Source organism: Gymnogyps californianus, chromosome 1 (assembly GCF_018139145.2).
Source record: "Gymnogyps californianus isolate 813 chromosome 1, ASM1813914v2, whole genome shotgun sequence".
NCBI lineage: Eukaryota > Metazoa > Chordata > Aves > Accipitriformes > Cathartidae > Gymnogyps > Gymnogyps californianus.
Window position 1 is genome coordinate 191,739,078 of NC_059471.1, and position 144,179 is coordinate 191,883,256.

The following is a 144,179-nucleotide window of genomic DNA, read 5'->3' on the forward strand; positions in this document are numbered from 1 at the left end:
TGGTTCTGTAGGACTACCTCAATTCCAGTATGACCCTGGCAAACTTGCTGTGGTCAGGTGGAGCTCAAAGCTCCATGGTGAATTCTGTGGCTCTAAAGGTGAAAGCCTACACAAAAAGGAAGTAATGGTCTTGCTTGGTCTGAGCTGTAGGACAGAAAGGGCAGCAGACTTTCTTGCTTACCACCTAGCCTTTGGCTTTGCTTAAAGCTGAGAAGACAACACCAGTCGGTCTCTCATGTGCTGGCCTGAGAGGAGGAGACAGATTTAACCTTTGGCAAACTGAAGCCTTTAGGGACCTTTGTTTCAATTTTGTGGGCTGTGTTTCTATGAGCAGAGGAAGCCACTATATAGCACAGAAATATGGGACAAGTGATTACCGTGTGCCAGATCTGTGGAGTGCGGGTGGGAAGTGTTCATCTGCATATGCTATAACAGTTCATTAAACGCAGTAAACTGCCTGCAAAATTTGCATAGTGGAAAGAGGGCATTTCATTTTTCCCTCTCTGTTTGAGAGAGACAAAGACCACTGAATATATCTCAGCAGGCATCATCTTAAGAGGATTCTGTTCACTACAGGGGAAGTAGCTGGTAACACTTCAGTGGGGCTAGGCTTTTGCCTTGTGCTCATCAGCTGCCCTCGGGCTCTTAATTCCAGAGATCAAAAAAATATATTCCTAGACTAGAATAAAATTTCCTTCAACATTTTATGCAGTAAATCTTCACTGCTACATTGGCTTTACATAAGTTAAACATTTGTAGAGTCATGTAAGTGCAAGAGAATATATCAGAACAGAGACCTTCAACATGGCTGTGAAAGAAATGTTTTAATTCAGTTGTCAAGATGCAGGATTTCACTGTCAGACAGTATCATACAATAAAGCCTGCCATCGAGTTTGGGTGATCCTAGGTTATCTGTCATTTAACATTTAAACTATGTCAGGAAACTGACAGACATTCATATTTCCACTAAGTTACTTCTTCCAAGAGAGTCCTTAAGTGATTTGCCTTCTCTTGCATGTATTTGCAGTATATAATTATTTTAAAGCAGAAAGAATGCTATGCCTTTGTACATCTCCTTTTGACAGTAGTCATCTTGGATTTCAATAGAAATTACTCAGATTGAATGGGATGTGTTATTGTAATTGACTCGTATTTATATGCCCCAAAATATCGTTCGCTGTGGGTGGCGGAGGAACCTCCACCAACATGCTGATTTGTTCTGTTACTACATGTTCTTTGAGATTATCAACAGCCTGAAAAAATGAATCTGCCATATGTCTATACTCAGCCTTTCTCCATTTGGTTGAAGGTACAATTTCTATTTCATAGAGCTCTGGATTTTACTCTCTTGAATCATGCTGAATGGGGAGACTTAGTACCCAGGTAAATCCAATGATCTAAAGCCAAGCAGGACAGTTACGACCATCCATCTGACCTTCTGCACCACATATAATTCTATCTAGTCAAAGCCCAACCAATTTGTGGTTGAAGCAGACTATCTATTTTAGGAAGATATCCACCATTTTAGTCAGCTGCAGAGAGCCTGAAAGTACGGAGCAGAGCATCAAACATTTTTCTAAAGAAAATGGAACCAAGCAGCAGACATAGCTATGCAATCTCACCCATAGAAAATTACACTTTTGGGAATGCTGAGATAAATCAGAGTTTTTGCAGCGGTGCACCAGGTTTGGGGTATATCCCTAGATACTGTGCAACGTTGCTGGAGAATTTCAGGTCCTCTGTGTATCCTCTTCTTTTCTCTCTCCTGCGGTCACATGAAGACATAACATTTTCTATAAAGTAAAGGAAATGATGAGTACAAGGAAAGTGTGGCATGTCAACTTGTGTGGCATGTCAACCAAGGGCAGTCAGATCAGCTGCCTGCAGGAATATTTCTGTCCATTCACTAACTTGTTGGGGAGCAGAATCCCTATAGTCAGGGCAAATACCTTTTCTGGTTTCACACATTACATCAAAGCATAAATACAAATGTGACTTTGTTATCAGCAACTACAGGATACATCACATTTACTCTATTTCCTACCAGATAAGAAAAGCTATAGCCAAGTAAGATTTGACCAGATCTTAAACATCGCCATGGTGGGAAGTCCAGGTTCTGGTACTATTTCTTAGGTTCTGGTCCCGTTCTTTGGTGACATGAGGTGGGAATCTCCTTTTCCATTGTTTTTTTCTCTCTTTTCTTGTACCCCATCCATCACTACATGCTATGCAGAATTAATTTCTTCTGTCAACTCAGGACTTTATCACAGTCTGCCACAGACAACTGTCGTCGCTTTGCAATCCCTGCTGCTCGCTATGGTGTTCAGAACTGCCTCACTCCAGTCTATATTAGCACTAGACCATTTTCAAGGCAAGTAATATTCTTTGTTACAACATCAGCTTCTCTTTAGTTCCACACTCACAAACTTCCTTAGCCTTCAATATTACCTGAACAACAATGCCTGCCCTTGATCCTATAAAGTGCTTTTGTAACTCACAACGTGCTGCAAAATCTTTCATGAATCTCCACCTACAATAACAGACATGTGGACCGTAGGCTGCACCTTGGTATGGGTCATGGTCTATGAGAACAGTGTCTGCTATTTAATGGTGCAAAGCTTACCTTCAGTTTTCTCCTTGCTCACCGTACAAGAGTGAGCCAACTAGAAGATACAAAGCAGCTTACACCAGCCCCACCAGCAGAGCTTCCTCCTGGCTGCTGGGGGGAGCCAGGAGCAGGGGAAGAGAGAGGCGATTCCCCTGAGGGATGCCAATGGGCACACCAAGCACAGAAGCAGGGCTCCGCAGGGCGGGCAATGGCACCTGGAGGACAGGGAACTTGTGGGAGGGACTGCGGGTGCAAAGAGTTGGTCAGGCAGTGACAGGCATAAGCAAGTGAAAGCCAGGTACAGGATTTTGGAGGGGAAAAGTTAGACCTTCCACACCCAGATTGACTGCAGTGGAAGTAATTTTTGAGGGAAGAGGGAGAGGCAGCATTTTGGCAGAGAGGTGGAAGATAGAGAATGAAGGCTTGGTGCAGGCCAAGGCATATGTCCATTTAAACTATCACAGCAAAGTAGGAGCAAGCCCAATCTAAGGAAACTTGGGAACTGCTAGTTTAATGAAATGACCACAGAGTAAGACTGAGCTCTAATCTTGGCTTAAATACTGATTCAATGTATTGCCTTGGGCAAGGAATCGGTTAGATGGGATTAATTATGTCTATCTACCTATTTCAAAGGGCTGCTGCAAGGATTAATTAGTCATTGTTTGTAGATTTATTTGAAGACGAAAATGTAGAACTGTATAATTAAATGAAATCATTAGACAAGGTTATGTGACTTTGATGTTTTCTGAAAATGCATAAATTAATACCATAACGTCTACTTCCATTTTATTCTTAGGCCTATTTCTAATCCTGGATAAGGAATTAACAGTGCCTGTAAAACATTCCTACACAGTGGCTACATGAATGAAATCCATTTTATAAATAAGGCTATATTAAAATTAAAAGATTAAAGCAATGAAACTTAGTTTTATATATCAAGCTTCCTGTTGATATTCAAAGACTTAGTGAATCTGAGATAGACCACTGATGTTTTAAAGTATTGATTTATCTATAGAAACCAAATTTCTGGTTGCTTTCCAACACTCAGGAATTGTAGCCGATGTTCCTCACAGCAGCAGTGAAACTCCACTGGAGAGAAAGGAATTACCGATGTACACGTGATAAGGATTACAGTCTAGCGCTGGAGCTGTGCCTGCTGGGGTGATGTGCTAGCCAATGTGCACACATTTCACTATCTTCTCCAGGACAGGCTTGGGCCAGAATACATGGGAAGGGTGATGGATCTTACCCATCTCCCACTTAAATGAACTGAAAGATGGTGATATTCTCGTTGGCACAAAGCTTCAGAAAGCATAAACTGTCAAAGACATATTAAATCAAAAGACACTACACAACTTTATGTCATCATCTCAGACCAGATGGGCTAATAACCTATGACAGAATCATGTCTTTGAAGTTCAGTGGTTTTTTGGTTCTGCACACCTACTCACACGAGTGTAACAGAGATTCCTGTGTGGTTTTTCACCATGATATAACATTGAGTAACTTTATATCTATGGCAGGAACAGTTTCTGGTGATAATGAAGAATTTGTCATCATAAAAGACTCTGAAACCATCATGGAGAGCTGTTGTGGAAAGTTTCTAGACTAGATTTGTTATCAAAACCTTTTTTTTCCTCTTCTTTAAATGGAACTCTATTAAATGTTTCTGAAAGGACACAACAGCTCCACCACCAAACAGTTTGCTTCTTTCTAGGTGTTGCTTAGCATTCATATAATTACAACAACACAAATGAAGTTTTGTTTTTAATTGATTGTTTTCCAAACAGCTTTTGTGCACCAATTTATTGAACTTGGTGGGGAGGGGGGAGTGAGAGGGAGTGTTAGATTCCTTCAGGGTCCAGTCATCCCACCTAATTTTTCACAGCTCCTAAGATCCATACCACCCCCTGGTAGGACCCATCTGCTGGTAGGAAATGGTGCCTAGGGCACTATATTTCTCACTTAAAAGTTCCTGAATAGAAACAGAAGTTAGCAAAATGGCTGAACAGAAATAAAGGATGACTATGTTTGTATTTGCCTATCTTTAGATCACATGCAGAAAGCTTCCTATACTCTATTATGTCAAACCAGTGCCTTGACCATGGAGCTCAGAACACGGTCCTTACGCAAGTCCATCATATCCTGTGGAAGCAAACCTAAAGAAGATCTCAGCCAGGGAACACGTGCTTCCTCCCTCCGTTAGCATCTGTCTGGCTTAATTCTCACCTCTACAGCCTCTTTTGCTTTGTCCTTCTCACCTCCACCCGACTGCTGCTCCCCATCAAGACACTTATTGATTCTTAATTTAATCAGGAGACAATGTCAATACTCAGTCCCCCAAAATCTTCACTGCTTTCACCTCCTCAAACAGCCAGTACGCCTATTGAGGCCAGGTGCAGGCATCCCTCTCCTTCCTGCAAGCAGCGCCTGTTGATGAGGGCCACTCCCCAGACTTCACTAAATGTTAAAAAAATCACTAGCCCACACTAAAGCAAAATGTTCTCTCTCACTCGGTAAGGGACTGTCCAAATCTCATCATGAAGCCTTACCATATATTGAAACTTGTATTACATACAAGCATATACATCTGCCTATATGCTTTGCCACACTGTACACAAATACATACATGCATTACTGGCTCTTGCTTGAGACTGGACTTGGCAGTAATTAATGATGTGGAAATGGTGAGGTTTGGTGTGACAGAACCCTGAAGCAATCTTCGAGGGACACTGTGACACACTTATTATTTGCAAGACATGTCAATAGGTAGCGCGTATTTCATACAACTCTTTAAGAAGGGGGTTTTCCTCAGGAGCATGGGAAAGAAACCAGTCAGTACTTTCTCTCCTCATCCGGACTGCTTAGTTACAATTCACACGCCTGTCTGCCTAACCCAGTGCATTACAGACACTCTCAGTCCAGAGATTTCCTGGGTAAAAAACTACAGCAAGTGAACTGGATGCAGAACCGAGGTCTATTTTATAGAAAAGATATAGAAAACGGGTGCTAAGCATTTGTGGCAGGTGCACCTGCCCCGACAAAGGCCGAAACTTCTCGACTGCTGGAAGGAAAGAGTTAAACTACAAGCTGTGGTTTGGGGGTCCAGCCGGCCAGCTGCACAGTTACTGGAGTCACGTACACAGAGTGCCCCAAGTCACGCACCCCAGCTACCTGAGCCCGCCAAAACCACCTCAACCAGTGAAACCCCTTGGTTAAGAGAAGTTTCCAGACCGCTGACCATATATGACCACGAGCCCCAATCCAATCTAGGGTATAAACGGAGCCCCGCCGGAGGGCACATTGAGCCAGTCCTCCTCGGAGCAGTGGATCTGCAGTCAGGGATTCTCCCTGTGGGTCGGGACACCACCCACGGAGACTCCCACAGGTTGAGTGCCTCGCCTTATCGGTGAGTGATTGCGCATTTTGAGTCATCATTCTAAGCTTAGATTTGGTTACAGTTCGTGTAGTGATAGTTCCCAACTGACATCCTGAACCTGTAAATAAGTTGCATTTGTCGCAGTGTTTACGACCTAATATTCCTGTTTAATCTGGCTATTATATTCAATACAACATAAAATTCCTGTTCAATTTGACCGTTATATTTTGATATCATTAAAGAAAATTGACTTTTAAAATATATCACTGTCTAGTGTTTCTGCGACAGCATTCCAGACTCAAAGGGTCTGGTTTTCTACTACTCTGTACCTGCGTAGAGTGAGAACAAATGTCTGTAAAAAGCAGGAAGATCAAAATTGTCTATCTACTTGCACATCATGTGCAATCTCTGCATCTCGCTCTCTACACCACTGCTACAAATATAGAGCACACAAACATGTCTCTCTGGAGGCTGAGAAGAAAGGAGGGGTAAACTGAAACACTCTGATTTTACAGGATCAGAATGAGGCCTACCCTGCATAGATGTAAATTGCCAAGAAAAATGTGAAGAATTGGCTTTAGCTGCCTCCAGTACCTGGGCTTAGACACTCAGTCCTTCCAGTAGCTAGCCCTGGGTCCTCAGTTCTCTCATGCCTAGAGAGACACACACAGAGACACACGTCTGATCTCTCAGTCAACCCCAGACCCTACAGTCTCTGTGCCACATGGCTGGGACCCCACTCCCTCCCACAGCCAGCTCCTCCAGTTGTCTCACTCTGAGACACATGTGCACACCTGGCTCCCAGGTCACTTCAACTACTTTGCAAGCCCAGGCTGATACTCAGGAGCGATCACACACTGACTTACATACCCTCACCCACTCCAGTTGCGCACACCACAGACAGGGGCCCCTGTGGTCCCGTGGTTCCACTCTAGTTGCTGGCCTCTCAGACCTCCATACACACAGAAGAGAGCCTGCACCCAGGGAAGTAAAAATGGAGTTTAATGAGAAGACAGGACAGACTGTGCTGCTCAAGTGCAGGGCATGGACAGCCAGGGTGGCTACTGACAAGCCACCTGTTTACATGCAACTGCCCCCTTTTAGCCCGTTATCCCTCTGTTTTCCCAAGATTTTTCCTCCCCAAACCACCTCTATTCCTCCCTTTCCCTGCTTGTGGTTCCTGCCCTACACATCTTGTAAGTTTTGCGCAATCCCAAAATGCTCTTCCCCTGCAACCCATAATGTGTCCTGTACTCCTAGGCAGTGACCCCCCTCAGTCTGTGAGGTGCTACAGAGACACACTCCCATCTTGCAGACACAACTTTCTCTCTGTGTAACACAGCAGACCTGGATCCTGACAAAACTCAGCAGGAAATTGAAACCTGCCCCTTACAGATTCCTCTGCCAATATAGCATGATCCTGACACCCAAGACGCTGTATCCATGTTCTCAGCTGCTCTTAAATCTTGCTTGCATCTGACACACAGTGATAGCTTGCTTTGCATTCCTTGGTAACCATGTGGAGGGAAAAAAGGTAAAGACCTGCATGAGAAAAAAATACCCAATACAAAGCAGTACACTGGGGTTGTAACCCACCCATCCCCTAAATCCAATGCACTATCATTTTTCAAAATCTGTTGATAAGAGCATTAGCTGGCATAATCTTGTTGCCAGCTTCCTCCACGCTCTTTTTACTTGTATGTTCAAACATTTGCCTTTGGAATCCTTGCACTGCACAGAGGCCCCTTGCTGGACAATGTCTAAACCCGGAGCAGCAATTGTACCCTTCTGAACTGAGGCTTTGTTCATCTAGAACATTACTGATTAATCACCAGTTCAGCACAACAATGCTTTAAATGAAAAAATAGACCTGCTTCAGAAAATCTGGCATTATACTTGGCATTGTGTGTTCCCATACATACACACATGGTGCTGTGACGTACAGTTTCTAAAGCTGAGCATTTTCCTGGAAAGATTGTATCCCTGAGATGTGAGGGATGCATGTTTCAAGAGTTTGCCCTACCTTGAGACAACTTTCAGCTAGATACGTATATCCTGGACCCAGCGCCTCCTGTAAAAATAACTTCTCTCTGTACAAGAGTGGTGCAGCAGAAAAAAAAAAAAGCGTGCATTCAATAAGTGTCTAAACAAATTTGCTAGCAGTGACTGGAGATAAGTTACCAGCTCTGCTTCATCTGGAAACTGAAGATAATTATGTGTTCCTCACCAAACACATTTTCATAATACAATCATGTCACGCTTGTATTTCAAGATTTTCAGAAAGTCTTGAAATACGTTTTAAAAATCACTGCAGGCAAACTCTTTGAAAGGAATTTTCTTAACCAAGGGCAATGTGCTGCTTTATCATACCAAATGTATTTTGGATATTAACAATATGATGAAGTTTTATAAAAAATCTCCATTATTTACAATAGTTGCTATTCAAGTGACATTGCTCATTTCATCTAAGTAATCACAGCTCTTAGGCTGAAATTGGGAAGCAATATTATACAGCAGCTAAAAAAGAAATAGATGAGACTATATATATGTAAGAGCTTTCCAATTTAATATCATACTTGCATTTCTAACACAACGATAATGCTCCCTAGGTACAGACTAGAAATCAGATTCAAATCACCATGGGTTTGTACATGAACATAATGAACACTGGGTATATTCTTTGAAAAATAATCCTAACACCCTCTTGCCAAAAAATAGCAACACTTTTAAAAATTATTTCCTCTATAACACAGCCCCTTTTCCATGTGCAGAACAGATCACCTCCTGTTTAAATACCACAATCGTGACTACAAAATACCAGAGTCAGCCAATACTAAAAACACTTATGTGCTGTATATGTTCATAATAAAGAACAAAAATATGAAAGCACTTGCGAAAACAGATTGTGCACATTAGCTTCGGGGCAGCAGAGGCTTGCACAATGACAGTCTTATCTTGATAATGTGCTTCAATTTGCAGCGGCCTGTTTTGCCTAGGAGACGCACCTGCCTCATCACTTATCTGACATAAAAGAAGACAGACCATTTTTTGAAAGACATATAAACACCCGAATATGTCATGTCAGTGTCCTCAGAAATGGCAGCGAATATTATTTCCATTCTAATGATGATCTTTCAGATGCACTTAATTCTCCATTTTTTCTTTTTTTCTGTTTTTTTTTTTAAATTAAAAGACAGACAAGCAGATGAGCAGATCATAATAGTGCTTTACCTCACGTGTGGTGTACTGTGGTCCATATCCCACTCTGGAACTTCTCCTCCTGAGGCTGAAAGAGAATGAAGGTGATTAGCTAAGTACTGAAGTCTCTGGAAAGGGGAAGAGAAGGGGCAAGATGGGGAATGCTCATACATGCTCTGTATCAAATTACATGCTGAGGGGGAAGCAGGGGAACCTTCCTCAAGGACCAAAAGGGTGCTGTGAAATAAACTATGAGAAATTGCCTAGAATATAGTTCAGAAATCTGAATTTGGTTTCTACTGGTGGTACAAAGCAGCCTTAGGCAAATCACTTTTCTTTGCATTCTGTCTGTAAAATAGAACAGAATAAAATAGAATAGAATATTTTCAGTTGGAAGGGACCTACAATCATCATCTAGTCCAACTGCCTGACCACTTCAGGGCTGACCAAAAGTTAAAGTATATTATAAAGGGCATTAAAATGGAGACATTAATACCTTCTTCCTTCTGCGCTTTCTCTGGGTTATTCACTGTGCAAATTCCTTGTAGCCAAGACTTTTTGTCTCTCTTCACATGCTTATGTAGAGAGTTTAGCATAATGAGGCCCTAATATTGACTGATGCCTTCTGGTGTCATTGTAATACCAATATTTAAAAATTAGCTAACTTCTATTTGCAGTCCCACCACTGACTTCAAAAGAAATTCTGCTATTTCAGTGAATGTCTATGTGATTCAACTTACAGATTTAGTAAAGAATTAGAATAATATTTACCAATCATTCTAAGACATGGTAATGCTTAACTAAGATGTACAGAATACTTTTAGTCCCTACAATAAATGAAGCATGCGAGTCTCCAGAACATTAGTAGCAGCAGCATATCTAGCACAAGCTGAGTAAAATATAAAAAAAAAAAAGCATTATATTTGGAAATTTGATGCCTTCAGGATGGTTTCAATATTCATTGACATACATACTTTTGCCAACGACTATAAAGGGAGGGAGTGCTTATGAATGACATTTCACTCATTCCTCTTGCTATTCAATTAGATGTGGCTGATATGTTAAGTAGTTTTCAGTAAGAACATAAGGGACCAGCAGGAATGGCTTTCAACAGCATTAATCAATAATGCAATAGCACAGTGGTTGATAATGAAAAGGCAGCAGTTACTAATGGTTAGCACTGTGCTCTCCGAGACACTGCTCTTCTCTCATGTGAGATATTGTGGAGTGATGGTAACCCTTCTACACCATAGTCAGGTAAGCATGCACTCCAATAGAAGGACATTTCTCAAGGCCTTTTATCATTTCCGTGCCAACTACTAGAGCACTGTAGAGTTACAAAAGTAACTTGCACTTTCAGGCATTAAATGTACCCATCCAAATAGCCCAGAAATTTCAGGGCATGAGTTTATCTGTGCCATCCATCACTCCAGCGTGGCAACTAGGCCTTGGACACATGATCATGTTAATCTGAGGAGAACAAATTTTGTCTGAGATTAAAAGGGAAAAAAACCTGAACACAGTGCAACTTCTTGCTGTGAAGTAGATCTGCCTCAAACAAAAAGCTTTACCCATGGGGATACCTCTTCAAACAAGGACTACATCTTGTCATGACCCAAAGCCCTGGGTTTTTTTATTTACAAAGGTGTTCTCCAATTTAGACCAACAGTGCAAACAGTAAGTCAACAGAAAGACTTTCTTCTGCTGCCAGTTGTTCTTACCCCTACTAATCTCCGTAATCACGATCCCTCCTTTCCCTCCAGATACACTTGTGCTGGCTGCAGCCCAGATTCCAGGGTTCAGCATATACAGTTATCTTCTTCACACCAAAGGCCTCAATGCTGAGCCCAGCATTGGTGCCAGCTGCCTGCCTGAGTGAATCATGAGCTGCCATAGCTGGGACAAGCAAGCTCACTAAAGCTATTTCTTCTCACCATAAGTTAACGGACCTCAGTATCTGAACATTAACAGCTAAAAAGACTCATCACTAGAAGGAATCTCAAGTGCCAGCAGAAACACTAACCAGAAGATGTGAAGCGAGTACCTGAAAGTACCAAGTGAAAGAGCTAGCATGTACTCTGGCAGTGAACAAGGATGCCAGTTGCGATTACCAAGGAGATTCTGGGGTTGTAAGAGAAAATATCCAGTTGGAGCAGTAGCTTGCAAAATCCTAGGCTAGAAATAATGACAAAACAGACAGCCCTCTTCAAGGCTGTGAAGAAAGCATAGCATCTCCCATCCTCATGTGCCACCTCTCTTCATTGCTGTTGGTGCAATTCTGTTTGCTTGTGCTTCAAGTTTTGCCTTTCACAGCATAGCCTACTGATAAAAAAAAAAGGCCTCCTCCCTGCCCTTGGGTCTTACGCCTTTTATTAGACAAAACAGTTCAGTGCCTGTTAAAGGAAAGGCAGGTTCTCCTATTTATCTTTCTCTCCTGTTAATCATTTTTCATTGACATTTTTCTAACAAGAAGGATTTCGGCATCTCTTCTGGGCAGGACCAAATCCACAGTATATTCTTTCTCCACTTCCATAATTGGTTTAAAGGTCCTGGTGCCAAAAGACTGCTCTGTGGTACAATGAATAATCTATTTCACAAAATAATGATGCCATATAAGTTACAAAGCAGAATTATATTGATTTTTTAGTGCAATCTACATTATATCTGGCAGCAGGCAGTGTGTAAGTCACCTCTGAACAGAGCCCTTTGACCATGTGCTATTCCTTTTACACAGTGATCGTGTGCCGCAGAGCAAATGAAACAAGAAGTGGAATGGGGTCAAATGGGCATCCCTGCAGAGTATTAAGATAAAGGACCTTATATTTAAAACTGGAAGATCTAGTCATCTTAACACAGGGTAAAGATTAGCATCAGTGCTTTTACAGGAAGATGAATTATACTTTGAGAAGTAGGGAATCTATCAGAATGAAAAGCCTGCTTCATGAGCGCAATTTAGCAAATGCAATTTCAGCTATGATTGTAAAAAATGATGAACCTGACATGCTAGTAAATGTCAGTTACTTGAAGCATATTATTCATTTTATGTACAACAGAATTGTCTTAATAGTCTGCTTAGAGCAGCTGAAAACAAGAATCCATTTGCTTTGTAATTCTGTAGTTGTAGGTACATGACCCATTAGCAATGGCATTTTTCCTACTAATAGTTCATAACATCCCCTAAAATTATTATCTAAAAGGATAATGGTACTGAACTTCTACAGCTGTTTTCAGTTTCTTCTGTTAAAAAAAAAGAGGAAAATGGAAAACAGTTTGTTTTCCTGCAAACAGAAACATGCAAAGTTATTTTTTATTATGCTAACACATTAAGTAGGGATGCAGTCATTAAGATTGCTATCGTATTTTGCATATTTTAGCAAAAATTGCTGGAAAAGATATACACTTTCTCATATAAAGGAGCTCTTTGAGTAAAATTAGGTTTTTTGTAATGTTTCCCATGATAGCAGCAGTTGCTATCATAACAAACAAAATTTAGATCAGGTGTTTGTTAACACTGAGTTTCTAAAGATAAATAAAAAGCACTTTGGGACTACTTATGCTACAGATTTGTTTCTAATGCATTGTAACTTATATTCAGAGTCTACCAGCAATGTTTAGACTGTTAACTTTTTATAATATTTTCCAGTTGTTTCATTGCAAATCCCTGTCATTTGATACAATAATATACATGAAACACATCTCAACTTAGATTGCAGCCAGTCATGCATGAAGTGAGCAAGATCTTTATACTTTTCTCCAGTTACCAAATAAAACCTGTGTCCTTGCATTGCTGATAATGGACCCTGGAGTCTCTACAGGCTCAGAGAACAAAGCAGAGGTGAAGGGATGTTTCTGTTTTTCCTGAACACGTAAGGAGAAACCAATCATGTTTAGCCAGCTTGGGTGTGTATAAACTAAAGACGAGCTAAAGGGCTAGGCTCTTTTTATGGAGTGACATTCTGGGAATATAAGTGAAAATCAGAGAGATTTAAATCTTTGAGTCCCAGAAAGTATGAGAAAGGCTGTTAGAAGGATTAAGTAAATGAAATGTGTGGGATTTGGGGGTCCTTGGTTCTCTTATGGAGTATGTACTCTCTGATTCTTCTTCTTTAGTATGTACCACTCCAGTATTCCCTACCTCAGGTGCTATTTTTTCTTGAGCTGCAACCAGGGGATGCAATTCTTGTTGAGTGGGCTGACAGACGTTACCAATTTGGGGGGTTTTGTTACAAGAAATTTCTTAAAGCTCCTGTTCCAACAGTCAGGTGATTATATTAGAGCTTCAGCTTTCAAGGATGCCTGAGGAGTAGGTCTTGCATGTTTCTCCATGTGATCTGACAGGGACATGGCTTGACATGACATGGCACAGCGGTACTGGTCAGGCCTCTCCTCTCGCGAGAACTCCACAAAGCCATTTCACCCTTCAGCACGGCTGGGTCTATAAAACCTGGCTACTTCTTAATAACCAAGGAAAGCAAAGCTGCCAGAAGCTAGCGTGTTTTGGGAGACGTAAAACTTATAAGCAATATACAGTGACAGCAGCAACAAAACATTCACTCATCCATTCCACCAGCCCTAGGCTAGATAACAAGTTTACACACAATAACTGTGTGCACATACACCCTACAACTACCATTGCAGGGTTTCCTTCCTGCCCTGGCAGACTATAAGGAAGCAGAAAAGTGTGCAGAGGCACTCCAGGGCATGACTAGTTGGTTATATATTCTGCGGAAAGCATAACATACAGCAACCACAGCAACCTTAATGTATGAAGAATCAATTGCAGAAATAAACTGATTTTAATTACAGGAGTAAATGTAATTAGCACGTAAGCTATATCTAGACAATGTAAGAGAAAGGGAAAGCCTTTTCACAAAGGTGTTCTGTTTCTTCAGTTAATTGAGAGCTTAATGGGCATTATGCTCATATTCTTTAGTGTGTCCTCAAGGGCAGCTCTGCAGCAACTGAAGAGAAGAAACAGGCAAAGGGTCGCTAGCTGCAGGTTTCTGATCCTAAAACCAATGTTATATTGGCAACTATGGTCACCAGGAATAAAATTCGTCTGGCCTAATATAAGTGTGAACATGTGAAATGTCTGTGTCTGAGTTAGTCAGCCTAGGCTCACTTTATAAGTATTGGAGAAACACAGACACCTTTAGTGGGAAATGCATCTCATCCTATGGTAGAAAACTAATTAATTTGCTCTGTAAAGAAGACCAGGGTGACATGCTCAGACTTAAGATACTGAATTTCTACATCTAAAGTTAGGACCCAAGTGATCTTGACCAGCTACAGAAAACCAATGCTCAAGGCTGCTTATTCATTTCATCTAAAATGGCACTGGATTTCTGTACTGAAAGAGACCTTGTCATAGCAACCAGAAGCCAAGATTTCCCTCTACTGGACAAGTAGTTTAACCACAGCTTTAGACTTTGCAGCCTAATGAATCCATGTTTTCTCTGCATGTGGCACAGCTTCAAAAAAAGGGCAAATTATGGCCCCAGGTTGTAACTTAGTCTACCAAACCTTGCTACTAAGGGGGAGAGGCAGGCAATATCTTTTTTTTTTTTTTTTCTCCCCAAAAAAGATGCGGGGATTAAATTAGAGTTTTCCACTTCCTATGTGGAGATTTATTTTGTAAGAGGAGAATAGTAGTGGTGGCTTCAAACAGAAGGCTGAACCTCATTTAGGACTGTGAGAAGAAGGGCACAGCTGATTGCCTTCACAAAAAGGCAGAGAGAGCCTAAGTAGATGAAGCCAGGAATTCTCTTTTCAGAATTCCTTTATACTGAGAGTGCCAATTGCTCTTAAGCACCTAGTTTGGCAAAGCCTGGGCACCTGACTTCAGGAGCCCAGACCTAAGCCTTACTCTTTGGGTTTTAGTCCTCCTTTATAAAATAAGAAAAAAGTCCTTCTCTGCTTTTCAGGAACACTGTTAAAATAAACAGATAGATCAGAGATTCTCAGGGGATCAGATATTGAGGCAATGTCACGGTGCAAGTATTTTAAGATTTTATCCTACATCCTTGTATCTTAATGATCTCATATTCTTGACCTTTGAAAATGTCTATCTTTATACAGAGAAGGAAGAGTATGAAAAGGAAAATGTCAAACCACACACACAAAAAAATCTTCAGCCTCTTACATGGAATACACAATAATTACTTCCAATCCTGGTATAAGGGTTAGTGGCAGTTGTTAAGCTTTTTATAATAAGAGCTTAAGAGGATGGGCATTATGTAATGCCCAGTTCCAAAAGTATTTTATGTTCTCTGACATCTCTTGCCATGTTTTTGATAAAGACTGAGCCATTAGACAAATTCCTGAGAGACTACTTTGGTGTAGTTACCTTCAGAGGTGGCAGGAAATGTCTATCCATTTTTTCTGGCTAATTTGCCTTAAAAAACTTCATTTTGCTTTCTCTGTAGTTGTGATGGCTACAGTGCGAAAGGAAACAATTGGCACGCTAGAAGTGGATGAAACAATAGCATTCTGCTGTCCAGAAATGGTATTCCCCGCGGGAATTAAACCATGGGCTGGACACCAAGTTCCAGTTTGCACCTCTTGCCAATTTGTCCCTGGAGTCTTTATTGAAATAAAAGGAAGTTGGACTAGTACTGACAGGGACGATCTATACTCTAAGTAGCATCTATATAGTAAAATAAAAAGACCACAAAATACTTTTACAATTGAAAGGCAGACACACGGAAGTCAGGGAGTGCAGAACTGAGATGTTTTAAGGAACATCAGTTTGGCCTCATTTGTGTCTGCATCTTTTGCTACATGATCTGAGACTTCTTTTTATAGGATTCCATCAGTTAAAGAGAACAAAGGCTGGTACCTCATCCGTGACGAGTTATTCAGTGTTTCTTCTACAAAACTGGGAGTAGACAACTTTGAATTTTCAGTTTGTCTTAAACACCTGATTGTACCTTCCAGTTATGAAAAAACGCATTCTCAGTATTTCAATATATGAAGATTTACGAAATTTACAGGTGAAAGCCCTGGAAATCAAGATAAAAAACAATTCTGAAAGTTGATTTCCTCCCATTTTTTTCGAAGTAGTATTTGTGAGAGCTTTCTCCTATGAATGTCTACTCAGTACTTCAGCAAATCTAATCTCTTGATTATACACAGATCTAATGTTATTTTAGACCATTTTATGAAGCTCATCACAATCACTGTCTTCACTGACAGACTGGAAAACTTTACAGAGATTAGATTTTCTGAGTGTCATCCCGAAACTGACAAAAAGAGGAATTCCATATTCTAAGTACCAAGCTAATTTTCTGTCTACTGAAGGTCATGAACTTACAATAAATATTTTTCTAATCCAGAATTTATGTAACATTTCATTTCCCAACATGCTGGACTGGAAAGGGCCCACTGTTTGTTTTTATACTTTGAAAGAGTATTTCCCACACAGTGTTACATCTGAAAAGGTTGGCATTCAGTGCAATAAATAGCCAGTACTGTCAAAAAAGCAGATGGAAGAAAATTTATTTTCACGTGACTCCACAAAGACTATTTGAGCAGTGGTGCTGAAACCACAGCATTGACCTCATGCTTTGAGAAGCTTGGTAGATAGACTGTTAGGAGGTCACAGACTGCTGTGTTATTAAATATCATTAGAGGGATGCATTCATGACTTTGAATATATTGCAATGCAGAAGATGTCTGCATGTACAACATATTGCAGTATGCTGCTGAAAGCCTGTTGCATACTACCAATGATTACATTGTCTCCCACAGGCAAAGATGGCTAAAGCACCAGGATTAGTTTTGTAGCTTAACTTGGTTCTATTACTGAATGTCTGAACTTAATTTCCCTGAGATATTTCTTCTTGTGTGAACTACCAGTCCGGCTTCCTACATTCCTGAAACTGTCTGCCAGTGCCACCACTGAATCCAGCAGATTTCATACACCGCTCTCTCTCACAGGACTCTAAGGAGACTGAAGAAACACTGTGTACATCATGTAGACTGACCAGAAAGTATGGAAGGCAGTAATAATCATGGACACACCAGAAGAAATAATGGGCCACCAGAAGGGAAAGGGAAGAAAGCTTAGTGACAGGTAAAGTTATACAAAAATGAAAAAGCCTGAGACCTTCCAGACATCCTTATTTGCCATTCCCACATTTACAGACTATGGCGAAAGGAGATTCCTGTAAGCATAAAATCCAAACTTCTCGTGGTGTTAAGAATTACCACTTACTTGGCATGCCACATCTTTTTAAAAAGATGCATAGTTTTGCTTGGATTGCAGAGCTTGACCACTGCATTTCTCTTTAAAGTAGCGGCACAACTCTCCACTTGCAGACTGCAGCCTGGGCCCAAGCAGGGGGCTTGGTGCCATGCCCATTACAGCACGGGATCCCGGCGCAACAAAACCACCTTCCCCAAGCCTCGTCTTCCCCACACTCAGCCACCCATCATTTCCTACAGAAAGCACCTCTGCATGGGACTTCAATAAACAGCACTGCAACGCTGGCCCCAGGCACCCATCCCACAGCCCTGCTGCGAGGCTCTCCGAGTCAGTGCGGAGGGGCACCAGGCAGGCCCCTTTCCTGCCCACCTCACACCGGCAGCCCGCAGGAAACCAAGGAAAGGATATGTGGCTCCCGCGTTAGCAAAAGAAACGCTACACCCAGGCAGCGAGGCCCTGAAGGTCAACCCTTAGGCTGAACACGGAAACAGCCCTCCCACTCCCCGTCACACGCTCCCTCCCTAACCGAGCCCCTCCACAGCCATTGCGACCGAAGCTATTGTGGGAGAGAAGACGGCGGCTCATACTGCGCCTGCGCCTCCCGCCCCCGCCCACCCAACAGGCGTCCCTGCAGAGGGGGCAGTGTAATCCCCCCCCGCGCGGCCCCCGGCGATCGCTACTTGGTACAGCCCACTCGCATCTCCTTGCCGCCTCCTGCCTCCCCTGCGCATGCGCACCCACAAGGTTCCTTCTTCGCGCTGCCGCACTCGCTCCGTTTGAAACCTGGCTCCGCCGCGTGCGCAGCGCTTGGAGCGGCGCTTCCCCGCCTCTCCGCGGGGTTGTGCGCCTGCGCGCCGGGCCGCGCGTCAGCGGCGCGCGCCGAGGGTCGCGCCGGCGTTCTCGTCGGCGCCGCTGTCTCGCGGGAGGTGGTTGCCGGCGCCGGTGTGAGGCGAAGCGCGGGAGCTGTCGCCATGACCTCTGCTTTGGAGAATTACATCAACCGTATCCTTCCGGCGGGCGGAAATTGTCCCGGGGCGGCGGGAGCGGGCCTTCCCTCTTCTTCGCGCCCGCGGGCGTGAGGGGAGGCCGGGTACGGGGGGCTCAGCGGCTCGGTGCCGCTGAGGGCGGGCGGCGTCCGGGCCCGGGGGGCTGGTGGCCGCAGCACGGCGCGGGTTTGGGTCCCAGAGCTGCTGCGGGCATCGAGTACCTCCGGGCCCAGCAAGGTGTGAGCTGCGAGGAGACCCCCCGCACTAGGCAGGCTGCTGGAGGGCCTGCGAAAAGCATATCGGCCGGGGCCTCTGGCCTCCTGCGTCCCGCTCCCGCGGGCGGGTGCGTTGCTTGGGTCCTTCCTGGTTGGCTCTATCGGTTTCCCTATACATAAGGCTGGCTTGGCAGGTAGAACAAAGGTTACAGGAGACCCAGAGAATAGGGTGCCCTATAGCCTCTAGTGCTGCAAACCTGATCGTTGCTTGGTCTGTGATGAGGGAAGAGATTCACAATGGGCCTGGCCCCTTAAAGAGCTCTTAACGTGTGTTTAGTTATCCGCTTTACATCATTTGCTCAAAAGCTGTGAGTTAGTGTTCTTGGAACCCTTTTCTTGCTGTTTTTTTGTACTAATAACCTATGGGCATTTTCAGTTTTGTTCACAAACAGTAAGATACTAACCCAAAATCATTCAGGATGACGGATATGTGATAATCAAATTGGGATAGTCAGACCTTCAGAGTGAGGGGATGTAGAATGCCAGACTTGGGATCCCCACTGTTAAGCTGTTTTTAAGGACTTAGCTTGAAGTGTTTATAAAACTGTTTATGTTGTTTCAATTTTGAGGTAGTGCCATTAGTAATGGGAAGTGAAGTGAACTCAGATCTTTAGTCTGCTTTTAATGGTGTTCATGTTTGTGTATGACTCTCCATGGTTGGGTAAAGTGAAACTTTAAAACAGATTGTCATAAAAACTATGTTGTCAAATGTTACTATCAACTGTGCTGCCTTTTTTTTAAAAAGAAATGCTGATAGGATTTTCTGGCTCTTAACGGCTCTTAAAACTTCTGTTACGTATGAATGTTTCAGAAAATGTTAATAGTTCTATTTCAGGTATCTGTAAACATTTCCTTAATGAACTATCAGGTACTGTTGCAGTAATTACTTCTGATGGAAGAATGATTGTGGTGAGACTTGTATTTTTTAACATTTTATTTTCCCCCCTAAAGAATTCCCATCATGGTAATAAAGAAACAGTGCTAGCATATTATCACTTGTATGTTCACACCTTTACAAACTTTTTTTTTAAAGCTTTGTTTTGTACTGTATGATTTAAGCACTTACTGGTTCTTGCCTGTCAGCTTTGTCCATTGATAAACTTGTGCATGCAAATGCTTTGACTTTTATCAAATGGCCTTTTCTATAGGAATGCACATGAAAATGCAGTTCTTTTTCTGTTCAGTAATTTGGTTTCCATCTAAAATGTCCTCTTTGTTCAGTAAGCTCTTCAACTTTCATGCTAAAACCATTTCTTCCATATGGTTATAGAAAAATACCAGCTGATAATTGCTGAATAATTGTTGTGGTATTCTGTTTAAGCCTGAAAAGCTGAGGATTGGCAAGCTATTATATATTAGACTGTATAATGTTTTGGTTTTACTGCTTCTGTGGTTGTTTTTTTTTTCCTTGTATTCCTTCCCCACCCCACCCCCCACCCCCCCATCTTTTATTCTTTTGTGTTTTGAGTTTAACTTAATAGTATGATCATTGCATGAGGATTATATCTTTCTGTCTGTACTTAGCTTTGTGTGGCCTCTGGAAAGAGAAAACAGTACTTTTAGCAGAAAAATATTAGCTTCACCAAATCTTCTGTCTGGTTGGAGTCAGTCTGGTAAACTTTGTGTTGTGATACAAGATAGTTTCTACCAAAAAGATTTGAATGGAATTGGTATATATGACTCATTGTTACATGGTTAGATGATATAAATGGATATTACCACTGTTTGAATGATGGTGTTTTACGTGAGTTTAAATTTCTTAATCAATTACTGATGGTAGATTACACAAATCAATTATATTATCATTTTTCCAAATGCATATTGAAGTAGCACGGAAATTCTTCTTTTTGTGTGTTTTGGGGTTTGGGTTTTTTTGAGGAATTTTGTGGAACCAAGCTAATCTCCTTCAAAGAGATACCATTTAAAATTGTATCTTAACAATGACTTCAATATTGTTGACCACAAGAATCTGATTTTTCTATTCTTTGATTTAATTAATTATTTATTTGATTTCTGGAAACTTCCATACAAGGAGGACTAAAATAGTGTAGAAATAGTAAAATAAGTTGTCTAGAGGGCCGTCATTGGTAAAAGGAAAACTTTACTACTTTTGATGCTAAAGATTACTGTAGCTTTTAGCATGAACACTCGGTAGTAAATATAGATACTTTGCTTAAATTGATTATTGCTTTTAAAGTTCTATTCTCCAGCTGTTTGTGTTTAAGCCTAACAATAAAACCTAAATAGAGCATCTGTTCTCTAGTACCTTAGTATTGCCACTTTGTTCAAGATATCCTTGAGAGCAAAGCTGATAAATTTAAAAGGTAATTGGAGTGCTTTATTTCTATGTGTTTTTTCAGGGAACCCTCAAAGGTTTTGATCAGACCATTAACTTGATTTTGGATGAAAGCCATGAACGAGTGTTCAGTTCTTCACAAGGAGTTGAGCAAGTAGTGCTGGGATTATACATTGTAAGAGGTGATAATGTGTAAGTATAGCATATTCTTGTTTAAACCAATTAAGAAAAATTTAGTGTGCGTATATGTATGCATGTGTGGGTATATGTATATAATATATCTGTATACATCTTGATAGCCCCAGACATCTTGCATCTTTGTATCTGTGGGCAGCACTGATAGTACTGTCAAAGCTGAGGCATATTAAATAGAAAATATGTATGCTTCTTTTACAGAAGTGATTGCATTGTAATGTTAAGATATTGTAAGTCTGGATTTACTGAGCTATAAATTAACCAGCTCATGTACTGATAGCAATCTAGGAGAGGTCAGTATAAAGCTCAGCATTTTGCTCTGTTGAGTCTAGGCATTGTGTAGATATTTTTTATTCCAGTCTGTGAGAGGCAGGATCTGTTGACTGAGGAAAAGATAGAAGAATGAACAAAAGATGAGAGAGAACTTGTGTGCAAAAAGTCAGCAATCTGGTTTACAAAGTTGGCTTTTAACAGAATTTTTTTAGGTGAGGTGTTCACAGAGAACACTTCATAATCTGGAAAATGCATGAAGGTTCTGCCTTGACAGTGTAACAGCTGTTGAAGCTGATGTAGTGACAGGTCAAACGTATGAGTTGATACTTGATGTGAAATGCCCTGCCAAAATGAGAGTAAAAGCTCATTAAATGTAGAGAAAAGTAGCTGATGTGCCAAACGGATGAGAGGGTTACAAAAGAAGTAGAGAGAAGGCCTGGTAAGTGGACCTTCTAGGAAGATGACTTTTGCAGCAGCATTCTGAAACTGATGGCAAAAAATGAGACTATTTTTTATCACAACCAGAAAAAGTGCATGTCGCAGTGACCAACATGTGAGGAATTTTTATCTTCTAATTCTAATGGATATTTCTGTACAAAGAAATGTCAAGACTTAGATTTATATCTAGATGTGTTTATATACCATCATTGAGAAAGCAGATCATTTTGGAAGGCTTTCATCACTTAAGCTTTAAGCAAAAATAAATAAATTGACAAATGTACAAAGGTAAGGGCTAAGCATGCTACTCTACCAGTAACTTTTCATTCAAATAGTACAAATGTGTATAAAAAGTCAAATAATTGTTTACTCCTTCAATTCTTCACCATACCAGGCTGCCACATTACTCAAGTGTACTCAAAACATTCTTTTACAGAAATTATTCTATTTTTTTGTAACCTTAACAAACTCAGAAATATATTTGTTAGAAGGAATAATTCTGTATTCATGCAATTCTTAACATACTGAAATTCAGCATCCTTATAGGCAGAAGAAAAAAGAAACAACAGCTAAGTAAGAGTAACTTCAAAATAGGGGACTCTCAGAAAATAGAGAAGCTATTGAAAAAGAAAAGAAACAGTTATGGGATAAAGTCCTTCCAGGCATTCCAGTGTGCATCACTAGAAGCTTGCAGTGAATATGCAGCATCAATCGGAAAAAACTCAGTATGGTTCAACAGCAAGTAAAGGTTGTTAGAAGGAAAAAGACAACTTCTGTTTTAGAAGTGTGTGATGAATTAGGAAAACCGAAGAAGATATTAATACTAGAAAGTTATGTGTAAAACTGTAATAAAAATTGTGAAGAAAAGCTGGTTAAAAACCCAAAACCTCTTAAATACATGTACGTTTGTCTTGCTGCGTGAGAAGCACAAGGCCTATGAGAGAGGCATCAGGAGTGGCAGATATTGTTTGTTCCTTTTACATCTAGGAGAATGAGATCTCTGATGAAAAAGCTGAATTTCTCGATGTGAACTAGAGAGAAACTTATGCTTTGATATCATAGACAGTTTTTAATCTAAGGAAATGTTTTAAATTGAAGTGTCACTTTGGAAAAAGCTAATAAATGGAATAGTAACGAGCATCCAGGATCAAGTTCTTTTCACGCAAGAACTTGAAATGAGCTTTCATGCTGGCCAGTACTTGAATAGTCAGCTGGTATAAGCAGTTTACATTTGTGTTGTCTAAGCTCCCAACATAGTGAAGATCTTAGGCAGTGATGGAACTAAGAAAGCTACTCAGCTGACCAGATTTCTGTTTCAAGGCAAGTTAAATTCCTCTTTAGTTTCCACTGACCATCATGGGAACCTAGATACCTGTATTGGGACGTCTTGCTCTTAAGCTCGATCTCATCCTGGTCTCTGGCTATTTTTTTTGTAAATACCAATTCACTGGGAAGAAAGAATATTAGGGATTATTAGGAAGAAAACTAAAACAGCAGACATTGTCATGTCATTGCATAAACACCTGGTATGCCGCTATCTTTAGAGGGGTGCAGTATGAAAATGCATGAAGAACGCAAGTGAGAATAACTAGAGGTATGAAATGTTTTCTGTCAAGGAAAGGCTGAATAGGTAAAGGTTCTTCATTTTGGAAAAAGCACAGCTATAGTGGCTATTGGTTGCTGTGAAATCAGGAGTAGTAGAAGGAGATGGGAAGATAATTGCTTCATTTAAATTCCTCTAGTTTTTTCTGTTACTGAAAATGGAAGATAATCTGACAACAAGTTATGTATAAAGGTATTTCATTGCACGCTGTAAAACTTAATTGGGGAACTCACTGCTGCAGGATGTAGCAAAGACCAAAAATAGAAACTTACTCAGAAAGCTATTGGATAGATTAATATAACATAGTTTCTGGTGGCTGTTAATTCATTTTGTGGGTATAGCCACTAGCTCATAAGTCTCTGAAGTGGTGAACAGAAGGGTATGCCAGAAGGATTAGACTCTTTCTTTTTATGTTCCCTCTGGGTTAGTTCCCATCCTTAGCTAGTATGACTTCTATTACCTTAACTTTCTTTTCTCTTTAAAGCAGTTTCACTGAGTCTGCTAGTGTTTTAGTCCAGGTAAGTCTTAGCATAGGCGAAATACTATATATTCTCCCTTGGATAAATTAATAACGTTTTACTAGGCTGCGTTGAAGGAAATTGTCTTGCTTATCTGATGCCATATGCACTTACAAATTGCTACAGTTAGATGTTACTCTTGAAAAGCTATTCTCTCTCTAAAAGGTTTCCAGTTCTTGTTTCAGAGGCTAACCTACTGCCTAAAACAGACCAGTAGTATTTGGTTCTTATAACCTATATCTTTAAAAAAAACCAAAACCCCCACAAACTTCCTTTAGACTCTACTTACAGCCATCAAAATTTGAATTTAAAAGGATAGAGCTCTACAATTTAAAAAAAAAAGGGGGGGGGAGGTGGTCTTCACTAGCAAGTTAATTTTGTTGCTTTCCAGATTTGCACTGGGGGATTTCAACAAATGATAACCTGTTTTTTATTGCAGTGCTGTCATTGGTGAAATTGATGAAGAGACAGATTCAGCTCTTGATTTGGGGAATATTCGAGCAGAACCTTTAAACTCAGTGGTGCATTGAAAAGATGAAAATGCACAGGGACTTTGTAAATCTTTGGTTGTACAGACCTATTTAACATCGTGGACGATTTTTACAAATTGTGTTTAATTTGTTTAGTCACCAGTTTTTTATTATGAATATGTTGTAGTTTTGCATGTAAATTAAAGTTTCTACGTTTTACTAAAGATGCTTTCATTGAATTTCCTTTGGGGTTTCATGCTGCATAATTTCACTGTAAAATACATGCTGGGAAATGCAAGCAATATCAGTGATAGTCCTGATATTGTGTATATATACCTTGTTCTTAAAATAAGATCTCATTCCTAAAGGTAAACCAAGGCTTTTTGTGTTAACTCTGGATTATTTGGAGGTAGATTGTGTAACAGTCAGTTTAACCATCTCTAAATGTAGTTCCGGCTGTAAGTAGAAAACTGTTTTTTTGTGATTTTTTTTTTTTTTTTTAATTATTATTTTTGGTGTGGTGTGGAAAGCAAGAATGTTAAAAGCTTTCACAGTCAATTAATTGACTTACGCATGTAATAGGGTTTTTCGTTGTTCATCAAACATTGTTCGTTCGAACCTTGAACATATTATTCTCTAGTCCCCAAGACGATAGTGGAAGTGCAGGAGTTCTTAGTGCCTTAATGCTTGCAGACAAATTGGAGAAAGAAAGACTTTTGAGAAGGAACACAGAACCTAAACCAAATATACACATTTATGTGAAGCCCATTGAATTCCAGACAAACTCATTCTCTACTCCTCTCAGCAGCTGTCGTGTTGCTCCAAATTTGGGTAAGATCTATAGAAAGAGAATTGTGTGTTTGCTAATGTGTAACCATTGTCTTGCTACTTTAGAAGACACAGTAGTACTTTAGATAGAGACGTCATTTCCTTTGAATGAAATTTGCCTTAATATTGAATATAAGGATCATATGTAACCATAATAGACCTCTTACACATCAGCAACAGCCAAGTTAAGTGGGACAAGCTCTGTGCAGTATAGTGTGTTTTAGGCCACATCCTGTTCACTACCCAGCAGAAATACTGGTATGGTGGCAGTGAGAGGAAGTCAGTACTATTGGACAAAGCTGTTTTCCTTGTCCTCTAGTGTGCCAACAGGTCCAATTTTTTTTCCCCCATATATAAATATGCTGTTGAAAAAAAACCCCCCTAATTTAATATGTATATTTGGTTTTTTGTATTGATTTTAGTATTAAGTGGGATTTGGTACTTTTCATTGCAAGTTCACTGTTTGGAAACCAAATACATTGAACTGAAAATATTTGTTCTCCATGAAATCTGGCTCTCAATTCTTGTAGCTTCCAGCTTGTTTTTTGAGATTGTTCTTGGTGGAGCATGTGAAGCCCAGCAAACCTTTTTCACCTTTATCCATCTTGTGACCTAGTAAAGTAATGTCTTGTAGTTTTCTGTCCACATTTCTGCAGGGAATTGCTGAGCAGGCATTGAATAAGGCAAATCAGGGTTTTTCTGTGATTACTGAAAGTCAGTAAAGTCTGGCTATAATTCATTATGTCAAAAGAATTGATCAGTTTCATTAAACAGTCAACAAAATCGTGTATAATGAAAAGCCCTTTTGCTACTGAAACACTGATAACAGCACAAGAGAAAAGAGTATAGAAAGTGAATTGTATTGATAAAGGACAAATAAAGCAGATGATGTAAATTAGCTACTTTAGGGCTCAGCAGAAAAAAATGCAGAGGCAAAGAGGGCAGAATCAGGATGAACTGATTTTAAATGCACTACTTAGCCTTGGATGTATTAGGAGAGTTGAAATACATAGGTTGAATACTTGTAGAAGCACTGGAATGACTAAGGAAGTTGGTTGCTTTATAGCTGAGGAGTTATGTTTGAAGCTGAGTTATGGAATGTTAATGCATATGGAGACCATCTGCCTCGAGCACATCATTTGCAATGCAACTCCTTGGTCCTGTGTTTGCTTGAGGACTTAAAATATGATGAGCTGCTGATGTTAGTTGAAACTATTTTCTCTGTCCTTGAAGTGATGATTTCAGATGCAAAGCTGTGGAACCAAGGTGGTGAAGCTGATCAGTAAAATCCAGAGACTGACCAGATGAGAATTCCGAGTAGTTCAGGAATTGCTGAAGCAGGAAAAAACATGATCTGGAAAATAATAGTTTCACACAGTTAGGTGTTTAAAACACAGATTGCAAAACCCTGTCTTCTTCCCTTCAGGTGAGTGACCTCAGCTCCTGCATGCACTCTTTCTGGACCTGTGAAATCGTGTGCAGGGTGGGGGCGCAGGTTACAGCTTCAAGAAGCTAAGATGTGTCTCCACTCACAGGCTGACCTAAACTTAGAGCATTCTTCAAGGGATTGAGAAAGATAAGGTTAAACTCCCTTTCAGAAAAGGATCCTAACAAAACCTGGCTGCACAAAGCCCGAATGGGTTGATATGCAGTGCACTGCCAAATTGATTATTTTGCTATGAGATAGGCAAAGGATGGCCAGCTCACCGGTCTGATTGGGATTGTGAGCAGTACCTTGGCCCTGCCAAGACAGAGCCTGCTCAGAAGCAAAGTTCTGTTTAAAACCTTAAAGCTGCCAGCTGTGGAGTTTGCTTACCTTCGTGCTTAGACAGCAATGTAAAGCTTTTCAGAGTTGTGATTTTTGGCTTGCACTCAAATTTTGTTTCCATTTTGGCACCAAGTTTTGCTTCAATTTGATGCCATTGGTTTTGGTCTGGATTTGACCAAAGCCTCTTCTGCATGTACTGGTGAAGGGATCAAAGCCAGGAGACCCAGTCAGAAAGAGTTTCTTGAAATCGAATCTAGGGCCTGATATGCTTTTAAAAATTATAAGATGAAATTATAGCCTTGTGAACTTATAGGAGCTCTAATCTATAGTGGATAACTAGGTCCCTGTAAGTATATGGTGGAGAGAAAGCACTCAGGAAAACAGTATTTGATGCAGGAAGTTGAATTATAACCAGTCTGAAACAGTACAATCCAGTAAGTCCTTGCAGAGTCATAAACCAATTTTACAAAAAATGAGCAGGGCAGAGAAAGGTGATGCTAAGGACAAGAGGAAGTAACGCTGAATTGGAGGTAATCGTCATATTCCATTAAGTTTCTTGCATTGCCCTAGGTTGGTCACTTCCTCCTTTTGTTTGTTTAATAGAGATCTTGGAGTGAAAGGACAAGTCTTGACTAATACTGGAAAAGGATGCCTCCAGTGAAATAACTGAGCTGGCTTATAAAGAGATTAATTCATTTGGTGTGCATGAAGCAATGCAGAAGCCATCTTCTGTGGTCCAAGGGCAACTTCCCTAATTGCAATCTACGTGAAGTGCCTCCATGTCCACTTCACATATTTGCAGTCAAAAGTTCTTCAAATATTACATGGCCTACAGGCAGGTTACTGGATTGAAAGAACATGGATTCTGTTTTGAGGACTTATTCCAGCAGTGGAGAATTTCTGTATGACTCAACCTTTGCTATTAACTATAGCCTGTTATCCTTAGTCCCTGGAGTTAGTGTTTATTCTTCAATGCATTTTATAAGTAAAGCAGCTGAGAGACATATCAAACACACTGTACTAGAGCGGAAGATAAAGTACGGGTGGTTTGTATGATAGATTTATCTCATGGCCATCGCCATACTACTTTCATAGCAAATGTACCAGATCTGTATGCTTGAGTAGGTGCTTTGTACCCATGGTAACGTAATTCCACCTCTTAGCCTCTGCTGCATGAAGCTGCACTCTGCTAAGAATTTTATTCTGCAGATTCATACAGAAATGATCCTAAATACTAGGGTTCTGTTCTCCATGTATTGGTAAGAAAGGATTTAATTTATTCCACAGTTAACGTGACAAATACCAAGCCATGAACTGTTGTTCATTTAGGAATTAAATGACAACGACCATGAAGGCACTTCTCAGGAAGGTAGAAGCCTCGGTTGAAGAGACTTGGAAACTCCGAATGTGAGTCATGCCAGTGAAACATCAAGATGGTTTGTGCTTGCTAGGTATATTTGGTCTATGGTACGTTTTGGCACCTGTGTATGCAACTCTACTAATTTTTACTAGTTGTGTTCTTATTTCTGCTTTATAGTTGGGGAAGCTGCAGTTTATTGATTAGAATCACGAAAATAAGTCTGTGGATTTGTTTTTTTTAAATGGAAGAGAGTTCTTCAGTCGCAGTAAAGATCCAGAAAAGCTGTGTCGTATCAGTTAGTCTTAGCTTCCCCGTAGCTTAAATAATAATGCATACTTCATGTGTCAAGTATTCACAGACAAAAACCCATGAAACCCAGATGTGCCAGAAGGTGATATCTGTACAGACGAGGCCTAGAGGTGAGGGAGGGAAAACTTGTACCTGGCTTAGGTTAAAAACATGTGACAGAAGATAGTAAAGAGCCAGGCATTTGTCCTGGAAATCCTGTTCTCAATAGCCTCTTCAAGTGTGCTATATTCTGTATTGGGGTCCTTTTCAGGGTCCTTTTTTTTTTTTTTTTACAGTAATTTTTACAGTAATGGCAGAAATGCCAACATTTCTTCCAGTAGCAGCATTTTCCCTGAAGAAAATAAAAGCTCCACTGACAAAGGTGGAAATCAAAGCTGAAAACACAATAGCATTCAGACTTTCGCCAAGAACTACTTGCTAGCACTAAAAGTCTGACCTTATCTAGGCGGTAATATCTTCCTTCCTGGGGCCTTGCAGCACGTTCCAGGAACTCTGGAACTTACGTTGGAACAACGTCCTGCTGCCGTTCAGCCTTACATCAGTAGCGGTGCCACCGAATGCCAAGAATTTTCACTCAATGCTGAACTTCTTGCCTGCTACTTGCACTTTTAGATAAAAGGTGTTCGTTACTCGAGGGAGCACAAGGGCATGTGCATGTACCGCTTTTGTCCACTAAAACATCTTTAATGGTTGTCCTGTCATCCTGTTTTTGTTTTATACTCTAGATTTATCTTAGCTTTAATTTAGTGTCGATTTTTCCAGCAGTGATGATTACAGTGCTCTGCGTAGAAATTGGAGTTGAAATTATACAGGTGGAGAAGTCGAAGAAGCTGGATTTGAAGTAGTGAAATCCATAAAAAATAGAAGCAAGCAGGATAGAAACCTGTTGAACATGGACAAAGTTAGGTTTTACGGCAGTGCTCATTATAGCAAAGTTCTCTAACACAGATACAATTATTGTGCATGTCATCCATGTTATGAGAAATACTGAGAAATTGTGAGAAAACATTCTCTACTCAGAAATATTTTAAGATGCTAGAATTCCATATGGAAGCTTCCTATCCTAAAATGTTATTTTTTAATTATGGTTCTTGCTTTGGATTTTTGTGCTTACATCTTTGGGAATTCTCACTTGTATAATTTCAGACTTCAACTCTGCTTATGATGCAGATGGAAACCTGTATGCAGATGAATGCTGTGATGTTTCTGCAAACTGGCCAGAGTTGCTGGTGGTGTATGGCAAGGATCTGCAGTATTTGCACTGATGGAACATGCAGGTGATGTAGTATCCTCAGATACAGGGGACAGATTGTCAAAATTGCATTCAAAGCAACATGCATGCAAAATACCAGGAAAAAACAGGCAGCAATAAAAACCCTAGCTATTTACAACCATTTCAAACTCAGTTTATAGCATTTCCAATGAACAAAAACAGTTCTTGCCAACTGCCAGCTAAATACCACTTCATCTATACCATTTCATGTGTACAGACTGGATTTACGGGAGTTCTGTTTTGCAGCGAGTTGCAGTGCTGAACAGAAGCCAAGACAGGAAGTGATTATGGCTAAGGAGCCGATGCTGATTGAGAATGTGTGATGCTGTGGAGGAAATATCGCACAATAGAACCTCAGTTAGTTTGGAAATAGATTTCAAAAACAGGGCACATTAAGACGTAAACAGTCAATAGGACTGGGGCCCGCCTTTCTCCTAACAATCAGATCATTAGCAGTAGGAGCGTGCAGCATTATTTCTATGATTAAAGTGCAAGTGCAAAATACGTGAAAGTGTGTGCTCATCAATGCCAAATGGAAACAGCCTTCTTGCTTTTTGCCGTGTTTCTTCTACTGCTTGTCCTAACTCCTCCTGGGTACAAGAGTCAGGCATAAGTGCAGCTTAAATCTAGGAAGTGCAAATGCTCAAGGTCTTTGAAAAGGCAGGCTAAAGATTCTTTTGTGTAACTATAGTGGGGTAGGATTGCTCTCTGGAATTGCACTTCTGATTTTCAAGACTGCTTCCCTGAAAAGTCATCAGCTCACATTCAATTAAAATTGTCAGAATCCGAGTGGGAACAGTCTCTGATGAGAAATGGAACAGAATTCAAATATTTGGTAGAGTTCGCTATTGTTATAACTTAAGTGATGATTGTTATGTGGGTGAAGGGGATGGCTCCCTGTTTTATCTAGGGACTAGTTTAACATCTTGCATAGTTTATAACATCCATCAAGTAGTTTTGAGTTTTATACTCTAACTTCCAATTCCACCATTTTCCAGAAGTCCAGCCAGTGCAGCATGCAATAAGAAAGACAACCTTCAATCTGGGAGTCATACCATTTTATAAGACATGTATGATGCTCTACAACCACATTGTGTACGTATGTCGGTAGTTTTGGGTTTGGTTCTAATTAAGCTGTTTTCTGAGTTTCAACAGCGAAGCGCAGATGGCAGCAGAATTGCTGTTAGCTGAAAGGGAATTGCCAGGCTACCCTACCGCTAATGCCACGCTTCAACACACAGATGTACCCAGAGCAATGCCCTTCATCTTGGGCCTTTAAGCAGCTGAGCATTATTTATGAAAGCACTGAAGTTTCCATGCACCCTGCCATGGGCCACCTGAGCCATGGTAACTTAATGAAGTGAGAAACTTCTAAGATGACAAAGGTTCTACTACAGCACCAAGAAAGGCTTAATCAGTGAAGATAATCTAGATGTAAGGAAGTATAAATAAGTTGCAAAAGCCAGTGATCCATCATTTTTGCCTGCACTTCTGGTACATATTTTTCTCTGTTTGCTCCTGTCTGCACGCCCAGAACATCTACACATCTTGTCTTCCATTTCCAAAATGAAAGCTGAGTTTTCTCACAGTGACTTGGGCCCCTCATATGACAGATCGCAAAATGCAGGTGCAGGATTTTGTTTCAGGAATAAAGTTGGAAAGTAATACAGCCAGTCATTTATAGAGAGGAGATTAAATTCAGCCCATATTCAAAGTAACTTCTTCCTTGCCCCAAAACAGATGAGGAAAAAAACCCCCCAAATATGTCCTTTTCTTGATGGAAGAAGGCTAGGCTCCACTGTGGATGCCAAGAAACAAACCAGGTTTTAAAGCCCAGCTTCTCCAAAATATTGGTGCATTTCCAGGATACAGCCCTGTAACTCTTGAAAATTAGAGGACAGCATAAAACCATTCAAGTTTATTAACAGTAACTACAAAGACACATTGTTGATTAGGTTCGTCTGAAGAATTGGGTGGAAAAGGGAGCTGGAATGGGCCTGTATGATTCAGGATTCCTTGGTAAATAATTTCTGCTGTGGCTACCTAGCTGCTGCGAAAGGACTGTTAGCTTTGTACTGGGTTATTTTTGCCTTGATGCTCTAGAAATTTGTAAGCATGAAAAGCCATTAAAGAGGAGTATTTGAGTTGGATAATAACGGTCTTCATTCTTGCAACGGGGAATGTAGTTGTATGCACAGGATTTTGATAATACAACTGGAGATAAAAAATGATTTTTCTCTAAGGCTATGGCAACTGGCAGTTCCTCAGCAAGAAGGTGAGTGGCAGTAGTGTTCAGGTAGATGCTGTGAGTGTTTATAAATGTGAAGGTGGCATTTTTTTTATGTTTACAAAGATGCCTAGAGCTCCATTCTACATAGAGGCACTGCTATAGACATCTGGGGTGGGCCTATGAGGTGGGAGCAGAATTTGTGCTCTGTTTCTACAGTTAAAACAGAAAGGGCAAGAGAAGATAAGTGAAAATTGTTCTTGTCATTTGCGATACACAGCTGTGCTCATAAGGCCTAACTAGTATGTGCTCCAAATTATCCTGAATAAAACATGGACTGTGCTGCTTGCATGTGTAACAGTCAGTGTCCTTGTTGTGATTATAGCAGTGATTAAATGAATAGTAACAATTAATGATTAATAATTCATCATAGTTAATAGGTAGTAGAATGGTCAGCTATTACAGTAACCTCAGCTAAAGTAGTGCTTAAGCTTAGGGAAAGGTGGTGCTACCAATGAAAAGCAAATTGCGTATTCAGGGTTGACAGTGTCAAGAAATATAGTTAGCAACTTGATTTGCAGGTGCAAACAGTGAACACCATCTGCTACTGGCAATATATAACCAAAGGGTGAGAGGAGGCATAAGTCAAACTGATGGTACAGTAAAAGCTGAATAACTTGTCAACCCCTTGTCCTAGGGGCCTTTTCTAGGTATCCTGATACCTCCCAGCACCTGCACATTGTGCTGGCTGCTTCTGGCTGTCATTTAGAAGAGGTCTATTGTAATGATAATTTTCGTAATCTTCTCAAACTAGCTGTACTAGGAAAAGGCATGCAAAGACATTATAATCATAAGCAGATTAAGAAGTCCTTCACACTGCTATTTCTTTAAGCATTCTGCATTGTTAATCTGTGTCGTGGTTTAACCCCAGCCAGCTGGCAACTAAGCACCACCCAGCCGCTTGCCCGCTCCCCCACAGCGGGATGGGGGAGTGAATCGGAAGGGTAAAAGTGAGAAAACTTGTGGGTTGAGATAAAGACAGTTTAATAGGTAAAGCAAAAGCCACACACGCAAGCAAAGCAAAACAAGGAATTCATTCACTACTTCCCATCGGCTGGCAGGTGTTCAGCCATCTCCAGGAAAGCAGGGCTCCATCATGCGTAGCGGTTACTTGCGAAGACAAATGCCGTAACTCCAAACGTCCCCCCCTTCCTTCTTCTTCCCCCAGCTTTATATGCTGAGCATGACTTCATATGGTGTGGGATATCCCTTTGGTCAGTTGGGGTCAGCTGTCCCGGCTGTGTCCCCTCCCAGCTTCTTGTGTACCCTCAAGCCTACTTGCTGGTGGGGTGGTGTGAGAAGCAGAAAAGGCCTTGACTCTGTGTAAGCACTGCTCAGCAATAATGAAAACACCCCTGTACTATCAACACTATTTTCAGTACAAATCCAAAACATAGCCCCATACTAGCTACTGTGAAGAAAATTGACTCTGTCCCAGCCAAAACTAGCACAATCTGTTCTAGAAGTTAAATCAGCAAGCAAACAGCAGTGTTAACAGATACCAGTATGAGGAAAGATTGGGACAGCCACAGAGAGTGTAAATTGACACCAGCCAAAGGTCTTCTTGCCAATTACTTAAGGTTTTATGGGTAAGTAATGGGTAGAAGTGACACAGTGGTGAGAAACCTGACCTATGTGCATGCTGGAAGGTGTTGAGGCACTGAGGAGTTAAGTGTTGGGTTATGTGATAAAAGCTCTTCTGCTTGCCCCCCACAAAGGAGGCAGAGAGATCATGGTGGCCGTGGCAGTGGTGGTGCGGAGGGACACTGGAATAATACCCTGCCCTGGCTGATCCCAGGCCCATCACAGGAGCCATCAGCCCTTCAAAGGCCCATCTGCACCAGCCCAGGGGAGCACAGAGGCCCAAGGGTGGGTGGGAACCCAAATTAGGGACTCAAAGGGACTTGCTGTCCAGGCCCCTTCCAGGCCTGTCCCGAGAGAGCCTCAGCCCCATGGTCGAGGTGTGAAACCATCAAGATGAGTCAACAGCTCAGCTACGGGGCAGGCTGAGTGTCTGTGCTCAGCTGCTGGAGGCATCCACATTGTACATACCTATATCTGGATATCTATGTCTACAGACATTTCTATATGCATATATGTATTTTTGTATCCATAGCTATATATATCTTTGTACTGTCCCATCCCCATCAGGCTACTGGATTTGGCAACTTGCTCACAGTAAGTACTGAGTAGCCAGATTGCCCCATTAGGATGAACTGAAACAAATGATCTTCCAGATTAAAGAACAAGAGCCCCTAACGGGGCTGCAGATGTGCTTGGTCCACTTGTAGGATAGCGTACCTACATCAAGAGTTCAAGGCAATAAGAAATGAGGTTTGTGACAGGAATCCTGGGTGACTGGATGAGTTGGTGCCGCTGAGGAGAAAAGCTAATTGACTCACTGTTGGTTCGGCATTGTATCAAGCCTATGCCTCATGAGCACTGAGGACCCGTGGGCTGATGTCCTGGCCTGGCCCATCCCCATGGCCCTGCCCAGCCATCCTGGGGCTGTGTCCGACCCTGGTCACCCTCACAAGGCCTGATCCTGATGCTGACCCTGACTTTGGGACAGACTTCCCGCTTGACTCATTACCAGGAACTTGCCCGGTAATCTGCACTCCTGGTTGGGCCTGGCCACAATCTTCAGGTCCACCCTGCTTGCCTCCCTCTGAAGTGGTGGAACTGGGCTCTGGCTGGCAATGCCCCTGCTCCCACAGCTCCATCACTGCTCGTGGCTGCAGCTGCAGCTCAGTGCTTGGGCGGTACCTTCAGGCCAGACCTGGGTGGTCCCTGTCCCAGCAGCCGCTGTCAAGTACAACATCTTCCAGGCCTCAGGAGCTAAAGCTGTGGCCTCAGCAGGGTTTCTTTTGCTTCACAAGTTTGACTCTAGGTGCACAACTGCATGTTCAAAGGAATTGGCATCTATGCCAAGGAGACAGATATGCAGACCTGTGTTTTGGCTTTGTGTGCAAAACAGACTGTCTGCACAGACCCTTTCAGCAGACAGAGGTGGCCTCATGGAGGGACGGCCAGCTTTCTGCAAGAAAGTACTCTGAAGATCCCCATGTGTGGCTAGTTTTTCAATGGACATCTTAACCTTAGCTTTCTATTGATAGTGTATCATCATCATCACCACTGAAAACCGGTGAGCAGTTCAGCATGCCCATTAAAATCACACCTCTCCGCTCTGTTTTCAAGCATCCACTTAGTTGGTTTCTCCCATGACAAACCTGAAGACACCAAAGCTGTTGAGACCGTACCAGTGGCTGGCTGGCTGCAAGACACACAGATATCATTCTGCCCCTGTATAAACTGAAGAACATATAGCATGAAAAATAGCTTGCTATAAAAAATTAAACCATATTATCTGTTACTGAAACAAGATCCCTAGTTTTATTATCATTGGAGGGCACCGAAGGCTACACATAGACACCTATTGGTGCATTCAGGGCTTTACAGAATGCACTTCGCACGTAGTCTTTCCCTGTTTTGTAGCTGTGATGCTCCAGGGCAGCTGGAGTGGTATAAACTACAGAACTAGGATTCACTCCTGTTATGAAACCTCATGCTGCAATTCCAGTATATAAGCCCTAACTGTCCAGTGCTGAGGCTTTCTCTGGTGATAGCAGACTCAGAAAGGAAAGGTTTTTTGCTCTGTGTATCTATCTATCTGGAATGGCCTCAGGCTCCAATTTCTCCAACAATCTAATTTGACCTTTCAGGACTGAATCAAGACCGTTAATCTCTTTCTTCTTACTAATGTAAGACATCAGGCATGTGAAAGAAATTGCTTGATTTGGTAGGATGGGAACACAGGAACTTATATAATATGCTGAAAAGCAGACAATGGCTGGAGCCAAAAGGGTTGGAGGGAAGCGACTGGTGACTGCGTGTTGCATTACAAAGGAGAATGCTGAAAGGAAAAGACACTGCCAATGCACAGGTAGACTAGCATACCATAAACAAGTAGCTGGATGTTATTTCCCAAAGTATGGAAAATGAAGCTGCACCTCATCTGGAAGAAGACTGCCTGACACTGTGCTCTGGAGCTGAAGGTGTGATGGATGTGGTAGAAACCAAAGCTTATGTTAGAGAAAGAGCTCCCTAAATAGGCATAGTTGAAGAGGTGTGGTTTGGTAGTGGGAAACATCTCTTCATATGCTGTGTTTGCTTGTTCAAAGTCTCATACATTTCAGCCTTGCTTAAGAAAGGCATTCTTTGATGCAGAGCCAAAACCCCCTTGTTCTGGAGTGCAAAGAACAATGGCACTGAGGTGCAGGAGCAAGCTGAAATTCCCTTGTTCACGTAAAATTTGACTGTATTGCTTGCGTTGTACGAACAAAATGGAAAAAAACCCCTCAACATGCACCCACTGTGTGCCAGTAGTACATGATCAAGCACTAAGACACTAGGTAACTGGTCCAGACACTTAGACAGAAATTATGAAAGATAGACACCTACACAGAAGGTTGATCCCGTTTTATAGAACAGGATACAGCTCTGCTTCAGGATAAATAGTGACCTCGTGTATTGTCATGTAACGTGGTAGCAGCACCACTTTCAGGGTAGCTGGGGCTGTTTCCAACAAGCAGCAAGAAGCAGCCACCCACTTTTGAGAATAGATTTTTCACTAGTGAACAAGAAAACACACACATCAACTTTGAAGTTAATGAATTGATTAGACTTTCCTTTACCCGCTACCCTCATGGTAACAGTTATGAACAATTGTTGTGCTAGATGTTAACACTGGCTTTCCGTTCGGTTTGTTCAGCAGCCAATAACTTTCACTTCTCACTGAGAGCCAGCAGTGAAGAACCATTTACCATTGGCTTTTCTAGGCAAACCGAACTTGTAGCTTGTTTGGTTTTAGTAACAGTGGTTTATCTCTGTATCCAGGTAAGAGTGGTGAGAGGTGCCTCTAAGGTAAAGGGAAGATGAAAACAGGACAGAAGTTGGTCAGTATGCGTATAGGTACCAGATTTGTATTCCCTCTGCAAAGCATCAGTGAAGCAGTTAGAGCTGCAGAGGTCAGCAATGAATTATAAGCAGATGCCTGGATATTTCAGAAGTCAAGACTCACTGGGTAGACATATTAGTGCTATGGTAGCACTACTCAAACAGCCTTTAATCGATCTTTCAAGCCACCACCCTGCCAATGAGTAACAGTGAAAAACTAATCATGTTTTGTGGCCACAATTCAACGCAACATTTTGGAGAGAGCAAAACCTGGACAACTTCTTACACCGTTTGCTCTCGAGGAAAAAGCAACTGGCATAATGAGATTTTCTGAAACAGAATTGTATATTATGTACGACTGATTTTAAAAATCTAGCAATCCTCTTGCAGCTACTGACCTGAAAGGGTTTCTAACATACCTTAGCAAAGAAATTAAGGAACACACTTGCTTTCTCTTTGGAAAGAGATCAGGAAGATCCCAAAACTGAACTTGACTGTTATGGTGCAAGCCAGAGAAAGCCTTGCTAAAGTCAAGGTAAGCAACATGCACTGCTCTCCCTCTGTCCACTGAATTACTCACATCATCGTAGAAGGCTACCAGATTGGCATAGCATGATTTCCACCTTTGCAAACCCATGCTGACTCCTCCCCGTCACCTTCTTGTCCCTAACATCTTTGGAAACGGCTTCCAGGAGGATGTGCTCCATCACCTTCTCAGGCAGCGAGATGAGGCTGACTGGCCTGTAGTTCCCCAGCTCCTCTGTCTTGCCCTTCTTGAAGATGGGACGGACATTTCCAGTCTTCCAGGCCTCAGGAGCCTCCCCCAACTGCCATGGCCTCTCCAAGATCATCAAGACTGTCCTCACAGTGACACTAGAGATGGACTTTCAAGTGAAGGAATTGACTGGACTTCTCTTTACCCCCTCACCCCCCACCCCATTGTAACTGCTGTCAGCTCCTGTCATGCCAGATGCCAACGTTCAATTTCCATTCTGCTGCTCCACCAGCCAAGAACTTTCCCCTCTCACTGACAACCGGCAGCACAGAGCAGGTTAGGAACAAACTTGAAAACAGGTCACGTCCAAGTTTATCACAATGACAACACAAAGTGAAGGTGAAGACGTTCTGCACCTGCTTTCTCTGTGGAGGGATGCTAGAAAGTACCAAAAGCTGAACTTCTTTTTGATGGTGTCCTAGTTTCGGCTGGGATAGAGTTAATTTTCTTCTTAGTAGCTGGTACAGTGCTGTGTTTTGGATTTAGTGTGAGAATAATGTTGATAACATGCTGATGTTTTAGAATAAGTGCTACTTAGCAACAACTAAGGTAAGGATTTTTCAGTTTCCCATGCTCTGCCAGCAAGCAGGTGCACAAGAAGCTGGGAGGGAGCATGGCCAGGGCAGCTGACCCGAACTAGCCAAAGGATATTCCATACCACAGAGCATCATGCCCAGTATAAAAACTGGGGGGAGTTGGCTGGGAGGAGTGGATCACTGCTTGGGCATCGGTCAGCAGGTGGTGAGCAAGTGCATTGTGCATCACTTGCCTTCTTCCTCCTCTGGCGCAGGCCGGAGAAATTTCTTAACACCTTTCCCCTTTGGTCAGCTCCTCATGGGATAAAAACCTGTGGGATTTGGCAGCGTTTCTTGGCTACCAGAAGCTCACCCACTACCTTCTGCCCAGACCACAAGAAGGATTGCTCTAAAATACAGCAAGAGTCTGGGAACTGATTATTAGCAATACCTCAACTCTAGTCCACAATCTTAACACAATTGTGCTTCAAGCCTCCCCGGAGCAAAAGGACACGGACGGATGCTGGCCATTTGCCTGGCCTCCAGGACAGGCTGAAGATACAGCTGTGAGCAGAGCTGAAGTGAGCAGAGGAGAGCTCTGTAGAGTTATATGGGCAGGGAAGGGAGTGGAAAGCAAAGTCAAGAAGGGGAACAATAAAACAAAGACATGTACTAGATTACAAAGTTTATTAAATATCAAGTTGAAACGGAATATCTGGAATTAAATACAGTGTATTAGCTTCACAAAAGTGTATTCATATAAAAAGGAACAGTGTCACAGCAGCATTCATTGCTTTCCTCACTGCCTGTTAACTCAAGTCCTTGAATTAGTGGGTAAACCCCCCAAATTTGCCCAGTCTTAATTCATCTCAGTACAACCATTCTTACTTTTCCAGAATTGGGATTTTGTTCCATAGTCTTCTCATCACTAGTGACTTTTGCAGACAGGAAATGACAACTGCAAATTTTCAGTAACAGGTAACTCCCTGAAATAAGTAAAACTGCTTGTTTTATTGACACAAATGCCCCACCACACTGGCTAACATCTGGACTACAGCCACCATATCATCAGCTGCTAGCAGCAACAAAAAGATTGGCTATCCTATCATACAAATTTTGGGAAGTACTGAGGAGACTGAAAGTTGATATATTAACATTCTTTTTTTCCCCCATATGAAGTGTTTCAGGTGCACCACAGGTGTTGATGTAGGAACTGTGAATGTCTAAAGCTGCAGCAATTTTTAATACAGAAATCAACATGAATATCATGAGAGGCAATGGGCACAAACTGAAACACAGAAGGTTCCGTCTGAACATCAAGAAACGCTTCTTTCCTGTGAGGGTGACAGAGCACTGGCACAGGTTGCCCATGGAGGCTGCGGAGTCTCCATCCTTGGAGATAATCAAAAGCCAACATGGTCCTGGGCAACTGGCTCTAGGTGGTCCTCCTTGAGCAGGGGGGCTGGACCAGATGACCTCCAGAGGTCCCTTCCAACCTCACCCATTCTGTGGTTCTGTGATACAAAACAAACATTCCAAAAAGACTACATAACAAGTTTCTTGGCACTACTATACATTCATAGTAATTTTAAACCTAAGGCGCATAAAGTGACAGCAATGTAAAGTGCCCTAGTCTCCAGCTTGAACACTGGTAAAACTTTCACTTTATCAGCAGAAATATTCACTGCATCAGGACAGACACAGCGGGCTCAAAGCACATCAAATAATGTCCTAACCATTAAAATAACACTAGAAACATTAAAAACACATAGAGTGAAAGGATTAAACAGAACAAAGGGAATGCTTTTGTTAAAAGACAGAACATGAGTGGAGCAAAATGCATCTACCTTAGTAAGAAACATTTTGACAGTTCTGTCAAGCTCAAGAATCAAGATTAGTCAATCTGCTAGTCAGAAAAAACAGATATGGTTCTTATTGTGAGTGCAAAATAAAACAACTATGCATCAATAAACCAACAGGTAAGTGCAATGTGCTTGACATCCATTTAATAGACTTGAATTTACATTCAGACTGCAACAAACACATTTTCACATCTGAACCATGGGATGGGAAACCATAGATACACTATGTAAACAAAATGATTTCCAGAGCCTTTCCCTAGCATTTTGTTCAAATCAGATAATTTTTGGTTAAAACATCACGGTACTCCTGTATTGCCCTGCAAAGGGGATCCTGGTCAACATGGACATTTTTTGAAGATCCATCAGTAGATACCATGGGAGAAGCTCCAGCAGACCCAGTTTCAAGTTCAGCAGTGGCTAGGGAGAAAAGAGACACAATTCCTGGTGTTACTTTTACAGTAGACAGGGCCAAGTAAGTCCCTGTAAAAACATTATGGGTAACTGGAGAGACTACAGTCCAGAAAGAGATTTAAAAAACTTTGAAGGGAGCATAACAATGAAAGAGCTAGGCACAAAGGAAGAAATGCATAATTTCCACACTTGCTTATCAGTCAACAGTATTTCTAAAGCTAGTGTAAGAAATTCCAGAGGCTACACACTGAACATCTTCAGGGAATCCACAAACGACTCCTGCTTACACCAGTGCTAAATTTAGCCCCCTGCAGACCTCTTCAACCTCAAGTATCCGTTTTCCTTAAATGTTCAAACCAGTGATTTATTGGAACACTACTCCTAAAAACCAGCTTCTGCATTCGCAGTGACAAACTTTAAAAGAATCTGCCTGTGGAAAACGCAAACACCTTTGCCCTGCAGTCAGGCCAGGACAAGTCTCCCAGCCTGGCACCTTCTCTGAGGGGCGTCTTTGTAACTCGCCCTGGCAAAACCCTCTTTCCTCCATGAAAACACATACTCAATGAAAGCACACCCACCTTCGCCATCTTTCTCCAGCCACCTTTTTCAGACAAGGTCCCCAAACCAAACACACTGTAGCACCTCCTAGCAGATGCGCAATTATGTTCAAAATGCAGATGGATGCAATGCAATGGCTTTGTGTCCATTCAGACACATGGAAAGAGCTATGAAGCTACAGCTGAACACTCTCTATATGATTAAAAGCATACAGGAACAGAAGGAAATGCTCTCAGGGGCTACCTGCTTTGAAATAGGACCAGTCACTGCAAAGTGGTGACTCTGGAGGAACAATTGTCATGAAACAGGTGGAATTCCTCTTTGGACACCTGGCCTCATATTATAGAGCATGTTTTATGCTATATATTACAAGCATTCAACTCATCTTATGTTTGCCTAAACACTACTGAATGATCTTTTCCTAAAGAAAGGATATTTTTTGTCACTGATTATATTCTTCTTGCTTATTGAAAAAAGACTGCAACATATAAGCTACAAACGCAAGCAATAAATAAGAGACGTAGCAAAAATCAAGAACTAACAGCAGAGAAGTGTATGGTATGGTTTAGTGCTGAATGCAATCGATGTACACGGAAGGAGAAGTGATCGCTAAAACCTATAAAAATCTTATCTCAGGGCTTCTTTTACGTTTGATGTTTGGGCTTGAGGATTAACTCTAGTGAAAGACGACTTCAGCTTAAGCCAAGTGTATCCGTGTAGGGGAAATGGGTTAGTTTTCTTTGTGCTTGTTTTTTTTCAGGCAACTGCATGGCATTATACACAATATTTTGGTAAGCAGGAAGTTTTCACATTCAAGTCTAAACTGGAAAGCTGGCAGAAAAAACCCTGTGCTTAGCACAGGAACTTGACAGCTTTCAAGCCATTATTTTCAAGAGTTAGGAACAATCATCTTTTTCCTTGAAAACACTGCTAACATAATGACACCTTACCCTGTTCAAGTTCTTTAGTGATTTTTTCATCCAGTTCCCGCCGTACCTAGAATTATACAGAAAATATACAGTTAATATTTTAACAGTTACATTTTTGTAATATTAAACTTCTAAAACATTCTTAAAATCCACACATAACGTGATAAAAACTAAAAATACCATCCCAAATAGAGACATCTTGGTTTGGGGGTTGATTTTCAATGAAGAGAAACTCTTGGTCAGCCAGGCTGTAGCACTCTCATTGCTGAGCAACATTAACTGTAGCACAAAAAAATCCTCACCAGCTGGATTATAACTGGGCATTTAAAAAATATACAGGAAGAAAACACACTGGTGTTATTACAATGAAGGTATGGCTAAAGTCTATCATCAAATACATGAGCAGAATGTCAGCTAAACGCTGAGATACGCACAAATGCCATCCATAGGGACAAATTCAGTTGAGGCTGGTTTCTGCAATTTCATAAGAAGAGGTGCAACAGCAGCTGCTGCAGGATTGACGTATACCATTGTATAGAAAAAAGCATGCGCCAATGTTCTTCTTTTCTCCACCTTAAGATGGAAAATTGAAAGGGCTCCTACAGATCATGCCAAGATTTTTCTTTATTGTTATTGCAAATACAAAAATATAAAAACACACATAATTTTTTCTTGCGAACTTTGTACTAAGAAAAGAAAACAACAGCTACAGCTTCTACACAGCAAGTGCTGTGGGTTTTATTATGTAACTAAAATCATCTTGGATCACTAGAAAGAAGCACTTACTCCTTTCTCCCCTAGAAGGTGGTTATTGGTACTAATTAAGTTACTCTCACTTATGATTCTGAGTTCAAAGTCTTCATAAGAAGAAATCAGATCTTTTGAAGAGTCATAGTGCAAGCACTATACGCTGTTGTTTACATTTGATGATACTTGTGACTCCTACATTTTTTCCATAAAGTCTGTGACACATAGAAGTGAATTTCAAAATAGATACCATACAGCTTCCAGGCCTATGACGACCACAAAGATGCTGAAGGGCTTGGACCATGTGAGTTATGTGGAGAGGCTGAGAGAGCTGCGACTGTTTCTTTACTGGAGTAGACTTTATCTATGTGTATAAATACCTGGTGGGGGGAGTAAAAAAGATGGAGCCACACTCTTCTCAGTGGTGCCAAGTAAAAGAACAAGAGGAATGGGCACAAATCGAAACAGAGGAAATTTCGTTTTAACATAAGGATTTTTTTTTTTTTTTAATTGTAAGAGTGATCGAAACACTGGAACAAGTTGCCCAGAAAAGGTTGTGGAGTGTGCATCCTTGGAGATGTACAAAACCTGGCTGGACATAACCCTGAGCAACCTGCTATGGCTGACCCTGCTTTGAGCAGGGGTGGGGTTGGACTAGATGATCTTCAGAGGCCCCTTCCACCCCCACCCATTCTGTGATTCTCTGATTTTAGCACTGAATCCCTGGGAGAATAAGTATTTATTTTATGAAATGAGCAGGCTCACCTAGCAACACACCAACCAAAAAAAAGAACTGAAACACTGTACAATGTACTCAACGGGCCACAGAGAGCAAGAGCCTCAGGAAGGGAAGCACTCTGCACACCCTCACAAGAGGAGCAGTAACAGGCAGTAACTCCAAGGGCCAAACAAGTGCGGCCGTAAACCAGCAAAGTGGAGGGAAGGGCCCTCTCTCCAGGACTACAGGCATAGCTGTGACCAAATTCACCAGCTCCTCCAGAACCACCTCTCAGTGGTACTTTGTTGGAACAGTCTGTGCCTTCACAGCTAGAAGAGGGGAGCACGGAGCTGAAAGAACAACGGAAAAGGACCGTCCAAATCCCCAAACTTCTAATTGTTTTCAAGCAGGTATAAGCAGCAGCAAAATCCTGGGGAGAAAGGACCCCCTAACACATGAAATGAGACATAGGTAACAGAAAAAAGGCAGGAAAACTAATGCCTAGACCAAAAGATGACCCAAACCCAGGACCAATCCTAAGCAAAGCAGTAGTAGCTGAGGTGTTAGAAGAAACCACCCTCCCTGGTTTCTGGAGCCTTCACAATGACTAGAAGGTCCACAGGACCCTCTGCAACATGTGCGGATGAATCAAGAGAAGAAAAAGATCTTGTTTTCCTCTTACTTATTAACATCTTTGTGACTCTCATCCACGCCTGAGTTCATCCATGGCCTTAAGTTCAAAGGTCTTCAGTGAGAAATAAGAACATGGCCTACGTGTAAATGAAGCAAGTAAAAAAGCTAACAATACAAAGACTGCTACAATACAAGAGTGCAGATGGAAAACGAAATCAGAAAAGGAACACAAATTGAGAGACAGAGTAGGAAGCAGACATTCCCTTTCTCATGTTATGTAGGAAAACTGGTTTCATAAATCCACTAATTCACACTGCAGCTACCAGAGTTCACTATTATTTTCTATGTCAAGACACCAACATTCATTTTCACCAGCCTTTGGCACAGCTGTTAGGATTTAAACTCTGCATTTGTTAAACCTAACAACAGGACTCCAGTCCCAAAATCTCCTTGCAGCACTTGCAGCAGACATTCCTTGCCTTAGTCTATGGACTAACAGTACCTCATATTTGTGTTTCAACTGCTTGATTCAATTTAGTTCTGGATGGTGACATGCCAATTCACGAGCAGTTTGGGAGTCAGTAGACCAGAACATAAAAAGACAAAAAGACCCCGTCAAAGATCTCTTTACTCCTGTAAAGGACAGGCAATACACACGTACATCCTTCTTATGACACAAGTCCTACTATGAAACAAATTTCAGCCAGCCTCCTTCCAGAACATAATGAACTGCTAGTCGCTACAGTCATTGTTTGTAAATACATGCACAGGATTTTTCAAGTACTTGTAATTTATTCTTCATTACTGGAGCTCTAATAAAAATAAAAACAACCAAAAAACACCAAAGACATTTGCACGTGATTGGGATTTTACTGGTTAATAAGCTTGTATAAATATGAACTTTTTTGTATTTTTCAAGATACTTTTGCACGTCCTCTTCAAGGTTATTAATTTCTGTAGCATATATATTTGATAAGGGGGAAGGGGCTATACTCTAATAGAACCCATTTCTTTATGTTTTTTTAAGAATAAAATGCTCATGTTTTGCTGAGCTTGCAACATGACCATCTTCAAAATGTAAGGTTATATGCATAATCACTGACATTCGCCTCTCATGTTAAGTAGTGGTTTAGGAAAACTGTGAAATCTTTCAAGCCTTTAAACTCCAAATTCCTTAGGTATGTCTAAAAGAAGCAACTGTGTCCACTTGCCAGAGGAGCACTTCTTCCTCTTGTTTGCAATCAGCATCATTTACCAGTGTTTTTTCCAACAGTTCCGGGGACAAAGAATTAATACCAGCATTTTGAATAACAGCAGTGTGAAGCACTTTCACCTCCTTGCCCCTGAAGTTATTTCAAAGCTTTTGCACAAACCAAATTTACATAAACATCCTCCTCTTAAGAATGGCATGTCCTCTACTTCAAATAGCCTTTCTCACCTTGAGGAAGCTACTGCAAGAAACACCAAATCTGCACAGAGAGCTTTGACTAAAAAAAGAAGTGCAAGACGACTACCTGAGGCGCACTGCAATTTAAGCTCCTTAACTCCCTGTCATTACAAGCTTTAGTGGCAGGAACATTTGTAATCTCCAGCTAAGAAGGCACTGCTCAGCTTGAATTTAAAGGCAAGACAAATTCTGTAGAAGGGAACGAGGTTACTGGGAAAAATCTGAGACATAATTGAAGTGAACAGTGAAGAAAAGGCTTAGAGTCAGAGAAACTCTTCTGTCTTTAAATAATGTGGTGAACAGGCAGAGTACTAAGCAGCACAACTGGCAAAGCACTTCAAAATAGACTAAAACTGTCATCTCTGAATTCTTTCTTCATGTTCCAACTTGTCTCCTGAATGGCACAGGACTCCTGCAGAAATGACAGCACGGACTGCACCTCTGGTAATTTTGCATTTGGAAACTGATCGAGATTCACCACCCATTATTGTATGCAGAGGGATACATGCAATTTTTCCCTTTTGTTACTTTCTGACTTAAAGCCTCATTTTCCAATTCAATCCTCTTTTTTTAGATGCACATGTCAGGAATCCTGTACTTTCAGTTCCTCAGAGATACAATGTGGCTTCAAACACTGTTAATGACACACTGCACCCAGTTGAGGAAACTTAAGCCAGCAGTTCTAAGTCAAATACCCACTTAGACGCATGTCCTCTAGCAACTACTGCACCTCTGAGAACTCTGTTTCTCTTTTCTGAAGGACCCTGAAAGAGAAGATCAGGTTTTAAGACCTTCCTGGATACATTGAACATTGAGTGACTTGAGGCTACAGACGGTGCCATTACAATTAGTCTCAGTTGTTCCCTAAGTGGTGATTACAGGCAGAAATATCACGAAAGGATGTGCAGCTGGATTTAGTGGGAGGATAAATTCACACTGTTAGATCTGAGTCCCAGAGACCAGCCTTCTGCTTTGATTGAGGGAAAACAGGCATGCTGAGATTTCCAGGTTTTTCTTAAGGGAGCCCAGTAGAACTGGTAAGAAATGGAGGAAGAAAGTTCTCCGAGGATTTAGCAATAGTTTTACTCACCTTCATTCAAGGAAGAAAACTTTAGAATTTAATACTATATTAGAATTAGAAGCTAATCCCGAGAAGACAGACTGTGTATAGTAAGAGCGAATTATCCTCAGCTCCTCTGTTGACAACAAACTAAAAGTCTCTGTAGGTTGTAAACAAGATCAGAGAGAACTTCAGGGGACTAAGTCCTACTAACAAAACTGCACTAGGAAGGAGAAATTTAGGTATATAAGAAAGCCCTCAAACTAACAAACAAAACCCCACCTGACATCGGTAATTGGAGACTGGGGAAATGTCATAGATAATTGTTCTTCAACTTCCTTGAGAGTCTGCTCAAGGCTGATGAGTATTTTTTGGTTCTGGTTTTTTAAACCTTCCAAGTGAACCTCAAAAACCAGTACCAAAACCTAAAAGCATTCCCCAGCATAGCAATCCATCACAAAATGCGAGACACACATGCTCTGAAAAGAAAATTTATGGGTGCTATTGAAGTCAGGACACTGAGTGAGAACAGTATCACCATTCTCAGATCTAATATGCACTTTTCTTGAAATCAGCTCAAATGTTTTTCACAAGGACATTTGGGAACCATTTTTCACAAAACATTGAAGCAGCCTATATAACAATTTGAAATATAAATGTATCTGCATATATTAGCAACTGGATAAGAACAATGAGCTATGAAATAGCCTTTTAAAATATTTAATTTCTGTGATATACTTAAGGGAAGCTAGTAAACCAGTAAAAGTATCTATCTTGATATTGACAAAACTCTGAGATGCCCAGAGAGTTCCAATTTCTTCTGGAAAATTAAAATAGAAAGGACTACCTGAAGAATGTTGCTGTAATTCAGTTAAGAAGCACTGAATACTCCCACTTTCTTTCCCTTCACTGTCTTTTTTTCCTGTTTCTTCTTCTTCAAAAAAGACAGGACTGTTAACCCTTTTCTTTTAAACTAGGGCACCTTTTCTCCTAGAAGTGAGACAGTTTCCTCCTTCGCCTTTTTCTTCTTTTAACATCTTGCTCCCATCTCTCTGTTCTTTCATTTCCTCACTTGTTCCCTGCTTCCTACCCATCTTGTTCCCTTGTCCTGGCCTTCTCCTTATTTCATTTTTGCAGCGGGTCCCTGAATTTTGCCTCCTTTCTACTGCTTGCATGCAGAATAGCCCCTGCAGATGGTACAGTACTAATTGCCTCCCGAGTTCTTTCTGTAATATGTCTACCCTTCTGACCTGAAAAACATATTCACAGTGATACAGAAAACTTCATCTCTGTAACTGCCACTGCTATGCATTACCCACACTGCTTTATCCGGTTTTGTTTTGTTGGTTTTTTTTTCCTTAAACCAGGTGCAGTATGTAGACACATTGTTTAAATGGGTTCTTTCCAATGTGGGTGGAACCACTGAACTGAGATGGACTTAAAAGTGAATGAATACTTCTCACATTCATTCAACAACAGAATACATGACGGATAGAACACTGACTGAATAGAGAAGCTTGTCCATGCCTCAATCCTGTGCTAGGTGGGAAACGGATTACAACTAATGACATCTGGTTTCCAAATCTTGTGATACAATGTTCACCATTCTGCGAGGGATGTGCTATCACAGTGACTGCTAATTACAGGGCATACTTTGACCAGAGGTATTGTAGAGGTTGCAGCATTGCTGCAAAATTGGAAAGCTGTGAAGACTTCCTCGGGAGTAGTTAGTTTTACCTTTTCAGTAATAACACATAGCAGGAACTACAAAACCAAATGCCTCCTATGCATAGTATACATCCCGCACTGAAGTATAAAGTGAGAAGTTACACGATCCCGTTCATATCATCCTATTTTTAAAGCATCCCTTTGTTGGTATTAATGTACTAAAACAAGTTCCAGTGAAGAAACTGCTAGAATGAAGACCAGTGAAGAAGGAAAAGGTGTCTCAAACAAAGATGTCTGATGGGATTTTGCACTCAAAAGTTAGCCGTTTTAAATAGGTCATACATACTATACATTAAAATTTAATGAAGAGCTTAGCTGGGAACTTCCTATGCCACAGTATTCTTTATCACAGTTTCTCTTGTAAAAGAATCTAGTTACACAGTTCATTATTTAGATTTCAATATTTTTTGGTCTTTGAGCACTCTTGGAAATTTGTACAACCCTGATGACCAAAAGTCTTCATCCCTACCACGTATAGTTGTGTACTGTTTTGATGATTAGCAGTTGTTTTGGCATATTAGACCATACGGTTTGGAACTATACATGGATTCTAACTTCAGGTGAAAAAGCATAACCTTGCTTACGGATACTCTTTAGCAGTAGTTGAGAACAGTATTTCAAAATGCTTACCTTAGCCACATAGGCTTCAACCCTGTTTCTTGATGATAATGCGTTCCCGGTTGGGCTTAGGAAGCTTCCTCCTAGACTTAGACTTCTGTTCAGTGCCAAATTGTTGCCAAGATGTCCCAGTTCAGTTGAATACAGAACTGGACTTGCAGCCAGGCCTCCACTGACAATACTGCTTGCGATTAAAGATTTGCTTCTGTGGCGCTCCTGAAGGAGCTTAGCATTGGCTTCGGCTAGTTTCTCATTAGCTCTGAAATATTCAGAAGCATACAAAGAATTATCTTTGGTAGTAACACTTCTGCATAGTTACCCTCCAGGTCTTTGACTATTATTCGACTTCTGAAAGTGGAAGGGATTAAGAGCGTCCAAAACAAGAACATCATTTGATCTGAGGTTTTTTGGAGAGCCTATTTCTTAGAAGGCACACTACCTGCAAGGAGCAGCAAGAGTTACCAACACTTAGGACTTCTCAGCATTAGGGCTTCAAAGCAATCTGTGAATGCCATGTGTTTACATAGCTTCTTCTGAAAGGTACGTCACCTGCATAAGAACTCTGGGCTACCCTCCCGTTCCCAAGGAAAGCTCAAACCTCAGACACGCTGCTAAAATGGAAGTCAAAAAAGATTTTTATTTTTTTTTTGCTTCACAGAATCAGATTTTGTTCTCTGAAGGGCCTATCCTTATTCAAGCAGTAAAGGACATGAAATTTATCTTTTCTGCCATACACAGAATAAAAGGAGGAGATTATTAGAGGTTGGCAAAAAAGCTGCCTGTTAAAACGCAATCAACTTAAAAAATACCCTATTAATGCCGTGATCAGTGGTGTTACTGCTGGAACACTAAAGAGAAATGAAGACAGTTCTAACGAAGGGGAAGGGTCTTAAGGTATTTTCCTCACAAATATGCCATCTTATGCTTACATACATAATGCTGACCAGATGTAGAAGAGGGATTTTAGGAGGAAAATGCATAAGGAAAAAGTAGTATCTTATTACCACTCCAAAAAAACATGGACTTACCTTTCCAGTTTATTTGCCAGGCATCTTCTAATTTTTACTTCCTCCAGATACAGCTCTTTGTACCTTTCCACTTCTGCCTGCGTGGATTCTTTTTGAAAAATACTGTCTTGTTGGGTATTTTTTATCCTGTCCAATTCACATTCAAGATCTCTAATTCTGTGTTTTAGCTGGTTTCTCAGTGAAGCATGATGACTGGCTCTGATTTGTTCTAATCTGTCCTGGGAGGCTGCCTGCGTCTGAAGCAGATAATGCACTTTCAACCACCGCAAAGAAAAAGACAACTCTCCCCACCACTCAATTGCACATACCCAATTTCAAGGGCCCAGCTTTACTCAGTGAGGCAACTGTGCCTCCTCACTACCATCAGCAATCAAGGCAGAACCCTGGAACGTTAAATAATTCTTTTCATTCAGAAAGAACCCCCCTCTTAGCACTATCAAAGCTACTAATGAAAGAACACTATCTCTGTAGGACAGGGCATATGGAAAAGCATTCCTCAAAGAAATTACGAGGATCCCTCCCCCTGCCACCCCTGCCTCTTCAGTGACTTCTTTTCTAAGCACCTTCCCTTGCAGAATGACAAAGCAGGACCCGTATGTCTAGCGATGACAACTGTAGTTGCAATACCCATTCAAGGATGAACAGCGAGAACAAGACCAGCGGACAGCGATACCCTCCAAGAACTGCAAAATGGAAATCTACCTTGGGCAAGCTTTTGATTCAGGGACCTGCAGGCACATTACACACACATGAAAGCGCTCTTGCCCAACCATATTCCCTTCTCCCACTGCCTTTCAGGATAGACAGAAGTACAGCACTAACACGCAGAATCAGGCACCAAAAATAAAATACTAAAAAATGACAACCACAACAAAAGTATATAATAGACACTACAGACACACATGAGAAATTCATTTACCTGCAAAAATAGGTTGACTTCTTGCAGTTTTTGTCTTATTTCTTGTCCGGCTCGTTCTTCCATCTCTCTTTTATATTGTTCTATTTGGCTGTGATCCACCATGTTAGTCTCCAAACGATGTTTGAGATTAGCCACCTCTTCTTTCAGCTGGCATTTGCTCTTCTCCAGTTTTTCATGGTTCCCACGCATGCTGGACAACTCTTCTCGCAAATCCTGATTTTGTGCTTCTAGCTGCATGCATTTTTTAGACTCTATCTCCAGCTGCTGAGAAAGTTCACCAACCTGCAGACAGGGGAAAGAAAAAAAAAAAAAAAAAGAAAAAAGGAACTCGGAGGGATCTAAAATTAGTCAATTCTGTGAAAATCAGTAAAGGAGTTGGCCATCGAGACTGTATTTATCATCCGCTGACTCAGTATTAGAACCAAAGTGAAACCAGGCTCTTCTTTTAAAACAAGAACAGCTTTCACATAATTTCCGATAGGATTCCTCAGGTTCCCATCCTTTCTCAGTTCTGCAGTAGGTCACCAACCAAGAGGTACCAAACTAGCAGCATTTCATCCATAGGGCTAGGTTGAAGAGCACTAGGGCTATTCTTCCATGAGATGCTCGTACACTTAAGGGAAATCAAACACACCCATACCTAGCCACCTTCTGGTTTCATCAGAAACGACATATATCATGCTTTAGAGGAATTTTTATATGCTGTCAACACAGTCAAAGCTTCATTACAGAACTGATGACAAGAAACAGATACTCTTTTTTTCCATTACACTGAAAGATTGTCAATAGTGGTTCAGAACACAGCTTTTACAGCAGTGGTAGAGGAAGATGTATCCTCTTTAGGTCAAACCTGCAGTTTATTTTCAAAAATTTGCAGCAAATCTCAGACTTTCAATAGGTCCCAATGGTCAACTACAACTCTGTCCTCCTCTTCCCTCTCCAGAAACATACCTTTTCTATACCTATTGAACATAAAACATGATGTCCTGTGTTTTTTTAATAAAAAAAAGTGGAGGAAACTAGCATAGTAAACACTTGAAAGAGTCTCTAACAGAAAGTAGAAACTTTAGACTTATTTAAAACCGCCTAAATGTAATGCCCTTCCCTGTCATTCAAAATAACTCTTCCAACAAAAACACAAGAATACTACTAAATTTGGACTAAAAATGAGCCACTGCAAAGGCAGTTGACTCATTCTACAATGATACCTTCTAAAAACAAATGTAGCTCTGAAGCATGGCTGCTTTAGCAACAAATCCGAGTAACAAGCGGAGAAGTAGATAAAGATTACTGACTGAACAGCCAGAGCAACCTCAAAAGCACTTCTGGGAACTCTTCTTCTGGGTCCCCATGACAAGGGACAGCTGGGCTGAGACAGCCACTAGTGAGCAATAAGTTACAGAACTTTTTCTGCATCACCTCATCACATCATGCCCTGGGAAGCAATGACACCATTTAGAAAAGCAAAACCTGAACTGCCTCCTGCTCAACTTGTGTTTAAGACGGGTCTCAGGGGCTGATCGTGGGCAAAGCCAGCTTCATACAGTTGTTCTGAGTTATGGCAGTGTTACTCCCCGCTCTTCCAGGAAGGAATTAATCTGTCAGACCTAGAAGATGCTGCCACGGCCTGAAGCTGCAGCCAGGCCTGTGCCGGGCCTCGCTGCTCTCAGCCCTGACCCTCACCCATGGACGTGACATCCTGGTAGGACTGCAGACCTGCCTGTCCCTATGGACTGGCCTGGCGGTCTGCACTCTTGGCTGACCCCGCTTACTGTCACTGGACCTGCTCAGCTCTTCTTGGTGAGGGCCTGTGGGACTGCTCCCTGGCCCGTAAGGTCACGGACCCTGCCAGCCTTGCTGCGACTCTTGTCTTGCCCTTCCTCTACAGGACAGCCTGCCCTTGATGTGCCCTTGCAGATACTGCTTTGCACATAATGTTTTCATCTTTACCCATAATGATAACTACATCAGTATTAGTTATAGTCATCTACTACTTTAACAGTAGAAGGAGCATCAAGAAAAGTCAATCAACTCCAAAATACAGCCAAAAAAAAAAAAAAAAATCAAACACATGAAAAGAAGTATAGGGAAAGAATAACATAGGTTTCAAAAGAAAAAACATCACCACCAAAACCCCCAAACAAACCAGAGCTCACCTTTGTTCTTAATCTACCAACTTCATTGACCATTTCAGAACACCTGTTCTTCATTTCACCCTGCAAATTAAGCTGGGAGTCTCTCTCTCTCTCCTCATACACCCTTAGTTTCTTTGTAGCTCTGCTCAGAAGCCTCTTCAACCTACAGAGCAAGACAACAATGAAGCAAAGGAACAACCGGCCTTTTTCACATACTCTTACATAAAAGAGCGCAGACATGGCTTGCTTCATCCTGAACGTGCTTGACACACCAGGAATTACTGAGAAAAATCAGCATTCCTGTGCCACAGATCACTTGGAGGGTCCAAATTTCACCTGAAAAGAGGAATAAAAGACTTCCTTCCCTCCCAGGAGAACTGCAGGGCAACCTGCATCTGCGGTTCTTTTGGCAGCTATTGAAAACTATAGGCTCACGTACAGAAGCGCCTTGCAAGAACTAACATGAGGCTTGAAATAGCTCACAAACAGCTACGTACACCTATTTTTACACTGAAGTTCAATAAAGCTTGGCTTCTACTCAGGGATACCTCTTCAACATACCAAAAAGCCATACCTCTTACAGTCTTTCTGCAGTTCGATGTTTCTTTTCATTTCTTGGTCCAGACGCAGTTCAACTGGGCGTTTCAACTCTACCAGCTTCTTCACTTTCTTTCTTTCACTCTCACACTTTCAAAATAGAAAAGATACCTGACACATACAGCATAGGAACAGAATCTACGTGCACTATGTGCATCTAGTGTTCTCCACAGAGAAGCTGCAGTACGTCTCTATCTGTTAGCCAAGTTCCACAGAACACCAAGGGACAGAATTCCTGAGAACATTAAATCACTTCAGGTTTCACATCAAACAGGCCAATATCTAACAACAGAAACAGATGCCCCCACTGAAGCAAAGGCCACCCTCTTCTAATGCTTCAAGGCAGAAAAGGGGGAAAAGATGCCGGAGAACACTTTTGGCAGTTCCTCTGCTCATAGCAGGGATTACGTACGTATGCACATCATGGGAGAACACAGATCAATCTAAAGCTTTCATGGGATCTTCAATGACCAGCAGGCAGGGGCTTGCATAGGAATTTGATATTTTGGAATTCTTCAATGTTTTATTCCCCTCTGCCATTACCTCCATCTCTTCTTTGTGGGTATTTACTTATTCACATGTTGTTCTTCCTCTTGTTGTTTTCTCAGCCAAGCCAGAGGAGAGCTGGCAGCTGTTTTGACTTTGTACTTCCATTTTTCCTCTACAGAAAAGGAGAAAACGGGAAAGACTGCCCCTTGGAAACTGGCAGCCATTTCTTGTTTTCCAAGCACTAGTTCATTTGCCCAGAATTCCTTCAGTACATTTTTCTGCAAGGCTTTTAAGCTCCTGCTACCCTGAAAACATGCAGCAGCTCTTCCATACACTGCACTGGAAATGTGAAGCATTTTAACCCTGCCCAGAAACCAAGGGATCAGAAGATGACCAGAAGGAATCCAAGAAAGAAATGGGGAACTGCAGCCTTGCTCGATGTGCTCCACTGATAGCAAACCACACTGGGAACTCTTCCCAACAGAACCACTCCAGAATTTACATAGATACCCAGCTAGCTTTTATTTGCTTTCTGGATGATCCCCAAATCACAAGGTACTCAGAGCCTGAATGGCAGGGATAACAGAAAAAGCAGAGTATGTAAGAACTCAACAAAAAGGTGGACACGGTTCTCCTGGGTATTGGCTAGGTTGTCTGGAGAATTTTCTGGGCTCACCTGTTCCAAGAGTTCAGCCTTTTCCCTGTCAAGCTGAGCAACACGCTCTTCAAGGTGGGATCTTGACTTCAATTGCTCTTCCCACATGCTGTGCAAGTCCTTTGATGTCAGAGTTAGCGCATTCTGCTTTTGCATCTGTGAAAGCAACAGTGGCAAAAGAAAAAACTAAGGTGACCGGAAGACAACACTGCAGTAGAAAGCAGTACCTTAAATGGAAACAGGCCTAAGCTCTCCTCTCCCCATCTGAGATCTACGGTTAAGGTTCATGTGGAGTGTAAAACACACCTTGGGAAACATAGCCAAGAACAGCAATTGAAGCTGGCAGAAAGAATGAACGCTCTAGAAGTGACAAGATGAGGCTGCAACTTCGGGGGATTAGACGACACACACACACACAGAATCACCCTACAGCTTTCTTCCAAAGGTCCTCCGGAGTTCATAATGATACATACTTCATAATATAATAATTCATCTAGTGCCCACCACAGACAGTACCCTACCCTCACGGCTTCTGTAACAGCTGTACATCTGAGAGCAAGGAAATGTTTTTGTATCGGCAATGCTATTTATGCTTCTACTCAAAGGGACAAAGATTTGCCTAACAGATGCATTTGAGTGGATCAGAACTTGCTGATTCAGTTCAAGTATAAAGAACACAAGTTGACTAGATGCTTTTAGTGGCATTCTGTAAGAAGGAGGGGGGAAGATATCTACTGATCTACAGAAAGTCATGAAAACCTTAGCACAAAGGCTTAGATAAAAAAAATCTTTAGGGTGTACAACTTTCTCAAATGTCCTTACAGAGTAGGTGAAATGCTGGGTCTTACGACAGAAGCTAACATGCTCTCAAGGGCAAGCTCTGACAAAGCTGCAAAGATAATATGGATCTCCCAAGTCCAGTCTCCTCTTAGCTTTCAACCACAGATCTCCCCCCTGCCCACAACATGCATCCATCCTATCCATCATCTGTCATGGTTTAACTCCAGTAGGCAGATAAGCACCACACAGCCACTTGCTCACTCCTCCCTGGTGGGATTGGGGAGAGAATTCATCAGATGAATCATGCTGATGAAGACAATATCTTGCACACCACAACACAGATACAAAACACAGCAGCACGGGAATGAGGAAATTTACAGCCTTTTCCCTGGAGGGTGCCGTGCCCTAAAACCAAAAGGATATTTGTCAGCTGAACTGTGCCTACACAGTCCACCTGATCTTTTCATCAATTACTGGCACACAAAAAATTCAAAGACTAAAACAGTCATTCATAGAAGCCAGTCACGTACCTGCTGATGGTGGTGGTCCTCTGCAGCTGCCTGTGTTGTCCGTAAGCTAGTTATCAAGTCTTCCAGGCGGTTATGAACCTAGAGAAGCATTAAAAGAAGCAAGACACACTATGACTTTCCAGACTGAAGTTTACACCTCATTACCAAAAATAAATGTTACATACACCTCTTCACCTCTTTATTCTTATAGTATTTACACCCAGCACCAATGATCAAAATGGCCTTAGTTTGATGCCACTGTAAAATTGATAGCAATCATCACCTTTGCTGGTTGCTTCAGGGAGAGAGGACACCGTGTCGGATACAAAGAATCTTCAACGAAAACAGGCAGGACTATCTTTTCCCATTCCACAGTACATATGAAAACCATACCCTATTAACCAAAGGGGAACAACCAGCATCATGACTGCCTTTCCTCTTCTCGTTAGTATCAGTACATCAAGTTCAACTTTCACATGTAGTTATTTTCAAAATCTCTTCAGCCCTAATTAACAACTACACTTGTAACAAGAACCCTAGCTCACTGGTTAGAATACAAAAATAATTTGCTTCATACAGGCCACAGATGAAAGCACCTTATTTGAGCTAAAATTAACCACGGCGTAGAGGCAGTGGGACATTCCAAGGCTCGCAGTGAGGGCTGCAAATGATACCATAGGCATTCCTTTTCACTGTTTCATGAAAACAAACACACACCAAGTGGCCAAAGGAAAAGCAATTCTGCACAGCAAAAGCTCTGGAGAGTAAAATTTTTGTTCCAGTCTCATGATGCCAGTCAGGCCTCCAGCACAAAGTACTTGGCATCAATATCCCCTGTGCAATTTCCATGAGTTAACTTGATGAATACCTTTAATGATACACATTGCAATAAGTGTCTGAAGCAGCATCTGATGTCACGACAGGTCTAAAGCAGACAATAGTTACACCAGCGTATTAGTGTCAAATCCTTACCTTTTAGAGCATTAAGTAGGACTTGCTAATGTAGCATGGGAAAACTCTCAAAACCAGAAAGCTGGGGAATGGACCAGGCTGCTTTCTGAGCAGCCTATATTCAGTAGAATGCAGGAACTGAGCTCCCCTAGGCTCTCCAGGAAAACCTCATCTTAAAATGTCCCCACAGAAATAGGTAACTAGGCTCAGGAGCTCACAAAAAGGGAAGTTTTTGACCAGCTTACTGAGGCAGAGGCTTGCAGGTCTCTCTGAAGGGCTTCAATCCTATTGCTTTGTTGCTGGACTGTGGCTTCCAATCTGGCATTTTCAATTTCAAGGCTTAAAAAGAAACACAAGTCTTATTACGGAAATCCACCAGAGCACCAGTTCTGAAAGAACAGCATGGAATAACAATCTAAGACAAAAGCGTCCTTCAAAATCGTGTATTAACTTGCTGTGATGCAACAAGGCTATCCTGTTGTTTTCACACAATCCCACAAAGCGACAGACACCTTGCTTCACTGTGTTAGTCTCCTACCGTTGCACGTGTTCCTCCAGTTGTTTTATAGTAGTATTAGTCCCAGAAGATGCCAACAGGAGGTCCTGCAGTTTCTGGGAGGAAGCTATTACTTCTCTTTCCTTATCATCCAAGGCAGTCTTCAAGTCACGAACACAATGCTCAGACTGACGATGCTGTTCTTCCAACTCCCGCAACTGTAAAATCACAGGAAGAATCCACAGTAGTCAGGTGAGCTTTTATATAGAGGAGTCAACTGCGCCTGAAGAATTCAAGTACTGCATATATCTGCGCATACCCTCTACCCAAACCACTGTAATCATTTCAAGTACATTGAAACTTTCACTTCTACTAGCAAGTGAACACAAACTGTGTTACTTCATCGTCTTTTCTACTGGCCTCTCTCATCCCTCCACTGATTTCCTATAGCACGGTCCTAAGCACCGATGCTGCCCCCCCCTACCCTTCCGGTGAGTCGTGACACTCTTTGGATCCACTTGTTTGCTCCTCCATGAAGATATGAATTAAAAAGTTCATCCTTCTCCTAAAGTGACTTCACAACTCCCTCATAAGGAGATTTAAGATGATTTCTATTTCCGAACTCCAAGGCCTCTATCCTTCAGTTGTCATAAGAACACTGCAAAAGGTGGTCCCTGCCTCAGAAAGCAGCTTACAGTTCGCTTGCAAGAAGGCCGCTTAAGGATGACAAATAACAGCAGGGCCAAAGAAGGGAAAAAAAACCCAAATTCATATATATGCAGAATAAGTTACAAAAGCAATCAGAATTGACAACATGTTAGCTGGTGGCAGCGGGGGAGGGGGGTGGGGGGAGGTGGGGGTGGGAAGCATAGATGGCATAAAAAAGCCCAAATGCAGCAGTCCAGTATTTCTACTGTTCTTCAGAAATCAGACAACCTGCTTGGCCAAACCAAATGCAATAAGCTATAGACACGTCAGTTTATTTTGCAAAGCACCTTAGCAAATACAAACCTTTGTCCAAGTAAGGACATAGTGTCCTCATGTCAAAGACATGAACGCCAAGTTTATAAAATAGTGCAATTCATTCACACATCACTAAATCTATCCTGTTGAAGTTTTTTCTAGGGTTTTAGGACAACATTCGCTCCTACTTTCAACAGCCACCCTCAGATTTATTCATATAGTTACAGACATTGTGTACCTTGGTTTTAACCTTTTCCAATTCCTTCTGCAAGCGCAACTTGTCTTCCTCCAGGTCACTGCGGTAGCGTGTAGTAACTTCAAGTGAAGCTTCTGACATAGATTGCTTTTTAAGAGCATCAGCCAGCTCCTGCTGTAGCTGTCTGACCATGCCCTAATGAAACAGTTAAATGAGCATGAAGAAAGTTGTAAGAACATGAAATATGCCTTTACTTTAACTTATTTGATTATACATTTAGACCTGTCTTTGGATTGAACTCAAAGGTATGAAATTTTGCCTGCTACCAGTAGGCATCTGCACAGATGATGACCTCTATTCATCTTTCTCAGCTGAGCACCTCCAGACTATCAGCAGCTGTTCATACGGATTTGTTTTCCTAATACATAAAAAAGGCTCAAGTATTATTCTTCTCGGAACAATACACAAGCACACACTGCAATCATGTATTTTTTTCTAAGAAAACCCAAAGAAATCTGTTGTGATCTAAGAGCCATAGTTTGACTGCAGATACTACTCTGATGACCAAAGGCAGGACTTCGTATTACATCGTTCTTTGTTCTATTCCTCCATTATACAAATATAATTAAATTAATACGAGAGAGAGAGAGAGCGAGAGCGAGAGCGAGAGCGAGAGAGAGAGAGCGCGCGAGAGAGAGAGCGAGAGAGAGCGAGCGCGCGCCTGATATTTTGGTAGTAAGAATACAAAGCAATTCACAGATTAAAACGATTGCCAGCACTGCTGGAGTTCTCCCCCCCCCCCCCCCAAAGTAACTGATAAATGAAGAATAAGGTGGTTATCTGACACATGCAGATATTTACCTCACTCAAAGATTCTGGATTTATTATGAAGAAGGAAATGTAATTTTAAATCACTATTCAAATCATTAAGGGAGACAAACCTTACACCAGAGTGTCCAAACACTGAATGTGATTAGTTCCTATTTTCCAGAAAGTAAAGGAAGATTAAACAAAATGGGTAAGGCAACCTTTAAATCATTGCTCTACCTGGAATGGGTAGAATATTCTATCAATAGAGAAGACCCTACCTACTCCTAGGAACATATATAATAATGCATTCTCCCATTACCTATAGCTTTTTCAACTGTCTACCTATTCCTCACTCCTACCCCTGCCTTTATTCGCTTCCACCCTTTTTCTTGACAAAAACCATCTACATGCAGAAATGGGAGCAACATTTGGTTCACGTATGTTTGAACAACATAAAATTATGCTAGTGCTCTGCAAAGGAGCATGTTTCATACTCATGTACTGTGTGAATTTGCAGAAAGACAGTTTAACTGATGTCCTAATGAGTCTTCTGTCTAGTTAATTAGTCTTTCACAGAGCCACAAAGAACACATTTAAATATGGCTACACATCATAAAATAGAGAAGAGAAAGCTTAGGTCAGTGCCTGAAATGAACTTCTCGAGGAACAGGCAGGCCTCTTAGAACCCCCAAAACACATACATAAATTAACACCTGGACACTACTAATACTCTTCAGTTTTGATAGCAACTTATGGAGAAGTGATTTTTTTCTCTGTAGGAGCTTAATATAAATCTGTCCCCCATCACTTCACTTGTCTGCATCTTCACTTCTCAGCCCTCGCGTGTTGGATGATTCTTCCTTTTATACCACTCTTATTTGTGTCATCAGTGCAATACATACATAAAACCATCAAATACATAAAACCATTCTATAGGGCATAAAATGGACTAAGGAAAAGAGATGAAAAAAATTCTAGAGAAGAATCACCTTTCTTGATCAAACCTTAGACTTGCATACCTTTTTTCTGTTCTCTGCTCAGATCCGAGCAGTAACATCCTGTTTGCCAAAACCTTCCACAATTCCAAGAGAAACACGACAAACCAGAACAAATCAGCATTGTTTGGTCCCATGCATATAACTTATACCTGGTACATTTTAGAAACGTAAAATAATTTCAAGAACTGGCAAACTTTAAACTGTTCTTTCTAAGCGTATACTTTACCTCTCTTTCTACTTTGTCAGTCTCATATTTAAAGACTTGTTCTCTTAAATCAGTACACTTGGCATTTAATTCCTTGTTTCTCTCTTCTACTAGGTAAACTTGCTTTTCAGTATCAGCTCTGAGTTTGTTGAAAATATCATTAAACCGGTCCTGCACATCATTCACTACTTTTTCTTTGATGATCCCCTTGTTCTGCATATCTTCCAGTTGCTGACGGAGTAAAAGGTTTTCACTCTGGAGCTGGGCCAATCGCTCCTGCATGGATTCCTGCTTTATTATAAATTTGCTTACTTGATCTTTCTCAAGTTGTCGAGCATGATCGCATTCCTTTGCCTGACACTGGGCTTGACTTAATTCTTTTTGTGTCATTTCTAAAAGCAATGTTTTTTCTCTGAGAGTTTGTTTGAACTGGTGAAGCTCATTTTCTAGACTATTAGCTTTGCTTTCAGTTTTACTCAGCTGCTGAGACAAGCTCTTGTTGGTTTCTCGCACATCAGAGAGGTCATGATGGAGCTTGTCTTGCAAGCGAAGCCATTCATCACGTTCTCTCTGAAATGTTCGTTCGACATCACTTTTTGATGACTGATGACGTTCAAGTTCTTGAACAGTAGTGTTCAGGCGGGAACGAAATGATTCAATTTCTGTCTCTAGTCTGTCTTTGCTTTCTTTTGTCTGCTCAAGTTTGGAAGTTAGCACTGCAGATTCTGTCTTTAATAAATTCAGCTGTCCATTGTACTGAAAAACTGTTTGTGTTAAGGCTTCCTCGTTCAGTTTAAGTTCCTTTTTGAGATCTTCATTTTTTTCTTTCAAGGTCTCATTTTCCTCTAAATATTTTCCTTCTTCCTCCTGGTGCCTAAGTCTTACTTGATCAAGTTCTAGTCTTAGCATAGCAATCTCATCTTGTAGTAACTGATTTTTGTACAACAGATCCTTTTCTCTCTCAGTGTCGGATTCCTGAATGACAGGGAACATGAATAAATAGCCAGTTGGGAAATGAATCTACAAAAACACTTTAGCATCAAACTGCGTTTTAACATTTCTAATACTGAAGCATGACTTCAAAGATGAGAGTGAAATTTCAGGTAATACATAAGCTACTCTATGAAGCCACGCATGTGTACGACGTATGCACACACTGGAAGTGTAACATGCCCTTGGAAACCTAAATGAGCATCCCAAACATACAATGCCTTTTTTTTTCCTTAAACCAGCAACCAAATAATAAAATTATTTAAAATATCTCAAGTATAAGCTTTTAGAATGACAGTGCTTTAATGTATGTGCATGCCTTTAAAATGTACCCTTTAAAGTTAATTTAGCTGTTATAAATCTGATAGAAACCAAGGCTAAAAAGGGTATTTTCCTTCTCATGCTACCTTTCATCTTGTATCAGTTGCCAAATGTCTTCTTAACACTTATCCTTTTGTATTACTCAAAGTTAGCTACACAACTTAATCATCCCTGGAATGCAATAGTCTTGTATATTTCCTGTTTATTATATATATAACTTTTTTCCACACAAACATATTCGCCCTACATTTATTGGGCAGCGCAGCCAAGAACAAATAATTCTTCCAAGCACTGGACATTCTTAGTAAATTTGGTAAACTTTCCAAGATTTTTTTTTTTTATACAATGTTTATGATTGCTTTTTCTCCTCTGGTTATTCTAACTCCTACAGACAGTTTAATTCATTGCTGATATTCCTTCATAAAATTTTAGTATGTGGAGGTGGAAAAGAAAGGCATGCTTGAAGTAAGTTTGATAAGGGAATAAGTAATTAAAAAAAACAAGTAATGGGAACACAAAGAGTGAGCGTCAAACAACTTTATTCCTGGTCAACCTTGACGTAGCTAGGTGTTTCACTGCTAAAAACCTTAAAAAATGATGATATAATGTCTATCAAATGAAAAATAACAGATAGCTTAAGAAATGGGGTAAATAGTGTCTTCTATTAGTTTCCTACTTGCACATGCAATTCAGGTACACACAGGACCGATGCTCCTTTCCAGGACTTTTAAAGATGTAACGGAAAACAGAAAAGGTATTTACACAGTTAAGTTACATTGGTAAACTAAATAATCCATCAAGAAAAAATTTATTTTTTACATAAAAAAATTATGTAAAATTTATTATGACTTTAGAACAAACATGGTGAAATTTAATTAATTAGAAAAAAATCTGCTTACCTCTGAACTTTTTCCTATAGTTCTTCTTGTCTCTTCTTCTAGTTCCTTCTGTCTCCAAAGGTGATTGTTCAAAATTCCTTCTTGCAGGGCTCGGGCACTCTTTTCCTGAGAGAGCTGTCTCTGTGTTTCATCACGCTCTTCTTCAACCTACAGTAATACAATTAAACTACTTGCATCTTGAGAAAAATCAGAGCTAGCAATATCTTCCCATTATCCTCTGTATTCTTTCAAATATTTTTGCTTCCCCACAGTTATGATAATCCATCTATAAATAATAAATTTTAATTTTCTTCTGAAAAATTAAGAAGAAATACAGAATGTTTTGTAGTAATTTATAAAAATAAATCAAAGTCAGGCTTTGCCTGAAATACAAATGAAACCTAAATTTTGAAAAAGGAGAAAAGGAATCATGAACTTGCACAGAAAACAACAACAAAAAAACCCCAAACCAAAACAACCAGACCACTTGTGAACCAACTGTTCTCAGCTGTCCTCAAAATTTGGCAATAGTTATCCAATGCCTCTTCTATGAGCAAAGTACCTCCTCCTTTAGGCATACTGGAATACAATGCCAATTAAACAGAATCAGCAAATAAGATGACAAGTGCTTAACTCATTATTTTATATACCTGTTTCAAGAGCTTTCTCATTGTTATTAATTCCATTTCTAAATTCCTTGAGTGTAACTCAAGTTGCTGTTTCTCCTCCATCTCTTTACAATATTGATCTTCTTTCCTTCTTAGTTTTTCTCTTGTTTTCTCATATAGTGTTTCTACTCTGAGCCTCTTTTCCTCTTCTTGTTTCAAAGTAAATCTGGGATTTAACAGAATATTTGAGAAACTAAAGCACTGATATATAAAGTAAATATTCCACATTATGAACTTGCAGAGACAACTTAAACCATGAAAATGTTAAATCTTTTCAGATTTCATAATTTTACTGTAATTTTTAACTTTTTAAAGAATTCTAACTTCAGTCCATTATCCATGGTATCAGTCATACAAGATACGGAAATAAACCGTTGAGTGATTTATCATTTATTTCTAAGTAAGTTTACATAGGTAAATACACAGTAGTATGCACATTTCTATAATTCTTAAAAAAAAAAAAAATCATCTTCATATTACAGACACTTCATTCAAAAGGAGTTCGTTGTCTTATCAGATCAAAGCATCATAAACTTTTACTATGATTAATATACATTTTCTTAATATGCTGAGCATTGCCTACATATTACGGATTCAGTGACTGCAAGTAATACTGATGAAGCAGCACACCACTTATCTATGACAGACCCAACAATTGTTTAGCAAGCCTTCTGTAAGTCTAAAACAACTGCTGACCATAGAAAGAGCAAACAGTTTCTGTTTACTCAAGAATGAGGTTGGTGTTCAAAAATAGATTTAGAAATGCATAGGGTTTAAGCTTAATACGATTAAAAATAGTTTTAAAACTCAGTGGATCTACATCTGGGAGAAACAAAAGCGATTTAATTTTGAAGCTAATTTATAATGAAAGCCTTAGGGAATGTCAACTTCTTTACTAGCTGAAACAATCAGCAATAAGCACCAACATGGTAAAAAATGGTCCATGGTGTATCCACGGTACCCAAACAAGAAAGCAGTTTTATGTTTGATAATTATTTTGAATATTTTTTCTGATATCCTTGCAATGCTTAACAAGAAAAAAGTTAAGTATTAACATAAGGAAAGAGCTGCCAATTGAACATCTGCTTTAGAAATTCTGCAAAATAAGTATCAGCAACCACTAATCAATTATGCAAAAGATTGACAGTAACATTTGTATTTGAATGGTTTATATTGCAAGGAAAAAGCTTCACATACAATTTTTAGTGTAATTTCATAAAAAGCATAGCTTTTATAAGTGTAAAGTTAACATTGCTTTGAGAATTTATTTAGAATGAAAATATTAATTCTTTGTAATCAATAGATATTTGAGAATTTGAAAAACGGTTGGAGTCAAATCCAGGCCAAGTTGGGACTGGCTTTGTCTTCCTCATAATCCCCTTCCACATACTGGGAGGCACAACTCCTCAAAGCTCAGTTCCCTCAACTTCTCCTCACAGGGCTGGTGCTCCTGCTCCCTGACCAGCTTGGTAGCTCTCTGCTGAACTCACACATATCGATTAAGATCTCTCTTGTACTGAGAGGCCAAAGATTGGACCCAGTGCTCTATACACAGTTCAGCAAGTGCTGAGTAGGGGTGGATGATCACTCCCGTCAATCTCCTGGCTCTGCTGCTCTTAACGCAGCCCAGAATGCCATTGGCCTTTTCAGCTGCCAGCTCATGCTGGCTCATGTTGAGCTTGCTCTCTGCCAAGACCGCCAGGGCCTTCTCAGCAAGCTCCCCAGCCAGGCCATCCCACAGTACATCATCACAAGGGGACGTTCCTTCCCAAGTGCAGGGCTTTGCATTTATTCTTGCTGAATTTCATATAGTGCCTGCTTGCCACTCTTGTCTGAAGTGATGTGAACCGTGATTAAAAACCTCACACCATCCAGGTCTAGCTCAGGAGTATGGGGAAAGAGGCAATCCCGAATCTGATTTTCTTTCAAATAGATAAACAAGCAAACAAATGCTCTAAGCTCTGTTTTGAGTTGCATTCTGTGGAGTTACCAGAATTCCTAATATTATACACCAACAGAAGCTGCAAAGACAAAATCCACAAAATACTAATCTTATAAAACCCTTATAAATCTTATTTTCCCAAACCTACTCTTTGTTCTCTTCTCTTGCTATTAAAAAAAAAAAAAAGAAAAAAAAAAGAAGAGAGAGTTAAAACAATACCTAGAAGATTTTACATGAAGCTAATATCCAGGCAGTTTTTCTCCCCTTTGACATTATGTCTCTTATAGCATGGCTTGCCCATGGGATTCAAAAAACCCAAGCGCAAAAGTCTAGAAACTTCTCATCCTATCACCTGTACAATCAGCATCTTCTGCAGCATGAACACTGACAGGATAACGTACATTATCAGAATGCAAGGTTACATACTTAAGGCTTTGGATATCACTTTTCCATTCCACTTCTTGGTGAGCCAATATGGTTTTCAAATCTTGAGTCTCTTCCGCTATTAATTGTGACTCCTCCTTTTCACTTTCCAATTTCCTTACTTCTCTCCAGACAGCTGTATACCGATTTTTTTCACGTTCTATTATCTGTTCATATTCAAGAAGTATGTTTTGAATTTTCAACAAAATAGCAGAACCTATTTTGAGATAGAAAAGACACAAAGCTGCACATATGCACAAACACTTTGCAATGTATAAATTATTTAATGCTTCGCTGTATTGAGTGTAGGTGGCAAGGTTTTGGTAGTGGGAAGACTGCAGATAGTGGGGAGGTCAGTGTGAGAAGAGGCCAGAGCTGCCCGTGGACACAGCCGCTTCCAACAGACCCACTGCAGGGCACAGCTGAGCCTCTCAGCCATGCTGGTGGTACCTCAGGGAAAACATATTTAGAAAAAGGGCAAAAGAGGAGGAAAAGGGCAAAAGAGTGTGAGAAACAGCCCTGTGAACACCACGGTTAGTGAAGAAGGAGGGGAAGGAGGTGCTCCAGGTGCTAGAGTAGAGATTCCCCTGAGCCCATGGAGACACCACAGTGGAGCAGGTGTTTCCCTGTAGCCCCTGGAAAGGACCATGCTGGAGCAGATATCTACAATGCAGAGCTGTGGAGGACTCCATGCCAGAGCAGGTGGATATTTCCTGAAGGACCTGCGGCCCACGAAGAGCCCAGGCTGGAGCAGATTTTCGCTGAAGGACTGCAGCCCATGGAAGGACTCATGCTGGAGCAAGGGAAAGGTGTGAAGAAGAAGGAGCGGCAGATGGAAACTACTATGTCCTGACTGCAGACCCCATCCTTCCTGCGCTGCTTGGGAAGGAGTAGAGGAGTTGGGAGTGAAGTTGAACCTGAGATGGGGGCAGTGGGGAGGTGGTCTTTTAATTTTTTTGTCTTTGTTTCTTACTATCCAAATCTATTTTAATTGGTAACAAATTAAGTTAAGTTTCCCCAAGTGGAGTCTGTTTTGCCTGTGACAGTAACTGGTAGGTGACAGCCCTGCCTTTATATTGATCCTCAAGCTTTTTCATCTTATTTTGTCCTGTTGAGGAGGGGCAGTGAGAGAGCAACTGGGTGGGAGTTTGGCCTTTAGCTCAGGTTAAGCCACATTTGCCTAATGAAATTTTAGCATAGTTTAATAGACATAGTAAGTGATGCTTATGTTTCTATAATGCTATGTGCCTATATACAAGCATCTTATAACAGTCGATTATATATATATTTTTAAGCAAAGCTGTTATTTTGCTGCACTATTTGTCATTACTTATTGGGAGGATACAAAGAGGAAAAAGAAGATCTATCTTACTAACTTTTGATGACTACATTAGAAGGTGCTGAACTGTACTTTGCAAGAACCTGCTTCTCCAGCTCTGACTAGACAGAGAACCAATGATGAAGTAAGGCACGTTTGCTGACAATACAGACAGACATCTAAGGTTAGGTGAGATGAATTTCACATCTTGAGGGGGATCTCTGATCATAAAGAAATATTAGATCAAAATAGAAAACTAAAATACCTAGGAGTGCATACAAAGAAATCATGTTTTAAAAGAGGAACTCATAACAGCTGAAGACAAAGTGACTTGAAAACTTACCTGTATGATCCACACTAAGCTGTTCTAATAGCAACATAGCCTCTTTGTAGGTTGAAGTTGGTAATTCAACATCCTCCGAAGCTGTGTCAGATGACTGAGTTAAGTCAAGGTCATCAGTTACATCCATTTGGATACTGACCTACAAACAATACAGTATTTTCTGTATACAACTATATAGTATTACAGATCATTACAAATGCATGAATCACTCATTCTCACATTCACAGTCCATAGATTTGGCTCAAATATGATAAAGTTGCATACTAGCAGCAATTTGTGCATCTAGTTGATCACTACATAAACACTGTTCCCATTCAAGTGATTAAAAGCTGATACAAACTATCAAGAAACTAATTTTACAGTACCTTGTTCTTTTCACTCCTTGTTTTTGCTGCAGGTCTGGAAAACAGAAATATATTTCAGTACTGGAATGCTTATATTGCATTATGAATAATATTTAAAGTTGCTCTGAAAACTTAATTTCACAAGTGAATTAAACTAAAATTTAATATAAGAATTTTGTTAGATGTAGTTGAAGACTGAAAAAAATTTGTGTACTATTATGTCTATTGGAAGGCTAGTTTTTCCACAAGATATTAAGCAAATAGGTGAAATAACTGTTCTCTGCACTTCACTCACAATGATAGGAATCTTACAGCTACAGATACATGGATATACAGATACAGTTATGTGCATTCCCTGTTTAATACTAGAGGTTTAGCTCTCTTGAGTATAGAGAATCCTTTTCTTACAGGTCAAAGAACCATGATTTTGGATTCTCTAGTGTACTGGGCCTGGCTGGGATGGAGTCAATTTTTGTCATAGCAGCCCACACAGGGCTGTGTGTTAGATTTCTGACCAAAACAGCATTGATAACTATTGGGTTTGCGTGGCAAGGTTTTGGTAGCAGGGAGGCTACAGGGGTGGCTTCTGTGAGAAGCTGCTAGAAGCTTCCCCTATGTCTGACAGAGCCAATGCCAGCTGGCTCCAAGATGGACCCGCCGCTGGCCAAGGCCGAGCCCATCAGCGACGGTGGTAGCGCCTCTGGGATAGCATATTTAAGAAGGGGGAAAAAACCTGCTGCACAACCGTAACTGCAGCCAGAGAGAGGAGTGAGAATATGTGAGACAAACAGCTCTGCAGACACCAAGGTCAGTGAAGAAGGAGGGGGAGGAGGTGCTCCAGGCACCAGAGCAGAGATTCCCCTGCAGCCCGTGGTGAAGACCATGGTGAGGCAGGCTGTCCCCCTGCAGCCCATGGAGGTCCACAGTGGAGCAGATATCCACCTGCAGCCCATGGAGGAACCCACGCCAGAGCAGGTGGATGCACCCGAAGGAGGCTGTGACCCCATGGGAAGCCCACACTGGAGCAGGCTCATGGCAGGACCTATGGACCCATGGAGAGAGGAGCCCAGGCTGGAGCAGGTCTGCTGGCAGGACTTGTGCCCCCCTGGGGGACCCATGCTGGAGCAGTCTGTTCCTGAAGGACTGCACCCTGTGGAAAGAACCCACACTGGAGCAGTTCATGAAGAACTGCAGCCCGTGGGAAGGACTCACGTTGGAGAAGTTTGTGGAGGACTGTCTCCTGTGGGAGGGACCCCATGCTGAAGCAGGGGAAGAGTGTGAGGAGTCCTCCCCCTGAGGAGGAAGGAGCGGCAGAAACAACGTGTGATGAACTGACTGCAACCCCCATTCCCTGTTCCCCTGCGCCGCTCAGGGGGAGGAGGTAGAGAAAATCAGGAGTGAAGTTAAGCCTGGGAAGAAGGGAGGGGTGGGGGAAAAGGTGTTTTTAAGATTTGGTTTTATTTCTCACTACCCTACTCTGATTTGATTGTTAATAAATTATTTTATTTTTTTTTCCCCCCAAGTCGAGTCTGTTTTGCCCATGACGGTAATTGCTGAGTGATCTTCCTGTCCTTATCTCGACCCATGAGCCTTTCATTATATTTTCTCTCCCCTGTCCAGCTGAGGAGGGGAATGATAGAGCGGCTTTGGTGGGCACCTGGCATCCAGCCAGTGTCAACCCACCACAAGAACACACCAATGTTTTAGCTATTGCTCAACAGTGCTTGTACAAGTAAGTTCGGAGTGGGCAAGAAGTTGGGAGGAGACACAGCTGGGGTGGGGTGGGGGGAAGAAAGCAGACAAAACTGAGATGCCTGCAGTGAAAGAGTAATTTTGCCCTTTTATAAGTCTTTCCTCTCCCTTTTTAAAAATATAAAATATATATATTTACGTGCATGCACACACTCAGGTAGCACAGAATTTGTGCATATCTGACCTTATCCTTAACTTTGCTTGTATGTTCAAAGCACTCTAAGCAAAAAGTAAGTGTTTTTGAACACAAAGGGCATCAGGTAGTACTGTCACATGAAAGAATAAGAATAATTGTACACATCAGGTTTACAAAACTTACCTTTAGCTTTCAGGTCAATTTTTATCATTAAGTAAATTTTATTTATAACGTTCCTTATATTCAGTACCTTCCTTCATCTTGAGATGTTTCACTGAAAGTGCTGTCATCCAGTACTTGAAAATTATTCCCACTGGAAGAGCTCATCTGCTGATTAGCCTTCTGCTTTGAAGTCTGTCTTTCATTTTTCTTTGCAACTTTGGCATTCAGGGCAAATTTACTACATTAAACAGAAAGAAAAAAAAAACCAACCAAACAAAAACCACCAATTGAGTAGCTTTACATAAAATATTTCTGTGAAACAGACATACTTAAGATGATGTCCAGCAACAACTGAGATTAAAAATATTTATTACAAAACACAGACTTGACTCCAAAGATCCTGGAAGATACCAAAGTATTTAAAAACCTTCCCCTACGAATGAAGGGGAAACATGAAATCTGAGGTAGATTCAGGTAAGCTGGAACACATCTAATAACCCCATTAGAGGAATTATCTAGAGCAGAGATTCCCCTGAAGGACAGACAGGAAAAAACTCCTGCTTAGGGTTACATAAAAATATCTGTGCCTTCTTCAAACTTTTGAGATTGGTTTGGTAATATCATCTTTCCCCTTTTGCTGACAAAGAGGATCTGAAGTTAATGAAAAGGAAAACACTAACTGCGTGAACATCACCAAAATCACCTAGAAAAGGGAGAAAGCAAAGTAAACTGCAAGTTTCTACTTTTCTTTTCTGGATGGTCATTTCCTATAAAAATAGCTGTTTTTTTCCAGTCTTCAACTCCAGTTTTGAAGATGCATTTTGCCTAGTATTGACAAGGAAATCCACAGGGATTTGGTTTCTCTTCCCCCCCCCCCTTTTCTTTTTTTAAAGCAGGCAATAAATTTGAACCTCCATTATGAGCTTAGTTTTTCCTAATGAAAATTTTTTTTCTTAAATGTTTGAGAATCAGTGGACTACTCAGTATGGCTTTCAGCATTGAGGAACATACTTCAACTACTACAATATTATAAAATCTAAAAGATAATTAAGTAGTACTACAAATAAGAATTAGAGATTATTTCCTTAGTTTACCCTTTCATCGGCAATTTAATCAATTTTGATCTCTCCTCAGATGAAAAACTCTTTTTGTCTTTTTCTTCTATATTGTTTTCATCTTCCATTTTCAAACAGTCATTCTTCCTTAGAGTAAGCTTTTGTTTCATTTGCTGATTAGTAACGTTGCGAGCTGGTGTATTCAATTTATCAAGATCTTCCTGTTTTGCCACCTCCTGCGTTTTGAAACATCTTTGTTTGCTTTTTTCCTTCTCAACCTACAAAAAGAAAGTTAAGCTTCATATATTTCTTAGTATTTCTAGAAGAGAGAAACATCATATCCAAGACTGAATAATTCAGGGTTTACCTCTGAAATCATGTAAAATGAAAAAAAAAAAGATTTAATTCATAGAGAGAACCATTGTCACCAAATTACACTACAAAGTATATCAAGTCATTGAAAGTACTTTGAATTCACTCATGGTTAAAGATATAACAACAATGTAGCCCTTAGAAAGAAAACAATAGTGTATCTTAAAGCAGGAATAACAAAAAAGTGAAAGCATTACTGATGGACAAAGAGTTAGAAGGACTGCACAATGTTAGTTGTAAAAACACACAAAAAAATCAAGTGTGCTGGGCTACTGCTTCCTTGGGGGGGAGGGAGAGATCCCAAACGCACAAGCAGAAATGGTTTCACAGCAAACAGGAATTTTAGTGAAGGGCAATGAAGACACACCATGCAGAAATCACAGCAAATGAACAGATTAGTCAAGACCCTGTTCAGAAGCTATTTTCATTCTTTGATTCAGAATCAGAACTGATGTAACTGCGTACATTTCTTTTTATGGCAATGAAGTGATAACTACTTACACTGGAGCTGAGTGCCACCTATCGTTAAACTGGAACAATAATGCATTGTGTTTTCCAAAAACCTTCTAATTACATAATGGGGAAAAGGACAAGTCTCCACTGCTCTCTTTATTCAGAAGTAATGTATTTCCATTAAAACAAAAACCAATTTGCACAAAGCACCTTCCCTTAATGATGAATAGCTAAAGTGAACAGGACCATTGATATGGAGAAAAGCTAAAGAATAAGGATTAGCAGGTGAACTTCTACCTCTTTTTGCAGCTGTACTTTCTCTTTCTCCAAAGCCAGGAATACTATTTGCAGCATTCCTACCTTACTCTTAAATCTTTCCATATCTTGTTTTAGTTCTTCATCAAGATTCCTTTTCAGCATGCCACACGATTGCTGAGCATCTGCAAAAAGACTGTAAATTTCTGTTTCTCCTATTTTATTATTGTTGATAAGGCAGTCCCTGGGAACATCATCATTAAATCCAGAGTCTTTTCCAAGTTTCCTTTCTGTTACAAAAAGTGCATTTTCATCACTTGTAGAAACAGGTCTTATTTTAGGAAGAATATTAGAAACATCATCCAAAATACTTGTTTTTAAGCTATGTCTCAGAGAGTATTCTGGACTTTCCTCTACTTTTCTACTACTTCCATTTTCATTCTCTTCCATTTCCATAGGAGGCATTTTCTTTTCCTCTCCTTTTGCTAGAGGCACCTTTGTATTATCTTTTTTGTTTGTGCTATCTTCATCATCTGTACTCCAGGTATCTTCCACGTTTGCATTTAAGTTATTTTGATCAGGAAGGACACCAAGACTCGGAATTACAATTTCCATTTTGGGTTCTTTTCCACCTAGCATAAGTTTAATATCTCCAAATTCACCTTTACTTTCTAACTTATTCCTTGATTCTGTTGCATGAGACGAAACAACACGAGAACTCTTCAATTCTTCACTGAAGCCATCTTCTGACATTTCTTCCACAAGGGAAGTAGTTTTCCCATTTTCATTAATTTCACCGAACAGCTGCTTCAGCTCTGCTGTAATGTTTTTAAAATTTGTTTTCAATTCCCTTTTCTCATTTTCAACCCACATTCTTTCATATCTTTCTTCCCAAGGTTTTGGAGTTAACTGCTTGTCAGCACGGTGCGATTCCTTATTTTCTGCTACGGCTTCCTGATGTGAAATTTCTGCTTTGTCAGTCTGATTTTCACGTGCTGCTTTTTCTATCAAGTTGGTAGTTTCTAAAATATATTTATCCTTAAGTAAGCAGGTACAGACAGAAAGATTACCAAGAAAAAGGAAGTTACAGTTAATCTAGGTAATTTCTGTTGCAAACTCATCCTATCATATAACAGAAATAATAGAAATAAGACATTTTGAAAGCAATTGTTTATAATAAAAAAATCAAGGGATACTAAATTAAAGACGCACTGAATCATCATTTTCTTAAAAACAGAAGGACTTACTTGAGAGACAACAGTTTTTCTTGCATTAGATTTGTCTGGACATTAGGGTTGCTTTTACCTTTTAGCCTGCCTACTTTCTGTAACTGGTGGTATTTGTCACAAAGCAACTTTTTTTTTCACTTTTTATTGCTTTAATACCATTTTTCATTACAACTGCCTATGTTTTCCCACTCTCCTTCCTCCATCAGTCTCTACTGTCTGGCATTTTACAGTCCCCTGCCAGCTGAGTTAATACAACGTGAATGAACACGACAAGCTTTTACTGTCCACCACAAGGAGTATTGGCTAAGTTAGGACTATGTCTTCACTCAAGACTCAGAAATATTAAATTCCATTCCAAGCTCCAGAGAAAAGCATTTATTAGGGAAACTTGTCCATTCTTTCCCTTATCCCAAAAATCAGGAACCCAAGCTTGTACGAAAACCATACCATGCCTCAACCCCACCCAGTCTCCTCAAGTCCCTGACCCCATGCTCTGTTCTTCAACAGTCCTGACTACTCCTGTCATGTGTCACACTCCTCCCAACATGCCTCCTTAGCTTGTGGTCCCTTCTAAATAGGACCTGCAGCCTTGGTGTCCCAATGAGCTACGACCATCCAACTCCTCACTCTTTCTTGTTAGCCAGGCCCTTTTCTCCCTCTGCAAAAGTTCCTCCTTTCAGAACAGGGAAGGAGCACCTCAGCCAGCCACCATCTGTCTCAGCCTCTCCACTCCACTACTACCACCTTCCAATAGGCTTAAGTTGTGTGCTCTGCCTGTTAAAATTAAGCATGTCCCTCTTTCATGGTGCCTGGGTGTGGGGTGGAAATAATTTACTCCACTGTCCCTTGAGGTGTTACAGAAGACTACAGACCCCTCTATCCAGCCCTGTCCTGTATGCCCAACACAAACAGGATGCCTGCCTTATTCTTCTCTAGAATGCCCTCTGAAAAAAAACCCTTTTCAAACAGTTATTAACATGGCCAAACAAGCGCTTATTTTGCAGAGGCAGGGAAAGCATCAGAAAGGTCACCAAATGTCAAGTTTTTTTGTTTGATCTTTCTCTTACAAAGAGGAAGACCAGGCACATTTAATCAAACAGGTCAGCATATTATAGACAAATCTCCCTCTTCACTTGAATGTGCATTTTGCATAGGGAAAAAAATGCATTTGACTGTGCTGTTTCTCAGCACCACACAAAAGGAAAAACACTGGTCAAAATTTGAGCAAACCAGCTGGAAACAAATCAGTATAACAGCAAGTATCCAACATAATGACAAGGATCTTAGCCCACCCTAAGAAGATTGTATCCAACTTCACTTCAGACTATAATACAACCTTCATCTACAGGACTCTCCCTTCAGCATTATTCACTGACTGGTAAGTTTTCTTTACCTTAGTGTATAATACAATTTACCAATTCAGACTCTAATTCAAAATATTTGGTTTTACATACCCGCACCCCATCATTTTCAATGGCATCCTTGATGTCTTCTTTTTCAGCTGATGACGACATATGAAAGGTAGATCCTGAGTACTCACCTACAGTGAAAAACACGTATTTTTATAACCAGCATGACTTCATACTACTTATTTACACCTAGAGTGCATCTTGAATCATCATATTTGTGAGAAAAATCTTAACACGAAATAACACATCCCCTCAAATTTGTGAGCTCCTAGAGAGAAAATGATCATAATACAGATTTAAGATGCATCTGTGCGAGTTTCCTTTCTTCCAGAGCATTTTACTTTTTAATGTACAAAGGAAATTTGCTGAAAATCACTATAAATGGTCACAAACAAACCATTCCTATTCCTTAAAGGTGCATGATATCTATCTCTCTCTCTGTGTCACAGTGTGCCATGCAGTAACTAGCTACATTCCTCCAGCAATTTTAGTTTCCCTATGTGTTGTGCACATAAAGTCATGAACAACAAAATCACAGGCTTGAAATCTTTAAGGCCCCAGCTTTAATCCATGTATGAAACAAATCTGTCTCTAGACATGGATCTGGACTGAGTATTTCAGTCAAACTGCTGCCTCATCTGTTGCAGAAGACATGGATGGGACACTGAATGAGAGACGGGCTTGTGAAATGTTGAGAAACAACCCATGATCCGGATGTTTCACTTGTACTGTCAAAAACTGGATTCCACCCTTTCTTCTCTCAGAATTTCTAAGTAATATTGGACAGGTCACAAACTCCTCAGAAGCAGTCACTCAGTCTGGGCTCCCCATTATGGGGTGCCTACCTTGAATCTCTGTTACATCTGAGAATTGGACTCTAGATAGTCCCAGATACAATTTAGAAGCAGCAACTCATTGTCATTGTTTGTGTGGAAGGCACACTGAACACTTTGAAGTATCAAGTATTCAGAAAGAAACAAGTGCCAGCAGCTCAGGTGTGGCATCTAAAAACAGAGATGGAAGCTTTTCACCTTACACTCTGCACCTCCTTTCCCACTCCATAATTCTATGGTTTCTATGCAATAGCCTTTCTATACATAAAGCTTCACTGCTAAAGAGGGACACAATAGTCTCCCTACAAGAAAAGTGAGCAAGACAGGGAGAAAATAGGTATCATCATAAAAATACAAAAGGGTCCAGTATTAATGAGTCACAGGGCCAAACTCACTTTCGGCATTTTCTGCTTTAGATGACTCCTTTTGCAAGCTTTCATTTCTTGAAGGGGATTACATTAGATACAAGCTTAGAGTTACAACTCATACATCTGAATTGGGAACCTAAGCTCCTCAGTCAGTCACATAGGTCTCCAGAAGCTGATTCTAACCTCAAGTTACACAGTGTGAAGTAACAACCTTCTCCTCCCACTTCAATCACTGGTGGGTGCAGTTTCCTAGATTTTTTGTAAATTTGTTTTTTGGGTATTTTAGGACAAGGCATTTCCCAACACACATTAGTCATTACTGGGTTGACAGCACTTATTTCACAGGTTTGTTATGATGATCTGTTGATGACTATGATGCATTTCAGACAGTCTGACAAGTATTAATAACAACAACAATAATTAATGATTATCTAAGGATAATGTTCTATAAGGAAAATAGGCATTTTTCCCTTTGTCTTGTTTTTCAAGATCACAGAGTAGATTTAGCCTTTACTGATGCTTGTAGATATCCCAATACCAAGCTGTTTGCTGGTGCAGATGAAGGCTCCAACCAGCATTAGAAATAGAGGACAGATGTGCTGGTGGTCAAGGAACATTTGTAGATAGCACCATAGAAGGTACTGTAGAGAGGGTCATAAATTATCAATACCAAGATGCTTGGAATAAGTAAACACTTAGCTCCTATACAAATAACCTCCATAATTTGGAGATCAGCATCTTCCTTTCCTCCAATAGTTACGCATAGTTTTTGTACATGGGTCCTTGTCCCTCTTACTAGAACTGTAATGTGGCTGGATAATTTGAACCAGCAAGTCCTTCTCTCACTGAGCATACAGTTCTGGGAGTGCCAACTGGAAGGGGTGGCCAGAAGCACTGGAGCTTGATGAGATCCAAGAGAAGTATCTGCACAGACATCACACTGATTTGTAACATCCTTTCAGAAAACAACAGGAAAAGAACTCAAGAGAGCAGAACTAGGCACAGACAGGCACCCAGTATGTTGGTAATTTGCACATAAGCCTCTTGGGTGGTAACAGTGTCTCCTAGAAGGAGAAGAGTCTAGACACACCAGTGTGCTCGAAGTTTCTACTACTCCTAGAAGCCCCTCCACCCCAAGTATAGCAGGGGGTGGTCAATCTCTCAGACAGATGGGACTGCTCCTACACTGTTTCCATAAAGGTACGCTTACCAGATTTCTTCTGTCACTTCATCAATGTTCATCAATATTCATTCAGGTCACAAACTGCAACATGCATGCAGCTTCCTACCACACAACTTGGTATGTGTGATCACTCCCACCATGTAACATGGACACCACAATTTTGCTTAAAAGACAGACTAAGTATTTTGTGAATGCAGGAGAGCTGCGACACCTTTCCTGAAGAATACTGCACAACACAGACTGAATAAGCTTTTCTGGTTGACTTTATCTGCCTGAAAGCTGGATAAAAGCAGACCTGCCAGCACCCAGAGTTTTGTACTGGCCTTCTAAATATGCAATTCACATTCTCTGTTCAGGGTATGTAGGTGTCTTAATGTTGTGGATTCTGTTTCAGAGTCCAGACACTTTAAAATTAGGTGCCATACTGCTATAATCAAAAGCAACCCAAACTCCTATTCAGTCTTCCCATTATGGTCAACAGTAAAGTTTTGAGTAGCAGCTATTTGAGTCTGAAGTCTCATTCTTTAGATAAGATTTTAGGATCTTTGGAGCCCATAAGATTTCATTTCCATAGGTTTTAATCAATCTTGAAATTTCTGTACAATGGGCACAGAACAAGGAAAAAGGCAGGAAAGATGAAAGGCAACAATGTTCTTCCATCTGCAAAATTCCAGTTCTCATGGTGTCAGTAACTCTAGTCAGTAATTATTTTTCCAGCCATGGGAAAAATAATTCAAAAACACAAACTAAAAAAAAATAAGGACTTCTCCCATTAGCTGTTGCAAGTAAAATTTCTTCTCTTCTTGGAGGAGTAATTCTTGAGTCTATTTTCTGTATTACTGGCTTCTGTCAACATTATGGAAGAGGGATGACTCCTCATTGTCAAGACTTTTTCACTTTCAGCACAGGGAGAAATTTTTAGTTAAAACACTGGTAGAACCCTAGTCTGAAGCTTCTGAAGAGCCTGCCATTTAAAAAAAAATTTTAAAAAAAAGTCAAAAATTCACAGAGTAAATTAAATTCCAGTATTTTTGCCAGTCATTTATTACTAGCTATTACTTACTATTTTTATTAACGGATACCTGGAGTGGTGTTAGATGAATCTGGCTTTGTGCCTAACATATAAATATACAGAAATCCCTGTGCATGCAAAAGATGCAAATCCCCCACCTTTTACTCTGCCTGTTCTCTAGCTAGCATCGGAACATGACTTTCAGTGTTCTTTCCAATTATCCTTTACCTCTCCTCTCCCTTCTGAGATTTCCCTCCTCATAAATTGTCTTACATAATGACTTTTTGCAGATTACAGTGTAAAGCAGTTACTCTTCTATACAGAAAACATGAGAACACCGCTACTTAATTTTGACCCAAAAATAGATTTTAAGAAGTTATTACTATGAGTCAGTAACAAAGTAAATAGAATGGGAAATTTCGTCTCTCATTCAACATTTAATTGTGCAAGATACTGTACCTCTTTTCCAGATTTATGAAATAAACTTGTGAAGGATGGCATTCAACCCTTTTAGAGTTTGAAATATTTGTGCCACAGGAATCATGATGCTTTGCTGAAGCAATCTAAATTGCTTAAACCCAAATCCAAACATAAAAGTTTGAAAGAAATTTTCACATGTACTTCTTAACACCTTATCTTCAAGATAACACATGGATAAAAAACAACATGACACAAATGAATAAAGACACACAGGAAAAATAGCTGACATGAAATGAGCTATGAAAAGGCAGTCTTTCCTTTCTGTGTTTGTACTATAACATACTGGTCCACTACGGGGCTACATTTCACATTAGTGTATAATACAGACAAAACCAAAACTCATGTTTTAACTGAACAACTTTTAATAAATCTTTATGCATCTTACAAAAACACTATCACCGCAAAATAAAGGGCAAAAGAGGACCTGTTGTTGCTTACCCATTGCGAATACATGAGAGAGAGAAGAGCGAGAGGAGGAGGAGGAGGAGAAGAACGAGAGGAGGAGGAGAGAGATATTTTTCCTAGAGAGAAGTTTAATCTCTATTATTGTCAAAAGAACAACAGTACTTTTTTTTTTCCCCCTAAAACAAGGATGCCAAAGAACTTAGAACTATTTGTATTCTATACTTAGAAGTTACAAGTTCACCTACTTGCCTACATATCTGTTCACCTCTCTCTGGTTTATATTTTCAATAGCTGATTGTAGAAACTCTAAAACCTGAGTGGGGAATCATTTCTCATCTCATTAACAAATATGCAAATCAATAAACATTAGAACAAAAACTGAAAAACCATTAAGGTCATATAACATCTCTCCAATAGACAGTGGACCAGCTAGCTGCTTCACTTTTAGCCTTGTTTCCAAAGAGAATTCCTGACAACATGCTGACACTGTCATTTCCTTCCACCCTGTCTCTCTTCCCCACTTCCTTCCCCTACCTCTGAACCTGCTGGTCAGTTTCCATGAAAGGAGAGAGGGAAGCCTCAGAGGAATGTATTTGATACATGTTTCAAAACAACTGCCAAGACAGGTAGAGAAAAGCCAGGCAACTAATAATTTCTGCTAAGTACAGCTACAGCATGAGCCCAAGAATTACCCTTTCTGTCTCGCCTGCAGCTCCTGCACAGCTTAGCTTGCAGATCCCTAGCCTGGAATCAGAAACAGCACATGCTCAGAGAACCAAGAATATCAGGAAGGGGTTTTTTGAGAAACTGGAAGGAAAGCAAACTTCAGGACTGCCTGAAAAGGGAAGATGACAGCAGGTATGGTGGAGGAAGCCTACATCATGGAAGGGTATTTACAGTGTTGAATGGCAGACTAGAGGAGAGAGCACACACGTGCACAGAGGCATATTTCAGGAGACCTTCTGCTCCCAGAACACCTTGCTAGAACCATTAATTTAATATTAGGAAAAAATTTGCAAGTACAATGTGTCTGTCCTTAACAGAATACAAGAAAGAGACTATTATGAATACCTTCAATATCCTCTGCATCTCCTAAACCAAATTCCTCCAATAGATCTGCAAAACAAATAAATCAGATGCTTTATTAAATACTGCTATCCAGAAAGATTACGAAGCTAAACCCAGAACCACATGAAGTGAACATTACCTGATTTCTGCTGCCTTTTTTTAGCAGAGGTTTCATTCATTTCCAAAACAGATTTGGGAGTCTTCAGCTATGAACGACACAATCCAATGATAAAAAACCAAATTCAAAGTAACTACGTACTATTTAATGACCAGAACAAGTAGTCAGTCTGATATGAACAAACACTTACCTGGGAATTGTTGGGTTTCTCCAAAAAGCCTGGAGGTGAAAAATGTTTTGGGAAGTATTATGTTATTTAATTGAAGGTATCTTTTACTTGATTCAACGTCAGTAGTTTCTACAACTAAGTAGTAGTTGCAAGCATTATTTCATTGAGAGTACGATACCTAACATTCAATTTACCTCATCATACAGCATTTGTATTATTATACAAGACATGGACAATGCATACTTCCTATTGTTCACCTTGGATTTAAAAAGTATTAATCACAGAACTAGGACAATTCATGTCAAGCAATAAGGTCATGCTTGTCAACAGAACACGATGAAAATACTGAGTCCTTCTGAGGAGCTGAATTCTGCTTTCTAAAAGGATTATTTCAAAAGCCAAAGCTGGTCTGCTGTAATGAATGATCATAAAACTGTCCAACAGCACTATGACTGTGATTATCCTACAAGTGTTTAATGTTGAGGAGTATTTTCCTTTTCATTCATGGGACAGAGAAAGTATGGGTGCAGACACAGAAATCTCATACACGTGTCATTCAATGAGGTAAAATCAAGCTATCTCTCATCAGATTGTTCTGGTTTAGCTTGCAAGGAAACGAAACAAATGTTGTTTGGTTGTAATCTGCATTTATAGTATAGTTCCAAATACCTTTTTTTTTTTTTAAAATTTTTGTTCAACATTAAATCATTTCCAAACCCACACAATCTACTGGCCCACCTATATTTCTCAAATCCTCTGCTTTAGTCATCTTACAGTTTGAGTCCTCTCATGAAAGAAGTATATGAAATATTACTAAGAATGGCTCCAGAGAAAAATTTTTATATTAAAAAAAAAAAGCATTAAAAAAACCCAAACAGTATTTGATTTCAGTAAACTCGGTAGTCTAGCAGTATGGAAATACCTTAGAAAGATTACCATAATCACCTTTTACCCCTCTTTCACACTGATTTTAAACTTATCTTAGTAGAATCATACAAAGCAGACTTCCATGACAACTACTCAACAAGTACATTTACAAGCTCCCAGGAGCTTGTAAAGTTTTGCTTCCAGCTTACTAAACTAAAACTGGATTAGCTTCTTCAGCTATTCTACTGTACCTATAATACAAACAGGATTGACAAACCATTTGTTAAAGGAGAAATCCTTCAGAAAAGAGTTCTACCCCAATAGCAAAACTTCCCTGCCATCCTATGCTCAAGATGCTCAAGAGACAGTGTCATGAACTACAGGAAGAAACCCTTAGCAACAAAACCTGAACTTTTAGTCACATTTTAGCCCCTAGGCAAAGCACAACAGAAAGCTATCAAAAATTAAGCTGGGGGGAAAAAAAAAAAAATATGCTTAGCCAGATCATAGCTTTCTTATGCTGCATCATCATCCAAAAATGTTTAAATGTTCAGACAGGTCAGTCCTAAACCACATACACTTTCATCACTATGCAACAAGAACTTGAATCAAAAAAAAATACAAACATGTCCAAAGAACACACATAATGCAAACAAGACAACTTCCTTTACAAACTGGCCAGCAAGTGCTGTGATAACTGGTGTTAATTAACAAATACTAAGCACTTCATTGCTATAGCGCACACCTACATCATAACAGCATTCTTAAGACAGACACTGATAAAAGTTCACTTTAGCCTATAAATGCTTACAGACAAACATTTATTCCACCAGGAAGTTACCATTGTCGTGTTCCCCTGAAGCAACCTGTGAGCATGCTCCATGTCTGTCTGCAGCTGGGAGCAACACACTGGACGATACTTTTCTCGGACTTTCAGAATCCGTCTGTATAATCTAAAACACATGCATGAAAATCGGTACAAATGCATTTTCAACTCATTTCTATGCAAAAAGTTCCTGCTAAGCCAACTTGCATAGCATGGTATCAAGTATATTACAGATACAAAAACCTTTGATAAGACCCTTGGAAAGGACACATCAAGACATAGTATATTGGAAAAATCACAGCAGTTGTGTGTGTTTTCAGATCTTAGGCAAAAACCTCACAACTCATCTAAACTATTCTGTCATGTTGATAAACCTTGACAAACTGGACAGCCACAAAAGAGAATTAACATGGTAACTCAAGATGTGGGTTGTGAACCAATAACTGCAGGTCTGTGGTGATCCAACTTTTGTACGGAATTTGCACCTGACATTCAAGTTTGTGCTTATGTTCCCTAGGCATGTATCCTGCAGTGGTGAGTGAACACATCGCTACTCCCAATCGCAAGTGTGATTTGGGTTGAACAAAGACTAGCAAAGCAAAGCTTACAGAAACAAAGACTACCTAAAAAAAACCCCCCAACTTTAGTCTTGTATTTTTAAGAAGGGGGTGGGGAAGAGTTCGTTTTTCCTCACAAGAAAAGCCATAGGGGGTTAGCTACAGACCCTGCTCGTTTTCTTCTAGCCCATTACCACAAAGAACTAAAAGGGCAAACAGAGCCAGCATGTGTGGTATCTCTGTTGAACATGACTTTCAAAAAGGGTTGAAGTACACCTACAAAAGGTAGAGAGGATCTATTCAGAAGCAGCTAACTGTCTAGGTTGTAGACTCTAAGGGCAACCACTGACCAGGTCAGCAGAATAGAGCTGTATGGTGAAAAAGCAACAATCCTGCCAGCCCCTGTGAAAAGCTCAGAGTATTTTAAGCAGCAAGAAACTTCACTGTTTCAATACTATACTAGAAATCCAACTCAAAGGCCAGTTGCTACGAGACCCACGTTGCTAGCCTGACCTAACTTCATCCCAATCCTAACTGAACAGCTGGCCTAGAGCAGAAGTATTTCAAGGGCCCCCAGTTACAAACATATGGCAGAAGCAGGAAAAGAGGAAATAAGCCTTATCAAGGGTAGGGCCCAAGTCAAAAGCAAGCTCTCAAGTACTTCTGGATCTTACTCCTACCCTCCTCACCATCCCCCCTCTGGTGGGAACCCCAGTGTCCTTCACAGAAAGTACCTCAGAATCCCAGGGAGATTCATCATCTTCCTCTTCCTCTGCTCCCACTGCTGGCAGGGCACCTACAAACAAGGTAGGATGTGAGACACTAAGTGTGTATATTTCACTCTGCTTTTCCCCATCAGTCAAGCCCTGCATCCAAAAGATGCGCAGTGGTTCTACTGCTGAGGACAAACTAAGAAGTGAGTGTTATTCAAGGGTTTCTTCACACCCAGCCACATCATGGTATTTCCTTTACATTGCCACCTCCTCTTGCCTCTTTCCACCAGAAGATGGCTATGCACAACAGCTGACACAGCTACAAGCAACACCCAATACATGTTTGGGTAACATTCAGGAAGAGACTCCAGCATGCTGCAGTCCTGTGGTATACAGAGTTTCGGTCACCTGCTCTCCAGCCTACAGCTCCAGAATTTGGCATTTACCACCACTTTCCACTGTACAGGAGGTACCATCAAAACACTATCCAAAACATCCTCACAGTAACATCACTAAAATTAAGAAACAATGCTCCTTTTGTAGTGCTACCAGGAAAGATCTTCCTTGACAGAGAGTTGTTACCCTGCACCTTCCCAGAAACCAGACACCTAAGCATCGCCATTTAAAAATAGAGTAGAGGCTCACAGCTCAAACACTCACCCCAAACACACAAAAGCCATTTCTATCTCAGGGGGTTAACATCCAAATCTCTTCTCTACCAGACAAACATAAGGCTCAGTCTCAGCGGGTTCCTGGCCAGATTCATGTCTCTGTTTTAAGCTACTCCATTAGGTAAAACTGATTCAGGATTCACTTGTGTGGAGACATGCGCACAAAGAAGGGGCAAGGAGCTGGAGACCAGTGAGGGCACCCACCCCAGAACAGGGCAACTGCTGGTTCCAGCCTGGGCTCTGACTACTTACACTATGCCAAACGCATGCTTACAGTAAAATGCATAGAGACAGAAGAGCATGTATAGGCACAACACCTGAATACAGCAAGTTCTGCCAGGCCCCCTGTGTTGCATCTGATCAGCAGCCACACATGCTCTGGTAACATCTACCACACCAAGCTACTCTCTGGAGACAGACAACGGAAACGGTGTCTTCTCCTCCTGCTCTGAGACCTGAGGTGAGTACCAAAGTGCTCAACTCTGACTGAGCTGGTAATGCTTTCAAGCACACACAAGTGTGGCACTGGAGAGACCTTCTACATTTTAAAACTGGACAAGGTGAGGCACTGGAACAGAACAGCTTTCTCTCAGCTTGACTCAAATCTTTCCCAGGCTTCAGCCAAGAGCAATCACAGCTTTTCAATGTGACAGTATGGGCCAGAAAGGGGACTACTACTGTCACACCCAAGACATTCTAGTCCTTCTCTTTTTCATCTGCGCATTTTGTTCAGATCGCTTCAGGGAGAACACAGCAACAAAAGCAAGAATGGCACTTGCTTCATATAGCATCGTTTGGAATCCAACGCCACAATTTTAGTTCTTCAAGAATGAATGAAAAGGAACAAAAGCTGCTTTCCTTCTCTGCCAATGCCCACTAGGATTCACAGGCAAAGGAAAAATTCGTTATCTCAGAAGTCAATCACCATTTTAGTTCATTTACTGTGCATATTTATAGAGGAAGAACTGGGATCAGTATTTACTAACTCATTTCTCTCACCAGCATTGTCTTTTGAAGCATTGTGGACTTGATGGCTATCATTACAAATAGAATTTTTCACACCCTCAGCAACTGCAGTTTGTAGCTCTTCACCAGTGTCTTCCTTCTCCTGCTCCTCCTCCTCCTCTTCTTCCCGTTCAGGTGATTCTTCCTAAAAGAGATTGATGAAAACAGCTGGAAAGAGCAGAAACAAGCATCATCTTTGCCATCCATCGACAACTTGGAAAATACTTTTCTTGTGTAAGACAAAAGGGAAACTTTATTGAGCTTTGTTTTACAAGGCTTTCAGTTTTTCCACAGGAATCTATATGAGTAGACAGCCATGCCTAATGTCCTCTCACCCCTAGTTCTGCAAAGCCCCTGAGAAGCACTTCCTCATGTCAGTCTAACTCCAGCTTCATTTAAGTTATACCATTCCGGAACACGTTCCTTCTTTTCCCCTACTTTGCTCCAAGGAAAAATCACTAGCTTCCTGCTCTCAGTCTTATTCAAACTTCTTTTTGTTTCCTCGCTTTCAGCCATCTCACCATGAATTTTACTAAAAATGTATGGAGCTGTACATACAACTGAGAAAAATTTAATTGATTCCAGAAAAAGTCTACTGCCTATTCTTTTTCCTGCAAAACCACTGTAACCAATAGAAAAAACATTATTGAAAATACTGCCTGATATTATTCTTATACCTAAGAAACTCCTTTGGCTAGAAGCAAGACATTTTCTAATATCAAAAAAGGATGATCAAAAGATGGGATATATGTGAAGAATAAGTATTAACAGAAATCCAGTTTACCATTTGTTTCTTACCTATATTACCCTTAGAAAATACCCTTGTGACTGAATCATCCTTGTATACTTACTTTGGTGCTTAAGTGAAATGCTGCTCTTAAATTTTCTTCATGCCTATTTAAGCGCAAGTTTTCACTTTCTTGTTTCAGTGCTTCACAAACTTTATCATCTACTTCTTCATATTGCTCTTCTTCAGTATCTTCATCATCCACACGTTCAAGAATGACAGAGTTTGGTCTTTGACTTTCAAGCCTTGGGTTTTTTGCTGCTGACCAAGAATTATTACCACTTTCAAAGCCATGACCGAAGCTTGACTTTTTCTCCTTAAGACCACAACTATCTGAAAGAGGCTGAGGTATCTCTTTTTTCCAGTCTGTCATTTCAGAGTCTGCAAAACAGGAGTCAGCATTTCTGTGAAACTTCTCCTGAATCATGCTTTTCCTGTTCCAGCTTTCTTGTGTATCTTGCAAATTATTTAGATTTCGAAAGACAGCTTGTTTTGGTAGTGACTTGCAAGATACTTCATTATTCATTATCTTTGGAGACATGGCAGTTATATTTTCTTGCAACCTTTCATAACACCCAGCTATAAAAGACACAGGAGTATCAACAGATAACTCTACCTTTTCATCAAGTTCTTTACTTATTTTATCATCATCATCACAGACATCTCCAGTTCCACACCGAGCTTCCCCTTCATGCTTAGTGTTACTAAAATACTCCAATTTCTGATTAATTTCCCCTTTAGGTTCTGTTTTCTCCCCCTGCTCCTCCTCCAGTATGTCATTAGACTGAGTTTCTTCATCTTCCAGATCTTCCTCCTCCTTTTCATCTTGAGTAAGATCTTCGTCCTCCTCTCCTTCTTCCTCTTCCTCCTCATAATCTTCATCATCATCTCCATTGTCATTTTCATCATCTTCCTCCTCCTCCAATTCTTCTTCCTCCAGGTTGCTTGCATCTGAGACATCTTGATTCAAAAATTCTCCACATTCACCTTTGTTCAGGTTTGCATCTGACGGGGTTCTTTGTTTGAGGCTTTTCTTTGGTGACTTAGGACTTTCAATTCTAGAACCATCACCATCATCTTAAAGCACAAGAAAAGGAAAAATGCATGTGAACAAAAGGAGTTATGTAAATAGCAATACGCATGTTACCAGATTAATGCACAGGGGAGGAGTCATCTGGGAATGTCTGGAAAAGGAGCCAGGTAAGGGATGGGCAGGATGGAGGAAGGACTTGACTAGGGAAAGAGGCTTAGGAGGGGATTAATATCTTCATTTTAACGATATGACTTACTTTTTTCTGAAATGGCTAAGTGCTGTGTTTTCAAAATGCTACTTTTCTCATTTACTATAACAAAAAAAAAATCTGTAAAAAAACTACTTAGCAAGTCTACTTTTATATATCAATATATCATGCAATCTTTTCCAAATAGCTTACTGTTTTTCCTGAACTGCTGGGAAGCATTCATTAATAGTGTCAAGTTTGGCTTCTGCAGCTTCTGTAAAAAGATTTATTTAAGCAAAAAAAAAAAATTTTTTTTTTTTAAAACAGTAACAACAAATCCTTTGATCACATCAAATCTTGAACAGTAAATATAATCAGGCTGTCCTTTTGATAGTGCTCAGGTGCTGGCTCCATCCTATACTTCTAACTACAGAAACACTCCTCACATACGCAATTCAGTGAGTATTTTACCCCAAAACACTGCGCAAGCACCCTTCTGCAAATTGTTTCCAAAACTATGTTTACATGCATAACAGTTCTAAAAATCTGGTTTTAATTTTTGTAATACTTAAGTAAAATTCAGCTATATTTAAGATCGCAGTTTCAGGATGCTTACTTGCAAATGTGCACAATGCAAGAAACTGTTAAGATCCCTAGACTTAATGCATAAATTAGTCGCTGCAGGTACACTTATCAAAATATCCCTAAATTTCAAAATCATGCCAGAAAAATACATCATTTCTATTTAAATCAGTGCAAGAAAACGAAATCATGTTAAAACTAAACATGCTTGCATCTTCAGCATTACAGAGTGGGTTGAACTACCACACTCAGGCTCCTCATCACTGCAGAATCCCAGTGCAACAGAATAGATGCTCCAGACATCACTGCAGAAGTCGATAATTCTTCAGAACTTTAGTAAAACAGTAGGTGTGAGAGCTTGTAGCTGACAAAAAGAATACTACCCAAACATTCAAAAAAAGAGGGAAAACATGCAGTGTGAGATTACATGCAAGCACGGAATGCCATCTCATAGAAGAAAAAAGACGACCCATTTGAGTAACTCATCCAGTGAGTGATCTTGAGGACCTGACGAGGAGGAAAGGAGAACTAGGTGATGAAGGATTTCAGTAGATCTTGATAAATAAATGCCCTTTTTCTTTATCAGTTAGGATTCTATCACCAAATTTACAGGAAACAATAACAATGTTTGGAGAAGAACAGAATAGGTTATAACAGCAACTTATAAACTTTTAGAGTCTGCAAATCAGACTCAAATGAACAAGAACAAATAAAATAATGTGGTTGTTTATCTCGTCACCTATTGCTCTTTTGCCCCAAACCACAAATCTACCGCATGCTCTGCCACAGCTCCAGGTCTTTTAGGAAAAACTCACAGCAGAAGAAAGGCTGGCAGGCCAGAGACTGCTTCTAAGGAGAAAACAATATTGGCTGGAACTGCAGTTTCTTTCAATCTCAGAGAAAACTTGTTTTCAAATCACTTATTTTTACAGGACATTTTTCCTGTAAACGCACCATACCTTGGGGGTAAAATCGAGTTCTTCTTCCTCAGAAGTGTGCCAACTGTCATCACTCCCCTCCTTCTCAGAGCTTCTTAAAAAGCAAAGCAAAATGAGTACTGTGTCTCTCAGATCATTCCTCAAGTAAGTGTTAGGTATTTTTAAAGTCTCACCTTATTGAGTCTCCTTGGGAAAAGTCATCTATTGCTGTTCAAACATTAATTGACATGTTGAAATTAGATTTGACATGCTAAAAATTAACCAGTACATACAAACATTTAACATGGACAACTCTACAGCTCACAACAGAATGAAACTTTGGGTAGTCAATTCAACACAAGACAGCATGAATGAATACATTTCCAAAACAACTGCTTTTTCAAGCCATACTGAATTAAAAAAAGAAAAACAAAAAAAGACCAGAAGTATATCTCCTTTGGACTCTTACACCTAGAATTTTAAGAAACATTTCTAAACTAAAAAAAAAATGCATAGCATGAATATGCTATGTTAGTAAACAATTAACAAAATGGTGGTGGTTTAGCAAGACAGTAAGTAAATGAACCTCTGAAGCACTCATATTACGCACACGAGTACACATCACATGCAGAGATTTTACTGTTTTATGTAACATTATGTACAACATTATGCTATATACTACACTATCTGCTGCTCTACCCAGTTACAGATTATTCTGAAAAGGTAAAGAAAAATCAAAAAGCATAATCAAGATCTAAAGCTTATCCTCAGGTAGAAGAATCACCAGCAGTTCTCTACACTGCACCAAAGAGGATATTCAACAGACAAAAGGGGCATAAGCAGGGCATTCTATACTACACTCCAAGCTTTCATCAGTGTTATGAAGGCAAACTTGCACGTAGGATCATAGGATAAATCAGGTCAGAAGGGACATCAGGAAGTCTCTTAGCCAATCGCCTCCTCAAAGCAGGCTCAGCTATGAGGTCAGATAAGGTTGCTTAGGGCTTTATCCAGTCCGGTCTTGAACACCTCCAAGGAGGAACACTGTACAACCTCTCTGTTTTACTGTCCTTATCATGGTGAAGCTTCTCACATCCAATTAGAGACTCTCTTGTTTCCATTTATGCCCCTTGTATCTCCGCCTCCTGTCATGCACCACTGGGAAGCACCTGGCTTTGTCTTCTCCTCATATGTACTGGAGGCTGCTGCTATGTCCCCTTCAAAGTCGCCTCTTCTCTAGGCTGAACGAGCCCAGTTTCCTCAGCCTCTCCTCAAAGGGCAAGTACGAGTTTGATGGCCCTCCACTGAACTTGCTCACTGTTGAAAGACCAATCTCTCTTGCACTGGGGGCTCAAAATTATACCCAGGGAGCTGGACACAATCCAGTGAGTGCCAAGTAGGGGTGGACAATCACTTTCCTCAATCTCTTGTCTATGCTGCTCTTAATACAGCCGAGGACACCGCTGACCTTCTGAGCTGCCAGGGCACCCTGCTGGCTCATGCTCATCTCACTGACCCAGACCCTCTGGGCCTTCTCAACAAAGCAGCTCTCCAGCCAGGCAGTCCCAGCATGTTTTATAGCAAGTGGTTGTTCCTTTCTGCTTGCAGGACTTGGCATTTGCCCTTGCTGAATTTCATAAGACAGGCCTGACAGTCCATTTACTCAGCTTGTCAAGGTCCCTCTGAATGGCAGTGCTGCCCTGAAACATATCTACTGATCCCCCCAATTTGGGGCCACTTGCAAACTTGATGAGAGTGCACTCTAGCACATTACTGATGTACTAAAGAAATCTGAACTCTAGGAATCCAGCCTGAAGACTGCTAAAACCTCTCAACTATCAACAACTAAGATGAAATAAAAGGGCTCTTCAATTCCCAAGACAGAAGGGAAAAAACAAACAAATACAACCTCCACGTAGTAGCTATTTCAGTGTTCCTCAAGTTCTCGATAACTAATTCTTGTTAACTATCATAACAAAATGAAGTTGCTTATAAACAGGAGACTGGTGACCTTCCATAAAGTTGCATGATGACAACCAAACCGAGGTCTTGGACAAAATCATTAAAGGGAAAAGAAAACAAATGCATATCATGCCTGAAGCCATCTCCTCTACTACCAGTAAACCACAAATGAGCATGGAAATTTTGTCTGTCCTAAAGACAGGATTTATGTGGGAACTTTGATGAGTACATCTCCTGACCTGAACAGGGCTTTCAGACAATGAAATACAGTGTACATGTTCAGTGTAGACATGTCATGCAGCCAAAACCTAGAGGCTGAAACTTCTAGTGCAAGGACAAGCTAAAACAGTTAAAATACCAACACAGTCTCTGATTTTTAATGTTTCCTATTACAAACACATAATATTTAAAAATATTAATTAGTTTTACATACCGCAGTTTTCTGTTAACTCACTCAGTACCAGCAGTCTAATCTACCTGCTAACCTCCCAAGCTGAATAAAAATCTGTCTCTTAGAACTGGGTGGATAGGGTGGACCAGTGAGTTACAGACACTTGACAGGTGACTTCAGTTTTATTTTCAATTAGTACAGTTATAATTAGTCAAACCAGCTGAGTAAGTTATCTGAACTTTTGCTTTCAATGTATAGTAACTTTAAGCAATTATCAAAACCAGGTCACATTGTCCTTTAGAAGGCAAGAGAGAAAGTTCATGAGCCAGCTTTCAGACAGATATTGATGCCCTACTGTGGAAATGGGATCTAGAAAAGCAGTCTCTGAGGACTGCTTGTTTCCACTTTAATTGAAGTTCATTTCCATTTTAGAGTAACAGAAGAGTATATTTTAAAAAAATTATTTACTTTCACTAATGACACAAAGCAAACACTCAATTCAATAATAAAGGACCCATGCAAAACATGCAAACAAATAAAAAGCACCCAAAGCCCGCTCTCAAGTCTAATTTATAAAACTAAAACCATCAAAACAGGGACCTCCAGGATAATAAACATCATAGATGTGTTAATATTTGTATATTGAACAACATGTTTCATATTTGAAATGCTACTGTATAGAATACCTTTCCTTGATTTTCCTGTTCTTGATGTCTGGTTAGGAGATTGTTGCATTCCTATATCCATTTAGGAAAAGGCATGTAAAGGACAGATGAAACAGTGACATCAGAATAAGTCTGAATTCCCAGAAATTTGGAAAACATAAGCAGTACATCAACAAAGCTATAGCAATGGGAGAATGTACTGTGACTATCAGCCTACTCTACAGCTATAAGTGCTAGAAACAAAACCAGTCACAATCTACAGAACTCTACTCTCAAGATACAGTGTCACTGTAACTTAATTTACTTGCTCCATGTAAAATACCCCCATTCCAATATTTTGAAATACTGAAACAGATTATCAGAAATTTACTCTACGCCGACTTCATATTTCCCTCAACTTGACTAGTCCTCATCTAGCACAGACTGCAAATGCAATTCCTTCATATCTGTAGAGTGCTTTATACATACAGCACACTTAAAATCCCTCCCTCTAAGCATCCCAAAAATCCTTAGGTGCCAACAACTAAACTCTGGAGATACACTATCCAGAAATTTTGAAGGAAATCTTGGCTCTCAGTACTCACACCACCATGCAACTTCTAGCCATTATGTTATTTACACTCCCTCAAGTTACAGTTTTAGCATGTTTGTTATCCCTCACTAAAAAAGCAACCCAGAAACTTGTTGCCTTAAACCAGCTCACCTTAAAAGTTGTGTCAGTTGGTACCTGATGCAAACATAGGCCCCTCCTACCTCAGTTTGAAGATAAGAGAGTCCTCCTTATATTGGTTTGACCATGCTGAACTGTTCACATACAGAAGCTATGCCACCAGGCAAAACACAGACATGACAAGCAGTCAGAATGAATACCCTGTTCCCCAGGGCTATAGCCAGGCCACAACTGGACCGAAACAGGTGCATTGACTGGTGTGAGTGTTATGCATGTGTGTTTGTGTGCGTATGCATGTCTGTGTGTTGTGGAACAGAGGTTTTAGAATATAAATCACTATCCACCTGCTCTACCCATCCTACTTAGTAAAATTTTTATTTTTAGTCAACGAGGGGTGTGGTTCTGTTATTGCAGCTACCCGACACCAAATTTCTTCATGACAAGGCCATAACACTTGTCTCAGAGCAGAAGGGAGTCCTGCTTATATTGATTTTACCACAAATACATGGAATAGATGTGGCAAAAGGACTCCTATCAAAAACATACACTTGAAGAGTTAAGAAAGGACCTCAAGACGGTTTCTCATTCCTTCTCCATTTCTCAGTTTTCTTAAAAGGTGATACAGGACAGCTTTTCCTGACCTCAGGAGATGTAAATCACACTGAAGCACTCATTTCTTTTCCAAGAGTTCTATGATGAAAAACCAACAGTTTCTGTAGGGACTCAGGGAAACACTGAAGGAATAATACACTAATATGCAGTGCAGTAGCTAAAAAAAAAGCTGCCACTGCAGACATACTAGACATCTGAATCCTTGCCTTTAGGAAAATTGCATAATTATTATTTTTTGCCAAAGAAATTCCAACTTTGGAATCTAAAAGTCTAAAAATCTACGAAGTCTGTCATTCAATATGCTAGGGCTGGATGCCACGCATTTGGAGGTTTTTGCAAACCTGTCTGTGATTAATAAAAAGGTTCACATTCTGACAAAAAGTAAACATTCAAATAAGCATGAGCCAACTTCTTAAATATGCTGACTTGCTCATTAGAGGAGAATATTTTGAAGAATGGTCAACAAGTGCAAAAGCAGCAAAAGGAATAAGGACAACATTGAAGATCCCAGAAAAACAGTACAGAAGAGCAAAAAAGAAAAGAAAAGAATTCCAAAGTGGCTGCTTCTCTGGCCTCTCAAGATCATCCCAGCTTCTCCTCTAACAGAGGCTTCAAAGACTGTTACTGCAGCATATCAAGGGGACTCTCACGATGCAGGACCTGTGCTTTGTGGGTGCAAGCCACAGACTGCAGAATTAATGCCAATAAATGTTCCCTATATGCTACTAATCTCTCTCCCTCAACATGCTGGGGTCATCTTTTAAGAGACTGAGCACAAGGAGAAAAGGATTCATACTACTCAGAAGAAAAACAAGTCCTACTAGAAACAGACTGAGAACAGAGCATACTCTTTCTCCTCCCAAGTCCTTAACCCACATAACATTCTCTTCACATTTACTATGCCTCTCCAAATGAAGATAAGAAGTAAATATTTCCCATAATATTGGGGACTTATATTAGTAGTATTATAATTTTCAAGGAATGGGGCAAATTATTGGGTTTAAGAACCCATACTTCCCTGAGGGTATGTCAGTTTTGGAATCACACAACAGTATTACTCTTCAAGCCACATATTTTAAAATAACCCAGGATATATGCACAGGAGGCAGTAACAGAAAGTGCTGTTTGGGTGAAAGCAACATTTTGCTGATTAAACTACCTGTACCAATCCCCTTCCAAAAAAAAAACCCCAACAAAAAACCCAAAAAACCCCACCCCAAACAAAACAAAAAAACAAAACCCCACAAACTCTTCCTTCAATCTATCAAGAAACTTTACAAATCTCCGACTAGATCAAAGCAACTGTTCTCACATCAAAGGAACAAAGTTTGGCTCTAAATTAAATTCCCATATCTGGGAAAAGTCAGTGAGGAAAAATACCCCATGTTTTGCTCATATTTCTCAACATATTTAAAAAAGGAGTAATGAACTGTGTTTGAACACTGTCTGCTGCCCATTTGCCACATAGTTCTGATATAACACCCTTAAAAGACCAGAAAGAATAAAACTTCCCACTGTAGGGCCTGAGATGTAAAGTACAAGACAAACAATTTCATTTACATTAAAATATTGATTTTCTAAGATTCCTATCGGGCTGTGTGAGCTCATAAGCATAGACTGGATTTTAAAAACCCACTGAAAGAGTTAATTTTTTGATCACAAGGCAATTTAATTGTTTTTCTGGATCACAAGGTAATACGGATTTTTTTAAAGTTTACTTCATAAAATTACTGAAAGTGGAAGAAAAGCATTATTTTTATTGTAAATCAAACTATGTCCAAGAAGATACAGTATACACAGACACTGCATTGTTGTTGCTAACAAAGTGACTTTTCCAAGACAATTTTTCCTAAATACATCTCTACAGCACCTACACGGAAACAATTGTAACTGATGCTGAGAAATAAGATGACTCACTAAAAGGAGCTTAGTGCAGGTGAAACTATTAATATTAGAACAAAGACACACAAACTCAGTGGAAATAACAAGACGTATCTTCCTGCTAAGTCATCTGTTGCTTCCCAACTACAGAAATATGAACAACTACACAGGATGAACCTACTGCTTTTGCAATTGGATTTTCACAATCTGAATGGCCATCTATAGGTAAAAGTACACACCTGAAAAAGAAAAACACTCTTGCCTAGTTCCTTCCCTGTCCCCCTTCGCTCTCTCTCTCTCTAGGAAAACCTATATAGATGGGCAATCTGACAGGCAGAAGGCAGCAAGCCTGTAAGTGGACATGTAGCACACAAATAACAACTGCCTTCACAGCCTGACAAGAAGCACCTCCAATTAGCAACAAATAAGCACATTCACAAAACTTCTTGTACTACTCCATCTGATGCCTCTGCTAAAGTCAATGGTGAACACAATAAGTGTTAACAATACAAACCGCCTAAAGAAAAGGCTATAATGATTTTCCTCATGAGCTCCTCCATGGTTAGGGATCCTACCTCCTCTGTCCACAGCAGGTGCACCCAACGTAAAGCCAGCAGCTCCTGCCCGGTGAGGAGTACTAAGTACCGTGATGCCTTGTGCACTACCTGCCGAAGCTTCTCCTGTGTTTTCCCAGTCTGCGTATTCTGCCAGTTGTTTACTAAGACTATATAGAAAAAGAGAGGAAATATGTTTGGTAAAAATAACCACATACTTGCATATACCATTTAACAGAATAGTTAACAGCCACTTATTATCAGTCCTACACATATTCATAGCCATATGAATTCATATACTTGTATGTATTCACTAAGGGTAATACACACAGAACTTATTGCATGACTATTACATACTTCAATAGAATGAACATGACTGTAGTGAATATAGATGCATATTCATACCTACGAAATTATTAACTCTTGCTTGGTATGTTTTTTTCAGCCTAGCTTTTAAGCACCCATAACCACCTTAGAGAAGGAACACTCACAAATACAAAGCTATGCATGAGAGGAGTAAAACTGCTTAAGATTTTAACAAAAGGGATATCAGTTAGATCTCATCTGAAACAAAAGGCTGGCAGTTCCTGGTCATTGTAGTGGAAGTCAGTAAGAACAACAGCGCTGGTCTGGGGAGAGCATTTACGTGCATTTCTGTTTGCCAAGTTCCACCTCTGGATAACGGTAGGATACAGACACTTTTTAGAGTTTATATCGGGCAGATGTGAGCTTAGCAACAAAACTTGAAATCTAACAGAGAATTCTGGGTGGAAACTTTCCTCAACTTCCAAATTAACACTAGACACAGGAACGATACATATCGGAAAACATCACTGAGCACAGCTTCAAGACAGGTCTCAACACACCATTAAACCTTGGTGCTGTTACCAAAAATGTTCAAAAGCCACACTGATAACTGACAACTTATTCTAACGATAAAGTTGAAAATTTACCTCGAATATCCATGAATAACAGCGTAATCCTCAGCTGTCCATCCATTAGTGTCTTTTTGGGAAACATCAGCACCATACTGAAGAAGAACTTTTATCAAATTAAGCTCCCCACCAGAAGCAGCAGTCATAAGTGGTGTTCTGAAACATCCAAAATATGATATGAAATAGATCATTTTACACACATACTGTAATTATTTGTATTCCTGTTTGCTCTCAAAAAAAGTATTATCCCCATTACTTTAAAATGAACGAAAGAAAAAGCAGTTTTCGTTAAGTATTAAGAGCAACAATAAAATGGGAGAGGGAGTCAAAACAATTAAATGTTTAATCTTCAGACAAAGCTTCCACATAGACACCACTTACGTAGAAACTATGCTGCTATGCAGGAGATGGTTTTTTGAACTGAGGTGATGCTGCTGAGCTAATGGCACATTTCCTGCCAGAAGGGTCATCCCAGACAATGCCTTCTTGCAATTCTCAATGCAGAAAGCATCCACTGAGGTATAACAGCAGCCAAGTGCAGACCTGCTTTCACAAGTCACACAGAAATAGCTTCTTCTGTGTGGCTCCCTGTTTTTATTCAGAGCTCATTCCCATGCCTGTCATCAATCCAACCTAAAGAATACTAAGGAGACCCATGTAGAGTTTTGACAAACCTCTCACCTTTCACACTGATCTCGAGCATGCACATCAGCTCCTTTTTTAAGGAGAAACTCTACTATCTCTTCATGATGTTCGGAGACAGCAAGAATAAGTGGGGTATATCCCTCCTGAAAGGACAGATAAATAAATCAAGATAAAAATCAAAGTAAAAAAACCCTTCAAGAGAAATATTAATGCAACTTTTTGAAAGAACTTCCTTAACAAATATAAAAATTTACCTTATTCTGGCATCAATATTGGCATTATGCTCAAGTAACAGCCCCGCTACAGTTGTATTAGGAGACAGGACAGCCAGGTGAAGGGCAGTGTTGCTGTCAGCGTCTGCCAGATTCGGGTCAGCACCATGCTCTAGCAGAATAGCCACACATTCTTCTTGCTGGCACTGTACTGCCTGGGAACAACACACAAAAAAGGAAAAACTTCCAGCATTTATATTTCACGCTGTTACAGTTCCCTCAGCTTCCCAATGCTGGAAAATAAGAGCACCTTCAAAGATTAGCTAACATATGCCTATTCCACGCTGATTACAACATGCATGTTTCTACACAGGTCGTGTAAAGAATCCTACAAGATACATCCTTTAGTGCATAATCAATAAGTCCCACTTACAAGAACATAACATATTCCACATACCTTCATCAGTGGCGATCTGTTATCATTGTCAAGAAGATTTAGCTTACAGTTGTTTTCTACAAGATACGTAACGACATCCACATGGCCATTCGCACAAGCGAGATGCAGAGGTGTCCTAAAAATTAAATATATTAAATTAGCACAGACAGACAACTAAAGAAACCATTTCAGGCTGCGATAAATGGATACAACCACAAGTTTCACTTTGCAAAAAGCAAGCTTAAGAAAAGATTTCTCATTCCATTACCAGTAACAGCAGTTGCATACCAAATGCCTGAGGCTGGCTAGCAAAAACCCTCCACAGCATCTGCTTAGTAAGGTGACATTTCCTTCACTGTAGAACTGAATCCGCACAAACAGATTCCTGTGCCCAGGCATTGGGCACTGCCTCCAGCAGGACTACACACATGGTATAGCAACAGAGACCAAAGTCTGGGAATCTGAGGACTATGGCAAGTAAACCTCTAAATTCTTATATGATTGTTCATGTGCCAGAAGTGTATCAGAGATGTAGGAGATGGGTTTTATAGTAAGAATATTAGTGTTTCCCTGCACTTTGAGAATTTCTGCTTTTTCTCTAGCTTGCTCACTATTGCAGCAAAAACAAGAACACACTTGCACCAAAGCACCTCTGATAACATGTAGCAAACCAGACAGCAGAACACTGTAATTCTGACCACAGGAAAGTAATATTTGACCTTCCTGACATGTATAACTATCATAGTCATAAAAAGCCTGCTACAGAGGAAGTCCTCTCCAAGGAGGTAATACTGTGTTTCCACAATACATGACCAGCCTAAGAAAATGAAACTTTTTTCTTCAAGTTAAAGCCTTGCCAGAAAGAAAAGGGCTCCTTCAAACCACAGAACATCTTAGGTCTGACGCCAATTAACCAGCCTACCTGTACCCAAAGACACAATCACCCAGAAAGTCCTTGCATGTGTTTCCCCCTAAATCACAGGCACAAAGCAGCACCAGCTTCACTCTGTGCAGAAGGCAAAGTGCCTGCTGCTCTGCAGGACACCTGTCCCAACAGAGCAGGAGACAAGCTAGAAAACAGCCGGGACCTTCCTCCCTTGAAGGTGATGCAATGAAAATTCTGCAGTTTCTCAACAACTGAGGGAACGCCAGCACTAGTTTTGAACTGCGTCACTGTGGGTAGGTCCTTCTCTGTATTTAGGAAAGCTCAGCTAAGCTTGCAATTGTTTTAGTACCTTGCTGAGAGACAGGAGCGCAACGGCTCCCTGGCTAGGTGGGAACGGAAAGCGAGAGGTACACAAATGCAGTGGCACGTGATGCAGAAACACAGCAATTTGTAATGCAGATATTTCTTGTTACAGGGCAGCTGATGAGCCTCCTCCACGGCAACAAGGATGAGGACAAGAAAAACACACAAAACTTCAAAGAATTTGTAATGTCTTGCTACAGACAGGGAACTGACTGAAGCATCAACAGAAGAGTCCCTCAAGAGTGACTACCACTACTTTTTGAGAAATTCCAATGTAAGTATGCAGGATCCTTCATCTCTGAAGAAATGACTGACTGAGATTATCTGAAAGCTAACCAGGTCTGGTTATGAAGGAGTCCCTGGTCATCTAAAAGCTGCTACTACCAAGCACTAGGAAACATGACAAACCTGAAGAAGTCACTATCAGCTATGCAAACAGAAAAGCCTTCAGAAAACCTGTGGACTCACTGCTGCCCTCCTCAACCAAGCCTCTCAGTCTGGCAACAGGAAAGGAGATGGCTCTGCTTGGAGCAAGGCCTGCTGAGCTCCACAGAAGATCCACTTCAGTGAACAGACTGGCAGAGAACATCAGAATGTTCACAGGTGCCTGTCCCCACAAGAGGCCTCCAGTAACACCAAAGCTGTTCTGCCACCCAGCCTTGGGGACCCTGCCCAGACTCTGTTCCTTTGGCTGCTGCAATCCTACGTGGATCACCCATGGGGTAGAAGAGAACTGCTGATGTCTGAGCAGCTGCAAAACAACCCCACTGGGGACCACAGGGAAACAGCAGGTTGGTGGCACACACTTCCAACGGCACTTGATCCGACAACCCAGCAGCTACAAGCTAAGCAATGAAAAGCTCTAGAGTTCACTCTGACAGGCAGCTGACAGGGTAAATCTCTCTTAGCGATTAGCTTTGGCTCAGGATGCATGACTAGCTGGCGTTGTACCTACACTGCTTCCAACTCCGTGCTGAGTTTTGCCCATCTCTTTCAGCAAGGCTGAAGGCTTTGCTAGACCACCTCTGAAAAGCTGCCTGCTCCTAACTGATGCTGTTCCAAGCGCATTTTTTGGGAGGTCCTATGGACTACAGGACCCACTTTATGGAAGGAGCCTGTAGGTGTGATACTTGCCACGTCCCTGGAGCAGGATTTTGCTTTCAAAAAACCTGAGGAGCAGAACTGAGACATTCATATGAACAATGCACACATTTTAGCCATTACTTCCCACGTTTCCTATTCTTCGCTTCTATTTCCAATGATGTCAACTCTTCCAGTCCCTGGAGAACACAATGAAGTTCTGAAACACAACTGCATCTGGTGGTCACTCACGACACACATCACACCCACAAGCACTTAAGAGGGCTGTCCTGGTTTCGGCTAGGACAGAGTTAATTTTCTTTCTAGTAGCTGGTATAGTGCTGTGTTTTGGATTTAGTAGGAAAAGAATGTTGATAACACACTGATGTTTTTAGTTGTTGCTAAGTAGTGTTTATACTAAGTCAAGGATTTTTCAGCTTCTCGTGCCCAGCCAGCAAGAAGGCTGGAGGGGCACAAGAAGCTGGGAGGGGACACCATCAGGACAGCTGACCCAAACTGGCCAAAGAGCTATTCCATACCATATGACATCATGCCCAGTATATAAACTGGGGGGAGTTAACTGGGAGGGGGGATCGCGGCTCGGGAACTAACTGGGCATCGGTCAACGAGTGGTGAGCAATTGCATTGTGCACCATTTGCTTTGTATAGTTTAATTCTTTTAGTATTGCTATTGTCATTATTATCATTATCATTGTTTTTCATTCCTTTCTGTCCTATTAAACTGTCTTTATCTCAACTCACGAGGTTTTTTTCCCTGATTCTCTCCCCCATCCCAGGGGTGGGGGGGCAGTGAGCGAGTGGCTGCGTGGTGCTCAGCTGCCGGCTGGGGTTAAACCATGACAAGGGCATAGGTGGACCTGCAACCCTCATGGCTGATACAGTGCACAGGGGCTGCAGCAAGCAGGCAGACTCTGTCCACTGAATCCCCCTCAGGTAAGCTTTTCAGGAGCTTTTCAGCACTGAGCGTTGTCATGCCAAAACCATCACAGTGCTCTATCATACGTACATTGCCTTGTCTCTTGGTTTTTTTTTTACAGTGTGTTACTTTATTTGCCCGGTTATAACACTGATAATAGCATGACACACAGAAGGAAACCTTTCCAGAGGAAACAAAGCTTTCTAGACAAGATGAACTTAAAATGCAAAAACTAGCCAAATTTCATACCAGGGTCTGCTAAGACCTGATGACTGACTGAATCAGCCACAGTGAAAGCAGCAAGAAGAAAAACAAGAGAAATATTCAGCAGCTATTTCCATAAATGCCATTGGGCACCTTTGACTCAGGCAGTTGGAGTATGCACAAAATGCACTCAATTCACCTTAAACTGCAATCCCCATCTCCAGCTGCATAAACAAATACTGACTGGCAACACTCAGGCACACAACCCACATTACTAAAGTGCATGCTTACTGTGCTCTTCCTTGCTTCTCCTACAAATCTAGGTGGTTTTAGGTGTTTTCAGGGCAATAAGCTATCTGGCTGGCAAAAGTCCAGCCTTCAAGATAGCCTAGGAAGCTGAACTGCTCTGATAAAACCAGCATCTCTTCAGAATATCATGAAGGTTTTGACTCCAAGTCTTTTCAGAAGAGGCATTAAACGGCTGACACACACAAGACCCAAAACCTTCAGATGATTCCCTTATGCTTACGATGGATCACTAGCAGCTATGCCGCAGCCCCGGGCTCCTCCTTAAGATATAATTGCCAAGTACTTGCTGTGCTTGACTCAAAAACCCACACAATAATACCTGCCAGAAGCAGCAGCTTCTCCCGCAAGTCGCTGCCCAGATCTTCCAATCCAAGGTACTGATTAGCTGTACTAAAGCCTCAGAGCAAACAACTAAGTAACTGCCACCTAAAACCAGACTGTTGCTTTGGCTGCCACATCACAGTCACAAAAGGCACATCAGGCAACTGTGCATGCAGCATCAATAAACAACACATTTATTCTGCGCTATAACTCTTTCCTAACTGCAGTGCTTACCTCTCCTTAAATTACTCCCAGTTGAGGCAGCGCAGCTTTCTCAGCTCAACTACTAAACCTGCACGCTGAGCCCTCAGAGATACACGCGATTGCACTTTAACTTCAAAGCGTGGCTAGAGAATGGCCATGAGGCGGCTCCTGCAACCCACCTTTATCGGTCTGCTGCCAGCTCGCTTCCACTCCTGCGCCCCCAGGCAAGGACATACGACTCCGGGAACGAGGGCACTGAGGCGGCCGGGGCAAAAAGGGTAAGGCGACAGTTGGATGCTAGGCCGAATTCAAGGGTTTCTGGCAGCACAAGCCTGATTCCCACACCCAGCCAAGGGCCGAGCTCGGCTGCGGAGCCAGCCCCCCCGCTGCTCGCAGCGACGCGGCCGTTCGCCCCCAGCGCCGCTGAGCTGCCGGGGGCTGCAGCTGCACCTGGGGATCCCGGCGCTGCACCGGGACCCGCCAGCCCGCCTCAGCACCCGCCCGGCGCTGCTCCCCCCCTTACCGCTCCGCCTTGTCCCGCCCGTCGATGCCGTGTTTCTTCAGTCCCTGCCGCACCTGGGCCAGGTCGCCGCTGGCGGCCGCACGGTGCAGCTTGCCCAGGTCCTTCTGCCGGAGCTCGTAGGCACCGGCGGGGCAGGGCAGGGAGGCGCTGCCGGGCGGCGGGTGCCCCTTCCTCTTCCTCCCGAACCCGAAGATCCTCTTCATCCCGCGGCAGGGACGCGGGCACGGTCCCGCCTCAGGGGAGCGACGGCGGGAGGCACCCGGCGGGCTGTGTCGGGCCCCGGGCAGGGACAGGGGAGCGGAGCCCCCGGCAGCGGCCTCGGCCCGGTACGGCTGCTGCGGAGCGAACCGCCGGCGGGCCGGCAGCCCGAGGGCAAGGGCTTGCTCCCCCGGTGACAGCGGCAGCCCCCAGGGCCACAGCCTCCCATACGACGGCGAGCCTCGCGCAGGCGCGGTTGGACGGCAACGGAAGGGTAAAGGCCCGCTCCGCCCGCCGCGCGGGGAGCGCGAGCGGGTCCGCGCATGCGCGGCTTCGGGAGGGTCGGAGTGTTAGCGAGGCACTTAAATGTCGCAGGGGTTGCCGGCATGCGTGTCTGTAAGCTCGGTTCCTGGTCTGCCCGTGGGCGCGTTTGTCGGGTATGTCAAACGGTGAGTGATGTCGCTTTCTCCCCCTCAGGCGCCAGGCTGCGACGACGGCTCCGGGGAAGGAGGCTCCTGGATGCGGCTCTGCCGAGCGCGGTGGCGGCAGTGACAGGTCTGGCGTGCCCTGGCGGGTAACGGCGGGGATCGCGCACCCCACAGAGCACTCGGGGATCGCTGCTGTGAAGCTGGTGGGGGTGTTGATGTCCCTGGCCGCAGCAGTTCCCCGCTGGCCCCCGGGGAGGGGGTGTCTGCGCTGTGAGGTCACAGCGCTGTGAGCGCATGGGGCTGCTCGGCCTAGTTTGCTTTAAAAGCAAATTGTGCAAACTGAGAAAGTGCATTTAGTGCAGAACAAGAAAATCTCATAAAGGAGTTACGGACCTCATGCATTTTTTAATTGGGTATATTTGTTTTCTTCCAGACATCTTAGAAGAAAAGCAGGATTTTATTTACAAGATGGCAATATAGAGTAAACACAATCTATCTCTACGTTCCTTCCAGGAGGAGGTATTTCTTCTCAAGTCCTTTTCAAGTGGACACATGCTCAGCCACAAAACCTTCTGGTTTTTTACAGGTCACTCCCCAACCAAGACCAGGAGACCCTACAGTCCCTGTCAAATGTTTCAGAATGGTATCAATAAAAACCCCTGTGATTAGAGAGTCAGCTTTAGTTGGTAGGGACTTTGGTAGCTGACTGGGCTGAAATTTAGTTTCATGCTTTGAAGATAAGGGGGTGCTGATGGGGCCTGTGGATATAGTCATATGAGCACAACAGGAACTGTTCATTCATTATTAGCCAAAAAAGATGCAAAATGAATAGCTAGAAACTATCACTAAACGAATTATCAGCAGTTTGTATTAATTTTTGCCAGCTTTTTGATCTTTGTTCATAGTATTTCTTTAATCTCTTTGGCTCATGGGTGATGTTGAAGATACCCAAATATTTGTTTTTAGTTTTAATCCATTCCTATTTTTAATTTTTTTTTAATAGTTCCTTTTTTTTTTTTTTGGTTGGTTGGGGTTTTTTTTTAAGATGTTGGTATTTCCTATTGTGTTGCTTTGTCCTTTCAATGTGTTCTGTGCAGCTTATCTGTAGCTTTCTCAGTATCATCTAGTAACTGTTGGTTGTATTCCTGTCTGCATGAAATGTTTCATTCCCATTCTGATAACCTGCACAAGACCTGTGTACCACAGGAAGATTTCCAAATAGGGCTTAAGTGTGGCTTAAGTGTTGCATAAGCCTTGGTATTTGAGTTAGTCTGCTAAAGGTACAGCTTTCCTTTGATGTGATTCACTGTAGCTGGATAATTTCGCTCACAATCTTTGTACTGCTGAGGCACAAAATGGCAGTCTAAAATTCCCTTTTTCCAATCTGTATTTTTGCCCTATTAAATCACCCTGTGTATTTTGTTTACCAAGAAGGAAAAGGTTCAGTAAAGACTTGTGCTGATAGCTATATGCTCCTAATCATCTGGTGTAGTATACCTGCTTTGCAACTGCTGTATTCATAGGAGGGGTGTTACAACTCAGAAAAGATGTCTGGGAAGATTGCATTTCTCAGCATTGCTTGTTCTGAGGCTTAGAAGAGAACTGGGTAGTTACATGGATTCTGCAGGCAGTGACTGTAACAGCTTTTGCTCTGTCTAGGTGGAGAGCTGGAGCTGTGGTGGTGCTTCTGGTGTGTCACCTTTGGAGCGCTGTACAGTCAGTGGGTATGCTGAGTTGAGTGGCGGCAGTTTTACTTGTTCCCAGTCCAGTCTGACACGCCATAATCCCATGCACACATGTGCACACAGTAGGATTAACAGCTAGCTTTCTATTGAGAGTGTGGAATGGATTTCTTTTGGCTTCCTCTAAGTGATGAACAAGAAATGTTATTTTCTTTTCAGTACAGTAAAAGAGTTACTGCGTAACAGGAGAGACTTACTAGCATATTCAGAACCACATAGATTCACTGGTTCACGCTTTTTGGGCAACCAATATACAGTTATCATTGAAGTGGACTGTGAGTGTGTTATTGTGGAGCCAGGTAGATCATAATTGGATTTATTAGGCTTAGTTACATTTTAGTTGCTAACAAAGCAAACTAAAACTTTTGTCTTCCTTCTTTTAATTAAACCACTTACAAATTATAAACCATAGGAGAGTGAGAAATGTCTGCTAAAAGTAGGACTGTAATGCATTAAGAATTGATTTCAATTCCCAAAGGAACAGAGAGTAGCATTCCTACTAATGTGGTTATTCTCAACATTTTTTAGAAATCATGCCCTACGAGTGTAGACCTGCTACTAAAAATGTTTTTTCTTACGTTTAAATGGAATTTCCTGTATTTCAGATTTCCGTTTGTGGCCATTCCCTCTCAGCCTGTCAGTGGATGCCAAAAGGCTGCTGCTCTTCTTTACTGCCCCCTCCCCGCCCCTGATTGATAAGCTTCCCCCCCTGAGCCTTCCCAAATGAAATTCATTACAGAAAGCTCTTTACTACCTTGAGGCCTCTCCTGTTCTCATACCAAGAAGCAATAGAAGAATGGTTTCATTGTCTCTGTCTCACTCATTTTTCTTTCCAGTCTATTGATCGTCCTGAAAAATGCTGAATGTTCAGTCTCCAATCACACGAAGACCTTACATGCCGGTTCAATATAAAGTGTATCAGTGATTCCAGTGATGTTAGTGAAATCATTTGAGCTACAATGCTTTGTTGGGTCAGAGCTATGGTTGGGTATGATTGGGTTTGGTGCATCCACACAGTTAATGTAACACATTGGTTATTCTGAGTCTACAGTGCTCATATCATAGCGCTGCCCAGAGGCATTCATGAGTATGGAGAATTTGTGAGAAACATTCTGCTGGAGAGGTCTGGGGACCTTATTCATTCCAGCAGTGGATCACTATAGCAAATAACAGAGTAGGCAGAAAGTTAATGATATATTTGTTACTTGCTTGTTGGCTGCTGAAATGCATAGTGTTTGTACCTAGAGTTTGTGCCAGCTGTATTTCAGATGTTGATAAACTTGCATTTGGAACAGGCTTAGACTTTGTTTTCGATTGGTATTGAGGGAGAGAACCATGGTTGTTCCCAGTAAAGTGCCCTGAAAGCTTCAGTTGGTAAGTGGTTTTTCTCTGATCCTCACATGCTGATGGCTAGCTTTCTTTTTGAACTTCAAGCTAGCTTAAATTTCTTGAAAGGCTGAGACTTTCTGAAATAATTTTGCACACTTGATGTTTGAAATCAAACCAGCATCAGACAAAAGGAAACCAATGCCAAATCAAAATACAAATGCAAGTGATGCGCTCAGGTATTGCATAGTCTTTGGTCAGACTGCTAAGCAGCCAGATTTCATCAGCTTACATGTTGTCACAGAGCTTACTGCTGCTTCTTATGTCATTTGCCTTTACTGGGAGTTTACAGTACTGCTGCTCCTTAGCAGAGCTCTCATCCTCAATTATGTGAAGAACAGGTGCAACTTATTGTTTGAGTAAATTTGGTATCTTCCAAAGGCCATTTTGGTTTTACAGCCCGGACGTTCACTAATATACATAACTGTGAAGGGTGATTACCTGGAGAGGAGGTGGAACATGATTTAAATGTGGTTTTTGCCAAGTGTGCTTTGGTGTATGTGTGAAGAGTGATTTGTCAAAGTTGTAATGCTTATCTTCATGCATTTGAGGAGATGAGGACTGGTTAGGTGGACTCCATAGCTGGCTGCTTCCCAGCCAGACCTGGAATGTGGCGGTTCTTCTCTACTTCCAGGTCTCAAACAGCACTGTAGGAAAAAAAGTCCCAAAAGTATAAAAATGGGGCTGCGTGTGAGATTGTGGCAAGCTGAATGAATCTAATTGAAAGCAGATCACTGCAGCTGTTAGCAGAAGACACTGTGATAGGATAGAACAACTCCACCTAATTGACACTCAAGGGTTATAACGCAGCTGGTGTCACTTGGTGAGCAACCAATGTCCACTGAGGTCCACTCTGTCTGAGGCCGTGGCATGATTTTTGGCAGTAGTTTGAGAAATTGCCACTCCTAGCTGCTTGCTGCTTCCCACATGCTGCCTTCTGCATTGGCCTGACAAAAGCATGGCGGAGAACTGATTCAGCTGAGATAGTAATTTCTTTCTGCTGGAGTGTTTCCACAATCCTGGTTCTGCATGTAGCAGCACAGGCACCTCTGAGAAGCAGAGAAGGCATAAACTGACAGTGGCAAGGGTGTTAGCATGAGGACAGATACTTTGGCACTGCCACCCAGAGGTTGCTCACTGACCAGTGCTTCTGGGGTGCTATCTCAGCAGCTCAGAAGGTGCACAGATGAGATGAAGAAGAAATGGTCAGGGAAGTGGAGAAGTACCAAAAGGCTCTTTCCTCATGACCTGGAGTTGGAAGTCAAGATTTCCTTGGCTAAATCTATGGCCATTCTTCACTGGTGGCATCATGCCTCACAACATGACTTTGTGTCTAAGAAGGTTGTTCTCATCTTTCTGTGTTTGTGCTTGCAGATGTTGAATACATGCTGCAATTCTTTTGTTTGTTGCATGTAGTCAAATGAAGACTAAAATAAAGCTAAGATTATGCCAGACTCAGGCAAAAGGCTCATTACGTTGGGCAGGAGGTCTACCTGAATAAAATCAGGCCTGCAACTTGAAAGTTTAGGATCACTGGAGACATTTCCCCTGTTTTATTTCGGCTGTAAGAGCAAAAAGCTGGTAACGATAGGATTTTATCCAAATTTGTCTGGCCGGTCTTAGGGTGGTACATTAGACACATCTCTGCTGTTAGACGAGGTGCTATGTGTGGACAGGTCTCGTGCACAATGCGTTATGCTGTGAAGATCCCTACATCAGTGCTGCACATTCTCTGTCTGCCAGGCCTCAGGAGCCTCCCCCGACTGCCATGGCCTCTCCAAGATCATCAAGAGTGTCCTCACAGTGACACTAGAGATGGACTTTCAAGTCAAGGAATTGACTTCTCTTTACCCCCTGACCCCCACCCCATTGTAACTGCTGTCAGCTCCTGTCATGCCAGATGCCAACGTTCAATTTCCGTTCTGCTGCTCCGCCAGCCAAGAACTTTCCCCTATCGCTGACAACCGGCAGCACAGAGCAGGTTAGGAACAAACTTGAAAACAGGTCATGTCCCAGTTTATCACAGTGACAACACAAAGTGAAGGCGAAGACGTTCTGCACCTGCTTTCTCTGTGGAGAGACGCTAGAAAGTACCAAAAGCTGAACTTCTCTCTGACCGCTCTGGTGCAGGCCGAAGAAATTTCTTACCACCTTTCCCCTTTGCGGGCTACAAATTGGTCAGCTCCCCATGGGATAAAAACCTGTAGGATTTGGTAGCTTTTCATGGCTGCCAGAAGCTCACCCACTACCTTCTGCCCAGACCACAAGAAGGATTGCTCTAAAATACAGTAAGAGTCTGGGAACTGATTATTAGCAATACCTCAACTCTAGTCCACAATCTTAACACAATTGTGCTTCAAGCCTCCCCAGAGGAAAAGGACACGGACGGATGCTGGCCATTTGCCTGGCCTCCAGGACAGGCTGAAGATACAGCTGTGAGCAGAGGAGAGCTCTCGCTCGGACTTAGGGCCTTGCTTCTCTCTCACCCTCGAAAATGTCTGTATGACTGATTTTCACTCAGACCGAGGGCGGAGAGAGAAGTCTCTGCCTACCTAGGAAGAAAGCCTGAATAGGCCTTCAAAAATATAGCTCTCCTCATCCATGCCAGCTAGGTCCAAAGAACTCAAATTCTGTGACAAAACGCAGCGGTTCTCCTAAAATGTCACAACAGTTCCAGCAGTCATCACCATTTTGCAGCAATCAGACAGGTCCTCATCTGTACCAGAGGCAAGCAGAGGGAATAAGAGGGTACAGCCATGTGAACAGGGGATGGGAGAAGCAAAGCCAGCAGGGGGATCAGAAGAAAACAAAGACACGTACTAGATTACAAAGTTTATTAAATACCAAGTTGAAACAAAATACTTGGAATTAAATGCAGGGTGTTAGCAGCACAAAACCGTTGTCTTCCTGCCAACGTGGTGGCCATGGCTGCTCTTCCTCACTGCCTGGCAGCTCCAGTCCCTGAATTAGTAGGTGGAAGGCAAATGTTTCATCTCAGTATAACCACTCCTTGCTTTCTGGACTTTTTGGGACTTCTCTGCTCCAGCATCTTCCGATCGGTAATGATGTCGTCTCTTCAGCTATGAAAATAGGGAAAGGCAGTTGACTCATTCTACAATAAGACCTTCTAAAAACAAATGTAGCTCTGAAGCATGGCTGCTTTAGCAACAAATCCGAGTAACAAGCGGAGAAGTAGATAAGAGATTACATGCTACTGAACAGCCAGAGCAACCTCAAAAGCACTTCTGGGAACTCTTCTTCTGGGTCCCCATGACAAGGGACAGCTGGGCTGAGACAGCCACTAGTGAGCAATAAGTTACAGAACTTTTTCTGCATCACCACATCACATCGCATGCCCTGGGAAGCAATGACACCATTTAGAAAAGCAAAACCTGAACTGCCTCCTGCTCAACTTGTGTTTAAGACGGGTCTCAGGGGCTGATCGTGGGCAAAGCCAGCTTCATACAGTTGTTCTGAGTTATGGCAGTGTTACTCCGCGCTCTTCCAGGAAGGAATTCATCTGTCAGACCTAGAAGATGCTGCCACGGCCTCAAGCTGCAGCCAGGCCTGTGCCGGGCCTCGCTGCTCTCAGCCCTGACCCTCACCCATGGACGTGACATCCTGGTAGGACTGCAGACCTGCCTGTCCCTATGGACTGGCCTGGCGGTCTGCACTCTTGGCTGACCCCGCTTACTGTCACTGGACCTGTTCAGCTCTTCTTGGTGAGGGCCTGTGGGACTACTCCCTGGCCTGTAAGGTCACGGACCCTGCCAGCCTTGCTGCGACTCTCGGCTCGCCCTTGATGTGCCTTTGCAGATACTGCTCTGCACATTAATTTTTACCCATGATGACAACTACAGCAGTGTTTATCATCATCTCCTACTACTACTACAACAGAAGGAGCATCAAGAAGAGAACAGATAATTGACCATACCAAAAATGTATAGGAAAAGGGTAATACAGGTCTCAACGCCCCCCACCCCCCGCCCCCCAAGCCAAAAAAACCCCAACCAACAAAAGAGAATCACCAAGAAAACCCCAAACAAACCAGAGCTCACCTTTGTTCTTAATCTACCATCTTCACTGACCATTTCAGAGCAGTTGTTCTTCATTTCTCCCTGTAAACTAAGCTGGGACTCCATCTCGCTCTCCTCATACACACGGAGTTTCTTTGTAGCTCTGCTCAGAAGCCTGTTCAACCTACAGAGCAAATTAGTCAAGACAACAATGAAGCAAAGGAACAGCCGGCCTTTTTCACATACTCTTACATAAAGAGCGCAGACGTGGCTTGCTTCATCTTGAGCGTGCTTGACACACCAGGAATTACTGAGAAAAACCAGCATTCCTGTGCCACAGATCACTTGGAGGGTCCAAATTTCACCTGACAAGAGGACTAAAAGACTTCCTTCCCTCCCAGGAGAACTGCAGGGCAACCTGCATTTGCGGTTCTTTTGGCAGCTATTGAAAACTATAGGCTCACGTACAGAAGCGCCTTGCAAGAACTAACATGAGGCTTGAAATAGCTCACAAACAGCTACGTACACCTATTTTTACACTGAAGTTCAATAAAGCTTGACTTCTACTCAGGGATACCTCTTCAACATACTAAAAAGCCATACCTCTCACAGTCTTTGTACAATTCGAAGTTTATTCTCAATTCTTCGCACAGATGCACTTCGTTTCTGCATACCTCCTCTGCCAGCTTCTTCACTTGCTGTCCTTTACTGTCACGCTTTCAAAATAGAAAAGATACATGACACACACAGCATAGGAACAATATCTGTGTGCAGTATGTGTATCTAGTGTTCTCCACAGAGAAGCTGCAGTACATCTCTATCTGTTGCTTCCTGCATGACCTTCAAATGACAAGATACTCAGAGCCTGAACGGCAAGGATAACAGAAAAAGCAGAGTATGTAAGAACTCCACAAAAAGGTGGACACGGTTCTCCTGGGTATTGGCTAGGTGTTTGGAGAATTTTCTGGGCTCACCTGTTCCAAGAGTTCAGCCTTTTCCCTGTCACTCTGACCAACACGCTCTTCACGGTGGGATCTTGACTTCAGTTGCCCTTCCCACGTGCTGTGTAAGTCCTTTGATGTCAGAGTCAGCGCATTCTGCTTTTGCATCTGTGAAAGCAACAGTGGCAAAAGAAAAAACTAACGTGACCGGAAGACAACACTGCAGTAGAAAGCAGTACCTTAAATGGAAACAGGCCTAAGCTCTCCTCTCCCCATCTGAGATCTACGGTTAAGGTTCATGTGGAGTGTAAAACACACCTCGGGAAACATAGCCAAGAACAGCAATTGAAGCTGGTGGAAAGAATGAACGCTCTAGAAGTGACAAGATGAGGCTGCACCTTTGGGGGATTAGACGACACACACACACACAGAATCACCCTACAGCTTTCTTCCAAAGGTCCTCCGGAGTTCATAATGATACATACTGCATAATATAATAATTCCTCTCGTGCCCACCACAGACAGTACCCTACCCTCACGGCTTCTGTAACAGCTGTACATCTCCTGAGAGCAAGAAAACGCTCTGCCTGCTACTGTACAGCATCACCTCACCTAATTATTCTTTACCTCAGTCCCTGCGTGGCAGGACAGAACCAGCACCCGTTCACACGTGGTAGAGGAAGCTATCATGGTCTCGAGGGCAAGCTGTGACAAAGCTGCAGAGGTAACATGGATCTCCCAAGTCCAGTCTCCTCTCTCAGCTTTCAACCACAGATCTCCCTCCTGCCCACAACATCCATCCTATCCACCATCTGTCATGGTTTAACCTTAGTAGGCAGCTAAGCACCACACAGCCACTCGCTCACTCCCTGCCGGTGGGGTGGGGGAGAGCATCGGCAGGGTAAGAGTGAGAAAATTTGTGGGTTGAGAGGAAGACAGTTTCATAGGTAAAGCTAAAGTTGCATGCGCGAGCAAAGCAAATAAGGAATTCATTCACTGCTTCCCAGCGGCAGGCAGTTTTTCAGCCGTTTCCAGGAAAGCAGGGCTTCCTCACGTGTAATGGTTCCTTGGCAAGACAAATGCCATATCTCCAAACGTCCCTCCTTCCTTCCTCCTTCCCCGCAGCTTTTATTGCTGAGCATGATGTCATATGGGATGGTCATTTGGAGTCAGCTGTCCTGGTTGTGCCCCCCTGCCCCAGCTTCTTGTGCACCCCCAGCCTACTTGCTGGTGGGGCAGTATGAGAAACAGAAAAGGCCTTGACACTGTGCAAGCACTGTTCAGCAATAACTAAATCGTCCCTGTGTCATTAACACAGTTTTCATCACAAATTCAAAACGTAGCACCAGACAAGCTCCTATGAAGAAAATGAACTCGTGTCAAAACGTTGCCTTTTAGAGCATTAGGTAGGACTTGCTAATGTAGCATGGGAAAACTCTCAAAACCAGAAAGCTGGGGAATGGACCAGGCTGCTTTCTGAGCAGCCTATATTCAGTAGAATGCAGGAACTGAGCTCCCCTAGGCTCTCCAGGAAAACCTCATCTTAAAATGTCCCCACAGAAATAGGTAACTAGGCTCAGGAGCTCACAAAAAGGGAAGTTTTTGACCAGCTTACTGAGGCAGAGGCTTGCAGGTCTCTCTGAAGGGCTTCAATCCTATTGCTTTGTTGCTGGACTGTGGCTTCCAATCTGGCATTTTCAATTTCAAGGCTTAAAAAGAAACACAAGTCTTATTACGGAAATCCACCAGAGCACCAGTTCTGAAAGAACAGCATGGAATAACAATCTAAGACAAAAGCGTCCTTCAAAATCGTGTATTAACTTGCTGTGATGCAACAAGGCTATCCTGTTGTTTTCACACAATCCCACAAAGCGACAGACACCTTGCTTCACTGTGTTAGTCTCCTACCGTTGCACGTGTTCCTCCAGTTGTTTTATAGTAGTATTAGTCCCAGAAGATGCCAACAGGAGGTCCTGCAGTTTCTGGGAGGAAGCTATTACTTCTCTTTCCTTATCATCCAAGGCAGTCTTCAAGTCACGAACACAATGCTCAGACTGACGATGCTGTTCTTCCAACTCCCGCAACTGTAAAATCACAGGAAGAATCCACAGTAGTCAGGTGAGCTTTTATATAGAGGAGTCAACTGCGCCTGAAGAATTCAAGTACTGCATATATCTGCGCATACCCTCTACCCAAACCACTGTAATCATTTCAAGTACATTGAAACTTTCACTTCTACTAGCAAGTGAACACAAACTGTGTTACTTCATCGTCTTTTCTACTGGCCTCTCTCATCCCTCCACTGATTTCCTATAGCACGGTTCTAAGCACCGACGCTGCCCCCCCTACCCTTCCGGTGAGTCGTGACACTCTTTGGATCCACTTGTTTGCTCCTCCATGAAGATAACCATGAAGGAGGTTCACATTGTTTTACATGCTGTGCACCCAAAACAAAGACAACGACCTTCACAGATATTTAGCAAGCTACAAATAAGGAACATCTGTTGTATACAAACAGAAGACTATATATAGAGTGCAATATCCTGAACAGGGAAATAGTGCCTCAGAGCAGAGGTGAATTTTGAGAGAGAACAAACTGCTCTGTTCGTACCTAGCCACCAGAAGGCTGCTCCTAACGCACTGCCTTGCCCCTCCAGCTTGTGAGGAGCTCCCCAACGGGCCAGCTGCATTTAACACCAGGGGAGGGGAGGAAGAAGGGACGAGAAAGGACGTTGCTGCAATACTACCCCAGAGCCTGAACAAGAGCTTCTGCTGTGGTGTTGAGGAGCAAGATTGTCTCTCACTTGCAACAGAAACCAGTTGGCTTTTTGATGATTCAAGTAATGCGATATTGCGCTCTGGAAGAGGAAGAGGAGGCCACCTGGCTGACGGTTTCACTGGCTTCATGAATTACGACAGGGGATCATTAACTTCCTTAGATCTCTCTCCTGCTGGCTCCCAGAATACTGTTTTTTTCCTTTTTCACAATGAACAGGAAGAAACAGCCACCCGCAGGTTTATTCCTATAGTGACAGGCTTTCCATACCTCGGCTTCAACCCTGTCCAGTTCCATTTGCAAGCGCAGCTTGTCTTCCTCCAGGTCATTGTGGTAGTGCATAGTAACTTCCAGTGAAGCTTCTGACGTAGCTTGCTTTTTAAGAGCATCGGCCAGCTCCTGCTGCAGCTGTGTGACCCAGTCCTCAAGAAGAGTTGTTACATGAGCATGAAGAGTTCGATAAGAACATGAGAATATGAGGTGTGCTTTGGCTTCTCAGGTTACATAATTAGGTCAGTCTTCAAAGTGAATTCAAAGCTAAGAAATGTTGCCCACCACCAGCAGGCACCTGCAAAACTGATGACCTCTCTCCATCTTTCTCAGCTGAGCAAGCACCTCCACGCTACCAGGGGGAAGCAGGGGAAACTTCACTGCTGCTATACTATACTAGAAATGAAACTCAAAGGCCAGTTGCTATGAGACCCAGGTCATTAGCTTGACCTGCCTTCATCTCAGTCCTAAATGAACAGCTGGCCTAAAGCACAAGTATTTCAAGGGCCCCCAGTTACAAATGTGTGGCGGGAGCAGCAGCAGAGGTCAACGAGCCCAGAGGTAAATAAGCCCAGAAGCAAGCGAACCAAAGGGAACCCCACTGCATCCCTCACAGAAAGTACCTCGAAATCCCCAGGAGATTCAGCATCTTCTTTTTGCTCTGCTCCTCCCACTGGGAGGGCACCTACAGAGGAGGTAAGAAGCGACACACTGTGAGTGTTTATCTCAGTCTGCTTTTTCCCATCATCCAAGCCCAGCATCCAAAAGATGAGGAACGGTTCTATTACAGGCCATAGCGATTTTCCTCATCGGCTCTTCCACAGTTAAGGATCCTACCTCCTCCGTCCTGAGCAAGTGCAGCCCGTGTAAAGTCAGCAGTCCTCACAGGGCAGGAGCTGCTGAGAACTGCCTTGTCTGCTGCACCACCTGCAGAAGATTCTTCTGTGTTCTCACTGTCCACGTTTTCTGCCAGTGGCTTACTGAGGATATATACAGGAAGAGAGGAAATAGAGTTGGTAGAAACAACTACATCTTTGCATACACGCTTGACTAGGACAGCAACAGCCATTCCTGACCCAGCGTCTCCATTTTTGTTGCCAACTGAGAAACAGTAACACCCCCCCCACACACCCCTCACTCTTGCACTACTATTACATGATGAAATATTCGCTGCAGGCATGTTCATTCTCTAGATGCATATTGGTATCTGTGAAGCGCTTCAGCTCTGCTGGCTACAATCTAAACTGATAAAGAACCTCTCCATAGGGAGCACTACAAAAATCAACAAGCCCTCTGGCAGAGTCACATCTAACTGCAAGGGCGCTATGGCCGCAGAATGCTACATTAATGCTGCAGCTATTCACGTCAAGCCAGCCTATGGTCTCCTCAAACGCAGTCCTGACTTGGAAGGACTTGAGAAATCTTTATGATTAGTCTGAGGACTTGAGAGTTTAGACAGCTCCTAAGTGTGATCAAGCGGCCAAAGAAGACTGGGGTTGCATTCTGAGCACTGTGTGTGTTAACTACATTGAATAGGCGTTCTCGTCTAACAGCCTTGGGAGAGAGTAAATTGGGGCTCCTGAGAAAGACCCCTTTCAGGTTTGCTTTCTAACTGAGGCTTAAACCTCCCCCAGCAACAACAAAAAAGCACTCGCTCAGACCCAGGCTTCTTTGAAAAACAATGCATTGGCACAACGTTTATGCTGTGCCAGAACACTCGAGTAAGGAGTGAAGATCTTTTTTTCCTACAGTAATGCCCATTAAACATGCTTTATTCCTAAAGCTGTTTAGATGCCAGAGTTTACCCAGGAGCCCTTCTCTCTGGCTTCCCATCGATACAGGCTAACAGAATGGGGCAAGGGGAGAAGAAATGAAGTCGGAGTTCAGTGACAAGTGGTTTTGGGCAGGTGTTTATGGGCAAGACAAGGCATGCTCCTAGGGATAATGTAGTGCTTTCAGCTGGCTACGACCATGAGGAAGAAGGGCTATTTTCTTCAGCCTAGCTTTTAAGCATACATAACCGCCTTCAAGAAGCTTTGCCCGTGGGTGCAAAGCTACACACAAGCAGAAGAAAACTGCTTAAGGGCTTAACTAAAGGGATGTCAGTCAGGTATCCCACTGAAACAAAAGGTGGGTAGTTCCTGGTCAGTGGGGTTGAACAGAGCTTAGCAACACATGGGGAATTCTAAGAGAGCGTTGTGGGTGGAAGTTCTCCTCAGTTTCCACATCCACTCTCGACATGGGAAGGAGATGTATCAGAAGACATCACTGAGCCCAGCTTCAGCAAAGGTCTCAACATATCGTTACACCTTGGTGCCATTACCAAAAAGCTTCATAAATCAGCGCAGACACTCTGACAAGTCAGCCCCTCTAACAACAACGTAAACCATTTACCCGACACGTCTAGACACGCGAGCATAATGCACAGCCATGAAGCCAGAGTTATCTTTATAAGAATATCAGCACTATGCCAAAGTAGTTGGATTGCATTCGTATCCCCGGCAAATGCGGCAACCGTAAGAGCAGTCCTAAAGCATCCAAAAGGTGATATGAAATATATCCGCTTCTGCAGGCACTGCATTGCCATCATTTTAATCCCTGCTTGCTCCCAAAACAATTCTTTCGGCCTTTCTTACAGGCACAGTGAAAGCAAAACCAAATACATGGAAGCGTTGGGAGAACTCAGGTTGGAAGGGACCTCAGGAGGTCTCCAGGCCAACCGCCTCCCCAAAGCAGACTCAGCTACGAGGTCAGACCATGCTGTTCAGGGCCCCTTCCACCCTGCTTTTACAAGCCCCCATGGATGGAGGCTGCACAAACTCCCGGGGCAACCTGTTTGACTGACTGACCGTTCTCACGCCGAGAAGTTTTCTCCCTATGTGCGGTTGGAACCCCTCGTGTTTCACTTTATGCCCCTTGTCCCTTGGACAACGTTGCCTCTCTTTCTCCCAGCGCTTCCATTGACAACACTTAGGCACCAACTATGCCTCCACTTGAAAAACCCTCTCCTGCAGAGCAGCGGTGCTGCTGAGCTAATGGCAGGGTTCCTGCTGGGTCTGGGTCTGGGTCGGGGTCTGTGTGGGGAGGGGGCACCACAGATAATGCTTTCTTGCAGTCCTCAGGGGAGAAAGTATGAGAGCGGCTGAGGTATGAGAGCAGCCAAGCACACACCTGCTTTTACCAGTCACACAGGGAACTCCTTCTGTGTGGCTCCTTCTTTTTCAAAGCTCATTCCCACGCCTCTCATCAGTCACACTTGCAGACAACTAAGGAGACCTATGTGCCGTTTTGACAACCCCCCTCACCTTTCACGCTGATCTTGAGCATGCCTGTCCGCTCCTTTTTTTTGAAGAAACTCTGCCATCTCCTGATGGTGTTCGGCGACAGCAAGAATAAGGGGGGTATATCCCTCCTGAAAGGATAAATAATCCCAGCTAGAAAAACACAAGTTCTGCACCTTTTCGAAAGAGCAGCTTTACCAAATGCCAAGGTTACCTGGTTCTGAGCATCAATATTGGCATTATGCTCAAGTAACAGCCCCGCTACAGTTGTATTAGGCGATAGGACAGCCAGGTGAAGGGCAGTGTTGCCGTCAGCGTCTGCCAGATTTGGGTCGGCACCATGCTCTAGCAGAATAGCCACACATTCTTCTTGCTGGCACTGCACTGCCTGGGAACAACACACAAAAAAGACTTCCAACATTTATGTTTCACTCTGTCACAACTTGCCCAGCTTCCGAACGCTGTGAAAAAAGAGTGTCTTCAAAGATTAGCTAACATATGCCTATTGCACGCTGACTACAACATGCATGTTTCTACACAGGTCTGTGTGAAGAATCCTGCCAGACACCTCTAATTTAATGCACAGTTGATAAGCCTCACAAGAGCTTCCATATTCCACATACCTTCATCAGTGGCGATCTCTTGAAATTGTCAGCAACGTTCAGCTGGCAGTTCTCTTGTACTAGAAATCTAACAACATCCGCGTGGCCGTTCGCACTAGCGAGATGCAGAGGTGTCCTAAAAATTAAACAGATGAGCTTAACATAGACAATGAAAGAACCAGCGCTGTGTCGCCACCCAGCCCTGGGGGCCCTGCCCAGACTCTGCTCCTCCGGCTTGCTGCTGCTGCTGCTGCAATCCTGCACTGATCACCCACAGGGCAGAACTGGTGATGCCTGAGCAGCTGCAAAACCACCCCGCAGGGAGACCACGGCAAAGCGGCAGGTTGGCGGCACGCATGTCCAACAGCGCTCAAGCTGACCCGGCAGCTACAAGCGGCTAGAGTTCACTCTCCCAGCTGACAGGACAAATCTCGCCTTTCAAGCCATTAGCTTGAACGTGATCCCAGACAAAGCCTTAAGGGCGGACCCTTCCACACGGCACCCAAAAGCTGCTGGGGGGTTGGTCGTGCCATGCTGATGCTCCCACTGGATCAGTAGGCTTTGCGTCGTAATACGCTCCTTGCGCTTGAGAGAGGGCTGCTGAGGACTAGTGGGGCTTGGCTCAGAACCTCCTGCAGCAACGCCTGCCAGAAGCAGCCAAGGTGTCCATCAGCAGCCCCCAGCCCCTCACCGCTTCTCCTTGTCTCGCCTGTCGATGCCAACTCTCTTCAGCCACCAGCGCCACCGCCTCAGCCAGGCCAGGTCGCTGCGGGCAGCCGCGCGGTGCAGCCTGCCCAGGTCCTCCTCCCGGAGCTCGTAGCCACTGGTGGCGGCAGCAGCCGCACAGGGCTGCCCAGAAGCGCTGCCAGAGGGCGACTGCTGCCGCTTCTTGCTGAAGAGCCCCATGACCCTCTGCATGCTGCGGCGCATGCTGCGGTGCATGGTGTGGCGTGGGCGCAGCCCCACTGGGAGCAACCAGCAGCAGGAGGCACCCGGTGGACTCTGCTGGGCCCCGGACAAGGACATGGACGAGGGCAAGGACATGGACGAGGAGAGGCACAAGGGAGACGAGCTCGCCTCGAGCAAGGGCCGCGGCCTGGAGCCCCCGAGGTGGGGGCAGGGACGCACCGACGCTCCCAGCCCGGGACGTGCTGCCGCTCCGACAGCGGCGGCGACAGCACTGAGCGCCTGCTCCGTCCGCCAGCAGAGGGCGCGCCAGCCCCGTGCCTGCACAACAAGGGCGGCGAGCACGCTCGGGGGCGTCACAAGGGGGCGTCACAGAGGGTGGGGTGACGCCGCCGTGCGGCGGCGGGTGCGTGCCTGTAGAGGCCTGGCGGGCGGGTGTGAGGGCGGCCCTGCAGGGCGGCAAGGAGCGCGGCCCAGGGCTTGTGAGGGCTGCCAGGGGCCCCGGGAGAGGGCGCTTTGCCCCTGCGACAGGGTGCCCCTGGGCGGGGGCGCGGGCTGTTCCTGCCTGGCCGAAGGCTGCGGCAGATGCTGGAGCAGCTCTTCCCTCACCCGCTCCTGATTTTTCCCTCAGCACGTGACCAGGGTGCCTCAGGACACGCATCCCTGAAATGAGGCTCGAGGTGGGGTCAGAGCAGAGCCTGGGTGGGCAGGGGCCGCGGGAGGTCTCTGTAGGTGCCCACTGATCACTCCAAGGCTGCCATGCCAGAGCATGCAGAGACGATGCGCTCTCCTCCAACAAAAAGGTGGCCTGAACTTCCTGCAGTGTGGCAAAAATCAAGGGCCCCATCTTGCTGTGCTGGTGGCTGCTGCTCAGCCCCTGCACAGAATCACAGAAGGGCTAAGGTCCTCTGGTCCAAGTCCTCTGCTGAAGCAGGGTCGCCTAGAGCCAGTTGTCCAGGATTGTGTCCGGCTGGCATTTGAATATCTCCACAACCTGCCTGGGCAACCTGTGCCAGTGCTGTCACCTTCACAGTAAATATGTGTTTCCTGATGTTCAGAGAGAACCTCCTGTGTTTCAGTTTATGCCCATCACCTCTTGTCCTGTCACTGCGCACCACTGAAAAAAGCTTTGATCCCTCCTGTTACGACCCAGACTGAACAGGCCAGAGGGCCGTAGAGGTTCAGGGATCCCCCTGGGCTAAATTAAGGTGAAACGACACCAAACGATCGCTTTGAATGCTTTATTTGAACAATCCAAACTCTGGAAGGCGTAACGGTGGGCAGCGTGGGTTCTAGCAAAACATTCACAAGAAGAGAGGAAAGAGAGGGAAAAAAAGGCGGGAGAGAAAAGAGAGAGTCACCACCCTTGGATCCCGCGGTGTCGACAATGAGCATGGCAATCCTCCAGCGATGGGCGTGCAATCTGGCTCTTTGCAATTGTTGTCTTTATAGTCTAATCTCCGCTGTCAGTCACACCTCTTGAAGACTTACCTGGGTTCATTCTAGACAGTTCTCAACATATGTGGTGGTATTCGAGATGGTTCTTTACCTACTGAGCATGTGCAGCTTATTGGGGTGGTGGTCTTAGGGGCTTTCCAAGGAGCTGCAAGCCCCTTCCTCAAATAAACTTTGTGGGAGCTCTGGCCACGTAGGGTGCGTTGCCATGCGGGGTCTGCCAGAACACCAGACTGCGCACCCTCTGGCACGCCCCCTGTGTCCATGCCAACCGACTCCTCACTGAAGTCCCTAGTTGCTATGCAGGCCGTACCTTAGTTTGCTACAATGTTGGAGCCATTGACAGGCGTTAGCTCCTTCAGTCCCTCACACCTCCCTTCAGGTATTGATATACCTTGATGAGATTCCCCCTGAGATTTCTCTTCTCCAGGCTGAACAGTCCCAGCTCTCTCAGCCTTTCCTCGTGTGAGACGTTCCAGTCCCTTAACGAACTTAGTGGCCCTTTGTTGAAGTTTTTGCAGTATGTCCGTGTCTGAGGAGCCCAGAACTGGACACAATACTCCCCTCACCAGTGCTGAGTAGAGTGGAAATACCACCTCCCTTGACTTGGTGGCAATACTTTGTCTAAGGCAACGCAGGATACCATATTCCTTCTTTGCTGCAAGGACACACTGCTGGCTCATGGTCAACTTGGTGTCCACCAGGACCCCTAGGTCCTTTTCTGCAAAGCTGCTTTCCATGTGGGTGGCCCCCAGCAGGTACTGGTGCCTGGGATTGTTCCGTCTCAGGTGCAGGACACTGCACTGTCCCTTGTTGACTGTGCGAGGTTCCTGTCAGCCCATTTCTCCAGCCTGTCGCAGTCCCTCTGGATGGCAGCGCAACCCTCTGGCGTATCAGCCAGTCCTCCCAGTTTTGTGTCATCAGCAAACTTGCTGAGGGTACGCCGCCCCATCATCCAGATGATTAACAAAGATTTTGAACAGGACTGGACCCAATATTGACCCCTGGGGTACACCGCTAGTCACTGGTCTCCAACTAGACGTTGCACCACTGATCGCCACCCTCTGGGCCTGGCTGTTCAGTCAGTTTTCAGTCCACCCAGCTGTCTGCTTATCCAGCCCGTGTACGCGTGAACACCTTGTCTATGAGGATCTTATTGGTGACAGTGTCAAAGGCGTTACTGAAGTCCAGGTAGATGATGTCCACTGCTTTCCCCTTGTCTACCAGGCCAGTCTTTTCATCGTAGCAGTTCATCAAGTTGGTCAAACATGAATTCCCCTTGTTGAAGCCATTCTGACTACTACTGACGATTTTGTTGTCTGTCATGTGCCTGGAAATGGTTTCCAGGATTAGCTACTCCATCACGTTCCCAGGGATGGAGGTGAGGCTGATTGGCCTGTAGTTCCCTGGGTCCTCCTTCTTGCCCTTCTTGAAGATAGGAGTGACCTTTTCTTTCCTCCAGTCTTTGGGCACTTCTCCCAGTCACCATGATCGATCACAGATTATCGAGAGTGGCTTCACAATGGCATCAGCCAGCTCCCTCGGCACTCATGAATGCGTCCCGTCAGGGCCCATGGACTTATGTATGTCCAGTTTGCTTAAGTGTTCCCTGACCTGATCCTCTTCCACCAAGAGTACATCTTCCTTGCTCCAGATTTTCCCCTGGTCTCTGGGACCTGGGATTCCTGAAGGCTGGCCTTGCTAGTAAAGACGGAGGCAAAGAAGGCGTTCAGTTCTTCTGTCTTTTCCGTGTCCTGTGTAACCAGGTCCCCCATCTTGTTGAGCGATGCATGGGCCCACATTTTCCCTGGTCTTCCTTTTGTCGCCTACATGCTTAAGGAAGTCCTTTTTGTTGTTGTTGACATCCCTGGCCTGATTCAATTCCATTTGGGCTTTAGCTTTCCTAACTTCATCCCTGGATGCTCGGACAATGTTTCAGTAATCCTCCCAGTTGTTATGACCCAGACAGGACAGACCAGAGGGTCGTAGAGGTTCTGAGATCCCCTCGGGCTAAATTAAGGTGAAACGACACCAAACGATCACTTCAAATGATTTCTTTGCAATAGGAACAACCCAAAACTTTGGAAGGCTAACAGTAGGCAGCGTGGGTTCTATCAAAACATTTACAAGAAGAAAGGAAAGAGAGGAAAAGGGGGAAAGAGAAAAAGAGATAGATATTTACCCCCTCACCCCCCACCCCATTGTAACTGCTGTCAGCTCCTGTCATGCCAGATGCCAACGTTCAATTTCCGTTCTGCTGCTCCGCCAGCCAAGAACTTTCCCCTCTCACTGACAACCGGCAGCACAGAGCAGGTTAGGAACAAACTTGAAAACAGGTCATGTCCCAGTTTATCACAGTGACAACACAAAGTGAAGGCGAAGACGTTCTGCACCTGCTTTCTCTGTGGAGAGACGCTAGAAAGTACCAAAAGCTGAACTTCTCTCTGACCGCTCTGGTGCAGGCCGAAGAAATTTCTTACCACCTTTCCCCTTTGCGGGCTACAAATTGGTCAGCTCCCCATGGGATAAAAACCTGTAGGATTTGGCAGCTTTTCATGGCTGCCAGAAGCTCACCCACTACCTTCTGCCCAGACCACAAGAAGGATTGCTCTAAAATACAGTAAGAGTCTGGGAACTGATTATTAGCAATACCTCAACTCTAGTCCACAATCTTAACACAATTGTGCTTCAAGCCTCCCCAGAGGAAAAGGACACGGACGGATGCTGGCCATTTGCCTGGCCTCCAGGACAGGCTGAAGATACAGCTGTGAGCAGAGGAGAGCTCTCGCTCGGACTTAGGGCCTTGCTTCTCTCTCACCCTCGAAAATGTCTGTATGACTGATTTTCACTCAGACCGAGGGCGGAGAGAGAAGTCTCTGCCTGCCTAGGAAGAAAGCCTGAATAGGCCTTCAAAAATATAGCTCTCCTCATCCATGCCAGCTAGGTCCAAAGAACTCAAATTCTGTGACAAAACGCAGCGGTTCTCCTAAAATGTCACAACAGTTCCAGCAGTCATCACCATTTTGCAGCAATCAGACAGGTCCTCATCTGTACCAGAGGCAAGCAGAGGGAATAAGAGGGTACAGCCATGTGAACAGGGGATGGGAGAAGCAAAGCCAGCAGGGGGATCAGAAGAAAACAAAGACACGTACTAGATTACAAAGTTTATTAAATACCAAGTTGGAACAAAATACTTGGAATTAAATGCAGGGTGTTAGCAGCACAAAACCGTTGTCTTCCTGCCAACATGGTGGCCATGGCTGCTCTTCCTCACTGCCTGGCAGCTCCAGTCCCTGAATTAGTAGGTGGAAGGCAAATGTTTCATCTCAGTATAACCACTCCTTGCTTTCTGGACTTTTTGGGACTTCTCTGCTCCAGCATCTTCCGATCGGTAATGATGTCGTCTCTTCAGCTATGAAAATAGGGAAAGGCAGTTGACTCATTCTACAATAAGACCTTCTAAAAACAAATGTAGCTCTGAAGCATGGCTGCTTTAGCAACAAATCCGAGTAACAAGCGGAGAAGTAGATAAGAGATTACATGCTACTGAACAGCCAGAGCAACCTCAAAAGCACTTCTGGGAACTCTTCTTCTGGGTCCCCATGACAAGGGACAGCTGGGCTGAGACAGCCACTAGTGAGCAATAAGTTACAGAACTTTTTCTGCATCACCACATCACATCGCATGCCCTGGGAAGCAATGACACCATTTAGAAAAGCAAAACCTGAACTGCCTCCTGCTCAACTTGTGTTTAAGACGGGTCTCAGGGGCTGATCGTGGGCAAAGCCAGCTTCATACAGTTGTTCTGAGTTATGGCAGTGTTACTCCCCGCTCTTCCAGGAAGGAATTCATCTGTCAGACCTAGAAGATGCTGCCACGGCCTCAAGCTGCAGCCAGGCCTGTGCCGGGCCTCGCTGCTCTCAGCCCTGACCCTCACCCATGGACGTGACATCCTGGTAGGACTGCAGACCTGCCTGTCCCTATGGACTGGCCTGGCGGTCTGCACTCTTGGCTGACCCCGCTTACTGTCACTGGACCTGTTCAGCTCTTCTTGGTGAGGGCCTGTGGGACTGCTCCCTGGCCTGTAAGGTCACGGACCCTGCCAGCCTTGCTGCGACTCTCGGCTCGCCCTTGATGTGCCTTTGCAGATACTGCTCTGCACATTAATTTTTACCCATGATGACAACTACAGCAGTGTTTATCATCATCTCCTACTACTACTACAACAGAAGGAGCATCAAGAAGAGAACAGATAATTGACCATACCAAAAATGTATAGGAAAAGGGTAATACAGGTCTCAACGCCCCCCACCCCCGCCCCCCAAGCCAAAAAAAACCCCAGCCAACAAAAGAAAATCACCAAGAAAACCCCAAACAAACCAGAGCTCACCTTTGTTCTTAATCTACCATCTTCACTGACCATTTCAGAGCAGTTGTTCTTCATTTCTCCCTGTAAACTAAGCTGGGACTCCATCTCGCTCTCCTCATACACACGGAGTTTCTTTGTAGCTCTGCTCAGAAGCCTGTTCAACCTACAGAGCAAATTAGTCAAGACAACAATGAAGCAAAGGAACAGCCGGCCTTTTTCACATACTCTTACATAAAGAGCGCAGACGTGGCTTGCTTCATCTTGAACGTGCTTGACACACCAGGAATTACTGAGAAAAACCAGCATTCCTGTGCCACAGATCACTTGGAGGGTCCAAATTTCACCTGACAAGAGGACTAAAAGACTTCCTTCCCTCCCAGGAGAACTGCAGGGCAACCTGCATCTGCGGTTCTTTTGGCAGCTATTGAAAACTATAGGCTCACGTACAGAAGCGCCTTGCAAGAACTAACATGAGGCTTGAAATAGCTCACAAACAGCTACGTACACCTATTTTTACACTGAAGTTCAATAAAGCTTGGCTTCTACTCAGGGATACCTCTTCAACATACTAAAAAGCCATACCTCTCACAGTCTTTGTACAATTCGAAGTTTATTCTCAATTCTTCGCACAGATGCACTTCGTTTCTGCATACCTCCTCTGCCAGCTTCTTCACTTGCTGTGCTTTACTGTCACGCTTTCAAAACAGAAAAGATACATGACACACACAGCATAGGAACAATATCTGTGTGCAGTATGTGTATCTAGTGTTCTCCACAGAGAAGCTGCAGTACATCTCTATCTGTTGCTTCCTGCATGACCTTCAAATGACAAGATACTCAGAGCCTGAACGGCAAGGATAACAGAAAAAGCAGAGTATGTAAGAACTCAACAAAAAGGTGGACACGGTTCTCCTGGGTATTGGCTAGGTGTTTGGAGAATTTTCTGGGCTCACCTGTTCCAAGAGTTCAGCCTTTTCCCTGTCACTCTGACCAACACGCTCTTCACGGTGGGATCTTGACTTCAGTTGCCCTTCCCACGTGCTGTGTAAGTCCTTTGATGTCAGAGCCAGCACATTCTGCTTTTTCATCTGTGAAAGCAACAGTGGCAAAAGAAAAAACTAAGGTGACCGGAAGACAACACTGCAGTAGAAAGCAGTACCTTAAATGGAAACAGGCCTAAGCTCTCCTCTCCCCATCTGAGATCTACGGTTAAGGTTCATGTGGAGTGTAAAACACACCTGGGAAACATAGCCAAGAACAGCAATTGAAGCTGGTGGAAAGAATGAACGCTCTAGAAGTGACAAGATGAGGCTGCATCTTTGGGGGATTAGACGACACACACACACACAGAATCACCCTACAGCTTTCTTCCAAAGGTCCTCCGGAGTTCATAATGATACATACTGCATAATATAATAATTCCTCTCGTGCCCACCACAGACAGTACCCTACCCTCACGGCTTCTGTAACAGCTGTACATCTCCTGAGAGCAAGAAAACGCTCTGCCTGCTACTGTACAGCATCACCTCACCTAATTATTCTTTACCTCAGCCCCTGCGTGGCAGGACAGAACCAGCACCCGTTCACACGTGGTAGAGGAAGCTATCATGGTCTCGAGGGCAAGCTGTGACAAAGCTGCAGAGGTAACATGGATCTCCCAAGCCCAGTCTCCTCTCTCAGCTTTCAACCACCGATCTCCCTCCTGCCCACAACATCCATCCTATCCACCATCTGTCATGGTTTAACCTTAGTAGGCAGCTAAGCACCACACAGCCACTCGCTCACTCCCTGCCGGTGGGGTGGGGGAGAGCATCGGCAGGGTAAGAGTGAGAAAATTTGTGGGTTGAGAGGAAGACAGTTTCATAGGTAAAGCTAAAGTTGCATGCGCGAGCAAAGCAAATAAGGAATTCATTCACTGCTTCCCAGCGGCAGGCAGTTTTTCAGCCGTTTCCAGGAAAGCAGGGCTTCCTCACGTGTAATGGTTCCTTGGCAAGACAAATGCCATATCTCCAAACGTCCCTCCTTCCTTCCTCCTTCCCCACAGCTTTTATTGCTGAGCATGATGTCATATGGGATGGTCATTTGGAGTCAGCTGTCCTGGTTGTGCCCCCCTGCCCCAGCTTCTTGTGCACCCCCAGCCTACTTGCTGGTGGGGCAGTATGAGAAACAGAAAAGGCCTTGACACTGTGCAAGCACTGTTCAGCAATAACTAAATCGTCCCTGTGTCATTAACACAGTTTTCATCACAAATTCAAAACGTAGCACCAGACAAGCTCCTATGAAGAAAATGAACTAGTGTCAAAACGTTGCCTTTTAGAGCATTAGGTAGGACTTGCTAATGTAGCATGGGAAAACTCTCAAAACCAGAAAGCTGGGGAATGGACCAGGCTGCTTTCTGAGCAGCCTATATTCAGTAGAATGCAGGAACTGAGCTCCCCTAGGCTCTCCAGGAAAACCTCATCTTAAAATGTCCCCACAGAAATAGGTAACTAGGCTCAGGAGCTCACAAAAAGGGAAGTTTTTGACCAGCTTACTGAGGCAGAGGCTTGCAGGTCTCTCTGAAGGGCTTCAATCCTATTGCTTTGTTGCTGGACTGTGGCTTCCAATCTGGCATTTTCAATTTCGAGGCTTAAAAAGAAACACAAGTCTTATTACGGAAATCCACCAGAGCACCAGTTCTGAAAGAACAGCATGGAATAACAATCTAAGACAAAAGCGTCCTTCAAAATCGTGTATTAACTTGCTGTGATGCAACAAGGCTATCCTGTTGTTTTCACACAATCCCACAAAGCGACAGACACCTTGCTTCACTGTGTTAGTCTCCTACCGTTGCACGTGTTCCTCCAGTTGTTTTATAGTAGTATTAGTCCCAGAAGATGCCAACAGGAGGTCCTGCAGTTTCTGGGAGGAAGCTATTACTTCTCTTTCCTTATCATCCAAGGCAGTCTTCAAGTCACGAACACAATGCTCAGACTGACGATGCTGTTCTTCCAACTCCCGCAACTGTAAAATCACAGGAAGAATCCACAGTAGTCAGGTGAGCTTTTATATAGAGGAGTCAACTGCGCCTGAAGAATTCAAGTACTGCATATATCTGCGCATACCCTCTACCCAAACCACTGTAATCATTTCAAGTACATTGAAACTTTCACTTCTACTAGCAAGTGAACACAAACTGTGTTACTTCATCGTCTTTTCTACTGGCCTCTCTCATCCCTCCACTGATTTCCTATAGCACGGTTCTAAGCACCGACGCTGCCCCCCCTACCCTTCCGGTGAGTCGTGACACTCTTTGGATCCACTTGTTTGCTCCTCCATGAAGATAACCATGAAGGAGGTTCACATTGTTTTACATGCTGTGCACCCAAAACAAAGACAACGACCTTCACAGATATTTAGCAAGCTACAAATAAGGAACATCTGTTGTATACAAACAGAAGACTATATATAGAGTGCAATATCCTGAACAGGGAAATAGTGCCTCAGAGCAGAGGTGAATTTTGAGAGAGAACAAACTGCTCTGTTCGTACCTAGCCACCAGAAGGCTGCTCCTAACGCACTGCCTTGCCCCTCCAGCTTGTGAGGAGCTCCCCAACGGGCCAGCTGCATTTAACACCAGGGGAGGGGAGGAAGAAGGGACGAGAAAGGACGTTGCTGCAATACTACCCCAGAGCCTGAACAAGAGCTTCTGCTGTGGTGTTGAGGAGCAAGATTGTCTCTCACTTGCAACAGAAACCAGTTGGCTTTTTGATGATTCAAGTAATGCGATATTGCGCTCTGGAAGAGGAAGAGGAGGCCACCTGGCTGACGGTTTCACTGGCTTCATGAATTACGACAGGGGATCATTAACTTCCTTAGATCTCTCTCCTGCTGGCTCCCAGAATACTGTTTTTTTCCTTTTTCACAATGAACAGGAAGAAACAGCCACCCGCAGGTTTATTCCTATAGTGACAGGCTTTCCATACCTCGGCTTCAACCCTGTCCAGTTCCATTTGCAAGCGCAGCTTGTCTTCCTCCAGGTCATTGTGGTAGTGCATAGTAACTTCCAGTGAAGCTTCTGACGTAGCTTGCTTTTTAAGAGCATCGGCCAGCTCCTGCTGCAGCTGTGTGACCCAGTCCTCAAGAAGAGTTGTTACATGAGCATGAAGAGTTCGATAAGAACATGAGAATATGAGGTGTGCTTTGGCTTCTCAGGTTACATAATTAGGTCAGTCTTCAAAGTGAATTCAAAGCTAAGAAATGTTGCCCACCACCAGCAGGCACCTGCAAAACTGATGACCTCTCTCCATCTTTCTCAGCTGAGCAAGCACCTCCACGCTACCAGGGGGAAGCAGGGGAAACTTCACTGCTGCTATACTATACTAGAAATGAAACTCAAAGGCCAGTTGCTATGAGACCCAGGTCATTAGCTTGACCTGCCTTCATCTCAGTCCTAAATGAACAGCTGGCCTAAAGCGCAAGTATTTCAAGGGCCCCCAGTTACAAATGTGTGGCGGGAGCAGCAGCAGAGGTCAACGAGCCCAGAGGTAAATAAGCCCAAAAGCAAGCGAGCCAAAGGGAACCCCACTGCATCCCTCACAGAAAGTACCTCGAAATCCCCAGGAGATTCAGCATCTTCTTTTTGCTCTGCTCCTCCCACTGGGAGGGCACCTACAGAGGAGGTAAGAAGCGACACACTGTGAGTGTTTATCTCAGTCTGCTTTTTCCCATCATCCAAGCCCAGCATCCAAAAGATGAGGAACGGTTCTATTACAGGCCATAGCGATTTTCCTCATCGGCTCTTCCACAGTTAAGGATCCTACCTCCTCCGTCCTGAGCAAGTGCAGCCCGTGTAAAGTCAGCAGTCCTCACAGGGCAGGAGCTGCTGAGAACTGCCTTGTCTGCTGCACCACCTGCAGAAGATTCTTCTGTGTTTTCACTGTCCACGTTTTCTGCCAGTGGCTTACTAAGGATATATACAGGAAGAGAGGAAATAGAGTTGGTAGAAACAACTACATCTTTGCATACACGCTTGACTAGGACAGCAACAGCCATTCCTGACCCAGCGTCTCCATTTTTGTTGCCAACTGAGAAACAGTAACACCCCCCCCCCACACCCCTCACTCTTGCACTACTATTACATGATGAAATATTCGCTGCAGGCATGTTCATTCTCTAGATGCATATTGGTATCTGTGAAGCACTTCAGCTCTGCTGGCTACAATCTAAACTGATAAAGAACCTCTCCATAGGGAGCACTACAAAAATCAACAAGCCCTCTGGCAGAGTCACATCTAACTGCAAGGGCGCTATGGCCGCAGAATGCTACATTAATGCTGCAGCTATTCACGTCAAGCCAGCCTATGGTCTCCTCAAACGCAGTCCTGACTTGGAAGGACTTGAGAAATCTTTATGATTAGTCTGAGGACTTGAGAGTTTAGACAGCTCCTAAGTGTGATCAAGCGGCCAAAGAAGACTGGGGTTGCATTCTGAGCACTGTGTGTGTTAACTACATTGAATAGGCGTTCTCGTCTAACAGCCTTGGGAGAGAGTAAATTGGGGCTCCTGAGAAAGACCCCTTTCAGGTTTGCTTTCTAACTGAGGCTTAAACCTCCCCCAGCAACAACAAAAAAGCACTCGCTCAGACCCAGGCTTCTTTGAAAAACAATGCATTGGCACAACGTTTATGCTGTGCCAGAACACTCGAGTAAGGAGTGAAGATCTTTTTTTCCTACAGTAATGCCCATTAAACATGCTTTATTCCTAAAGCTGTTCAGATGCCAGCGTTTACCCAGGAGCCCTTCTCTCCGGCTTCCCATCGATACAGGCTAACAGAATGGGGCAAGGGGAGAAGAAATGAAGTCGGAGTTCAGTGACAAGTGGTTTTGGGCAGGTGTTTATGGGCAAGACAAGGCATGCTCCTAGGGATAATGTAGTGCTTTCAGCTGGCTACGACCGTGAGGAAGAAGGGCTATTTTCTTCAGCCTAGCTTTTAAGCATACATAACCGCCTTCAAGAAGCTTTGCCCGTGGGTGCAAAGCTACACACAAGCAGAAGAAAACTGCTTAAGGGCTTAACTAAAGGGATGTCAGTCAGGTATCCCACTGAAACAAAAGGTGGGTAGTTCCTGGTCAGTGGGGTTGAACAGAGCTTAGCAACACATGCGGGAATTCTAAGAGAGCGTTGTGGGTGGAAGTTCTCCTCAGTTTCCACATCCACTCTCGACATGGGAAGGAGATGTATCAGAAGACATCACTGAGCCCAGCTTCAGCAAAGGTCTCAACATATCGTTACACCTTGGTGCCATTACCAAAAAGCTTCATAAATCAGCGCAGACACTCTGACAAGTCAGCCCCTCTAACGACAATGTAAACCATTTACCCGACACGTCTAGACACGCGAGCATAATGCACAGCCATGAAGCCAGAGTTATCTTTATATCAGCACTATGCCAAAGTAGTTGGATTGCATTCGTATCCCCGGCAAATGCGGCAACCGTAAGAGCAGTCCTAAAGCATCCAAAAGGTGATATGAAATATATCCGCTTCTGCAGGCACTGCATTGCCATCATTTTAATCCCTGCTTGCTCCCAAAACAATTCTTTCGGCCTTTCTTACAGGCACAGTGAAAGCAAAACCAAATACACGGAAGCGTTGGGAGAACTCAGGTTGGAAGGGACCTCAGGAGGTCTCCAGGCCAACCGCCTCCCCAAAGCAGACTCAGCTACGAGGTCAGACCATGCTGTTCAGGGCCCCTTCCACCCTGCTTTTACAAGCCCCCATGGATGGAGGCTGCACAAACTCCCGGGGCAACCTGTTTGACTGACTGACCGTTCTCACGCCGAGAAGTTTTCTCCCTATGTGCGGTTGGAACCCCTCGTGTTTCACTTTATGCCCCTTGTCCCTTGGACAACGTTGCCTCTCTTTCTCCCAGTGCTTCCATTGACAACACTTAGGCACCAACTATGCCTCCACTTGAAAAACCCTCTCCTGCAGAGCAGCGGTGCTGCTGAGCTAATGGCAGGGTTCCTGCTGGGTCTGGGTCGGGGTCTGGGTCGGGGTCTGTGTGGGGAGGGGGCACCACAGACAATGCTTTCTTGCAGTCCTCAGGGGAGAAAGTATGAGAGCGGCTGAGGTATGAGAGCAGCCAAGCACACACCTGCTTTTACCAGTCACACAGGGAACTCCTTCTGTGTGGCTCCTTCTTTTTCAAAGCTCATTCCCACGCCTCTCATCAGTCACACTTGCAGACAACTAAGGAGACCTATGTGCCGTTTTGACAACCCCCCTCACCTTTCACGCTGATCTTGAGCATGCCTGTCCGCTCCTTTTTTTTGAAGAAACTCTACCATCTCCTGATGGTGTTCGGAGACAGCAAGAATAAGGGGGGTATATCCCTCCTGAAAGGATAAATAATCCCAGCTAGAAAAACACAAGTTCTGCACCTTTTCGAAAGAGCAGCTTTACCAAATGCCAAGGTTACCTGGTTCTGAGCATCAATATTGGCATTATGCTCAAGTAACAGCCCCGCTACAGTTGTATTAGGCGATAGGACAGCCAGGTGAAGGGCAGTGTTGCCGTCAGCGTCTGCCAGATTTGGGTCGGCACCATGCTCTAGCAGAATAGCCACACATTCTTCTTGCTGGCACTGCACTGCCTGGGAACAACACACAAAAAAGACTTCCAACATTTATGTTTCACTCTGTCACAACTTGCCCAGCTTCCGAACGCTGTGAAAAAAGAGTGTCTTCAAAGATTAGCTAACATATGCCTATTGCACGCTGACTACAACATGCATGTTTCCACACAGGTCTGTGTGAAGAATCCTGCCAGACACCTCTAATTTAATGCACAGTTGATAAGCCTCACAAGAGCTTCCATATTCCACATACCTTCATCAGTGGCGATCTCTTGAAATTGTCAGCAACGTTCAGCTGGCAGTTCTCTTGTACTAGAAATCTAACAACATCCGCGTGGCCGTTCGCACTAGCGAGATGCAGAGGTGTCCTAAAAATTAAACATATGAGCTTAACATAGACAATGAAAGAACCAGCGCTGTGTCGCCACCCAGCCCTGGGGGCCCTGCCCAGACTCTGCTCCTCCGGCTTGCTGCTGCTGCTGCTGCAATGCTGCACTGATCACCCACAGGGCAGAACTGGTGATGCCTGAGCAGCTGCAAAACCACCCCGCAGGGAGACCACGGCAAAGCGGCAGGTTGGCGGCACGCATGTCCAACAGCGCTCAAGCTGACCCGGCAGCTACAAGCGGCTAGAGTTCACTCTCCCAGCTGACAGGACAAATCTCGCCTTTCAAGCCATTAGCTTGAACGTGATCCCAGACAAAGCCTTAAGGGCGGACGCTTCCACACGGCACCCAAAAGCTGCTGGGGGGTTGGTCGTGCCATGCTGATGCTCCCACTGGATCAGTAGGCTTTGCGTCGTAATACGCTCCTTGCGCTTGAGAGAGGGCTGCTGAGGACTAGTGGGGCTTGGCTCAGAACCTCCTGCAGCAACGCCTGCCAGAAGCAGCCAAGGTGTCCATCAGCAGCCCCCAGCCCCTCACCGCTTCTCCTTGTCTCGCCTGTCGATGCCAACTCTCTTCAGCCACCAGCGCCACCGCCTCAGCCAGGCCAGGTCGCTGCGGGCAGCCGCGCGGTGCAGCCTGCCCAGGTCCTCCTCCCGGAGCTCGTAGCCACTGGTGGCGGCAGCAGCCGCACAGGGCTGCCCAGAAGCGCTGCCAGAGGGCGACTGCTGCCGCTTCTTGCTGAAGAGCCCCATGACCCTCTGCATGCTGCGGCGCATGCTGCGGTGCATGGTGTGGCGTGGGCGCAGCCCCACTGGGAGCAACCAGCAGCAGGAGGCACCCGGTGGACTCTGCTGGGCCCCGGACAAGGACATGGACGAGGGCAAGGACATGGACGAGGAGAGGCACAAGGGAGACGAGCTCGCCTCGAGCAATGGCCGCGGCCTGGAGCCCCCGAGGTGGGGGCAGGGACGCACCGACGCTCCCAGCCCGGGACGTGCTGCCGCTCCGACAGCGGCGGCGACAGCACTGAGCGCCTGCTCCGTCCGCCAGCAGAGGGCGCGCCAGCCCCGTGCCTGCACAACAAGGGCGGCGAGCACGCTCGGGGGCGTCACAAGGGGGCGTCACAGAGGGTGGGGTGACGCCGCCGTGCGGCGGCGGGTGCGTGCGTGTAGAGGCCTGGCGGGCGGGTGTGAGGGCGGCCCTGCAGGGCGGCAAGGAGCGCGGCCCAGGGCTTGTGAGGGCTGCCAGGGGCCCCGGGAGAGGGCGCTTTGCCCCTGCGACAGGGTGCCCCTGGGCGGGGGCGCGGGCTGTTCCTGCCTGGCCGAAGGCTGCGGCAGATGCTGGAGCAGCTCTTCCCTGACCCGCTCCTGATTTTTCCCTCAGCACGTGACCAGGGTGCCTCAGGACACGCATCCCTGAAATGAGGCTCGAGGTGGGGTCAGAGCAGAGCCTGGGTGGGCAGGGGCCGCGGGAGGTCTGTATAGGTGCCCACTGATCACTCCAAGGCTGCCATGCCAGAGCATGCAGAGACGATGCGCTCTCCTCCAACAAAAAGGTGGCCTGAACTTCCTGCAGTGTGGCAAAAATCAAGGGCCCCATCTTGCTGTGCTGGTGGCTGCTGCTCAGCCCCTGCACAGAATCACAGAAGGGCTAAGGTCCTCTGGTCCAAGTCCTCTGCTGAAGCAGGGTCGCCTAGAGCCAGTTGTCCAGGATTGTGTCCGGCTGGCATTTGAATATCTCCACAACCTGCCTGGGCAACCTGTGCCAGTGCTGTCACCTTCACAGTAAATATGTGTTTCCTGATGTTCAGAGAGAACCTCCTGTGTTTCAGTTTATGCCCATCACCTCTTGTCCTGTCACTGCGCACCACTGAAAAAAGCTTTGATCCCTCCTGTTACGACCCAGACTGAACAGGCCAGAGGGCCGTAGAGGTTCAGGGATCCCCCTGGGCTAAATTAAGGTGAAACGACACCAAACGATCGCTTTGAATGCTTTATTTGAACAATCCAAACTCTGGAAGGCGTAATGGTGGGCAGCGTGGGTTCTAGCAAAACATTCACAAGAAGAGAGGAAAGAGAGGGAAAAAAGGCGGGAGAGAAAAGAGAGAGTCACCACCCTTGGATCCCACGGTGTCGACAATGAGCATGGCAATCCTCCAGCGATGGGCGTGCAATCTGGCTCTTTGCAATTGTTGTCTTTATAGTCTAATCTCCGCTGTCAGTCACACCTCTTGAAGACTTACCTGGGTTCATTCTAGACAGTTCTCAACATATGTGGTGGTATTCGAGACGGTTCTTTACCTACTGAGCATGTGCAGCTTATTGGGGTGGTGGTCTTAGGGACTTTCCAAGGAGCTGCAAGCCCCTTCCTCAAATAAACTTTGTGTGAGCTCTGGCCACGTAGGGTGCGTTGCCATGCGGGGTCTGCCAGAACACCAGACTGCGCACCCTCTGGCACGCCCCCTGTGTCCATGCCAACCGACTCCTCACTGAAGTCCCTAGTTGCTATGCAGGCCGTACCTTAGTTTGCTACAATGTTGGAGCCATTGACAGGCGTTAGCTCCTTCAGTCCCTCACACCTCCCTTCAGGTATTGATATACCTTGATGAGATTCCCCCTGAGATTTCTCTTCTCCAGGCTGAACAGTCCCAGCTCTCTCAGCCTTTCCTCGTGTGAGACGTTCCAGTCCCTTAACGAACTTAGTGGCCCTTTGTTGAAGTTTTTGCAGTATGTCCGTGTCTGAGGAGCCCAGAACTGGACACAATACTCCCCTCACCAGTGCTGAGTAGAGTGGAAATACCACCTCCCTTGACTTGGTGGCAATACTTTGTCTAAGGCAACGCAGGATACCATATTCCTTCTTTGCTGCAAGGACACACTGCTGGCTCATGGTCAACTTGGTGTCCACCAGGACCCCTAGGTCCTTTTCTGCAAAGCTGCTTTCCATGTGGGTGGCCCCCAGCAGGTACTGGTGCCTGGGATTGTTCCGTCTCAGGTGCAGGACACTGCACTGTCCCTTGTTGACTGTGCGAGGTTCCTGTCAGCCCATTTCTCCAGCCTGTCGCAGTCCCTCCGGATGGCAGCGCAACCCTCTGGCGTATCAGCCAGTCCTCCCAGTTTTGTGTCATCAGCAAACTTGCTGAGGGTACGCCGCCCCATCATCCAGATGATTAACAAAGATTTTGAACAGGACTGGACCCAATATTGACCCCTGGGGTACACCGCTAGTCACTGGTCTCCAACTAGACGTTGCACCACTGATCGCCACCCTCTGGGCCTGGCTGTTCAGTCAGTTTTCAGTCCACCCAGCTGTCTGCTTATCCAGCCCGTGTACGCGTGAACACCTTGTCTATGAGGATCTTATTGGTGACAGTGTCAAAGGCGTTACTGAAGTCCAGGTAGATGATGTCCACTGCTTTCCCCTTGTCTACCAGGCCAGTCTTTTCATCGTAGCAGTTCATCAAGTTGGTCAAACATGAATTCCCCTTGTTGAAGCCATTCTGACTACTACTGACGATTTTGTTGTCTGTCATGTGCCTGGAAATGGTTTCCAGGATTAGCTACTCCCTCACGTTCCCAGGGATGGAGGTGAGGCTGATTGGCCTGTAGTTCCCTGGGTCCTCCTTCTTGCCCTTCTTGAAGATAGGAGTGACCTTTTCTTTCCTCCAGTCTTTGGGCACTTCTCCCAGTCACCATGATCGATCGCAGACTATCGAGAGTGGCTTCACAATGGCATCAGCCAGCTCCCTCGGCACTCATGAATGCGTCCCGTCAGGGCCCATGGACTTATGTATGTCCAGTTTGCTTAAGTGTTCCCTGACCTGATCCTCTTCCACCAAGAGTACATCTTCCTTGCTCCAGATTTTCCCCTGGTCTCTGGGACCTGGGATTCCTGAAGGCTGGCCTTGCTAGTAAAGACGGAGGCAAAGAAGGCGTTCAGTTCTTCTGTCTTTTCCGTGTCCTGTGTAACCAGGTCCCCCATCTTGTTGAGCGATGCATGGGCCCACATTTTCCCTGGTCTTCCTTTTGTCGCCTACATGCTTAAGGAGGTCCTTTTTGTTGTTGTTGACATCCCTGGCCTGATTCAATTCCATTTGGGCTTTAGCTTTCCTAACTTCATCCCTGGATGCTCGGACAATGTTTCAGTAATCCTCCCAGTTGTTATGACCCAGACAGGACAGACCAGAGGGTCGTAGAGGTTCTGAGATCCCCTCGGGCTAAATTAAGGTGAAACGACACCAAACGATCACTTCAAATGATTTCTTTGCAATAGGAACAACCCAAAACTTTGGAAGGCTAACAGTAGGCGGCGTGGGTTCTATCAAAACATTTACAAGAAGAAAGGAAAGAGAGGAAAAGGGGGAAAGAGAAAAAGAGATAGATATTTAACCCCTCACCCCCCACCCCATTGTAACTGCTGTCAGCTCCTGTCATGCCAGATGCCAACGTTCAATTTCCGTTCTGCTGCTCCGCCAGCCAAGAACTTTCCCCTCTCGCTGACAACCGGCAGCACAGAGCAGGTTAGGAACAAACTTGAAAACAGGTCATGTCCCAGTTTATCACAGTGACAACACAAAGTGAAGGCGAAGACGTTCTGCACCTGCTTTCTCTGTGGAGAGACGCTAGAAAGTACCAAAAGCTGAACTTCTCTCTGACCGCTCTGGTGCAGGCCGAAGAAATTTCTTACCACCTTTCCCCTTTGCGGGCTACAAATTGGTCAGCTCCCCATGGGATAAAAACCTGTAGGATTTGGCAGCTTTTCATGGCTGCCAGAAGCTCACCCACTACCTTCTGCCCAGACCACAAGAAGGATTGCTCTAAAATACAGCAAGAGTCTGGGAACTGATTATTAGCAATACCTCAACTCTAGTCCACAATCTTAACACAATTGTGCTTCAAGCCTCCCCAGAGGAAAAGGACACGGACGCATGCTGGCCATTTGCCTGGCCTCCAGGACAGGCTGAAGATACAGCTGTGAGCAGAGGAGAGCTCTCGCTCGGACTTAGGGCCTTGCTTCTCTCTCACCCTCGAAAATGTCTGTATGACTGATTTTCACTCAGACCGAGGGCGGAGAGAGAAGTCTCTGCCTGCCTAGGAAGAAAGCCTGAATAGGCCTTCAAAAATATAGCTCTCCTCATCCATGCCAGCTAGGTCCAAAGAACTCAAATTCTGTGACAAAACGCAGCGGTTCTCCTAAAATGTCACAACAGTTCCAGCAGTCATCACCATTTTGCAGCAATCAGACAGGTCCTCATCTGTACCAGAGGCAAGCAGAGGGAATAAGAGGGTACAGCCATGTGAACAGGGGATGGGAGAAGCAAAGCCAGCAGGGGGATCAGAAGAAAACAAAGACACGTACTAGATTACAAAGTTTATTAAATACCAAGTTGGAACAAAATACTTGGAATTAAATGCAGGGTGTTAGCAGCACAAAACCGTTGTCTTCCTGCCAACGTGGTGGCCATGGCTGCTCTTCCTCACTGCCTGGCAGCTCCAGTCCCTGAATTAGTAGGTGGAAGGCAAATGTTTCATCTCAGTATAACCACTCCTTGCTTTCTGGACTTTTTGGGACTTCTCTGCTCCAGCATCTTCCGATCGGTAATGATGTCGTCTCTTCAGCTATGAAAATAGGGAAAGGCAGTTGACTCATTCTACAATAAGACCTTCTAAAAACAAATGTAGCTCTGAAGCATGGCTGCTTTAGCAACAAATCCGAGTAACAAGCGGAGAAGTAGATAAGAGATTACATGCTACTGAACAGCCAGAGCAACCTCAAAAGCACTTCTGGGAACTCTTCTTCTGGGTCCCCATGACAAGGGACAGCTGGGCTGAGACAGCCACTAGTGAGCAATAAGTTACAGAACTTTTTCTGCATCACCACATCACATCGCATGCCCTGGGAAGCAATGACACCATTTAGAAAAGCAAAACCTGAACTGCCTCCTGCTCAACTTGTGTTTAAGACGGGTCTCAGGGGCTGATCGTGGGCAAAGCCAGCTTCATACAGTTGTTCTGAGTTATGGCAGTGTTACTCCCCGCTCTTCCAGGAAGGAATTCATCTGTCAGACCTAGAAGATGCTGCCACGGCCTGAAGCTGCAGCCAGGCCTGTGCCGGGCCTCGCTGCTCTCAGCCCTGACCCTCACCCATGGACGTGACATCCTGGTAGGACTGCAGACCTGCCTGTCCCTATGGACTGGCCTGGCGGTCTGCACTCTTGGCTGACCCCGCTTACTGTCACTGGACCTGTTCAGCTCTTCTTGGTGAGGGCCTGTGGGACTGCTCCCTGGCCTGTAAGGTCACGGACCCTGCCAGCCTTGCTGCGACTCTCGGCTCGCCCTTGATGTGCCTTTGCAGATACTGCTCTGCACATTAATTTTTACCCATGATGACAACTACAGCAGTGTTTATCATCATCTCCTACTACTACTACAACAGAAGGAGCATCAAGAAGAGAACAGATAATTGACCATACCAAAAATGTACAGGAAAAGGGTAATACAGGTCTCAACGCCCCCCACCCCCCGCCCCCCAAACCAAAAAAACCCCAGCCAACAGAAGAAAATCACCAAGAAAACCCCAAACAAACCAGAGCTCACCTTTGTTCTTAATCTACCATCTTCACTGACCATTTCAGAGCAGTTGTTCTTCATTTCTCCCTGTAAACTAAGCTGGGACTCCATCTCGCTCTCCTCATACACATGGAGTTTCTTTGTAGCTCTGCTCAGAAGCCTGTTCAACCTACAGAGCAAATTAGTCAAGACAACAATGAAGCAAAGGAACAGCCGGCCTTTTTCACATACTCTTACATAAAGAGCGCAGACGTGGCTTGCTTCATCTTGAACGTGCTTGACACACCAGGAATTACTGAGAAAAACCAGCATTCCTGTGCCACAGATCACTTGGAGGGTCCAAATTTCACCTGACAAGAGGACTAAAAGACTTCCTTCCCTCCCAGGAGAACTGCAGGGCAACCTGCATCTGCGGTTCTTTTGGCAGCTATTGAAAACTATAGGCTCACGTACAGAAGCGCCTTGCAAGAACTAACATGAGGCTTGAATTAGCTCACAAACAGCTACGTACACCTATTTTTACACTGAAGTTCAATAAAGCTTGGCTTCTACTCAGGGATACCTCTTCAACATACTAAAAAGCCATACCTCTCACAGTCTTTGTACAATTCGAAGTTTATTCTCAGTTCTTCGCACAGATGCACTTCGTTTCTGCATACCTCCTCTGCCAGCTTCTTCACTTGCTGTGCTTTACTGTCACGCTTTCAAAATAGAAAAGATACATGACACACACAGCATAGGAACAATATCTGTGTGCAGTATGTGTATCTAGTGTTCTCCACAGAGAAGCTGCAGTACATCTCTATCTGTTGCTTCCTGCATGACCTTCAAATGACAAGATACTCAGAGCCTGAACGGCAAGGATAACAGAAAAAGCAGAGTATGTAAGAACTCAACAAAAAGGTGGACACGGTTCTCCTGGGTATTGGCTAGGTGTTTGGAGAATTTTCTGGGCTCACCTGTTCCAAGAGTTCAGCCTTTTCCCTGTCACTCTGACCAACACGCTCTTCACGGTGGGATCTTGACTTCAGTTGCCCTTCCCACGTGCTGTGTAAGTCCTTTGATGTCAGAGCCAGCACATTCTGCTTTTTCATCTGTGAAAGCAACAGTGGCAAAAGAAAAAACTAAGGTGACCGGAAGACAACACTGCAGTAGAAAGCAGTACCTTAAATGGAAACAGGCCTAAGCTCTCCTCTCCCCATCTGAGATCTACGGTTAAGGTTCATGTGGAGTGTAAAACACACCTTGGGAAACATAGCCAAGAACAGCAATTGAAGCTGGTGGAAAGAATGAACGCTCTAGAAGTGACAAGATGAGGCTGCATCTTTGGGGGATTAGACGACACACACACACACAGAATCACCCTACAGCTTTCTTCCAAAGGTCCTCCGGAGTTCATAATGATACATACTGCATAATATAATAATTCCTCTCGTGCCCACCACAGACAGTACCCTACCCTCACGGCTTCTGTAACAGCTGTACATCTCCTGAGAGCAAGAAAACGCTCTGCCTGCTACTGTACAGCATCACCTCACCTAATTATTCTTTACCTCAGCCCCTGCGTGGCAGGACAGAACCAGCACCCGTTCACACGTGGTAGAGGAAGCTATCATGGTCTCGAGGGCAAGCTGTGACAAAGCTGCAGAGGTAACATGGATCTCCCAAGTCCAGTCTCCTCTCTCAGCTTTCAACCACCGATCTCCCTCCTGCCCACAACATCCATCCTATCCACCATCTGTCGTGGTTTAACCTTAGTAGGCAGCTAAGCACCACACAGCCACTCGCTCACTCCCTGCCGGTGGGGTGGGGGAGAGCATCGGCAGGGTAAGAGTGAGAAAATTTGTGGGTTGAGAGGAAGACAGTTTCATAGGTAAAGCTAAAGTTGCATGCGCGAGCAAAGCAAATAAGGAATTCATTCACTGCTTCCCAGCGGCAGGCAGTTTTTCAGCCGTTTCCAGGAAAGCAGGGCTTCCTCACGTGTAATGGTTCCTTGGCAAGACAAATGCCATATCTCCAAACGTCCCTCCTTCCTTCCTCCTTCCCCACAGCTTTTATTGCTGAGCATGATGTCATATGGGATGGTCATTTGGAGTCAGCTGTCCTGGTTGTGCCCCCCTGCCCCAGCTTCTTGTGCACCCCCAGCCTACTTGCTGGTGGGGCAGTATGAGAAACAGAAAAGGCCTTGACACTGTGCAAGCACTGTTCAGCAATAACTAAATCGTCCCTGTGTCATTAACACAGTTTTCATCACAAATTCAAAACGTAGCACCAGACAAGCTCCTATGAAGAAAATGAACTAGTGTCAAAACGTTGCCTTTTAGAGCATTAGGTAGGACTTGCTAATGTAGCATGGGAAAACTCTCAAAACCAGAAAGCTGGGGAATGGACCAGGCTGCTTTCTGAGCAGCCTATATTCAGTAGAATGCAGGAACTGAGCTCCCCTAGGCTCTCCAGGAAAACCTCATCTTAAAATGTCCCCACAGAAATAGGTAACTAGGCTCAGGAGCTCACAAAAAGGGAAGTTTTTGACCAGCTTACTGAGGCAGAGGCTTGCAGGTCTCTCTGAAGGGCTTCAATCCTATTGCTTTGTTGCTGGACTGTGGCTTCCAATCTGGCATTTTCAATTTCAAGGCTTAAAAAGAAACACAAGTCTTATTACGGAAATCCACCAGAGCACCAGTTCTGAAAGAACAGCATGGAATAACAATCTAAGACAAAAGCGTCCTTCAAAATCGTGTATTAACTTGCTGTGATGCAACAAGGCTATCCTGTTGTTTTCACACAATCCCACAAAGCGACAGACACCTTGCTTCACTGTGTTAGTCTCCTACCGTTGCACGTGTTCCTCCAGTTGTTTTATAGTAGTATTAGTCCCAGAAGATGCCAACAGGAGGTCCTGCAGTTTCTGGGAGGAAGCTATTACTTCTCTTTCCTTATCATCCAAGGCAGTCTTCAAGTCACGAACACAATGCTCAGACTGACGATGCTGTTCTTCCAACTCCCGCAACTGTAAAATCACAGGAAGAATCCACAGTAGTCAGGTGAGCTTTTATATAGAGGAGTCAACTGCGCCTGAAGAATTCAAGTACTGCATATATCTGCGCATACCCTCTACCCAAACCACTGTAATCATTTCAAGTACATTGAAACTTTCACTTCTACTAGCAAGTGAACACAAACTGTGTTACTTCATCGTCTTTTCTACTGGCCTCTCTCATCCCTCCGCTGATTTCCTATAGCACGGTTCTAAGCACCGACGCTGCCCCCCCTACCCTTCCGGTGAGTCGTGACACTCTTTGGATCCACTTGTTTGCTCCTCCATGAAGATAACCATGAAGGAGGTTCACATTGTTTTACATGCTGTGCACCCAAAACAAAGACAACGACCTTCACAGATATTTAGCAAGCTACAAATAAGGAACATCTGTTGTATACAAACAGAAGACTATATATAGAGTGCAATATCCTGAACAGGGAAATAGTGCCTCAGAGCAGAGGTGAATTTTGAGAGAGAACAAACTGCTCTGTTCGTACCTAGCCACCAGAAGGCTGCTCCTAACGCACTGCCTTGCCCCTCCAGCTTGTGAGGAGCTCCCCAACGGGCCAGCTGCATTTAACACCAGGGGAGGGGAGGAAGAAGGGACGAGAAAGGACGTTGCTGCAATACTACCCCAGAGCCTGAACAAGAGCTTCTGCTGTGGTGTTGAGGAGCAAGATTGTCTCTCACTTGCAACAGAAACCAGTTGGCTTTTTGATGATTCAAGTAATGCGATATTGCGCTCTGGAAGAGGAAGAGGAGGCCACCTGGCTGACGGTTTCACTGGCTTCATGAATTACGACAGGGGATCATTAACTTCCTTAGATCTCTCTCCTGCTGGCTCCCAGAATACTGTTTTTTCCTTTTTCACAATGAACAGGAAGAAACAGCCACCCGCAGGTTTATTCCTATAGTGACAGGCTTTCCATACCTCGGCTTCAACCCTGTCCAGTTCCATTTGCAAGCGCAGCTTGTCTTCCTCCAGGTCATTGTGGTAGTGCATAGTAACTTCCAGTGAAGCTTCTGACGTAGCTTGCTTTTTAAGAGCATCGGCCAGCTCCTGCTGCAGCTGTGTGACCCAGTCCTCAAGAAGAGTTGTTACATGAGCATGAAGAGTTCGATAAGAACATGAGAATATGAGGTGTGCTTTGGCTTCTCAGGTTACATAATTAGGTCAGTCTTCAAAGTGAATTCAAAGCTAAGAAATGTTGCCCACCACCAGCAGGCACCTGCAAAACTGATGACCTCTCTCCATCTTTCTCAGCTGAGCAAGCACCTCCACGCTACCAGGGGGAAGCAGGGGAAACTTCACTGCTGCTATACTATACTAGAAATGAAACTCAAAGGCCAGTTGCTATGAGACCCAGGTCATTAGCTTGACCTGCCTTCATCTCAGTCCTAAATGAACAGCTGGCCTAAAGCACAAGTATTTCAAGGGCCCCCAGTTACAAATGTGTGGCGGGAGCAGCAGCAGAGGTCAACGAGCCCAGAGGTAAATAAGCCCAAAAGCAAGCGAACCAAAGGGAACCCCACTGCATCCCTCACAGAAAGTACCTCGAAATCCCCAGGAGATTCAGCATCTTCTTTTTGCTCTGCTCCTCCCACTGGGAGGGCACCT

General features: G+C 43.3%; 2 protein-coding genes and 2 long non-coding RNA genes across 5 annotated transcripts; 2 read left to right on the forward strand and 2 right to left on the reverse strand.

The window, feature by feature from the left end:
* Nucleotides 1–1,692: 1,692 nt before the first annotated feature.
* On the reverse strand, nt 1,693–17,802 carry LOC127023529 (uncharacterized). The gene is made up of 3 exons (XR_007767456.1): nt 17,401–17,802; nt 9,219–9,273; nt 1,693–1,793 (listed from the first exon to the last, which is right to left on the reverse strand). It is a non-coding gene; the product is annotated as an uncharacterized LOC127023529 (long non-coding RNA).
* A 458-nt stretch (nt 17,803–18,260) lies between these two features.
* On the forward strand, nt 18,261–24,669 carry LSM8 (LSM8 homolog, U6 small nuclear RNA associated). The gene is made up of 4 exons (XM_050904072.1): nt 18,261–18,393; nt 19,521–19,561; nt 21,013–21,140; nt 24,415–24,669. Exons 1-4 carry the CDS (start codon nt 18,363–18,365, stop codon nt 24,503–24,505), a joined length of 291 nt encoding a protein of 96 aa, XP_050760029.1. The 5' UTR covers nt 18,261–18,362; the 3' UTR covers nt 24,506–24,669.
* Nucleotides 24,670–39,194: 14,525 nt separating this feature from the next.
* Nucleotides 39,195–102,854, reverse strand: LOC127028902 (repetitive organellar protein-like). The gene is given in 39 exon segments (XM_050914555.1): nt 39,195–40,795; nt 42,298–42,343; nt 49,240–49,486; nt 50,256–50,491; nt 51,175–51,456; nt 53,331–53,472; nt 53,884–53,996; nt 55,072–55,206; nt 56,361–56,438; nt 57,536–57,629; nt 57,829–58,004; nt 58,988–59,140; nt 60,980–61,933; nt 63,169–63,315; nt 63,798–63,981; nt 66,184–66,397; nt 67,842–67,980; nt 68,207–68,240; nt 70,324–70,473; nt 71,330–71,568; nt 72,413–73,408; nt 75,054–75,139; nt 80,361–80,405; nt 80,497–80,563; nt 80,666–80,694; nt 82,353–82,455; nt 83,629–83,690; nt 85,245–85,428; nt 86,135–87,147; nt 87,504–87,564; nt 88,832–88,904; nt 88,984–89,017; nt 91,829–91,879; nt 95,546–95,694; nt 96,478–96,615; nt 97,141–97,244; nt 97,334–97,531; nt 97,774–97,888; nt 102,580–102,854. Coding segments are annotated over 39 exon segments (7,623 nt in total). The 5' UTR covers nt 102,783–102,854; the 3' UTR covers nt 39,195–40,646.
* A 406-nt stretch (nt 102,855–103,260) lies between these two features.
* Nucleotides 103,261–105,757, forward strand: LOC127028912 (uncharacterized). Of its 2 annotated transcripts, XR_007768097.1 has the most exons (4): nt 103,261–103,332; nt 103,639–103,724; nt 104,865–104,929; nt 105,553–105,757. It is a non-coding gene; the product is annotated as an uncharacterized LOC127028912 (long non-coding RNA). The 2 variants fall into 2 exon arrangements; XR_007768096.1 differs by having other exon boundaries at nt 104,865–105,757.
* The last annotated feature ends 38,422 nt before the right edge of the window (nt 105,758–144,179 follow it).

Coding starts and splice junctions, on each gene's coding strand:
- LSM8 (XM_050904072.1), top strand. CDS start 18,363: ATGACCTCTGCTTTGGAGAATTACATCAACC. Junction 18,394..19,520: donor TTTGGAGAATTACATCAACC/GTATCCTTCCGG, acceptor ATGAACTATCAG/GTACTGTTGCAGTAATTACT. Junction 21,141..24,414: donor ATTGTAAGAGGTGATAATGT/GTAAGTATAGCA, acceptor TTTTTATTGCAG/TGCTGTCATTGGTGAAATTG.